The sequence below is a fragment of the Strongylocentrotus purpuratus genome, unplaced genomic scaffold (assembly GCF_000002235.5).
Source record: "Strongylocentrotus purpuratus isolate Spur 01 unplaced genomic scaffold, Spur_5.0 spur5_scaffold_13, whole genome shotgun sequence".
Lineage (NCBI taxonomy): Eukaryota > Metazoa > Echinodermata > Echinoidea > Camarodonta > Strongylocentrotidae > Strongylocentrotus > Strongylocentrotus purpuratus.
In genome coordinates, this window is record NW_022145598.1 from 32,272,106 (window position 1) to 32,416,284 (window position 144,179).

General features: G+C 37.5%; 9 protein-coding genes across 11 annotated transcripts in view; 5 read left to right on the forward strand and 4 right to left on the reverse strand.

The window, feature by feature from the left end:
- Positions 1-6,758: 6,758 nt before the first annotated feature.
- On the reverse strand, positions 6,759-10,394 carry LOC115923130. The gene is made up of 2 exons (XM_030983394.1): positions 10,044-10,394; positions 6,759-8,142 (listed from the first exon to the last, which is right to left on the reverse strand). Exon 2 carries the CDS (start codon positions 7,993-7,995, stop codon positions 7,168-7,170), a length of 828 nt encoding a protein of 275 aa, XP_030839254.1. The 5' UTR covers positions 7,996-8,142; positions 10,044-10,394; the 3' UTR covers positions 6,759-7,167.
- A 19,679-nt stretch (positions 10,395-30,073) lies between these two features.
- On the reverse strand, positions 30,074-34,344 carry LOC115923282 (lipase member H-like). The gene is made up of 4 exons (XM_030983705.1): positions 34,297-34,344; positions 33,625-33,862; positions 32,345-32,481; positions 30,074-30,349 (listed from the first exon to the last, which is right to left on the reverse strand). The coding sequence occupies exons 1-4, from the start codon at positions 34,342-34,344 to the stop codon at positions 30,074-30,076; spliced, it is 699 nt and encodes a 232-aa protein (XP_030839565.1).
- Positions 34,345-45,576: 11,232 nt separating this feature from the next.
- LOC115918570 (lipase member H-like) lies at positions 45,577-48,454 on the forward strand. The gene is made up of 4 exons (XM_030983396.1): positions 45,577-45,680; positions 45,937-46,174; positions 47,272-47,408; positions 47,652-48,454. The coding sequence occupies exons 1-4, from the start codon at positions 45,633-45,635 to the stop codon at positions 47,925-47,927; spliced, it is 699 nt and encodes a 232-aa protein (XP_030839256.1). The 5' UTR covers positions 45,577-45,632; the 3' UTR covers positions 47,928-48,454.
- A 7,258-nt stretch (positions 48,455-55,712) lies between these two features.
- On the reverse strand, positions 55,713-60,132 carry LOC115918571 (pancreatic lipase-related protein 2-like). Its single transcript, XM_030983397.1, has 6 exons — positions 59,944-60,132; positions 58,812-58,957; positions 58,049-58,189; positions 57,562-57,799; positions 56,757-56,893; positions 55,713-56,498 (listed from the first exon to the last, which is right to left on the reverse strand). The coding sequence occupies exons 1-6, from the start codon at positions 59,996-59,998 to the stop codon at positions 56,223-56,225; spliced, it is 993 nt and encodes a 330-aa protein (XP_030839257.1). The 5' UTR covers positions 59,999-60,132; the 3' UTR covers positions 55,713-56,222.
- A 4,046-nt stretch (positions 60,133-64,178) lies between these two features.
- LOC115923283 lies at positions 64,179-73,768 on the forward strand. The gene is made up of 6 exons (XM_030983706.1): positions 64,179-64,198; positions 68,868-69,009; positions 69,727-70,187; positions 70,844-71,174; positions 71,557-73,068; positions 73,637-73,768. The coding sequence occupies exons 2-6, from the start codon at positions 68,890-68,892 to the stop codon at positions 73,766-73,768; spliced, it is 2,556 nt and encodes an 851-aa protein (XP_030839566.1). The 5' UTR covers positions 64,179-64,198; positions 68,868-68,889.
- Positions 73,769-74,786: 1,018 nt separating this feature from the next.
- LOC115923131 (trimethylguanosine synthase-like) lies at positions 74,787-81,198 on the forward strand. Its single transcript, XM_030983398.1, has 7 exons — positions 74,787-74,893; positions 75,485-75,571; positions 76,194-77,065; positions 78,081-78,212; positions 78,855-79,071; positions 79,946-80,024; positions 80,876-81,198. Exons 1-7 carry the CDS (start codon positions 74,799-74,801, stop codon positions 80,978-80,980), a joined length of 1,587 nt encoding a protein of 528 aa, XP_030839258.1. The 5' UTR covers positions 74,787-74,798; the 3' UTR covers positions 80,981-81,198.
- Positions 81,199-84,524: 3,326 nt separating this feature from the next.
- LOC105440607 (eukaryotic translation initiation factor 2 subunit 1-like) lies at positions 84,525-94,597 on the reverse strand. The gene is made up of 8 exons (XM_011670955.2): positions 94,477-94,597; positions 91,754-92,051; positions 91,240-91,319; positions 90,387-90,538; positions 89,782-89,888; positions 87,851-87,948; positions 87,097-87,240; positions 84,525-85,937 (listed from the first exon to the last, which is right to left on the reverse strand). The coding sequence occupies exons 2-8, from the start codon at positions 91,989-91,991 to the stop codon at positions 85,815-85,817; spliced, it is 942 nt and encodes a 313-aa protein (XP_011669257.2). The 5' UTR covers positions 91,992-92,051; positions 94,477-94,597; the 3' UTR covers positions 84,525-85,814.
- A 23-nt stretch (positions 94,598-94,620) lies between these two features.
- Positions 94,621-111,101, forward strand: LOC591055 (mRNA export factor). Of its 2 annotated transcripts, XM_030983400.1 has the most exons (12): positions 94,621-94,718; positions 97,539-97,765; positions 99,372-99,464; positions 100,621-100,707; positions 101,965-102,051; positions 102,785-102,856; positions 103,810-103,917; positions 104,303-104,412; positions 104,740-104,809; positions 106,274-106,468; positions 107,146-107,234; positions 110,821-111,101. In XM_030983400.1, the coding sequence occupies exons 2-12, from the start codon at positions 97,574-97,576 to the stop codon at positions 110,822-110,824; spliced, it is 1,107 nt and encodes a 368-aa protein (XP_030839260.1). In that variant the 5' UTR covers positions 94,621-94,718; positions 97,539-97,573; the 3' UTR covers positions 110,825-111,101. The 2 variants fall into 2 exon arrangements, with proteins under 2 accessions (XP_030839260.1, XP_030839259.1); XM_030983399.1 differs by lacking the exon at positions 110,821-111,101 and having other exon boundaries at positions 94,650-94,765; positions 107,146-107,796.
- An 18,732-nt stretch (positions 111,102-129,833) lies between these two features.
- LOC591775 (prostaglandin E2 receptor EP1 subtype) overlaps positions 129,834-144,179 on the forward strand; it is a 20,646-nt gene continuing 6,300 nt past the window's right edge. The window contains exon 1 of one of the 2 annotated variants that reach the window (XM_795578.4): positions 129,834-131,065. In XM_795578.4, coding sequence (XP_800671.2) covers positions 129,884-131,065 — 1,182 coding nt within the window. In that variant the 5' untranslated portion in view covers positions 129,834-129,883. Of the gene's footprint in view, positions 131,066-142,149 lie in introns of those variants that run through there. The other variant, XM_011670959.2, reaches the window with a different exon arrangement.

The window sequence follows — 144,179 nt, forward strand, 5'->3', positions numbered from 1 at the left end:
TGACCCGAATAAAATCGTAAACAACACGTAAGCACACGTAAACCATCCTTAAACTGTTCGCAATAATCCGTAAATAATTCATAAACAAATCGTAAACTAACCATAACGAATCGAGTTGTGACGAGTTATTTACGGATACCAACGATTTATTTACGGATGCTTGCGATTGACTACGAGTTGGCGATCCGTAAGGACTCGTAAGGAAAATCCGTGTATGTGAAGGGGGTATTAACGAGTGTATTTACTCTGTCTGCTTCTTCTGTGCGTGCGAAGAGCCAATTTCATAATGAATAGAATAATCATATGAAAAGAAACTTTGTATACAATCCGACTGTTATAATAGCCTAGATTATCACACTCTTTTGATCAGGCATGTTGGGTTTATAAAAGGTATTGTGTCCCACCAGGGCATGTTTCTGGTCCCATCTCCCCAAGCATACATATTAGTCATGGTGTTTAGGAAATTGAGTCAACAAAGAAATGTATGTATGTCAAATCGATTCTGATATCTTCCTGGACTGCGCTGACAAAGACGCACTTAGAATCAAAGTTGTGTTAAGGAATAAAAGAATGCCTCGCATTATTTCAAAATATCCTTTAAAGCAGGGCTCCCACTTAGCCGAGTTGGAGCCTCGAGTTGTGGCGAGCTGGCACGATCTTATGGCAAGCCGTTTTATCATTAAAACATATTTCTTGATATCAAGAAATAATTTTACGTTGTAAAGCTATGGTAATTCCTGATATCAAGAATTAAATTCATGATATCAAGAATTCGATTTCGTGATATCAAGAATTCGATTATTTGATATCAAGAATTTAATTATTGATATCAAGCAATATGTTTTAATGATAAAACTGCTTGCCATAAGATCGCGCCAGCTCACCACAACTCGAGGCTCCAACTCGGCTAAGTGGGAGCCCTGCTTAAGACGATATCGTATATGTGATATTATCCAGAGGATTAAGGGAGATGGTATCTTGAAACATGAGTAAAGAAGGAGGTGTCAAATTGAAAATACAGGGAAATCACATTTCACATATTGGTTTAAAAGTAGGCCATCGGCTGTGTGGATAAACCTCGGTACCAAGATCGTCACTTTGGTTGTGCCATGCAATTTTTAATTTATTTGCCATTTGTTCCATTTATTTACCATGATGGACTTATTTTTACTATGACACCGATCAAAAATAATCTATGTCACATCACACACCTTCCCCTCTTCTAACCATCCGAAATCTAAAGAATAAAATAAATGTCTATAAGTTCTTGGTTATGATATAGATAAAAACAAATATGAGACTAGATATAAAAGAAAGCAGGACCAAGGATCTTTACAAAGCAATATGTTTCCTATATATCTCATCGAAAACCAGCATGTACAAAAATAAAGTTTTCTGCGTCTACAAAATAACAAAAACAGTAATTAAACAGATTCAATAATAATTGTGCACTATAGACAAAAGGGATTGTTTTCTTTTGCATTGTACCCTTGCCCCTGCCACCCCATTCTGCTCAGCCCGTGTAACACCCTAGCGACCTCAATGGTTGGCACAGCCCTACCACGGTTAAGAGGAGCATAAACACGCTACGTACAAAATGTTGTGTCACGATAGTTTACAAGATTTTAAATTAAAACAAAAATTATATCATCAATTTAATCAATGAAAGGTAATTTGAAGAGGTAATGTCCACATAAGAATTATGCAATATATTTAAAAAACTTATGGCAAGTACTTAAATAGCTTTTGTTTTCTTTTTTGAGAATGATCCATAGTCAACATTTCCCATACTAAAATGAAATTTGATCGAATGTCATTGTTTGCATAGGCATAACATGGGAAATGTATGTCCTTTGAGGACAGCATAATTCCCCATCAGCGAAAAACCACTTCTTTGGGCGACAGTGGAAAATCACTATTGGTGCTGACCGTTCTTGAACTTACGGTTATAAATATAAATTGTGGCTAGGCCTCCACACAAAGTAGTGTTATCCCCCGCACACCAATAATTACATTCACCGTCTTCTGCCACTCCAAGTCGACTGTAGTTTGTACCAGCAACCCCACAGTGGCATTCTGTCGCAAACTCTAGCCCAGCGTAAGCAGAGTCAGTGTCACTCAATCCTTTGCAGTAATCAATGCACAGCTTGATTGTCATGTTATTAGATATTAATCGGCCATCTGGTAGCACCCGATCATTAGGGTCATCTTCGAAGCATCCGACATAGAGTTCATCTAAACGATTATCAAATAAGAGAATAAAACTTAGTTAGTCATTTTAAAGGGCCGATGATTAATTCTCTATGTTCCTCTTCTTTCTTTTTTTTAGTTGTCTAGTTTATGTTTGTTAAAAAAAGAAATCAGATCGTCTTTGAGCAGTATTGATGAGAAAATGTAAAAAATGCGTGGTCAATTATAGTCATTTAATGACAAGAATCCTATTTTCCTCAATCGCTCATTTCCTACAGAATAAAATCAAACCAACGGACTGTCTAAATAGGGGTTAGCATAATGGTGGATACTTTGGCTGAGGTAAACTTTTGTTAATAAAAATTTGAATTGTGCGTAAAACATGCACATATCCAAATTATAAACATGGAAAAGCAGTGATAAGCCAAAACAATAAACAGTAATAAGAGAAATGATGCAAAACCTTAAAGTCGAAAAGTGTTATGAAACATTAAATAAATGATGTATGCGAAGTTCACTTACCATGTGTTTCCACTGCCAATGATGCTTGCGCCAAAATGAAGATGACTGGGAGCGTGTAATAACAAACCAGTTTTAGATCCATTCTTTCAATTTTTCTATTAAAAATAATAATTCATAGAGGCAAATGAAAGCTTTAGACTGTCCCCTCCTTCAAGGTTTCACTGCTTCAGATATGGATGTGTTGGAAGAAGTTTCCAATTTGTCCGCAATTAAATGACAATATGTATAATCGCAGATATCATACATCATGTTTGAACTCTGAAAATGTGATATACTTCATTTCCCCGAAGATAAACAAGCCTTAAACTGTTGAACTCAAACTTATATCAGATAACGAAGTATTTGCCCTGCTGCCCTGGAAATGCAATTCATCTTTATCAAGTTTAATTTTGTTTGTAATTGAAACACTGTGTACCGTGAAAGAACTGTTCGCACATTAATCGAATGCGTTTATGTTAACTGTATGCATTTGCTTGTAATTATACAATTGAACTTCCTCAAAGCACGCTTTCCTTTCTCAAGCATAACGTGAATGACTTTACCCCCTTCACATACACGGATTTTTCTTACGAGTCCTTACGGATCGCACAAATTCACGGATCTTTCACGGATCTTTACGATTTGGCCACTTTTACGACCGGTTTAAGAGTTATAACGAGCTGTTTGCGGTTTATTACGGATCATTACGAGTTATTACGATGTATTTACGGCAACAGTCCACGATTCGGTTACGAGTTGTCACGGATAACTACGAACAACTAACGTGTTAGTTACGACCTGTTCACGTGTTGTTACGAATAGTTAAGAGTAAGCTACAAGTTATTACGAGTCCTTACGATTTTTAGCCAAAAAATAATAACTGAAAATGAAGTGTTCGAATTTGCAGCTTTTATACCTTTCCCAAAATCGTAAACAGTTCGTAAGCATACGTAAAGTATACGTATCTATTCGTAAAGTATTCGTAACTACACTTAAAATGCTCGTAATAACCCGTATCAATACGTAAAGCCATCGTAAAATGACCCGAATAAAATCGTAAACAACACGTAAGCACACGTAAACCATCCTTAAACTGTTCGCAATAATCCGTAAATAATTCATAAACAAATCGTAAACTAACCATAACGAATCGAGTTGTGACGAGTTATTTACGGATACCAACGATTTATTTACGGATGCTTGCGATTGACTACGAGTTGGCGATCCGTAAGGACTCGTAAGGAAAATCCGTGTATGTGAAGGGGGTATTAACGAGTGTATTTACTCTGTCTGCTTCTTCTGTGCGTGCGAAGAGCCAATTTCATAATGAATAGAATAATCATATGAAAAGAAACTTTGTATACAATCCGACTGTTATAATAGCCTAGATTATCACACTCTTTTGATCAGGCATGTTGGGTTTATAAAAGGTATTGTGTCCCACCAGGGCATGTTTCTGGTCCCATCTCCCCAAGCATACATATTAGTCATGGTGTTTAGGAAATTGAGTCAACAAAGAAATGTATGTATGTCAAATCGATTCTGATATCTTCCTGGACTGCGCTGACAAAGACGCACTTAGAATCAAAGTTGTGTTAAGGAATAAAAGAATGCCTCGCATTATTTCAAAATATCCTTTAAAGCAGGGCTCCCACTTAGCCGAGTTGGAGCCTCGAGTTGTGGCGAGCTGGCACGATCTTATGGCAAGCCGTTTTATCATTAAAACATATTTCTTGATATCAAGAAATAATTTTACGTTGTAAAGCTATGGTAATTCCTGATATCAAGAATTAAATTCATGATATCAAGAATTCGATTTCGTGATATCAAGAATTCGATTATTTGATATCAAGAATTTAATTATTGATATCAAGCAATATGTTTTAATGATAAAACTGCTTGCCATAAGATCGCGCCAGCTCACCACAACTCGAGGCTCCAACTCGGCTAAGTGGGAGCCCTGCTTAAGACGATATCGTATATGTGATATTATCCAGAGGATTAAGGGAGATGGTATCTTGAAACATGAGTAAAGAAGGAGGTGTCAAATTGAAAATACAGGGAAATCACATTTCACATATTGGTTTAAAAGTAGGCCATCGGCTGTGTGGATAAACCTCGGTACCAAGATCGTCACTTTGGTTGTGCCATGCAATTTTTAATTTATTTGCCATTTGTTCCATTTATTTACCATGATGGACTTATTTTTACTATGACACCGATCAAAAATAATCTATGTCACATCACACACCTTCCCCTCTTCTAACCATCCGAAATCTAAAGAATAAAATTATATACATCCATCATTAATGCATAGCTAATTCAACATCATATCACAATAACGAATGGGAATTCCCATAGCCACAAATCTTTGGCGTGCTTTACATTGATTTTTCAAAATATTTTCTCCATTCTCAGTGACTAGCCGATTTTTCTGGCACTATTTACTCACTGTGGATCTATTATTCTTGCTTAAGAACGTCAGCCTCTACAATGTATTGTTGTAGTATAGTCATTGTTGTACATGTAGTACAATCAGATGATGTGTTTGGCCTTTGTTGTGTTTAACCTGACCGAACAGCGATATAATAATGTTAGGCCTGTATCCAATGTGCATCATAGAAAATCACAAATGAGTCCATATGTAGATAGATAATACTGTAAATAAACGCAGGAAAAGAGAATTACCAGCACGAATTTATTGAATGCTTAATGTGTGCATCATAAACATAAAACTATGTACAAATGTTATCATTCTCCTTGTATACCAGTGTATAATTTAAATATTTTAAAGAAGATGTATTTACCATATATAAGATGCAGTATACATTTGCCTTGTAAATATAACACACTATTCCCGTTTAAGGTATACACTTCCATTTGTTTCTACTTGTATAGGAATCCAGTTAATACCATGCTCACATTGAAGAAAGAGAATACATGTATGATGCTGTTGAAAAAAATAGTATCATCATTTTATTATATAAATATTGATACAAATATGATAGTTCATGTGATAGATAGGAACCAGTATAAGGTCTTCCTTCATGCTGTAGGACTATGAAATATACATTTATAGCACTGTCCTTTAATATGTTAAAAATACATAGTTGTGATAATCATTTGGTAGGCCTACATACTAAAAGATAATGTCATCACAAGCTAATCATTTTTAAAGCTTTGCATTTTAAGAGGGAACCATTGTTTGAATATAGTGTATAAACGTATGTTATTATTAAATCAAAGTTTAACAAAATCTATATGTATGGTAGCATGAATACATTTACCCACGTGAAAACGTCTCTATTTCATTAATACTTACCTACATATTATTCTGTATACATGTTTACTCATCCCAATTGCCCAGGCACAGATTCTAAGAGAACTGTTTGTTCATCATATTTTATTTTTGTTCACAAACTTACGAAAGTATATCATTTTTCTGCGCCGTTAGACAGGATTCGGTGGAAGTTCGATTACAACATGCTATCATGCTTACAATGATCAAGTGTTATTCTACCTAATTACTATGCAATACGAGACATTATTGTGGTAGGACCATACACGCATTTTCTTTCATTTGTTTTTTATAATGTATGTATTTTGGTCTGTTTTCTAGATATGTCTTTTACGAAAAGGTTGTTCTTCAAAAACATGAAATTTCACGTTTACAGTCATCAGTGAATGGTGCAGCATTTTATCACGCGTCTTGTGTATAATCTAACTGTTTTAACCTTCTTTCTAGATATACTTCTTTCTTCAGTCTTCGAAAGGGCTGTCCTTAAAAGCATGATTTAACTTGTATTTACATCTCACACCATTCTATCATGTGTAAAGTCTCATTTTCAGTAATACATATATGTTTCATTTTTTATACGTATTTACACATCCATATTGCCCTTGCACAGACTATAAGGAAACACTACATTTAGATTTTGTTCGTTAACAAATTTAAGAAAACAAATGCAATTTTTCGCCCTTACTCAGGATGCAGTGTAAGTTTAGTTAAAACATGCAACGTCCTTGCAATAATAAAATATAAATCTACCTCACTGTACAATAGAAGATATAATAGGAGGATTAAACGAGAACTTACAGTTTGAAGTTTGATCCTTATTTTATGAGTATTAGGAGGTTAGAGAATACATGAGAGCCCGCCCGCAACGCTACAATCAATCTTCAAAGCAACTGTGACTACTGATGAACAAATAAAATAAATAAAATAGGACTGATGAGAACATACTAATGATCCTGAGCAAGGGAGGGAGAGGTAGGGCATGTATTCTCTAACCTCCTAATACTCATAAAATAAGGATCAAACTTCAAACTGTAAGTTCTCGTTTAATCCTCCTATTTTATTTCATATTTCTCGGTAACGAGAATACATGAGACTTCAAAGCTCAGTAGTCACATATGCGACAATAATTTGTCAACAAATATCAGGAATAGCTAACCTGGTCCTGGTAGAAATCAGAATCAGTGATGTAGGACTGCTTGAGTGAAAGTAGAATGTCCCGTATTCACTGGTTTGTTGTAGTATTTTTCAAAAGTTTTCTCATTGGCCCAACCGGCATGCTTGAGAATCACATCCATTGGGATGTGCATCTTCTTGGCTATTGAAGTAGATGCTGCCCTTGTAGAGTGAGACTTGTACTGGTCCGTATCGATGCCAGAAATTTTCATCACAACTCTGATCCATCTCGAAATTGTTTGCGAGGATGCTCTTTTGTGTGGCTTCCGAAACGAGATGAACAGGTGTCTCTCTGACTTCCTTATTTCTTTTGTCAGTTTTATATATTGTTCGATGCAATGTACGGCACAAAGCCGTTCATCCTCTGGGAATGCTGATATCTTCACCATTATACCAACATTTCCTGGTTTACTCTGCTTAAGCAGGCTATCAACGTGGAATTCCACCGAGTCTGTCTTCAAACACATCTTGTCCAAATTAAGGTTCCAAAGAGTTTGTACTCTTTGTGCTGAAGTAAGCGCAAGTAACATGCTCAATTTTTGAGTCAATTTACACAAAGGAAGCTTATCATTAGCTGGTTGAAGACGAAGGTAATCCAATACAATACTGACGTCCCAAACCTGAGCATAGCGTGGGGTTGGAGTTCTTAGCTGGAAAACACCTTTCATGTACTTGCTTATGATAGGATGTGAACCAATCGTATAGTTGCTATCATCCAAACTCATGACTGATGCCAGGGCACTCCTTGCTGTATTGATAGCACTATAGCTAGCATTATGTCTGTAAAAAAGGTCACTGAAAAACTCTAAAATATCCTTAGCTTTAGCCTGCATCCATGGAAGTTTGTGCTGTTCGCAGAAAATTTTCCACTTGGAGATGTAAATGTTGTATTGTTTCTTTGTTGATTCTCTCCATGATGCACCAATAATGTCTGTAGTTCTCTCTGTTAATCCATGTAGGTCACAGTGTGCACGCCAAGCCTGCAACAAAGGAGATCAAGATTAGTGAGAGGGTGAGGACTGCCAGACACTGGCTGAGTGAGAAGTGAAATGTTCCATGGCAAAAGCATGGGCTCTTCAAGCAACATTTCTTCAAGAATGGGGAACCAGGCTTGTGTAGGCCAGTTTGGTACCACCAATAAGCCTCGTGCATTGTCTACTTTAATCTTCTGTAGGCACCTTGGAATTATGTTGAAAGGTGGGAAGGCATAAAAATTGAGAGTACCCCAGTCTACGGTGAATGCATCCACTGCCCAAGCATTAGGGTCTGGCATCCACAAAATATACTTTGGTAGCTGAGCGTTGAGTCTAGTTGCAAACAAATCTACCTCTGGCAGACCATATCTACCCACTATTGACTTGAACATAGCCCTATCGAGCATCCATTCAATGTTGTCATTAAATTTCCTAGACATGCGGTCTGCTTCGACGTTTAGAGTACCTGGGAGATGAGCAGCCGTTAACCAAATATTTCTATCCTTACACCACTCCCAAATTTGACTGGCAATTTCATTGCAGGAGTGTGATCTAATACCTCCCATATTATTGAGGTACGCAGTAGCTGTCATATTATCAAGCCTAATCAGAACATGTGTATTTCTCATGTTACAACAGTAAGCTTTCAACCCGAGGCCTGCTGCAAGGGTCTCAAGATAATTTATTTCATTATTGTGAGCCCTAGCTAATTCTTGGCTGTTCCATCTGCCCCCTGTTTGTGATTTTAGATCTGTAGCACCCCAGCCTTTTCCACTGGCATCGGTGCGCAATTCCATCATGAATTTCCCATGATGCATAGGGCACTTAACTGAAGTAACATTTGAAACCCACCAGTTTATTTCATCTTTAGATTTAGGTGAAAGTACCATGGGCCTGTCAAAGTGCCCTTTATTGCACCTTAATGCTGCTATTTTCTTTTTCTCTAGTGCCCTGTAATGCAGTGGCCCATACTGAGAAGCTGGAAATGTTGCTACTATTTTCCCAATTATCTTCGCAACTTCCCTTATGGAGGGGGCTTTCTTCTCTAGCAACCCAATGCATGCCTCTCTTACGTCTTTGCCTTTGTTAACAGGCAGTGTAATTTCCATTCTAATTGTATTAAGTCTAAATCCAAGAAATTCAATTTCTTGAGTCGGTTCAAGCACCGACTTTATTGGATGAATTATGAATCCCAGTCTACTCAGTAACATTGTAGTAGCTGTCACGGATTCTAGTGTTCTAGACTTGGTTTTACCAATAATTATAGTGTCATCCAAATATCCAACAACTTTGTGTTTGGATTGTCTAAGACAGGCAAACACAGGTTTGAGAAGCTTAGTAAATAGCCTGGGGGCAGAGCTAAGCCCATTTGGCAGGGTTTTAAATTGCCATAATTGTCCCTGCCACACAAAGCGAAGGTACTTTCTAGATTCTGTATGAATGGGTACCGTGTAGTATGCATCGCGAAGGTCGACTGAAGCCATGAAGTCTCCCTCAGACAAGAGGGAGACAGCAGTGAAAATGTTGTCCATTTTGAAATGGTAATAAGTAATGTATTTATTAAGTTTGGACAAATCCAGAATTAGTCTAACTCCTCCATTCTTTTTTGGTCTTGTGAAAATGTGTGAAATGAATTCACCATTGACGTGTGAGCAACGCTCAATGACGTTTTTATTTTCTAGAGTATTCAACTCCTCATGGATCTTAGCCATCTCCATAGCATTTCGCTTGTAAGTGTGGAGGGGCTTGTCTTGTATGGGGGGGAATTTGTCTGGATCAAATTCCAGTTTGTAGCCTTGAATAGCTTGAAGTAAGAATGGATCTGAAGTAATTTTGCACCAATTTTCATAAAATGGCTTCAGTCGACCTCCGACCATATCAGACACGGCTTCATTACAAACACTAACCTCTTGAGTGCTTGAGCCTGAAGGGGAATTTCCCTCGACTACTTCTTGCGATGGTACGATTGTTTGCCCCTGTTGGCTGCTGTTGGGGTGTAGGTGTGTGATGCCTGTTGTTTTGAATTCCCTTTCTTGAAGTTGGAATTCTGGCGCTGCCCTAAAAAAGGGCGCTCTGAGTTCCCATACATACGGGATGACGAATTGCCTTGATCTCGATTGGGGAACCAGCCAGCTCGTTTCATGGTGTGCTTGGCATAGTCTGTAACCTTGCGATAAGGATGATATGAGCGTTGATGCCTGTCTTGAGGCTGGTTTCTCGTGTTCATAACACCTGCCGTGGCTTTTTGCTGTTCTTGCAGTTCTTTAACCTGGCGCCCCAGATCCTCGCCAAACAAGTGTTTGGTAACTGGGTAAGTTGGCCGGCACAGATGATGAAAAAGAGGGTTGAGATCCGGTTTGATCAAATTCTTCCTCATGGAATTTATGCCGTAATTGGCATTACATAGCAGCGCCAATGCATCATGCTGCTCCTCGGTCATCGTAGCCGGGTTCAGAGATCGTGCAAAAGCACACAAGCCTTTGGTTAATGACTTCTGGATGTACTGAATTTTCAGATCTTTATTTCTAGTTGCTGAACGCAAGTTTTCCCAAATAATTGTGTTCACTCTTGGAGTGTCAAGCAATTCACAGTTTTCGGGGGAAAGATATTTCTCAGCCGCCTCATCCAGAGATTTTTCTTCCAGTTTGTTGCTCATCAAATAAGTCATATATTGAGCTATGTCGTCATGTAAGGGGGCACCAATCCCCGAGGGCATGGCAAATTTTGCGGCGATCATGGGAATTGAATCTTGTCCCTTGCCGGCAGTAGTACGCACACTACCAACAGCTCTGCTCATGCTTCCGACATCGTCGGTATCATAAAGAAGTTCGCTACCTGGCGATTCACTTCCATCATAAAAAATCATCGGCCAAAAGGCCTTCCCCCGAGGTCAATCTTCCTACCGAGAGGGGCTCCGTGTTTTTATCAACCGGAGAGGAGAATGTCTGTGGGGCCAGAGCCGGCTGTGCCGGGGCAGGGATTCTCTCCATTTACACAGAAAGCATGTCTTCCAGCTTATCAATGCGTGAATCCACAGACTTCGATTTTGAGTCCGAGCGCGGCTTAGCCTTGCTCGTGTTGTCAACCTCGCGGTTCGGCTTAGCCTTAACAACATATTTATTGTCAGAGGATTTGACTTTCGTCTTAGACGATTTAGTATTTTCTTGCTCGCTCGGCTTTGCCTTGCTACTAATTTTGCATTTGGGAGTACCCACAGCGATGCCCGAGCTCGGCTTTGCCTTACTCGTCGGGGGAGAAGCACCGGGTAAGGTAGGCATTATGGTCCCGGCTGCCTGCGGGTTAGTACCCGTCCCCGTGATTGCAGGTTCCGATGGTGACTTGCTCGTGCCCGGCAGGCACCGAGCAGAAGATGGGATTTCAAAATTGTTTTTAGAGTCCCAAGATTTGTCCATTTTAGAACAAAACCCGTTTCAAAAGTGTCAGAAACTTTTCTACGAGTGGATTTCGGCAAAAAACTCTGCCGGAAACGAAGGATTGCAAAAATATAAACAGATTTTTGCAGCTCAAAGATTTCGTATGTCATACGATGTAAGCGCGACGAACGTATTGATTGTAGCGTTGCGGGCGGGCTCTCATGTATTCTCGTTACCGAGAAATATGAAATAAAATAGTACATATACACATATTCCTTTTAGTTAAAGGCTATGATGTGAATAGTTTTATTTGCTTTTGTAGATATATCCTGTACGAAAGGGTTGTCCTTTATGTGCTATCTCATATTGACATTCGTATCCTTGATACTATTTCATCCGTGCATGATGCAGGTTTTAATAAGGTAAAAGGTCTATTTTTCAATACAACTAATATATTTCAGTATACATATTCACACATCTCCTTCGCCCTTGCACCTTTTATACGAAAACATCAAACTCGAATAATTTCCCTTAGCTAAATTTACAAAGCCAATCATTTTCGGTTTAACTTAATAACATTTGGAGTGGACTTTAAACGATTATTATTATTAAATTCCAACGGTCGACAGGATGCGATGCATGTTTTATTAGGTCATGCAATCATCCTAACTATGAAAAAATACAATACAATCTCCATCTGTTATACAAGTTATAGGCATTATAATCGTGTAATACAAGTTCAGAGATGTTTTATTTTGTAAAGTAAAATATATATCAATGAAAAGTAGCACTATTCACTATAATTGAACAAAATTGTATACATTTTGATTTCTATTCATTCATAGAGACATCACTTTGAAAAACCCATACATGTAATACTTAAATAAGCAATTTTTTACTAACCAAAGTTTGTATCGCCTCTAAGCCCCTCGCGAACTTTTTCTATGTTTTCAATAATATATGTATTGTTATTTGTTTTCTAGATATATATTACGAAAGGGTTGTCAACATCCTTTTTGATAAAGGGCAGGCTTATACATTTCACATTTCCATCGCTAAAAGTATGATTATTGAATATTTTGACCTAGCTGGTTCTATTAAAGACATTTGTAAAAAAAAATATTAAAAAAATTGGATGGATGTGGGCGGATATGCATTTTAACTGACAAACATTTTTATGTCAACAAAAGTAGAAAAACAAAACAGAGAAACCCATTACCCCCTCTCTATTTCACTATGACATTCTAGGTAGAGCTGTAGATATCATTTTCCATCATTACAGTGTTATCAACATCATTGACCCGTCGTGATTTATCTGGCATGGCGTACATGGCTTCTACATCATCACGCTTTCCGGCGCCATTTTGGGTCACGTGGTCACGTGGGTTTTTGTCTGGTAGCGCGTACAAGCCCTCCACATCTGTCGATGCCTCCATACCGATCGGTTCCAAGCGGTTTTTCGTGGAAGTGGCGTACAGCGCGTGGAGGCTATCCTCCCCCAGCGCTGCTTTCCCGTTGCTCGAGTACACCGTCTTAGCTCCTCTGTCTGGCATAGCGTACAGCAATGACAGATCATCTGTGTCATTTGGTGGCGAGGTGTACGTCTTAGGTCGAGATGAGGTTTTAGCTGATAGGTCAGGCATGGCATAGAGAGCTGCAGGATCGTGTGTTGCTTCTTTCATGGTAGATCTCTTCTCCGGGTTCATGTATGTTAGTTTGTTATTGTCCACGGTCATGTTCTCATAGTCGCGTTCCGTCTCTGCACTCTTGTTCTCATAACAAGGATCCTCTACCTCATCGGCAGGTCTACTACGTTCTTGATTGTCGTCCTTCATTGTTGTTAATGGATGGTCAGTAGCAGGTGATCGCTTCTCCGTATTTCTATTAGAAGAGTAACGAAAAGGGGGAAATACATGTCATAAATATACGAAAGCGGATCCGGGGCACGTGGGGCAGGTGCCCCTCCCCTCCCCAAACACAACAACAAAAATTAAAGGTCTATTATTATTTTCTATTTGTTTGTTCTTGTTTTTCAAATATAGGGCACAAGGATGCCCAAAAATACATATTTCCGATTAACATGTGCATTCTGTTATTTTAGATAATTTGTAAGAACAGTATGTTCAGTTGACTTTGTTAACACTAAGCCCCACCCCTATAAATGGAAGAATTGTGTACTCCGGTGGTCATGTGACAAGGTAACGTCATGAGCAGAACAAACGCTTCCACAATTTAAGATTTTTCACATACACTATAATGTGACCTGATATTTTTGCGCTGAGCTTTAATTTACTGTGCTTTGTTCTGGTTTGTTGTGTTTGTTGTTGTTCTGAACTCATATATTAACCGAGCACTCATGCCTATAAAGTTTTTAATACAATGTGTAACTTAATCTTTTAGATAATTTTTTCACAACATTTATAATTTGGAACGGATAATCATTCATACTAGGCTTACCTGCGTCTACATGTGACGACAACAATTATTATGATGATAAGTATCAGAAGAAATGCGCCTCCTCCACCAGCACCTGCATATAATGCTGGAAGATAGAGTGGAAAATGAAATTGCAAATGCAACAAATAATTGAACCAAAAGATGACGGAAAAAATACACGAAAGAAGTATTTGGAGTGTAACGTCAGGTGCTCAATCTGTATATTTAAATTCTGAGGGTAAAAATCAAGAAGCAAGCATTCATTAAAGAGCCATATACATTTTCAAAATGCCATTCTAAAAGCTATAGAGATAAGTTGTTTATTATCTAACTTGCCTTCCCAACGGTGATCCACTCAAAATTAAAAACAAATTCTTACACACACCAAGAAGAAAGTACATACCAAAGCCGCTTTTGTCTCCTGTTTCTGGCACCAGAGTAGACATCAGAGTAGACTGTACGCCAGCAAAGGTTGAAATATCTGTCGGAACATGATAAGATGCATCCAAATGGCATTATTATTTTGTTTTATGAAAGAAGAAGAAGAAAAAATGATTCAAAATTTCTTTTGCAAATTCACTATCGGGATTAGACCCAAACTTGATCACCTTTATAACAGCAGGTGTGATATATTATGTTTATAAATGTAGAGAGAGGGTAATATTATTAATGATCCTCGTAATATAATTTTTTGTAATGAAATGCCAGACGATAGACCATTTGGCAAATTATTGACATAGACCGCAATCTGCATGCCTTGGGGGGGGGGGGATAATTACGCCATTTGAGCAAAGAATATGCAGTAATATCATTATTTCTTTGTACAGTGCGTCCCAGGAAAAAAAACGAAACCGAGAACTATCGATGTTTTATCATAACTCAATGACAATTATGATTAATAAATGACACATATTTGGAAAGCTTAGAGTCTCCACTTTCATTTGATGCAACTCATATGATGCATATTCCAGTGATTAAAAGCAATTTGAAGAGAGGAAACCAAAAAGTCATTTGGCGGGCGGTATCTGAATTTCAAGGAGAAAATCACATTTCTAGAAAGTTCAATTTCTACCCTTTTATATGACACGTCAATCAGGAAAAATGAGCCAGGAATAACAAAGTTCTGTTTCTTTAAAGTAATGCTTGCATTTCCATAATTTGATGAAACGAGTTCGTTTTCACTGGCTGCCTGCCGTAGCAAACAGAGTTGACAAAAGACTTAACTCTGTTTCGTTGACGATCAGCCATGCACAAAGAAGACGAAAGATTTAATAATTTATTAATTATAATTGTGATTAAGTTATGATAAATCATCGATAATTCTCGGTTTCGTTTTTTCTGGGACGCACTGTATAGTACTGTTCAGGCGCGTACGCAGGATTTTTTCAAGGGGGGGTTTTTAACATTTATAAATCGGGCCAAAAATTTCGCAACGACTCAGCCAGCCGCTGAATAAGCGGGGGGGGGGGGTTAACCCCCCAAACACCCCCCTGTGTACGCGCCTGGTACTGTTAATCCTAGGAAACGGTACCTTTGGAATCGATATGTATGGTGACTTTCTGAATTCCTTAAATAGTGAGAAATATCTGCATGCCCTGTCCAGTTTTTTGTACCTAAACAGATGGATCGTTATCTGTTTCGATGCAAACGTAAAATACTGAATACAAATATTACCAGACTGAAATACTGCATTTCTTGACGTCAGACCTGTTGAAAGAGTTGGCGCCTCTTGATCGGTTGTTTGCATGAGAGTTGTGGTAGATGGTACATTGGAACTTGGTGGTGAAATTGTAATGACTGATACATTCACTGAAATTGGAAGGGGAAAAAAATATAATGGTCAAGAGCTTTAGTCCAGCTTTCTAAATATCTTACAATTACTATATACTTCAAAAGAATGTAGAAGAAAATTTCGGATTTCGAAGGGGATTTCTCTCACTCCTCCATTAAACAGTGAATTCAGTAAATCCTGTAGATTTTCTGCAATATGTTTACGGATCGGGTGAAGATATGCTGGTGATTAAAAAGTGAACATTGTTCGTGGTTTGGTCAAATTTCGACTCAAGCAAAACATCTTGGCACGGTAAGAGTTAAAGATAATTCAAAAAATACAATGAAATTTAAAGCCCCTCTTAAGTGTTTGGAGCCGTGAATTTGCCAAAAATACGATTGCAAAATTTCACTTAAATTGTTTGATAATATGAAAAAATGTAATTGAAGAATAACTGCTGCAAAGATTTCCCCAAAACAAATGTTTTTAAAGACAATTATTGATAAAAAGAATATTTAAATTTTGGTTTTCTGTTATTCGCAAAAAACTAAGATTTTCTTTCATCAACTTTCGACTTAATTTTCAACACTGTAGAGAGGCTTTAATCAAAAAATATTAAAAAATTAGAAACCTGCTTACGATCAAAAACTGCGATGAAACCCGTCCCACCGCAGGAACTGGTCATATCACCAGAACACAGGAACTGACAGTCCACATCGTCCCCTCGTCCATGACGACTGTAATTTGCGTTAGCCACACCGCAGTAGCACTCCTCACTGTATTCCACTCCAGCGTAGGCATAGTTGATATTTGAACATTTGCAATAATCGATGCACATCTGGATTGTCATAGTAGGTGATATAATTCGATTGACTTCTGGAAAAATGCGATCTAGCCCTTGTTTGCTTTTGAAACATCCAAGATACCTTTCATCTGATAAATGCAAATGGAAAGGCAAACTTTCGATAAGGTAAAAATGCCCGGTGAAGTGTCAAAGCTACCCACAAATCATTTAAGATTTATACATAAAATGAGTAGTCTAGTTTTGTTGGCCCGATCAAAGTGACCACATTTTTTCAACGTTTCAAATGGGTATAGGACCAATAGTTTAATTGCATCACTTATAGTGATTATATTCAAAACAAAGGAAAATTAATAATTAAAAAAACTAAAACTAAAAAAGAGAATACAATTGGATAAAAGAATTATAAGAAGAACAACAAACAAATAATGCTAATGCTTATAATAATACTAATAAATATACACATTGTCTCTTGTCTTGTTTTATTATATTTGTTTCCGTACTCCGGTTGTTGTTGTTTTCTTTGGTTTTGTTAAACCCCTTTATTTTCCTGGATATAAAAAAAACATTGAATAAAATCTTTTAAAAAATGATTGCTTATCTATATATTTTTAAAAGAAGAAACAGGATTGGACGGTTAATCATGTCAATATTAAATTCGAATAATCATGTTAAACACACAGTAATGTGCATGTTTGTAACTGTCTAGTACTAAAGGGAGATAACATTGATATTGAATGCCAACTTTCAAATGTGTAAGATATATTACGTTCCGAATCGTACCGTAACATTTTGCCGAACCAAGTGTTGCAGTAGTGATCGATGAACAAAGACTGCTCAATTGACACTGCTCAAGTAAAGTCTCGTCTAGGAAAAGATCATACAAATATAGGAAATTTCCTTCATACAATTTTCTTTCATTTTCATTAAATTCATCAATTACATAAGAAATTATCACCGCCAGCTAATGCTCGATTTCAAAGTGATAGTTGAATGCATTTTCTATTTTTACTGATCTTTGATGAAAGTGAAACAAATGTGACTTGGGTTAATGGTCACTCTTTTCACTAATATAAAGACTCTGATGGAACCTGGTTCGAAGCTAAGTCGCGTAATATAATATTTATAATATTTGTTTGATACATATCTGACACAGTCATACACACATACAAACACACGCACACACAAACACACACACACACATACATTAATAATTGAGATCCCAGGATGACCAGTAATTTGCATTCAACTAAGAAAGTTAACCCAACTTTGGTAGTTTCTAATTACAACGTTATAACCTATAACCTATGTTTAATACCTTAACTCATTTTCTACCGTAAGGAAGAACTAATGTCCTATCTAATGATAACATTTTCATAATTGTGCTGCCAAGGATGACTGAACAGCAGGCTTTTCAAAATGTATTATCAAAACCCTCTTGCACTAAGTTTGGGCTCAAGCTACGAATGAAGGTCAAAAGCCGTTTTGTGTGTGTTATCTCATTCCAAGAAACAACTGCTTATTTTACGTTAACATTATTTCCAATGTCACATTGGTTATGACTTTTTAATTAGAAGCTACCAAAGTTAAGTACACTTTTTTTATACGCACTGTATTATCCTGGCTTACATATAGCTACAATTATCAAAATAAGAAATTCCTATGAAAAACATATTTTTCGTGTGAATGGCTCAGATGAATGGAGCTTTGGTAAACATTTCACAAGTACTTGAAGTGAGAAAAAAGGGGGGACTTGAAGTGTTCAATTCTTCCGTATGTTAGTTGATATGATGGGGAAAGAAAAGAAAGACTAGGCTTCCTACTGGGATTGACATTTTTTTTTAAATATTTAATGGTGTCGAACACCCTGAACATTTCCAACATGACAGTGTAGAGCTAGCATCGCAAAATCCTTGATAGATATATATCCCGGGGGGGGGTAACATCCACCTCTCATAATGTAAATCGTAAAAATATAACGTTGTAAAAACTCTCAGTTGTGTAATGATAACATTTTCAGTCTTGCCACGTTTTCCCAAATAGGCATGTTTGGTCTGTACTTCCATGCATTCCCCCCCCCCCCCCCCCCCCCCCCTAGCCTCATGAGAAAAGAAAAGCCGTTGCCCTGTTCTGGGCTCCTAAGCAGCGCTCAAAATACACGGGGGCGATGGGCGATACGGGCCCGTGAGCTACATAATCGCCCTGTCAGGTTGCTCACGGGGGCGATTGAAAAATTAAAAATCGCCCCCGTGGAATTATGAAATAAAGATTATCTTTTCTGTTATAACTTAACACAATATTGAGTTTCAATTTTCAAACCTTAAACCAATGAAATGGAACTTAGATTAGCGTGCAAGATTTCTTGTTCTATGAGTATTATTACCGATTCAGCTCGCAGTGCAGTGCCGCCGTCAGCAGTGGTTATAGGCCTACTGCGCCGTTAGTAACGGTACGTGTTCACGCTGCCGCCCCATATCTGCTGGAGCTGAAGGCGATCGCGCAAGGGCAGAAAGATGGTCATGGAGAAGTTTTTCGTCGTGAAAAGCGTAAACCCGCTGAAATCTGGTGATTTCAAATGACCAGCAAACAGTGAACCTCGACCAGTAAATCAAAATTAGGGACTTTTAGATTTGCATGACGAGAACGTGGACTGCAACGTGTGACCTCCTTTTAAGACACTGCCAGTGCTTAAAAGGACGTCTCATGATTGCGACTGCCAGTGCCTTAAAAGGACGTAACACGTCCACGCAAATCTAAAAGTCCCTATTGGGAAGAAGAGGAAGACCAAGATGTCGTTGAATGATATGGTAACATGGGCAGATCTACGGGGGGGGGGGGGTTAGGGGGTTTAACATTTTTGCGCCGACTCAGGCGGCCGGTGAATATTAAAGCAGGGGGATGCTGGAGAGGAGGACCACTAATTTTTTTTATTTTTTTTTTTAACTCTCACTTTCACCTATCCCAGATAACCTTAAGTTTTGTGTTGCTGCTTTATATGTAGATGATAATGCATGATTACAATAAATAGAGAGAGAGAGAGAGAGAGAACCACCATCATTATGCAATGGTTCAGGGTTTGTGTAATGTACGTTTGAAACCATTTCTTAGCGTCTCAACCCTAAAAAAAATAACGAAACTATTTTTGAGGAAAAGCATTATACTGAACTGAAAAAAGAATAATAACTTTATATTGGCTCATTCTAATACTGATACGGGCTAAATACAATGTGGTATCGGCACAGTAAGATCGGGTATTTGTATAGAGGTATTCCAAACTGACATTCTGATATTCAACATTTTGTTCTGTTATCATATGTATATACGCTTAATACAACTGATCTTTGTGATTTCTTACCGTGACATAGCTTCTTCTCCCCCTGCAAACAAAAAAGAAAACAAGGTTGTTTAATAAAAGGATCATGGGACAAAATGATCATTGTGATTCAAATTGATGCAAGGATTTTTTTAATATTAAGCAATGCTTTTCACCAGAATCTTCTTTGTAAAAACGACTTTTAAAAATCTCAGCCATGCAATTCTGCCACTGTGTTGTAAGATCACTTTCACATTAGCAGAAGTGTATTCTTTAATGAGTATTTTAAATTGAATGGAACGTCTCAACTCAGTAAGCATGGCTGAGATTTGTAAAAGTTGTTTTTACAAAGAAGATTCTGGTGAATAGCAGTGCTTATTCAAACAAATATTCGCATCAATTTGAATCAGATTCATTATTTGTCGCTTAATCCTTTTTAATTACCTTGTTTTATTTTGTCGTTTGCAAGGGGAGAAAAAGATATGTCATAGTGTGGTACGGTATGTCACTGAAACAGCTTCCGTAGGACTTTTGTGCCAAAATTGATTATCAAAGTGGGGGGGGGGAGCTAAAGTATTTACGATCACGTAGAGGGTAGTGAGCGTAAATTGGTGTGGGGGGTTCAGGGGGTGGAGACCCGGAAGCTCAGGGAATTTAGGCATTTAATAACGGTCAGAGAAGCACAAATATTTTGATGCCGCATTTATGTCACTGTCAGGTCAGGGGGGGGGTTGTTAAGGTTAAATTTGCGTTACTATCCTATTCTTTTACCGGTTTGGGAGGCTAGAGGGGCGGGCCGTTGGAATCGGCCCGTGGATCCGCGCCTTTACAAAAAAGCACCAAAAACAGAATCGCTCAGTAAAGAAAGAATGTAAAGGTTGCTCCGAATAATGAGGAGGAAATGATGTGCAGAATGGGAAGAAATCGAGAGAATGTCATCACGGGATGAAAGTCAGTAACAGCTATGTAGCTTGTAAATTTGTAAGAGGGAAAATGGTGATTAAAATGATAATGATGAAATAGCAAATGTTTGAGGAGTATCATAGGTACCAATTCAATGGAAATTTGTATAAAAAAGAGCCCCCGTCAGTACTGAAAGAGCTCCCGTGAGAAGGCTCACGGGGGCTCTTTTTTTTGGGGGGGGGAAGAGCCCCCGTGGACAAAAAAAAATAATTTGAGCCCTGCTCCTAAGTATGGACCCGCAACCCGCAACTTACTTCCTATACAGCTGAAACTGGTATTTGGCTTCGAGCTCACACTTCCAAATGAAGGACTCGTCATGTATCTGTTGGCTCCGGGAAAGCCCAGCTGTCTGCAGACAACCTTCACTTCGTTTAAATTCGTTTGCTGTCCACAAAGTGTGTTCCATGTTTCTCCATCTGCACTATATTCGATAGTGCCTTCATAATGCGATGTTCCGTTAACCAATCTAACTGTAAGGTGCCATGGAATACAAATTTGATCTTTAAGCTTCATGGTATTGAATACTATACGGTACATGAGGTTACTCTTTAACTTGCAGCAGCATTTCAGTCGTAGCAGCAAGCAGGATAAAGAGGGGGAAGAGAAGCGGAGGAGGAGGAAGTGTAAGATCAGTAGCTTTAATAGTAAGGAGCATTATTATATCCAGTCCACCATGTCCCCCCACCACCACCCCTACCACTTCTACTTCTACTACTTGTGCTACTACAAAGAACTACTACTACTAGTAGTACTAGTAGTACTACTACTACTACTAATACTAATACTAATACTGCTGCTGCTACTACTACAACAACTACTACTACTACTTCTGATACCACAACCACTACTACTACCACTACTACTACTACTTCTTCAACTACTAATATCACTACTACAACTAATACTACCACTTCTGCTACTACTACAACCATCACTAGTACTACCACCACTACTACTACTACTACTACTACTACTACTACTACTTCTTCTTCTTCAACTACTACTATCACTACTACTACTACTAAGGCTTCTACAACTACTACTACCACTACTACTACTACTACTTCTACCACTTCTACTACTTCTTCATCAACTACTACTATCACTACTACTACTAAAACTACTACTAAGGCTTCTACAACTATACTACCACTCCTACTACTACTTCTACCACTACTTGGAACCACTACTGCTTCTACTACCACCATCACTAGTACTACCACAAGTACTAATAATAATATTACTACAACTACTACTCATACTTCCACCGCTACTACTACTACTACAACTACTACTTCTACCCTATTACTACCACTACTCCTACCTTTACCACTACTGCTACTACTGCCATCAATAATAATGTGTCTGCTGCTGCTACCATCATCACCAATAACGACACTACTTCCAGGGAGTTTTAGAAGCGTTATTACAGCATTTTAGGGACCAAAATGTGTCCGACATCATTTTTTAGATCAACAACTCATCTGAAATCTGAATAGTTTGCAAGCCTTTGATATTAGTCTATTTAAATCCAATGAAATCACCATTATAATGATAAAATACAGTTTAACCTTAGTGTCAAATACAAGACATTATATATGCGTATGTATTGTCTAAATGAGGTTGTCATTTGATAAAGGGCAGGTTTTTACATTCTACTTTTTCGTCGCCAAATTTGTTTTTACTTCGTCCTTGCTGATTTTCTTTAATAGAGAACTGTTAAAAAATAAGTAACTAAGAGTTTATATCTTTTCTTATATATTAAGTTTGGAATTTGTTTCCTCTAGTCACAGTGTTAACTGGAATAATATAATTATTCATGAAAAATTTAAGATTTCTATGATGATATGAAGAAAAGCTTTTTCTTTTAAATTGGTTTTTATTTATCTTTATTTACCAAAATCAACAAGTACTGTTGGTCTGCATCTGTGTTTTATTTTTTTCCTATCGGTTGTCTTGTTGTTGTTTTCTGTGTCTTTGAGCAGTATTGGTGCCAATACGTAAAAGCGCGTGACAACTTATAGTAACTTAATAACAAGAATACCGTATCGCCAACACCTCATTTTCTATAGAATCAAATCAAACTAATGAAAATTCTAAATAAGAGTTCATTGTGGAAAGACAAAACAGCATTATGCATCTTAATCTGACTGAGGGTAAACATTATTTTAAAAAAGATGTAAAATATGCGAAAACATGTACATGTCTGGATTTAAAATATTAGAAAGCAACTATCAAATCTTGAAAAGCTAAAGCAATACAGAGTAATTTGAGGAATGGTGTCAGATATATAATGCAAAGCCTGAGAGTAAAAAAATGTCATGAAGCTGAAATTGAGAGGCATGCAAAGCTCACTCACCAAATGTTTCCACTGCCGATGATGCTTGAGCCCAAATGAAGATGACTAGGAGCATGTAGTTACGAGTCAGTTTCAGATCCATTTGTTTAAATTTCTATGAAATAATTCATAAAGGCAAATGAAAGCTTTCGACGTTCCCTCTCCTTCAATGTATCACTGCTTGTGTTGTGTTGGCATAAGTTTCCAATTTGTCCGCAGGTGAAGAGCAATAGTTATTGTCACAAATATCATGAAATGTGAAATATTACATATCCCCCGAACAAGACCATACATATAAACTGTTAAACCCAAACTTATATCACATAACGAAATATTTGACAGCTGCCCTGTGATATACAATATATGTTTATCAAGTGTATTTAAAAAAATGAAACAGTGTCTACCAAAATAGAACTGTTCGCCTAGCAATCGAATGCGTTTATGTCAAGTGTATGCATTTGCTTGTAATTATACAATTGAACTTCCTCAAAGCACGCTTTCCTTTCTCAAGCATAACGTGAATGACTAAACGAGTGTATTTACTCTGTCTGCCTCGTCTGTGCGCGCGAAGAGCCCATTTCATTATGAATAGAATAATCATATGAAAAGAAACTTTGTATACAATCCGACTCTTATAATAGGCTAGCATATCACACTTTTTCGGGCATGTTGGGTTTTATAAAAGGTATTGTGTTCAACCAGGGCACGTTAGGAAATTGAGTCAATAAAACGATACATATTATGTCAATAAGAGTATGATATCTTCATCATGTAAGACTCCTCTGACAAGTAAAAGAATGCCTCGCATTATCTCACAATATCTCGTAAGACGTACCTGTGACATTATCCGAAGTATGTAGGGAGATGATATCTTTGAACATGTGAAAAGAAGGCGGTGCCAATTTTAAAATATAGGGAAAACACATTTTACATATTGGTTTGAAAGTAGGGTATTCATTGTGTGGATAAAACTCGGTACTAAGATCATCACTGTGACTGTGTCAAAGGTTTTTATTCATTTGCCATAATGGACTTTATGTCACCATGACACCAACCAAAAATAAGCTATCGCACATCCCACACCATCCGAAAACTGGAGTATGAAACTATAAACACTCCTCTCGAATGCATGGATAAGAGACTATCATATCACAATGACGAAAGGGAATTCCCCTAACCACGTACCCGATTTTCCCTGCTGTTTACTCAATGTGGATCTTTTATTCTTACTTTTGAATGTCTGTCTCTAGAAATTCATTGTTGTAGTACAGTCAGGAGATAAGGTTGAAAGGAATGAATGCTTTGGGAAAGGGTCAAAAGTCACAAAAGAGGTCAAGCGCAGTGCAAAAACAGGATAATTGAGCTCCTTCACACTTTTATTTGTGGTGCCGAGGTGTACACTGATCTGTTCATGCTCTGACTCTCAGCTTTCTAAATGACTGCTTTTAAATTTGACTTATTTTATTTCACAGTATTTCTAGGGGGATGTAGCCCTGATAAATTTTAAGCTACAAATCGCCATCGAATATAATTTATTAGGGCAGCAAGGTTGTCGCTCTATTCGATATTACTTATCTAGATTATTTTCATATATGCATTTGGACGAACTTCCGTGAAAAGGGCAAAAAGTGGATACATGATAGACCACTATTCATTATTATTCCCAACAACTGACCACTTGTTCACAATAGCATTCCATATTTAAGACAATGGAAAATCATTTCTTGATATCAAGAATTACCATTGCTTTACAACGGAAAATCATTTCTTGATATCAACAATTGAGTTATGGATATCAAGAAATGAAATGTTAAAACGGCTTACCATGGACAATCATGATCAGTGGACGCTCACCCCGTTCTCGTCCACTCAATCTAAAAGTCACTATTTACTGTACCAGTTAGTGAACGGATGTCTGTTTTCATAAACTCCACCCTTTTTCTTTGATATCCTCTTTCGACTCCTTTTTACAAACGCGATTGATTGGAAGGTGCTAAAGTGCTTTATTTCCCCTGTCGATCAAAGTCGAAACTGAAATTTATGTGAGTTCCGCATAATGGTAAGAGACACAATGAATATGACTGACAAAGAAAGCGGACAAAATATACAGTTCCTCAGGTAGACAAAGGAACATCCCTTCACTGCTATTATGTACAAATGTGTAGAACAGGTGTCACATGCATATTCACCTTTTTACATAATAGCAGTGAAGGGATGTTCCTTTGTCTACCTGAGGAACTGTATATTTTGTCCGCTTTCTTTGTCCGTCATGTTCATAGTGAGAGCACATATCATTACCCAGATTGTCATATTATGACGATCTGCTATATTGCTACAATGAAACACCAATGAATACTATGTATGCATTTACTGGCATTACAAGTCGTGAACTTCCTCAAAGGAGTCTGTTTCACTGTATGCGATTCATATTACATGTACATCTGTTTACTTTAGTCTGTCTGCGCACAAAGAACATATGAACCGCGGAAAGAATGCCTACTTGGATAAAGCGGATGTCATTTATATTTACACCCGGCCCCCCCCCCCCCCCCCCACTCAGTGTTATTTAGGGTACGCATATGCGTGTTCCAACCGACCCCCCCTTTTCAGCAAAAGTCCGGTGTGTAATACGGCTCGACCTTTTTCTTTTGTATACGAGCCTTTTTCCGCACCCCCCCCCCCCCTTTTCAGCAAAAGTCCGGTGTGTAAAGTCAATACGGCTCGACCTTTTTCTTTTGTTACGAAAAGGACATTTTGGCAACACGCATGCGGTCATTTTGAAACCTGAGTGGGGGGGCCGGGTATTTACACAACTCGTATTTCTTTGTTTAAAAAGTAGATAATTCTCCACGTGTGTAAGATTTGTGAAATGACGTTTATTGGCGGGCTCTGGATTAGTGTGCTCATGTTGATACAGGTTAACAGGTAAACAGGGGAATGCTGAGGAATGCGTTTGGAGAAGAAAAAAAAAAGAACTCTTGCATTTCATAGATCAACATTGGGCGTTCTTCCGGCTACAAGATATTGTGAATGACTACGAATCATCATGTGCATGGTCGAATCGGATGTAGCCAATAGGCCATTTTCGTAATGTTATCAAATTTAATGCATCAGTCTTTGTGAAGTGCCTCAATACATAATTTCATTCACCTGAAAAGAATAGTAGTATTTCAATAGATAGAATCCGAGCTGCATACATTATTGTTGCCAGGTTGGACAAACATTATGGCTTGACCTACCCAGCAACACTTAATATATGCAGTTTGCATTCTGACTATTGAAATACTATTATTCTTATCAGGTGAATGAAATAACTTGTATTGAGGCACTTCACAAATATTTATGCATTACATTTGGTTACATTTCGAAAATGGCCTATTCGGTAACTACTTTGGAGATAGGCTCTTAGCCTTTTGCTAGTCTGCAAGCACAGACCCTAATTTGACACTTTATCAAAAAATCCTTGTGCCTTGAGAGAAGCCTAGCCCAGCTACCTACTGATTGTGTCAGGAGCAGCTATAGTTCATGGCCTATGGTAGTTTTATAGTGCAGACTCTCTTTTACGACTGACCAGGGTTTGTGCCTGCAAACTAGCCTTTTACAACCATATACATGTATCTCCATAAAAATAAAAGGGGGCCTGGTTTTTACCGCTTCTCTGTTGCTTTTGATCCATTGACCATACGGAAATCGGATGGTTCCTATATTTCTATATTTGATGAGGCACTGCGCTCGACCCCTTAACGTAGTCTTTCCTTGATCGAGCTCTTTTTTATTCAGCTTTACAAAACATTATCGGTATTGCCACTCTTCAATTTAAAAGATTCCATTCAATATTGAGAATAATAGTCTCCGCTTTGAAGACTGCTTTTGAGATCGGGTATTGGGTTTTCGGAATTCCCGTTTGTCACTCAAAGTCAATATTGATAAGGACATAACCTCGACATGGATATTTGTTATTTTAAATTTCTTTTTAAAAAGTATATCAAGTTTATCCTGCTCTTCAATGTGGTCGATTTGAGTTTATGATAATAAAACCAACCATATTGATTAACGCGAATGAAACATACTTTCTTTCCGAAATCCATTTCCTTTTCTCCATTTAAAATACACTCTGTTAAGTGCCCCCTTTCATTTCAATCAACGTTATGTTAAGTATTGGCTAATGGATCCCATCCCCCCGCCCTCCCCCCCCCCCCACTCAGTGTTATTTAGGGTACGCATATGCGTGTTCCAACCGACCCCCCCCCCCCCCCTTTCAGCAAAAGTCCGGTGTGTAAAGTCAATACGGGTCGACCTTTTTCTTTTGTTACGAAAAGGACATTTTGGCAACACGCATGGGGTCCGTCCGTTCTCGGAGTGGGGGGGGGGGCGGGCCCATCCCTCTATGCTTAATAACACAATTGTTGGTCCCTTTCAAGCTTTGCCGTATAGTGAGCCAGTGGCCTAGCTAGTGTGGGGGGAGGAGAGGACCGTAACCCCCCCCCCCTCCCCCGTTGAAAATAAAAAATAAAGTGATTTTAAAAAAGGAAGGGAAATGGGAGTTGTAAAAGGACGAAAACCGAACACTGGACCAACTCCCCACCCTTCCCCTAAATTTACATTTCATTATCCGAGTAACAATTTGTAATGCCTTTTATTTAAGTATGAGGTACGACTAACATCTTGGATTGAGGGGGTGTAAATTCTAGGAAATATCCTTATTCGGACTGACAGATCCTTAAAATTACGGCAAAATTTCTATTTGGCCTTAAACAAGTGTCAGCAAGTAGAGGAGTACATTTACTTAGGACAACGTTTCTCACTCCAAGACAAAAATCAAGATAACGAAATAAGAAGAAGAATAAAAGCTGGATGGCAAGCCTTCGGCAGATACAGCGCCATCATGAAAGGCAAACTTCCATTATGCCTGAAAAAGAAAGTATATAACCAGTGCATCATCCCAGCAATCTCATACGCTGCAGAAACATGGACACTAACATCAAAAATGGAAAGAAAGCTAGCAGCCTCTCAACACAACATGGAAAGAAGTATTCTAAGCATCACATACAAAGACAGAAAAACGAACAAATGGATCAGGGAACAGACAAAAGTCCAGGACATCCTTGAAACAGTGAAGAGAAGGAAATGGAATTGGGCGGGCCACATCAGCCGTAGAAATGACAATCGCTGGAGCTCAGCAATCACTCACTGGACACCATATGAGGGAAAGCGAAACAGAGGACGGCAAAGAAAAAGATGGCGAGACGAGCTGCAACAGTTCTGGGGAGAGACAAATTGGCACCAACGGGCGGGGAACAGAGGCATTTGGAGACATCATGCTGAGGCCTTCATCCTGCAGTGGATTGACAACGGCTGATAAAGTAAGTAAAGTAGTAAGGTGTCAGCACGAAAACGTATGAGTAGGGGGCTAAATAAGCCACTGGATAAAAGATGAGGGCTGAGAACAATTGAAAATATGTAGGGAATTTTTCGTTTTCCGGTTTAAGGGGGAAGGAGATACCGAACTATATATGTATTTTTTTAGATAATTGCTGTCCTCCTATTTGGTAACTTTTGCAAGGTTATTACAAAAAATACCTCTGCCAGAAATTCTAGATGTATACAAATGTATATAATATACGTACATACGTATATGCATACACACACACTTATATATATTCTTTCTCGCTCACATACACACGGACACACGCACACACACCTACTTACACACGTACATACACACACTCTTTACCTCTTTCCCTCTCTCCCTCTATTTTTATCCCTCAAACAGTCCTCCTTTGAATGTCGTTCTTGTTATATTATATTTACAATTTGTTTGTTTCAGTGGTCTTTATTGAAGTTATTTTGATACCTTTAACTTTTCTGCACACAACACGATTCTCGCATGCTCTTTCAAATATATTTTCATTTCCTTATATTTGTTACTTCATTCATGATACCCATACTGCATATTAAAAATACGAAGACAAAATAGTAAATAAATACAAGCAACACAACACAATTGAATTAGGCAGGTGAAATTGAACAGGCATTTTATTTCATATAAATTTTCGATTTTACGCTTTATCTCAACTTATTGTGTAATTATTTAAAAATAATTCAATTGAAAATGGTTAAGGAATTCACTTTGTATCTATTCAGGATGTGCGTTGAGAGTTGGAGGGTTCTTAAAACCAAAGCGGTCTTACGAACCCAGTGTAGAAATCAGTCTACAATATCAAATCAAGGAATGACAGCGATCATTCGTTAATAATAATAATAATAATATCGAATATTTAGGAGCGCTAAAAACAATAAGTACCATAGCGCTTACAAATACAAATATATGTAAAGAGGACAAGAAAGTACAGTACAGGAAGTATATCACATAGATCACTGGGGGAAAAGGTGAGTTTTGAGGGATCTTTTGAAGGTGGCAAGACAGGTAATTTTCCTTATGGAAAGAGGGATGCTGTTCCATGTCTTTGATGCAGCTACTGCAAAGCGTTTTTCAGCTACTGAGAGTCTAGATTTGGGAATGTTAAGTTTACATGTGTCGGTTGCTGAACGAAGATTACGAGTTGGTGTATATATTTGGAGGGTGTCATTAAGATATTCAGGTGCCAGATGATTGAGTATTTTAAAAGCATACAAACAGAATTTAAACAGAACACGTTGGTTAAACGTAATTAATTCTGGAAAGGTAAGTTTTTGGATTTTGTTTGCCAAATGTCAAAGAAGTTTTTAAAGATTCATCTTTCGTTTCCAACTCTAGGTTAATTACAAAGTTAGATGACAAAACAAAAGATAATTAAATGGTAAACCCAGATACCCTAATCTATTTGATACTCAAAAATTTAACAATTTCTAAAAGGCCACTAACGGGAATTCCTATATGTGGACCTGCAAGGTTCCATTCCGAATAATGGCTTTAACCTTGCAGTTGCTTGTATGTATTCTAGAGGGACGTTTCCATCTGGAAGTCTCCTCCCCAGTATTTCGGATCATCATGATCGTTGAAACCCATCTCTGGGCAATCTCCTTCAACTGCGCAGTCCCACGGGTATTTGAACAAATTTTTCACGGTTAAGGCCCACTTGGTCGCAGGAAATTTCATATTTAAGACGCTTTCTGTGAAGTACTCTACAGCCATCATGTGGTCGCATCCGGCATCAAAAAACGGACATCCGGGTTGGTCCTTGCCCCCGAACGGGTACCAGTCGTGGTCGCCGCACTGCAATTGTGGGGGAGTGAGTCAAATATGCGTTAAAAGAGACAACATTTACGCAATTGTATTGACTAAGAGGCGAATTTCAAGAATTACCTTAAATAGTAAATTGTGAACTTATTCAGTTGTGAGACCTTGTTATATCATAGTTGTTTTGTAAAAGATATACGTGCTTTGCTAGCAATCACTATCAATCATCATATTTATGAGGCCCATTCACGATATGCTATTAGTATTCAATAATAATAATGATAACAATTATAATATTAATGATGATATGCATATAATGATAACGATGATTATGATAATAATAACGATAAAAAATGATTATAACAATGGTGATAATAATCATACAAGAATGATAATAGTAATAATAATGATAAAGATAACAATGAGAATGATTATAATGATGATAATAATAATGATGATGATGATATTACTACTACTACTACTACTACTACTACTAATAATAATAATAATACAAATAATAATAACAAAAAAATAATGAAATAGAAGAAATAATTTTGTTTAGCCAGGGTAACCTCGTGACAACAATGCTGTTCTTCCTAATGACTCTGCAAGTATTATCGTCCCAGGATCCGCCCTTGCAAAGTGACTACAAAGATTATGCCAACTGCCCTTAACTGTGAAATCCATTTGTAATCTGCAGCATTGAAATATTGTGTCTTTCTAGAAGTGCCAACCTTTATCATGTTTATTTATCTTTGTTTCTTTACCGCACTTGTTTCAGTCTTTAAAAAAAATCCAAGATTGTCCCATGGAATCGCATATATCTCCCGAGGAACATAGTTTCAGTAATCCCACCGGCCGTCTCCAGTCATCCCCAAGTCATAAAACCTCTGCTAAAAAACGAATATTAAACTTGATCGTAACGACTTCAAGGAAATTTCAATTCCCTACTGTATTACCAACAGATATTAATCGTGCTCGGATTGCATAACATATCGTTGTGATATTCCTATAATTTTTAAGTCAGTAGAGCGTTCGCCTCACAACCGGGAGGTCGTGGGATCGAACCCCGGCCGCGTCATACCAAAAGACGTTAAAAGACGGGAGTTGCTGCTTCCTTGTTTGGCGTTCAACAATAAGGGATAAAGCAACGTCGATCTGGCGCTGCTCAGTGGCTGCCGGGCTCACGATCAATTGGGCAAAAAGAATTTCCATTTTCGGTTAACTTAATAAAATATGGAGCTGACTTTAAAATATTATTATTATTATTATATCTAAATAAGGAACCACATTAGACTATTCAACTTGCCTAAGGGTGATTTTGTTAAAGTCTTCGCAATCATGTGGTTCTTTTATTTTCAAAAGTGTATTTTTGTTTTGTCATATTAATTGACAAGAGAGGAAAAGAGAGAGAAAATGGTTTACAAATGTCACTCACTCAATCTCTCACCACCCTACTGATGATTCCAAAGAGGGCCGCCGAGCTAAATATGCCACCCCCCCCCCTTTCGCCTCCTAACATACATACTGCTACTTTTACTCTACTACTAATACTAGGCCTACTACTACTACGAATAATAATAATAATAATGATAATAATAATAATGATAATAATCATGTTTGTATGATAGTTATTATCATTATTATTACTATTGCCATCATCATCAGTATCATAATTGTTATTAGGGTAAGGTGGGCCTTTTGTGGGAAATCTCGTTGTTGTTGTTGTTGATCGGGTCTGACAAGTTTTCTATTTATTACAAATCAATTTGCTAATGCCTCTATATCTGTAACATTGGTATGTATGTATGGAAATGTATATGTACTTGCAGATATTACTTTATAGTATGGTTCGTTGTTCCTATATATTAAACAAATGGGAATATCCCAGTTGCCAGGAATTTTATCAAAGTGTATTATTATGAATATTTTTATCGGCATTGTCATTATTTTTTTATATTATTATTGTTATTTTTCATTGCTATTATAGTTATAAACATTATTAGTAATATCATTATTATTATACAATACCTCCTCCATTAATCCTGCACCACCAAAAAGTAGCATGTCTCCATCAGTATGCATGACATCTACAAACATGGCGTCTGACCGATCCAGCTTGCATTGATTGTCGGTACCACCGAACAATGGGCCAGCAGGGTCTAGTCCTGAAACAAATACAACAAAATTGATATCGTACTTTATTTATTCATGTCACTCCACCTGTCACTCTTTCTCTCTCTCTCTCTCTCTGTCGGGAATATAGTTCCACGTCGGATGAAATTTAAAAAAAGACTCCACACACACAAAATCCGCCTTGCTAAGTGTGTGTGTGTCTCTCTCTCTGTCTGTAAGTATTTACAAAGATTCAGCTACGTATGCCTGTTGCAGCTGAGATTAGTTTTTAATTTTAATGATGATCGAAAATTCATGAAAGAAACCGATATCGTCATTTCCAAAACAACTGAATAGTAACTTCAGACCAATTCAAAAAACTTGGAAACAACGTTTATAATTTTAGTTGTGGCATTATCTGTCAAAAATAATGTATGTCTCAAATAATCCTCACAAACATTCGAATTAATCATCTTTTGACCCGTTGTTACCTCATTCACACCGCCCAACCGTCACCAAACCGATCGATTATTTTCCATTAAGGGTAATAATAATACTAGAAATAATGATAATGGTGATGATAGAAATAATGATAATTGTAATTTCCTGTAAAGCGCGCATGTCTCCCAAGGTCGACACTCCTAGCACTCCACAATCATTAGCTTGTCTTTAGCAGGGCTGCCATTTAATATGGCACTCTAGCATTTCAAGGAATTACTCCTGTCATGTATTCATTTGCCTCACCTGGGTGGAGTGTGGCAAATGAAAATTAATGTTTTGCCACAGGATTTATAGTGCTGTGACAGGGATTCGAACACCTCACCGTGTGCTTCACAGTCCAGCGTCTTATCCGCTCGACCACTACAGCTCTATAATCTAATATTTGGTTCCGTTTAGTGGCGGTCTCGATGGCGTAACTATGAAAACCATGACAAAGAACAACGTTTTTTTTCAGATACGACGCTTTAAACCGCGGCGATTTTCTTTTTTAATAATGAATCGCTAACTGCAAAACGCTTTACAATTTTGTATCTTATAGGCCAGGGCTCAGTATACTCGTAAGCCTTATGTTGTGTGATGTTGATATTCATTCACACGTTAAAACTAAACACGAACTATTTTGTTTAAAACTGTCTTTTTTGCCGGTGGCGCCAGTTTACCGCGTGATATCTGAGGGAGCCTTTCGTCTTTCTTACCTGTGACACGTCCGACTCTACCACCGAGTGCCTCTCCTGCATAACCAGCTATGTGAGCTCCCAGGCTGTGGCCGATGATATGCATGTCCTCAAACTTGGCGCCCTTATTGTCGACCAGCTGCTCGATCATCTTACCAATGATCCTTCCTACCACACGGGTATTGTCACGTGGGTTCGGATACCACTTACTGGACGCGCCGGGGCTCCAGTCCACGCAGATGACATTCCTCGGCTCATCCTAAGGACACAATCATAACAATTGTTGTATTTCGTATCATCAAAAATATGGACTTGACGGCTTACAATATGCAATCGTTTTTCGTAGAAGTTTAAAATAATTCAACTCAGTCTATCTGCTTTGGTGGTCAAATTGTTGACCAACAATGACGGTCGCATCCTACCGGGTACCCATTCAACACCTGGGTGGAGAGTAGCAAGTGCAGGTTAATATCTTGCCAAAAGATATTAGTGCCGTGTCGGAATTCGAACCCTCGACCTTGGCATCTCCAGACAAGCGCCTTAAACCACTCGACCACGACACTCCCTTGTGTGTTCAAATGTGAATTGATATATTTACTATTATCTGCAATCTACATCACGTTGGACATTAATTGTTCCTCTTAGCATTTTCAATGTATAAATATATATAAAGTAGAATGCAAAAATCATTACCCTGTCTACCAACGCTTTCCTCAAGTTCATCCATAGTGGTTTTGCCATCGTGTCTGTCCATCCATGAATCAAGAAATGGGTCGGCCAGGAGGGGTTGAAACCCGAACTTATGACACTGTCCGTGTTGGTCCAGTCTAGCATCTGCATGCAATTATAATATAATAAATAATAATAATAATAATAATAATAATAATAATAATTATAATAATAATAATAATAATAATAATTATAATAAAATAATACAAGATATTACGAAATGATATTAATAATGATAGTAATACAAAATAATAATAATAATAATCCAGCTTTTATGGCCGAGCTACTATAATAAGGCGCTTAAGCATTCAAGAAATTTCTTCCTACCGGGTACCCATTTACAAGACCTGGGTGGAGAGTGGCAAATGTAGATTAATATCTTGCCAAAGCTAGGAGATTAGTACCGCAACGGGACTCGCACCACAAACCATGTGCTTCACGGTCTATCCATTAGACCACGAGACCTCTACACTATATTACATAATAAGTTTATTATAATGATTATAACATTAATATTGATAACATTTATATCTTAAGCATGATAAGGAGGCACTGAATAGTCCTTTGAAGTAAAATAGTAAGATATATACACACACACAGAACTGTAAATGGAGAGAGAGAGAGAGGGGGAAAGAAAAGGAGAGAGAGAGAGAGAGAGAAAGACAAAGAGAGAGAGCTACGTATATATGCATAGTTCCGTAGGTTATTAAAATACCTGGGCATTTTCAGGAATAATATTAGTTACATCAGAGCAGTAGCTCGCCCCCAATGAGACATAATCACCATTATTTTTTCTCTCAAATATTGTTATATAAACACCTCACAAAATGTGGAAAGTCACGTTTGATTCATCATATTTCTCTTGATATAGCATAGCCACGGCTGTGTGTAATATTATTAGAAAGTGAATATTAATCTTCTTTAAAAGGATATCCCATTTGTTATGACATAACAGTCATGCAACGTGCATTACATCAATATAAGGGGCTCGATCAAAAGTGAAATTTCAAAATGCATCCTTCTTGTTCCGGGAGTGCATTCTTCTTTCTTTGAAGAGTGTGGGTATTCTGAACTGTGTAGTGCGTAGCATAACAATACCAGTGATTGCCATTGCATTTTGCAACTTTAATTTTCATTTTGACCCTGCCCCTTATTCTGATGTACTGCTCATTCTATGGCTGCAAATTCATAACAAATTTTCAACAACAGATTTTAATTTTTAAATTGAAAAGTAGAGGTATCTTTGTACAGGCCATTCCCCTCCCCCAAAACGTATGTGTGTGGGGAGGGGGTGTATTTCTCAATTCCCATGGGACTTACTCCCGCAGTACAATCACATAAGATGGTGAAAAGAAAGTGATGAAATGAAATGAAAGTGAACATTATTACCTCTCCTTGTAGAATGTCTTTATTAAAAAGCTGGAAGGTAGTGCCAATTTCGTCTGGACTATCCGGTTCGTCGCCATTGCATGATAGGTCCTTCACCTTGAAAACCCCCAATTGTTCATAATTTGGAAAAGTAATGTCACAACGCCCTGGAAATAGGAAAATATAATAGTAATGATGATAACCATAATAGGTATAACAATAATAATACAAGTAATACTAATAATGAAAACAATAATAATGATACTATTAATGATCACAAAAACAATGATGTTGAAAATAATAATACAAAATATCAGCAATAATTATGGTAATAATAACAATAATTATATAAAGATGATAATTAGTATTACAAATATAATCACGATAATAATAAGTTGGTCTCATTGAGCCAGTTGAGCCATATCAATATTCCAGGTACTGCTCTTCCGGAGGGTCTTGCATAATTATTGACCCCAGCAATTGATAGGTATCCATTTACACCTGTGTGGAGGGTGGCAAATGTTAATCTTTCCCCATTTTTTTATTTCTTTTCTCCTTTTGTTTAGGCCTCCAATGAGGCACGGCCGATTAAGTTCTCGGCACAGGATCCGCCACTGCATATAAATAATAAAAATCAAAGTCGAATAAAGAAATATTAATTTGAGAAATAAATTATTGTTTACGTACCGCCACCAAATATGCTGACAAGAGCGACGAATGCTAAAGTTGCCGAGGTAAGCATGATGTCTCTCTAAGTATCTCGTTTCGTTGGAAGCAAAGAAATCTGATGAGAGATCTGGAATATAGTTCAACTGATGAAACTCAATGATTTACAGTTGTCTTCCTCTCTTTTTTATACTTTTAAGACATATTAACAGTGTGTCAATCAAACCATTTTTTGTTAAATATAATATTGGATTGATAATTTTAATCCAATTTTGTGAGAGAGAGATAGTTGATTACGTCAGCAGCTTCCTTTTTGTCTGAACTTTACAAATATGGATTTGAGTGTGACATCTGCTTTGCGTAAGGAATAAATATATCGGTCTCATTAGTTTAGATACGTAAACTGCAGATATGGGCCAAGTTTGATATGACATACGTAGTCAACGGAATGTTGTCAATACGCGCAAAGAAAGATACACGATATTAATACCTGTTGGACTTATTGACATACCCGGTATATTGTAAATTAAACCGAACTACATCCATACCGGCCAAATTTATATAGAAACAAAAAAAGTGAAATTACCATCTTTGTAAACACCCGGTATTTAATTAAACTAAATATAGAAAAGAGTCCGGCAAAATCCATTTGTGTCTGGTCAAAAATTAAAGAAATGATAAGAATAAAATTAAATAAAAAGAACTCGGCCAGGCTTATTCAATAAAGCCAGTTGACTCAGGCTACCGAGATAACGAAATCATCACCCACTTTCTGGTCAAAACTATCAATCTTCTTTATAGTTTCTATGGGAATGTTGACATACGGAGAATACCGTTATGAAATAAATCTTAATGAATTTCTTGTTGACAAATATATATATGAAGTTTCGTACAACTAAATGTGTATCTATATAATTTGATACAATATCCATCTCTTTCTCCCATCTAGTAATAAACCCTGCTCTTCCCTTTTCTTAGTATTGTTTGAAGTTTGACGTGTTAATGTATATATTACCAAATAACCAACATGTATATTCGTTTAATAGTCAATTAAAATAGACATACTTATTATTAACTGTTAACTTGAACAAACAAATAGCAACCTGCTTTTCGAAATTAATGTGCATATCTTTTTCAGGGAACATACACTATTCATTCACGCATGATGTACACCATCTCCACTCCGTGGGGAGTATCCCTACCATATGGTCCCCGAATACTCTTGACTAGAGGGGAATACTTTGTGGTTATCAACATGGAATATCGCAGCGGGGTTGGATCCTTCTTGATAAAAACTCCCTGTAGGCCGTTTTCCCTTTAATGTAAACTTTCTGTTGTACATATCATCTCTATTACTCCTAGAGATGAGCCCAACTATCGTTTTGTGAGCTCCACCTCCTCCTACTGTTTTGCTTACCAACCCAAGCATAGATGACGTCTGGAGGGAAATTTTCCCACCAACCTCTTCAGCCAGCTTGCAAACTTTGCTTATGAAGTCCTCTTCTGTTTCGCCTGCATTTTGCCTTCTTTGCTTTTCCTTCGTCTTTGTAATTCCCGTCTCTGTAGTTCCTTTCTCGGCCTCTTGTACCCAATACAACGGCAAATCGTTTGCTTTGTACGACTAAGTGCAATACACGCACAAAAGTTATGACACTGTACTGAGTAATATCTAGTTATATTTGCCCTTTTTCATCAAAGCTAATTTCTTCAATAGATTGAGTTCCATCCTTTATACAACAAAAAGGATTGTCACTGATTGAGGAGAACAGAAAACTTTGAATATGACTTAATTGCCTCTTTCGCCGTACTGTGAGGGGGTACACAAAAGGCTACGCATGTTACACATTGCAAAGTCTGTCACATTCACCAGGGAAGGGTATTCCAACTTTGCTTTTAGCATCGAAATTTTTCCTGGAAATTTTGAATTTTGAAATTGGGTAGTATATATCGAATATCGATCGAATGTTTACCGATTCTATTGGTATTGGTATTTATTTTCCATATCACAATATATAAAAAAAAAAAAATACAAAGAAAATGCATGTACATAGTAAAATCAATAATATAGTGAATGGCTTTGTTAGGATAACAAAACTGTTCTTCCCTGGGATCTACAGGTGACCTGTCCACGAGCTCTGCGCCCTCTAAACTCGCCATTAGAGAATTGCTTAATTTGGAGCAGGTTTCGGTGCCCTAGCTGCGATCGTCGGCCGACCCCCTTAAAAAACGCGTTGGAGCCCGCAGTGATCGAGCCGCGATCCAGGAGACACCGGCCGTACTCCTGGCAAAATACCTTTTTGAGTTCGAAGAGAAGTCGGGCGGGCTCCGTGCTTTATATGTGACGGCCCCTTTAGAAGCAATTATCGTCGTTAATGGTTGGTCAGTAGCGAGTGTTCTGTTCTCTTTAATTCTTTTTGAATAGGAACACGAATGGGTAAAATACATGTCATAAATACACGAAGGTGGATCCATTGGCAATTAGGGAAGGTACACCTTCCCCTCTCCAGAAAAAAAACACACAAATATTACAAGCCTGCTATAACTAAGTTGTTGTTGCTCGATTATTCAAACAATATCGGGCAAAAGGATGCCGAAAATACATATTCCAGACGGAAGATCAATAAATGCATACAATTCCGTTATTTTGATAATTTGTAAGAACTCTTCATTCAGTTGACTTAGGGAAAAATTGTTCACATTTCGGGGGCTACTTTTCAAGCATGCTTGCATGAAAATAACACTCTTTAATTTGTTTTGCAATGAACTCTATGCAAATTTGGGGGGCTCTTGTATGACATTCAGGAGCTCTTTTTGGCATTTCGGGGGCTAATTCGCCCCGAGCCCCCGTGTATTTTCCCTGTTGAGTTTGTCCGCACTATGCCCTGCCCCTATGAAAAGGAAGGATGATGTAGTCCGGCGGCCATGTGACCACGTAACGTCGTTAACAGAACATTCGCTTCCACATTTGGCTATTTGCTACATGCACCTAGTTGTTGTGTTTAAGCAGGCGCGTACGCAGGGGGGGGGGGGTTAACCCCCTCCCCCTCGAGTTTATTTTATGTGTATGTTTTGTGTATGTTTTGGGGGAATCCTCCCCCTTTTTTTCTTTTTTTTTAAATTAAAAACGGAACGGAATGTCGATGGGTCAAAATTTCAAATTTTGGGACCCCCCCCCCAAAAAAAAAAAAAATGTCCGCTTACTTGAGTTGAATAAGTTTCCTTGTAAGTAATTTTACAGACAAGTTTTAGGGTTAGGGTTTAGGTTTAAGGTTAGGTTTAGCTTTATGGTTCGGGTTAGAGTTAGGGTTAGGGTTTGGATATGGATTTGTATAATGTCATGTCCATGTACCATGTATTGGTTATAACTACATGTATATATATTTTATGTGTCACTAAGTCAAGAAATTAAGTCTATGTTTCAGTAGCTATTGACTTCAATTGGGTGTTGGGTTGAGTTAAGTCTTTGTGTTTCCTGGAAAGCCCACATTTTTCTGAACATTTTGATATCAAATACTCATTTTGGCAAAATATGGAGTTACGTCTTTGTATCACTGAACCCTCGATATCCTCTCTCGCTCATATACACACACATTCACACACACACACAACACTCTCTCTCTCTCTCTCTATCTCTCTCTCTCTCTTCCACCCTCTTATTTATACCCCAGTCCTTGTTTTAATGTCTTTCTCGTTCTATTATATTTACTTTTTTTTTAATATATTTCAGTGGTCTTTCTTGATCTGATTGATACCCTTAACTTTTCTGAACGCAACACTATTTTTGCATGCTCTTCCAAATATATTTTTATCTTCTTATCCTTTTCATCCCCTCTGCACAGTATAAACACGAAGACAAGATAGTAAATGATTATAAAATGAACTAGACAGGTGGGATTGAAAGGTCTCTTTTTTTTTCAAAATAAACTTTCGATTTAAGGAATTATTTCAACTTATCGTGTAAATTATTTCAAAACATTTCAATATAAAATGGTAAAATGAATTCACTTTGTTCCTTTTCTTGGTGGAGTTTACTCGCATAAATTCACCATTCTGAACTTGTTTCGTCAGTAAGACACTTTTCAGTGTTATTCTGGGGTTAAAAGCTTTCCATTGATGTAATTATCTCAATATTTGGAATTGTCTTGGAATGTTAACTTTAACATGTTGACCACTTGGTAGGGATACTCCACAGGGAGTGGAGATGGTGTACATCGTGCGTGAATGAATAGTGTATGTCCTTTTGAAAAAGACATGCACATTATTTTGCAAAAATGCCTACTAACAAAATGTGTGATTGCATTCAACAATAGATTTACCCACGGGATAATCGCAAAAAGCATGTTGCTATTTGTTAGATCAAGTTAACAATTAATAATAAGTATGTTTATTTTTAATGGACTATTAAATGAATATAAATGTAAGAGGCCGTGCAAAGAATGATAAGAAAAACTTATATATATGTTTTATAGAATTAAGAAAAGCCTTTGACAATGTTTGGAGGTATGGTCTTTGGTATAACATGTTAAAACAACTTATCAGTGGCTATTTTCTGAGAGTGCTACATGACATGTATTCAAAATGTAATTTTTTGTTGTTGTTCAAATTATATTTTATTTCCTTCCTCATAATTTCACATAACAAGAAATTGACATAACAAGAAATTATCATAATAAGCAATATAAAACAAGATATTTGATACAAGACACTTCATGAGTTACATCAATCAATGCACATAGAAACAATCTCAGATTCTACATGATTCTACATTTGTTTCTTGCATGTTACAGTGTATAATCAAAATAACAGTAGAGGAAGGTTAAAGTAGCCATAAAAATAGTGTCCCTTTATAACTAGACGAGGGCGCCACCCTCGTGTTTCAATAGAAATACCGGAGTAAAACAAGGGTGTGTCATTAGCCCGACATTATTCAATACGTTTTAAATGATGTTGTAGATATTTTTGATACCTCAGTCAGTGTACCCGCAACGCTACATGATAAGGAATTGAACTGTATAATGTATGCAGACGATCTAGCAATTATTTCTAGATCCCCTCAGGGAATGCAACACTGTTTAGATAATTTCACTAAATATTGTAACTCTTGGATGTTGAAAAAATAATGTCTCCAAAACTGAAATAATGATTTGTAATAAGTCAGGCAGGTTAAATGATAAAATTGAATTTTAAATAAAACGGGGAAAACTTAGCTCGGTAAAGGAAACGAAATATTTAGGCATTGTTTTTAGTAATAATGGATAGTTCAAAACGGCGACAAGGGACTTAGCGGATAAGGCCGGGAGAGCATTATTTAAACTTTATAAATCTTTCGGAAATTATACGCCTAGTATTAAAACCTTATTACACCTTTTTAATGCAACTATACAACCTATTTTGCTTCATGGATCCGAAATTCGGGGTGCTAGTGCAATAGACATGAAGAAAATTCTTCAAACAGAAACAGGAAAAACAGGACTTTTTTATAAAAACGATTTTGAGAAAGTACACATTCAGTATTATCTATATTTGTCAACAAAAAATTCATTAACATTTATTTTATAACGGTATTCTCCGTATGCCAAGATTCCCATAGAAATTATAAAGAAGATCGATAATTTTGACTAGAATGTAGGTAATGATTTCGTGATCTCGGTAGCCTGAGTCAACTTACTTTATTGAATTAGCCTGGCCGGGTTTTTTTAATATTTATTTTTAATTCTTATCATTTCCTTAATTTTTGACCAGAGACAAATGGACTTTGCCGGACTCCGATGTGTTTTTCTTCTATATATTAACAGTTTAATTAAATACCGGGTGTTTACAAAGATGGTAATTTTACCTATTTTGTTTCCATAAATATTTGACCGGTATAGTTTAGTTTACTTAAAATATACCGGGTATGCCAATAAGTCCAACAGGTATCAATTTCGCGTATTCTAGTTGCACGAATTGACGAACTTCTGTTGACTACATATCTTATATCAAACTTGGCCCATATCTGTAGCTTACATTTCTAAATTAATGAGGCATATATTTATTTTCCTTGGGCAAAGCAGATTCCATACTCAGATCCAATATTTACAATTCAGCAAAAAGGAAGCTGCTGACGTAATCAACTATCTCTCCCTTTCTCACAAATTTGAATTACAATAATTAATCCTGTATTAGTACATTATTAAAAATGGGTTGATTGACACGCTGCTATCTGTCTTGAAAGTATAAAAAGAGAGAAAGATCTCCGTGAATCATTGAGTTGCATCAGTTCAACTATATTCCAGAGCGTCCATCAGATTTCTTGTTTTATAACAAATCGAGATCTACTACGAGATACATCATGTTTACCTCGGCAAGTCTAGCATTCGTCGCTCTTGTCAGCGTATTTAGTGGCGGTACGTTAACAATAATTTATTTCTCAAATTAATATTTCTTTAATTCGATTTGGAATTGTTATTATTTATATGCAGTGGTTAAAGGTAAAAGAGAAGAATAGAGGAAAAGACGAGAGGGAGAAAACAAACCAATAATCCGTTCCTATCAAGGATGGGCAGTGTTGCCAGGGCTCATAGCATGGGGAATGGTAGAAATGTTTACTCCAGCTTTGTGTGCAACACAAAGGATAGTAGAACAAAATATTATGGGGTATATTTTTCTTTGTTATTTACTATTTGCACTATGATATTATATGATCTTCTTTGTAATAATATAACCAGCCAACTTTTATATTCATTATTCCTATTATAATTATCATCATTACTATCATATTTTTCCTATTTCCAGGGCGTTGTGACATTACTTTTCCAAATTATGAACAATTGGGGGTCTTCAAGGTGAAAGACCTACCATGCAATGGCGCCGATCCAGAAAGTCCAGACGAAATTGGCACTACATTCGAGCTTTTTAACAAAGCCATTCCACAAGGAGAGGTAATAGTTTATTTTCATTTCGACACCTTTTGTGATTGTACTACGGGAGTAAGTCCCGGGGGAATGGGTGGGGGCTATACATCCCCACACACATACTTTGTGGGAGGATAATGTCCTAGAATGGCCTGTACAAAGATACCTCCACTTTTCAACTTAAACATTTAAATCTGTTGTTGAAAATTTGTTATGAATTTGCTTATGCTTATTATATACATGTTATCAAGATTACTCTGATATTTATTATAAACTTATTATGTTAATTAGTGTAGGGGTATCGTAGTCTAGTAGATAGATCGTGAATTGCATGGTTCGTGGTTCAAGTTCCGCTGCGGCACTAATCTCCTAGCTTTGGCAAGATATACATTTGTAACTCTCCACCAGGCAAGGGTGTCGATTTGTATCCGTGGTTGGGGGGGATGATAGGTGCCAAAATATTTTCGGCAATGGATCAAAGCAACCAAAGTGGTAGAAGCGTGTGGCAAGTTGCACCCCTCCCAAGCGCGTAGCCAGGATTTAATTTTAGGGGGGGGCGGTAGTGAGCACGCGAAGCGCGGTTCCTAGGGGGTTGGGTGCAGGAAGGGGAAGCCCCCCCCCCCCCCCCGTGCAAAGCGCGGAAGCTTTGACGTTTCACTAAATTATTAGAGAAAGAAGACGATTCGTTGGACCGTTCTCGACTCTTAATCCTTGTTTGAATCAAATTCCCCTTCCTCCGCGCATAGCGCGGTAGCTCTGACGTTTCATTAGATTATTAAAGAAAGAAGACGATTCTATGTACCATTCTCGACTCTTAATCCTTGTCTGAATTCATTTTTGCCCATTCCTGCGCGAAGCGCGGAAGCTTTCCCATTTTATTACATTATTAGAGAAAGCAGACGATTTGTTGTATCGTGTCCTACATGAATTCAGTTTCAATAAATTATTACTCTTAATCCTTGTCTGTATTCATTTTCGTCCTTTCCGCGCGTAGCGCGGAAGCTTTCACGTTTCATTAAATTATTAGTAAAAGAAGACGATTAGTTGTATCGTGTACTTTGACGTTTCATTTGATTATTACTCTTAATCCACATCTGAATTTAGTTGCCCCCTAACAGCTTTGCCCTGTTCGCTAAATTATTAGAGAAAGAAGACGATTCGTTGTACTGTTCTCTATATTAATCCTTGTCTGAATTTAGTTTCCCCACTGAAAATAAGTTGTGTCACAAATAAGTTGTGACATAATAATCTTTCTCCAAAAATGAAAAATGTTTTTGGAAATATCAGGAAAAAAATGAGTGAAAAAAATAAAAATAAAGATACAATGACGTGAATTTTAAAAAGGGTGAACGGAAACAACATAACAACTAGTGAACTATTTTATAAGTCATACTAATGTCCGAAAATCTTTCTCCTTGTCTCCGATCTCATCACGAAATCGTCACAGAGTTCATCTATGTTTACACCGTCCAGGATTGTCTGATGTGCATTGCAGATTGCTACTTTTGTGCTTCACACTTAACATTTAGCTCGTTGCTTTTGATGCTGCGTCTTTGCATTTGGCGCACTGCATTTCTATGATGCTGTTGATTGAACAAATTGAATAAATTCATCAATTCCTGATGAAGCCGTATGAGCGAGAATTCAATTTATTCTTGTCTCATATACGGTTGTCTTATTTACTTTGTATATATGTATGTATTGTAAAAATGAGATAGCAAAATGTGTATATTGATGGTCATCTTGCGACTAATAACCATTAACTACTCTCATCGGACTCTCATCATTAATTTTTCTCTTCATTTTTTTATATTTTTTTTATGGTGAATTATTGGGGGGGATGATTGTACAGGCCATCCCCCCCACCTGAAATATTGGGGGGGATATATCCCCCCCATCCCCCCCGGGATCGACACCCATGCCACCAGGTCTTGTAAATGGGTATCAGGTAGGAAGCAATTTCTTCTGACTGCTTGAGCGCCTTATCATGATAGCTAGATCGGCTATAAAAGCTGGGATAATAAAATGATTTCGGAGCCGCCAAATAATACAGTATTGATACTGATAAGGCTATCCGCAATACAAAAAAGGAGAAGGCAAATTAATATCATCATTAATTTTATCATTGTTATCATCATATTTATTACCATCATTATTACTATCATTATCATCAATGTATCATATTTTTTTATAAATACATTATAATTATTATTTTTCTATTACTTTTATTTCTCATATTATTATTTATTATTTTAATTATGATATTATGATTGCATGTAGATGCTAGACTGGACCAACGCTGGCAATAACGACGGATCGGGTTTCAACCCTTCCTGGCCGACCCATTTCTTGATTCATGGATGGACAGACACGATGGCAAAACCACTATGGATTAACTTGAGGAAAGCGTTGGTAGACAGGGTAATCTTTTTTGCATTATATTATATAAATATGATAAGCCTATATATAAATTGAAAATGCTAAGAGGAAGAATGTCCAACGAGATGTAGATTGACGATATTACAAACTATATCAATCAACAACGGTAGATGTAATACACAACGGGCATGGATTGAAGTTCGCATGCGTTTTCGAATTATTGTCATCAGGTGAAGAGAGCATTTTCATGGTTTTAAAGAGAATTATAATAAGAAAATGATTATGATTGTGTCTTTAGGATGAGCCAAGGAATGTCATCTGCGTGGACTGGAGCACTGGCGCGTCCAGCAAGTGGTATCCTACCCCACGTGACAACACCCGTGTGGTAGGAAGGATCATTGGTAAGATGATCGAGCAGCTGGTCGACAATAAGGGCGCCAGATTTGAGGACATGCATATCATCGGCCACAGTCTGGGAGCTCACATAGCTGGTTATGCGGGAGAGGCACTCGGTGGCAGAGCCGGACGTGTCACAGGTAAGAAAGACGAAAGGCTCCCTCACATATGGCGTGGTAAACCGGCGCCATTGTCCTCTATTTAAAATAAAAGATTGGTTTAGTTTAAACGTGTAACAGCGCACAACAAAGGTCCTATGGGCATTCACTGAGCTCCGGGCTATAAGATACAGAAATTTAAAGCGTATTGCATTTAAGGAGTCATTACTTAAGATAAAGTTGAGTTCTGTTCATGCGATTGCATTGTGAAAGAAAAGTTGTGGAATGGATCAGAAAAAAGTTGATCATGTAGCATGTAAGTTTTGGTGTGTACTGCAAGGTTCTCGAGTCATCAAAATCATAACAAATTTGCCCAGTCTTGGTAAAGTAATAAGCACTGTACACAGAAAGATGTGGGACTACACACATGGTGTCGGGCCTACTTACCTTGATTTTCATTTTTCTATGCTCATTACCCAGCCAGTATACATTTTCTACCAAAATCGTTTGGCACATGACATTTATTTGTAATCTTGAACATTCAGTGTAAGCTTCGTTTGATTCTGTGAGAATTCATTTTCCTTTTTTTTACCAGAACTAAAGGTTATTTTTAATACTGAAAAATCGGCGTGGGTTACCTCATCTTGTCTCAACAAAGCTTTGTCCGTTAATTGTTAATATTATAATTGTTATTAATACGCCGAATGGATGAGAATCGATCGGATTTGTGACGGTTTGGCGGATTGACCGAGGTAACAATAGGTTAAAAGATGATTATTTAGATTTTTTGTGAGAATTATTTGAGAAATACATTTTTTTTGACCGATAATGCCTCAACTGAAAATTTAAACATTGTTTTCAGTTTTTTGAATGGATCCGAAATTATTATTCAGGCATTTGGAAGTGGTGATATTAGTTTCTTAAATGATTTGTTGAACATCATTAACATGAACAACTCAACAGGGATACGTAGCTGGATCATAATAGGTTTTGGTTGGTGTTGAGTCTCTTGTTAAATCTCATCCGTCGTAGAACAATGTATTCCCTATAGAGATAGAGAAAAAGAGAAAGAGAGACAGAGAGGGGGACGGGAGAGGAATACATTAAGCAAGTTGTCCATTTTGTTGTATTTGTTTCAGGACTTGACCCTGCTGGCCCATTGTTCGGTGGTACCGACGATCAATGTAAACTGGATCGGTCAGACGCCATTTTTGTAGATGTCATGCATACTGATGGAGACCTGGTTGCTTTTGGTGGTGCTGGATTAATGGAGGAGGTATGTTAATGATAATAATTAAAATAATTATTTAAAACAGAAACAAATTACTGAAGGTATTCATTTCATATGTGCCTATTTCCAAAGTACTATTTGCGTTTATTTTGTAAATTCAATATTTGTCAGCGTTAAACTAGGAATTTGCATTTGTACTAATAAACGTTATTCAATTCAATCCAATACTGTTGCGTAAATGTTGTCTCTATTAATTAACGCATATTTGTTTCACCTCAACAATGGCAGTGCGGCGACCATGACTGGTACCCGCATGGGGGTAAGGACCAACCCGGATGTGGAATGTTCGATGCCGGATGCGACCACATGATGGCTATAGAGTACTTCACAGAAAGCGTCTTAAACAAGAAATTTCCCGCGACCAAATGGGCCAAAACCGTGAAAGACTTGTTCAAGAACCCGTCGGACTGCACAAATGAAGGAGACTGCCCAGAGATGGGTTTCCACGATCGTGATGACCCGAAATACAGGGGAGGAGACTTCGAGATGGACACGCCCCTCTAGAATGAATACAAGCAACTGCAAGGTTGAATCCATTATTCGGAATGGAACCCTGCAGGACCACATACAGGGATTCCTGTTAGTGACCTTCTAGAAATTGTTCAATTGTTGAGTATCAAATAGATTAGGGTATCTGGTTATACCATCTAATTACCTTTTGTTTTGTCATCTACCTTTGTGTGATTAATTTAGAGTGAAGAACGTTAGATGAATCTCAAAAGATTCTTTGACAATAGGCAAACAATAACTAAGGACTTTTCTTTTCAGAATTAATTGAGGTTAACGAATAATCACTGTCATTCCTTGATTTTTTATTGTAGACTGATTTCGTCACTGGGTCCGTAAGACCGCTTTGGCTTTAAGAACCCCCCAACTCTCAACGCACATCCTGAATAGGAGCAAAGTGAATTACTTTTACCATTTTAAATTGAAATGTTTTGAAATAATTTACACGATAAGTTGAAATAAATCCTTGAATCGAAAGTTTATGTGAAATAAAAAAGACCTTTCAATCCCACCTGTATAGTTCATTTTACAATTATTTACTATCTTGTCTTTGTGTTTATAATGTGCAGTGGGGATGAAAAAAATATATATTTGGAGGGGCATGCGAGAATCATGTTGTGTTCAGAAAAGTTAAAGATATCAATCACATTAAGAAAGACCACTGAAACAAAACATTGTAAATATAATAGAACGAGAAAAACTGATTGGGGAATAAAAAGTGTGTGTGTGTGTGTGTGTGTGTGTATGTGTGAGAGAGAGAGAGAGGTGGTGTGTGTGTGTGTGTGTGTATGAGTGTGTGTATGTGAGCGAGAGAGGATATCGAGGATTCAGTGACACAAAGACGTAACTCCATATTTTGTCGAAATGAGTATTTGATATCAAAATGTTCAGAAAAATGTGGTCTTTCTAGGAAATACAAAGACCTAACTCCACCCAACACCCCAATGAAGTCAATGGCTAGTGAATCATAGACTTAACTCCTTAAGGCCCAAGTGCTCAGTGACACATAAACCACTTTTTTCTAAAATTGGCCAAAATGGAGTTACGCCTTTGTGTCACTGACCCCTCGATATATATACATGTATATATTATAACCTATATATACATTGTACATTAGCAGGACGTTATAAAAATCTCAACCCTAACCCTAACCCTAAACCCTAACCCTAACCCTAAAACTTGTCTATAAAATTACTTTTAAGAAAATTTATTCAAATAAAGTTACTTTACCTTTATTCATAAGGATCGTTTCTAGAACCCCCCCCCCCCCCAACTTCATCATGTTCGCGGAACCTCATTCGAAAATAAAGAAGGGTAAAATAAGGTGTGTGAAGGGACACCGGTACTACTCGGATAATGAAATGTGGATTTACAAGGCTACTGATTAGCTGACTAGGGTGAAGGCGGGGATTATCTTTTGATACTTATCATCATAATAATTCTTTTCGTGACCTGTAGACGCAGTTAAGCATAGGGATAATGAACACGATCTCAAAATTTAATACAAATTATTTACATAACTGAGAGGCCCAGTAGATTAAAAAAGTTATGGAACATGAATGCTTGGTAAATATACGTTTTTTTAAAAAAATTTTAAAGCACTTATCAAAACGAAGCAGAGCAAAACAAAGCTCAGCGCAACATTTTGTGTTGGGGCACATTATATATTTTTTCATTTGTTTATGTGTACTCATGAACCTTTTTATAGAAAATTTATTTTGCTGCTGCTTGGATATTGGTGTCGACTATATACACAAACACAACAACTAGATGCATGTAGCAAATAGCCAAAATGTGGAATCGAACGTTCTGTTTACGACGTTACGTTGTCAGATGACCGCCGCACTACAAAATATTTCCTTTTCATGGGGACAGGGCATAGTGCTGACAAAGACATCTGAATAAAGAGTTCTTACCAATTAGCAATGTTCTAATGGCGAGTTTTGAGGCCGCATAGCTCGTAAACAGGTCGCCCGTAGATCGCTCGGTAATCGGTAAACATTCGATCGATATTCGGGCGGCAATCCGACGATTTAAGACCATCTTGGGCCTATAAAAAATTCCGACAGAGGCCGGCAGAGCTGCGTGGCCACCGCTCGGGCTCCCTACGATGGTGTCGGCTAAGACCAACGAAAAACCTCGGAGGCCTTGAGGTTGCCCCCGAAGGGTCTTAAGGATCAGCTACTCAAGACAGTCAAAGGGGCTACCTTAAACTATTTCATAATAATAATAATAATAATAATAATAATAATAATAATAGCCTAATAGTCCACTCCAAATTTTATTAAACCGAAACGGAAATTCTTTTTAATAGGAGCACAGTATATCACTTTCAGGTATAAAAATACATTGATACATTGCTGTTATGAGGCTCCAATAGCAAAACATGTCTGAAGCATCCAAAATCTACTTTTATGGGTCCAAATTTAATGTAAGTGGTACATGAGCATCAAACTATAGTTTAGTATACAAATAATACACAGCAGTGAGGGCATTAGTAACACATTCCCACACGAGGTACCTTTGGAATTGTCTATCACGCCCGGGGCGATAGCCGAAGGTGTTTGGACTGTTTTGAAGTTACCGATTGTGGGTAATTTTACTAATGCCCGAACAAAATTATGTGTATTTTTTTTTTATAAGATTATGTTTTATTTGTTTTATAAGATGTTGTATTGTTTGTTTTATAAAATGATGTTTTATAACATGATTTTGACAATGACCGGTCATTACCATTTGATAATGACCGGTCATTATCCAAATTAAGCGTTATGCAAAATAAATGACTGGTCACGTATACGATTTTAACCAATCATTTGATTAGAATCTACGTCATCATCTTATGATAGGTCATATAAGTTACTCCTACAAAATCATATTTGAAAGTGTGATGCATTTTAGGTATTACTTGATTGAACCAATATAACATCACATAGAATCACCAAAGACATTTATCACGGCCTCATAGGAAATGAAAACAAACCATATATTTTACTGACTAAAATATTAAATCATAAGCTATATGATATTCTAAACTTCTTGATAATAATATCATATAATAGATAAAGTATACATCGCGGGTATGTATGTACACTCTCCATTAAAATATTTACAGACCCTTTTCTTGATTAAATCGTCAATATGGGCTCACCGAAGTACTCCGATTGTTTTTCGCTTAACAAATGTAGTGATCATAAACATGATTACACATTTAAAATATCTCATTATAAATACCTCCTATAAACACTACCTCCTATAAATGCTAAAATCTAAGTTGGAAAACACTTCCTTGCAATATGTAACATGCCTGGCCTTTTGTGTACCCCTCACAGTACTGTGAAAGAGGCAATAAATTCATGTCCAATGTTTTTTGTTCTCCTCTATCAGTGACAATCCTCTTTTTTTAAAGGATGGAACTAGCTCTATATGAAGAAATTAGCTATGATGAAAAAGGGGCAGTTCATTATGATATATTTCGAAATATAACGAGATATTACTCAGTACAGCGTCATAACCTTTGTGTGTGTTTATTTCTCTCAGTTATGTAAATCTAGCACTCAGTCATACAAAACAAAGCATTTGCCGTTATATTGGGTGCAGGAGGCCGAGAAAGGAACTACAGAGACAGAGGAATAGATGAGAGGGGGCAAATGCAGGCGAAACTAAGAGGTCTTCATAAGCAAAGTTTGCAAGCTGGCTGAAGAGGTTGGTGTGAAAACTACCCCCCCCCCCCCCCCCCCCCCGACGATATATATGCTACCGGGTTGGTAAACAAAGGAGTAGGAGGAGGTGGAGCTCGCGAAACGATTGTTGGGCTCATCTCTATGAGGAAGAGAGATAGTAATTATGTACAACAGAAAGTTTACATCAAAGGTAAAAAAGCCTGCATGGATTTGTTTATCATAAGGATCCAACCCCGCTGCAATATTCCATTTTGATAACCACAAAGAAGTGCCCTCTAGTCAAGCGTATTAACATGTTGATCATAATTATGGTAGGGATACTCCCCAGGGAATGGAGATGGTACACATAGTGCGTGAATGAATAGTGTATGTTCCCTGAAAAAGATGTGCACATTAATTTGCAAAAAGGCCTACCAGAAATTGTGATTGCATTCAATGATTGATTTACTCGGGGGATAATTAAAAAAAAAAACATGTTGCTATTTGTTAGTTCAAGTGAACAGTTAATAATAAGTATGTCTATTGTAGTTGACTATTAAATGAATATACATTTTGGTGATTTTATATTAAATTAAAAATTTCAAACAATACTAAGAAGAGGGAAGAGCAGGGTTTATTGCTAGATGGGAGAAAGAGATGGATAAAGGAATATATCACATTATGTAGGTACAAATTTAGTTGTACGAAACTTCATATATATTTGTCAACAAAAAATTCACTATATAACGGTATTTTCCATATGTCAACTTTCCCATGAAAAACTATAAAGAAGATTGAAAGTTCTGACCAGAATGTAGGTGTTGATTTCGTGATCTCGGTAGCCTGAGTCAATTTACTTTATTGAATCAGCCTGGCCGAGTTCTTTTTATTAATTTTTTATTCTTATCATTTCCTTAATTTTTGACCACACACAGGTGGATTTTGCCGGACTCCGATATTTGTTTCTATATTTAGTTTAATTAAATACCGTGTGTGTACAAAGATGGTAATTTCACCTTTTTGTTTTCATATACATTTGTCCGGTATGGATGTAGTTCAGTTTACTTTACAATATACCGGGTATGCCAATAAGTCCAAAAGGTATCAATATGGTGTATTTTTGTTTGCGCGTATTGACACACTTTTGTTGACTACGTATGTTCTATCAAACTTGGCCCATATCTGCAGTTTACGTATCTAAACTAATGAGGCTGATATATTTATTCCTTACACAAAGCAGATGTCACACTCAGATCTATATTTTTATAGTTCAGAAAAAATGGAAGCTGCTGACGTAATCAACACTCTCTCTTTTACAAAATTGGATTACAATTATTAATCCAATATTATGTTATTAAGATTGGGTTGATTGACACGCTCCTATAGCTCTCTTGATAGTATAAAACAGAGAGAAAGACATTTATAAATCAGTTCAACTATATTCCAGGTCTTTCATCAGATTTCTTCAGTTTCAATTAAACGAGATACTACGTGAGATATGCTTTCCTCGGCAACTCTAGCATTCGTCGCTCTTGTCAGCATATTTGGTGGAGGTATGTTAACAATAATTTATTTCTCAAATGAATATTTCTTTAATTCGATTTGGAATTGTTATTATTAATATGCTGTGGCGGATCCAGGTGGAGGCCTAATCGGCCGGCCCCCCCCCCCCTTGAAGGCTTAAACACATAAAGAGAGGAAATAAAAGATGGGGAAAGATTTTTTAAAAAATAAAGAGTAAAAAGAAGAATAGAGCAAAAGGAGAAAGCGAGAAAAGAAATCCATATCTATCAAGGATGGGCAGTGTTGCCGGAGTCATTTTATGGGGAATGGAAGAAAATATTTATGTCAGCTTTGTGTACAACACAACACAAAGCTGGCATAATATCTTGGGGTCTATTTTTGTTTATTGTAATTAACCACTTGCACTGAAATATTATGTGATTTTCTTTGTAATAATATAACTAGGTAACTTTGATATTTATTATGTTTTTTGTTAACAGAATATTGAAAATGATCCTAGACGTTTGGACTTTGAACAACAAAACTGACATTAAATTTGAATTTGAATATTCTTCTATATGAATATTCATCCACATTCGTCACCCTCTACACAGGTATAAATGGATACCTTGTAATTGCTTGGGTAAGAAATTATTTCAAGAAGAGCAGTCCCCGGAATATTGATATGGCTAAACTGGCTCAATGAGACCCGATTATTAGTATCTTGTTCATATTTAAATTATATTAATCATTATCTTTATATTATTAATATCATTAATATTATTACTATAATTATTGCTGTTGTTTTGTATTATTATTATCAACATCATTGTTTTTTTTTAATCATTAATCGTATCATTATTATTATTTGTATTATTAGTATTACATGTACTATAATTGTTCGTATTATCATTATTATCATTACTATTATATCTTTACTATTTCCAGGGTGTTGTGACATTACTTTTCCAAATTATGAACAATTGGGGGTCTTCAAGGTGAAGGACCTTTCATGCAATGGCGCCAATCCAGATAGTCCAGTCGACATTGGCACTACATTTGAGCTTTTTAACAAAGCCATTCCGCAAGGAGAGGTAATAGTAAGTTTACTTTTATTACACCACCTCTTGTTATTATAATACGGGAGTAAGTCCGGGGGTATACACCAGTTACACGCATACTTTTGTGGGAGGGGAATGGCCTGTACAAAGATATCTCCACTTTTCAACTAAAAAATTAAAATGTGTTGTTGAAAATTTGTTATGGCTTTGCAGCTATGGAATGAGCAGTACATCAGAATAAGGGGCAGGGTCGAAGTGAAAAGTTGCAAAGTGCATTGGCACGCACTGGTATTGTTATGAAGTAGACAAAAGACTTGTCTGATGTCTGATTGTCAACGAAACAGAGTTAATTCTGTTGTCAATTCTGCATGTTGCTATGGCAGGCACCCAGTGAAAACGAATTCGTTTGACAAGATTATGGAAATGCAAGCACTACTTTAAACAAACAGAACTTTGTCATTCCTTGCTCATTTTTCCTGATTGAGGTGTAATATGAAAGGGCAGAACCTCAGCTTTCTGGAAATGTGATTTTTTTTTCTTTCTTTTCATTGGAATTCCGATACCGTCCGCCAAATGACATTTTGGTTTCCTCTCTTCAAATTCATTTTAATCACTCATGCGTGAAATATGCATCATATGAGTTGCATGAAATGAAATAAGAGGATCTAAGCTTTCCAAATATGTGTAATTTAGTCATTATAAATGTGACTACGTTATGATAACACATCGATAATTCTCGGTTTCGTTTTTTTCTGGGACGCACTATATAATGAATTGCATGAAATGAATTGAATGCATTATATGAGTTGCATCAAATGAAAGAGCAGGATCTAAGCTTTACAAATATTTTTCATTTATTAATGATAATTGTGATTAATTTATGATAAAACATCGATAATTCTTTTTCTGGGACGCACTGTATGTAAATAAATATATATATATATATATATATATATATATATATATATATATATATATATATATATATCGAGGGGTCAGTGACACAAAGACGTAACTCCATTTTGGCCATTTTGAGAAAAAGTGGTTTGTGTGTCACTGAGCACTTAGGCCTTAAGGAGTTATTTATATATAAGGCTATGCTTCACTAACCATTGACTTCAATGGGGTGTTGGGTGGAGTTAAGTCTTTGTGTTTCCTGGAAAGCCCACATTTTTCTGAACATTTTTAAATCAAATACTCATTTTGGCAAAATATGGAGTTACGTCTTTGTGTCACTGAACCCTCGATATCCTCTCTCGCTCGCATACACACACTCACACACTCTCTCTCTCTCTCTTTCTCTCTCTCTCTTCCACTCTCTTCTTTTTATCTCCCAATCAGTCCTTCTTTAAATGTCTTTCTCGTTCTATAATATTTACATTTTTTTGTTTCAGTGGTCTTTCTTAATGTGATTGATACCTTTAACTTTTCTGAATACACCACGATTCTCGCATGCTCTTCCAAATGTATTTTTATCTTCTTATCCTTTTCATCCCCACTGCACATAATAAACACGAAGACAAGATGGTAAATAATTGTAAAATGAACTAGACAGGTGGGATTGATAGGTCTTATTTTATTTTACATAAACTTTCGAGTTAAGGATTTATTTTAACTTATCGTGTAAATTATTTCAAAACATTCAATTTAAAATGGTAAAAGAAATTCACTTTGTTCCTATTCAGGATGTGCGTTGAGAGTTTGAGTGTGCTTAAAGCCAAGCGGTCTTACAGACCCAGCGACGAAATCAGTCTTCAATATAAAATCAAGGAATGACAGTGATCATTCGTTAACCTCAATTAATTCTGAAAAGAAAAGTCCTTGGTTTTTTTATTTGCCTTTTTTCAAAGAATCTATTAAGATTCATCTCTCGTATCCAGCTCTGAGTTAATCACACAAAGTTAGATGACAAAACAAAATATAATTGATGGTATAACAAGATACCCTAATCTATTTGATACTCAACAATTTAACAATTTCTAGAAGGTCAATAACAGGTATCTCTGTACGTGGTCCTGCGGGGTTCCATTCTGAATAATGGATTTAACCTTGATTGCTTATATATTCTAGAGGGAAGTGTCCATCTCGAAGTCTCCTCCCCTATATTTTGAGTCATCATGATCGTTGAAACCCATCTCTGGACAGTCCCCTTCACCTATGCAGTCCGACGGGTTCTTGAACAAGTCTTTCACGGTTTTGGCCCACTTGGTAGCGGGAAATTTCTTGTTTAAGACGCTTTCTGTGAAGTACTCTATAGCCATCATGTGGTCGCATCCGGCATCGAACATTCCACATCCGGGTTGGTCCTTGCCCCCATGCGGGTACCAGTCATGGTCGCCGCACTGCCATTGTGGAGGTGAAACAAATATGCGTTAATTAATAGAGACAACATTTACGCAACAGTATTGAATTGAATTGAATAATGTTTGTTGATACAAATCCAAATTCACAGCTTAACGCTTACAAATATTGAATTTACAAAATAATTTTCAACATATAAAATAAATGCAAATAGTACTATGAAAAGAGGCACATACGAAATTAATGCCTTCAGTAATTTTATTCATTTTTAAATTATTATTATCATTATCATATAATACCTCCTCCATTAATCCAGCACCACCAAAAGCAACCAGGTCTCCATCAGTATGCATGACATCTACAAACATGGCGTCTGACTTATCCAGCTTGCATTGATTGTCGGTACCACCGAACAATGGGCCAGCAGGGTCTAGTCCTGAAACAAATACAACAAAATGGACAACGTGTTTGATTTATTCCTCTTCCCCTCCCCTCCCCCCCCCCCCTTCATCTCTCTCTCTCTCTCTCTCTCTCTCTCTCTCTCTCTCTGTAGGGAATACATTGTTCTACCACGGATGAGATTTTACAAGAGACTCAACACCAACGAAAACCTATATAGATTCGGCTACGTATCCATTTGAGTTGAGATTTGTTTTTAATGTTAATGATGATCAACAAATCTTTAAAGAAGCCAATATCACCAATTCCATATGCCATTCAAAAATTTGGGAACAATGTTCAAATTTTTAGTTGTGGCATTATCGGTCAAAAAGAATGAATGTCCCAAATAATTCTCACAAAAATTCTAAATAATCATCTTTTGACCCATTGACCTAAATCAATCCGCCCAACCGTCACCAAACCGATCGATTCTTATCCATGCGGTGTGTCAATAACAATTATAATATAAACAATTAACAGACAAAGCTTTGTTGAGTCAAGACGAGGTAACCCACGCCGATTTTTCAGTTTTCATGACGAAGACGCCTAAAATGCAATAGGATTCACATTTCTGCAGCCCAGAGCTCACTGAATACCCATAGGACAAATCTGTTATTTTAAATGGCGGACAGTGGCGCCGGTTTACAACGTCGTCTTTCTTACCTGTGACACGTCCGGCTCTGCCGCCGAGTGCCTCTCCTGCATAACCAGCTATGTGAGCTCCCAGACTGTGGCCGATGATATGCATGTCCTCAAATCTGGCGCCCTTATTGTCGACCAGCTGCTCGATCATCTTACCAATGATCCTTCCTACCACACGGGTGTTGTCACGTGGAGTCGGATACCACTTACTGGACGCGCCGGTGCTCCAGTCCACGCAGATGACATTTCTTGGCTCATCCTAAGGACACAATCATAATCATTATCTTATTATAATTCTCTTTAAAACCATGAAAACGCTCTCTTCACCTAATGAGAATAAATCGAAAACGCCTGTGAACTTCAATCCATGTACCTTGTGTATTACATCTAGCGTTGTTAATTGATATAGTTTCTACTATCTTTAATCTACATCTCGTTGGACATTGTTCCTCTCAGCATTTTCAATTTATATATATATATTTATACAATATAATGAAAAAATTATTACCCTGTCTACCAACGCTTTCCTCAAGTTCATCCATATTGGTTTTGCCATCGTGTCTGTCCATCCATGGATCAAAAAATGGGTCGGCCAGGAGGGGTTGAAACTCGAACTTCTGACACTGTCCGCGTTAGTCCAGTCTAGCATCTACATGCAATTATAATACAATAATAATAATAATAAGAAGAAGAAGAAGAATAACAATGATAGAAATAGAAATAATAGAAATAAAAGTAATAGAAAAATAATAATTATAATGTATTAATACAAGATATCATACAATAATGATGATGATAGTAATAAATATAATAATAACAATAATAAAAATATAGATAATAATAATCTGCCTTCTTTGTTTTGACCGTGGATAGCCTTATCAGTAATAATACTGTACTCTTTGAATTTTAATATCCCAGCTTTTATACCATGATAAGGCGCTCAAGCAGTCAAGGAATGTCTTTCTACCAGGTACCCATTCACAAGACCTCTACACTTTTTTACATAATAATTTTATAATAATTATCAGAGTAATCTTGATAACATGTATATAATAAGCATAAGCAAAGTCATAACAAATTTTCACTAACAGATTTAAATGTTTAAGTTGAAAAGTGGAGGTATCTTTGTAGAGGCCATTATTGGACATTCTCCTCTCACAAGAGGATGTGCGTGGGGATTTATACCCCCCCCCCCCCCCCCCACCCCCGCCCATTACCATTACTCCCGTAGTACAATTACAAAAGGTGTTGAAATGAAAATAAACTATTACCTCTCCTTGTGGAATGGCTTTGTTAAAAAGCTCGAATGTAGTGCCAATTTCGTCTGGACTTTCTGGATCGGCGCCATTGCATGGTAGGTCCTTCACCTTGAAGACCCCCAATTGTTCATAATTTGGAAAAGTAATGTCACAGCGCCCTGGAAATAGGAAAGACATAATAATAATGATGATAATAATGAAAATAATAATAATAACGATGATGAATAACAATGATAATGATACATGCACGATTAAAGATGAACATATAATGAAAATAATGAAAATAATAATAATAATAATAATGATAATAATAATGATGAATAACAATAATAAATCAAATCAAAAATAAATCTCAATTTTGGTGCTAAAAGTCCAAATTGCTAGGATCATTCTCATTATTCTGTCAACACAAAAGATAATGAATATCAAAGTTACCTGGTTATAGTATAAAAATAGAGATCGCATAAATATTTCAGAGCAAGTGTTAAATTACAATTAACAGAAATAGACCCAAAAATGTCACCTACAGTGCATTATGTTGCACACACAGCCGGAATAAAGCTTCCCTACCATTCCCCATAAAATGATTAGGACAGCGCTGCCCATCCTTAACAGATACGGTTCATATTCTCTCAGAGCTCGGAACATGATCAATAAAGCTTGAAAAGACAACTAATTACATACTATTGTAAATTTCCCATGGTAAATTTCCCTTTTAAATGTACACAGCCCCAATATTATTGGAGTGCACTGCGAGCTCGTAAGCGCCAGCCTTTCCGGGTGACATCCAGAGACAGAGCCTGTGCCCCGGGCAACTCTCTAGTTTTAGCAATTCAAAACCTTCTAAATGTCCGTCAAGAGCGATATAAATTGTAATGTTCTCTTTGCAATTCATTCTGTTATATCAGGGTAGCAGGGAGGGGGTTCTCGCTAAGTTGCTCTTTCCTTTTCTTCTCTATTACCTTGTTTTCGATTTCTCCTCTCCTTATCTTTCCTCTCTTATTTAAAGGCGTTCAAAGGGGGGGAGGGTTCGGCTGATTCGGCCCATACCTGGATCCAGTACTGCATATAAATAATACCAATTCTAATCGGATTTCTATTTTTTTAAAATCGTTTCAGAAAAAAAAAATTATTGTTAACATACCACCACCAAAAACGCTGACAAGAGCGACGAATGCTAAAGCTGCCGAGGAAAACATGGTGTCTCTGGTAGTAAATCTCTTGTTTTGTTGGAAAAGAAGGCTGTTGCGAACTATGGAATATAGTTGAGCTGATGCAACTCGATGAGTTATGATTGTCTGTCTCCCTTTTTATACTTTCAAGATAGATAGCAGCGTGTCATTCGACCCATTTTTAAAATATGATATTGGATTAATATTGTAAGTCCAATTATGTTGAAGAAAGATTGTCGATTGCGTCAGCAGCTTCCATATTTTCTGAACCATAAATATTGAATTTGAGTGTGACATCTGCTTTGCGCAAGGAATAAATGTATTAACCTCATTAGTTTAGCAACGTAAACTATAGATATGGGCCAAGTATAATGTAAAATGCGTAGTCAACATGAGTTCGTCAATATGCGCAAACAAAACTACACGAAATTAATACATGTTGGACTTATTGGCATATCCGGTATATTTTTAAGTAAACTGAACTACATCTATGCATACTGACCAAATGTATATAGAAACAAGAACTGCTAAATTAAGATCTGTGTACAAACCCGGTATTTAATTAAACTAAATATAGTACATCTGTTTCTAGTCGAAAATTTAGGAAATTATAAGAATATTAAAAAAGCTCGGCCAGGCTAATTCAATAAAGTAAGTTGACTCAGGCTACCGAGATCACGAAATCATCCACTTTCTGGTCAAAACTATTATCCTTTATAGTTTGTATGAGAATCTTGCCATACGGAGAATACTGAAATCTTAAAAGAAATTTTAATGAAATTCCTGTTGACAAATATGAACGAAATTTCGTACAACCAAAATGTTACCAACATAATGTGGTATGTTCCTTTATCCTTCTCTTCCTCCCATCTGGTAATACACCCTGCTATCCATCAAGGTTGAATTTTGAAATTTGTATCACCAAATCACCAACATGTACGTTCATTTAATCTACTCTATATATTATTTGGTAATTGGAGCTAACAAACTGCAACATACTAATCGAGGTTACCCCACGAGTAAATAAACTAGATAAATAGTTTATTGCTCCAAAATGACGGAATGGAAAATTAAATATATTATGAAGCCAGACTGATATTGAAACTGAGAAGTAAAAGTAAATATACGTAAAACTATATAAAACAAAGTAGTGAAGAACAAAAAATCGCTAGAATAATTTTGGCGTGGGGATGTTGACAAATGTGGTTGTGTATGTATATGATCGGATATGCCCAAACAAATATTTACCACGTTCCCATTATGTTTGCCGAACAGACATCTGTATAGCGGGGTAGTGGGGTAGATTATCCCTTGTATTATTACAATGGTATATTCATTCATGTAAAATATGAATTGCACTGCCATTGCCCCCCCCCCCCCCCCCCAAAAAAAAAAAAAAAAAAAAAAATGTGTCTGAAGTCATATATTGATGAAAGAATACAAAATTTGGGTTTTCTGGGTACAACAAAAAAAATCAAAATTATGTATTCTTTTATCAATATTTTGCCTCCAAACCCGTTTTTTTTTTTTTGGGGGGGGGGGATCTTTGCAGGATAGTGTGTGTTAAATTACATCCTCTTTCACATTATGATATAATTTAAGTAAAATGTTGCCATCAAATGTCTGGGGCTCCCAACACTTTAAAGGGGCACCAAGCAAGGTGCTCAATGCGCTCCCAATATTAGCCCGACTCTCTCTCTCTCTCTCTCTCTCTACGCTATCGACATCTGTGCTCACAAACCCAGAATTATTTTCTACCAATACTCATGTAACATCTGGCAAATGTTAGATTTTAATGTGTTGCCAATTTAGTGCCGCGCCAGAACTCGAACCCACTACCTAGGGCGGTCGGGCGACTTCCAAAGTGGGAGAGGGGTACCAACAAAGGGGACACTTTTTTAACAGAAAGGGGCACCAATACAAAGGGTAGTCGCAAAGCGATAGAGTACACAATTTTCAGACAGCATTACCTCTATATTCTAATTGATACATCATGTACATTATCAAAGATTATCCTCAATATTTGTTATTTATATTTTCATGGTTGTAGATACTGCTTCTGCATCATATTTTGCAGTTGTTTGTCCAGTGGTCTGGAAGTTAATTTATTAAAGATCTGTGAGGTCAGACCGGTTTTTAGCACAATTTCTTTAAGAAATATCAAAGAACACCTTAAGAAATATCAAAGAACACCTTTACGATTACGTAATTTTGATAAACTATTAATGCGAGAGCCTTATTAAACGAGCTTTAGGGAAATTCGAAATAAATTAGTCTTTCAGTTGCTTTAATCAGGGGCACATGCGAGGGGGGCTATGGTAATTTTGTTTTGTTTCGAGAAGCAGAAGAGCCGCATTTTGAACGGTCAGATCTATCTTTAAATTGGGTTTTTAAAGGAGAAGTTCACCGTGATATTAAATTAGTTTCAATAAAAGCAAAACAATTAAAGAAACAGTCCAGTGAAAGTTTGATAAAATCGGACAACAAAATTAATAAGGAAGTTATGAATCTCTCAAAATCATAAAAATCGTGGAATCTTAAGACAAATTGGCCATGCGGTCAGAAATTGTGATGTCATCCTTTCACAATTCACCACTGATCTGAATGACAGCCGACCCGAAATATCCATTTCTCTTAATATTAAAGGAATAGTATAGACCTATTTTGTATGGGGTGCTTGCAAGAAAGATTGTTATCCGTGATAATTATGATCGAGATAGACATGAAGAAAATATATATTATTATTTTAAACATAATGGAATTCAATGACATTTCTTGCATTCAACAAAAGATAAAAATGTGAGGGGTGACATCACATTTAGAGACTGCGTTCCCAATTTGACTCACATATTTCAAGTATTTCATGAAAAGTTATGGATTTTAAAAATCCATAACTTTCTTTTTTATTGTATTTTTCTCCTCAATTCTTCACTGATCTGTTTTCTCATTTTTCTCCTTGTATTAAAACAAATATATTATCAGGGTGGACTTCCCCTTTAAGCTCAGTCTCTTTAATACATATTGAATAAGACCTTTAAGGTTACATAATTTAGATCAACTAAATGCGAGCGAATTTGGGGAAAATTTGAAGAAGACAAAAAATTCCTCCCAGTCGCTTGATCATGGACATATGTGAGGGAAGCTATAATAAATATGTTGTTTCGGGTCGAGAAGAAGGGTGGCAAAAATATTTTATCATGGCAAAAATACCTCTCTTTTTTTTTTCGTTTTTTTTTTTACATGATTGATATTTAGCCCGCGAAAGGGGGGTTCAGAAATGTTGGCAGTCCTCAGATAGGGGATGCTTTCAATAAGAGGGAACAAGCATACGCGTACCCTAAATAACACTGAGTGGGGGGGGGGGGCGGGGTGCATTGTGACTGTGGTTTTAAAATTCCCTCACTGTCTATAAAAATTTGTTTACTATTATTATTATTCTTTCTTTCTTTTTTTGAAGGGAAATTGATTATTTTGCCGTAGTGTATAGTTCAAAATGGCATGGGTAAATGACAGTAAATATATATAGGCCTACGGTTGGAGAATACATCATTTTAGCAGTCAATTAGAAAATCGCATTTACAGACGTTTCAGTGTCAAAATGACACACTTCTTATAAAGAGTAGGGGTATTTGGTAGAAATGAGTACGATTTATATTTCTCAAAGGGCTACATTTCGTTCTTAGCAAATTGGCGCATATGCATGCCATTGTACGTACCCCCACTTGTCCCCAGTTCCACTGATCTAAGATCTATTTGTTCTGTTCGTGCATGTATAAGCCTAATGCAGTACTGCCGTTTTTTAAATTAAACCATAATATTTTTGTAATCAACATTCAGTCTGATATTTTACCCCCCCCCCCCCCCTACATTTCTCAATCACCTTGAACATCTCTACCCAAAACTTTGCTGTTGTTGTTGTTGTTGTTGTTTTAGCAAAAGTTTTCTCAGCTTAGCCTGATGTCCAGCCAACTATTTCCTAATCCCTCCCCAAATACAAACAAAAACGAACAAACAAACGAACAAACAAAAACGGAAGCCTCCATTATCCATCATGAAGAGGATATCAACTTTTGGATTTACTTTCTTTATCTTACTTTTTTCTTCGTTGTAGCTCTGATTTGATGTCAACATACAAAACTTCAAGAAAGTAGAAAGAAAGGAATAACGGCTTGGAAGTCAGACTAACTATAAACACGTTTTGTTGACGATCGCACGTTCATGAGATTCGTAAGTTAGAGAGAGCTACCAAAAAATATATGAGCCCTATTTCACGTATCTTCCAAAATTTTGTAACTGCTTCTATAAAAATACATGAAAATATATTGAGATTTCTAAATGGTATAGACTAGTATTGATCTTCTGCAGCACAACTTACTTGTTCAAATACGTTGTCGTTGATACAGCTATACAGTCCCATTCGTACAAATCTGTGCGTGTTAACTGTTACCGGTAGGATTGAATTGGATATCGAGAAAAAGGCCGAGTGATGTGTACTATGTGTGCGTGTGAACAGGAGAAAGAGAGAAAGAGAGAGTGACGTGGGGGGTAATTCCAACAAAGCTGCTGCTGATTTTATTCTGCTGCGTGACTTAACTGTGTCTTGCTTCTCTGTTACTTGTGAGAATAATCTAGTTTCATCTAGTCTGGGCCTCGACCTAGAGTAGTGGCTCCGGTCTGCGGCCGATCGGCGCGCGGCGGGAACTGCCGATTCTATTTTTATTGGAATACTCACAGAATACTTCAATACCCTCAATAAAGAGTCCATATAAATAGAAGTCACAAATAACCTAACTGACCCACAGCGTGGTCAGCATTGACCACGTTTCGAAATGCTTCGAGTTCCCCGGTTTGCGGGCACGCATTACCGGTTTGCGGCACGCATACGTCACAAAGCTTTATGCGCTACGTCACGATGAAAGCATGTACCAAATTACTACGGGTAACCCAAATTCTCATGTTTATCTGTTGCTACGGTAAATTTGTCAAGTTTTAAACAATTTCACCTTTTCCTCGAATGGATCATCCCATCCGGGGGTAAGTACTACAAGTACTAGAAACTATCGGGTCATAGCGGGTACACACATCAGCACACATACCATCATACACGATCCCGCATGTTATGTGTGTATTAACACCCCCCGCCGCAAACCAGAAAAAACACGTAATTACGTGCCGGTTTGCGGCCACCCCAACTAGGGGATGTAATATACTTGATAAGATTTTTACAAACTTTTCTGAATTTTATGCAAATATTTCAATTCTTCCTCCAATTGGTAGAAGCGATCACAATTGCATTATTTGGCATTCAACTACTGGTTCAAAAAATACTACTAATAAAAAGACCAGGATTGTTCGTCCTTTGAAGGACAGTGGATTACGATTATTTGGTCAATGGTTGACTGCACAAACTTGGGAAGAAGTATTTTTAGATACCTCTGACTTATCATTAACATGTAATAGGTTAATTGACACCATTAAATGTCACCTTGACCTATACTTACCTTCGCGTGAAGTGAAAGTGAGTAGTTCTGACAAACCTTGGGTAACTCCATTTATCAAATCACTTATTTGTGACCGACAAAAAGCTTTTAAAAAAGGAAACGATACTCTTTGGAGGCATTTAAGAAATAAAGTTGCTCAAGCTATTTCTGTTGCAAAAAAGAATTATTACAATACCCGTATTAAAAAGGAAAAGTTGAATAATCCTTCAGCCTGGTATAGACATATAAAGATACTTACAAATGGTAACCAGGATCATATTCCGATAATTATTCCTGGTATTGATGTTCAAAGTTCGCAGTATCCTAAACAAGCAGCTAATGCAATTAATGACTTTTTTGTGTCTATTGCTTCTGATCTTTCTCCTTTAAACAGGAAATCATTACCAGCCTTTTTACCTTCTCAGTGTGAAAGTCCAGAGATTAGTTGTTGGGCAGTTTATTGTAAACTGCGTAAAATGCAGTTACACAAAGCATCTGTTAGAGAAGATCTTCCTATTCGCATAATTAGAGAATTTGCATGTGAATTGAGTGTACCGATTACTAAGATCCTTAATATATCTTTTAGACAAGGAGTTGTCCCTTCACAGTGGAGATCCGCTCAAGTAACTCCTATTCCAAAATCGCACCCACCTTGTATTAATAATCTGCGTCCTATAGCTTTGACTTCACATTTTTCTAAGTTAGCTGAATCTTTTATGGCTCAATGGTTATTGAAAGATATTGAGAAACTCATTGATATACATCAGTTCGGTAACAGACCAGGGTTATCTACTACACATTATCTTGTTGGCCTTTTACATCATCTTTATAAACATGCAGAAAACAACAGGTCTATATCAACTATTGTATGTACAGATTTTAAAAAAGCTTTTGATCGCTTGGATCACAACATTTTAATTGAAAAAATGGTTAATATGCACATAAGACCTTGGATAATAAGTTGGATCATAAGTTTTTTAGAATGTCGTAAACAGAGTACATTATATAATGGAATTCTGTCTGATATTAAATTTTGTCATGCCGGTGTTCCCCAAGGGACACGCCTTGGCCCAATTCTGTTTTCAATTATGGTTAATGATTTATGTGAAAATATTCCTATACATTACTTCAAATATGTTGATGATTTATCTTTAGTACAATGTCGTAAATCAACAGACGTTTCACAATTACAACCCATACTTAACTCTGTGCAAGACTGGTCTCAATCAAACAATATGTCACTCAATCCTTTGAAGTGTTTTACCCTGCAGGTTACTTTTATGAAAAATCCTGCTCCTCCTGAAGTTCTTTCCATTAATGACTCTACTCTATGCAATGTACAAACTCTCAAAATTCTTGGAGTAATTATACAATCTGATTTAAAATGGAATTTACATGTTAATGATTTAGTCAAAAGATGCAATAGAAAACTGTACATGTTGAGGAAACTTAAGAAATTCAACTTACCTTCTAAGGATTTAGTGACAATATACGTAGGTTATATACGACCAATTTTAGAATATTGTGCTCCTGCGTTCCATAGCAGTCTTACAGTAGAACAAAATAATAATCTTGAAAAAATACAACGTAGAGTATGTAAGATTATTTTAGGGCCTAGTTACATTACCTATTCTAATGCATGTCAAGTATGCAATTTACCAACTCTTGAGGAGAGGAGACTAGCACTTTGTAGAAAATTCGCAAAATCTCTTTCAAATCACTCTATTTGTCAGACCTGGTTACCTAAGAAAAAAAACACTAATATCACTCTTCGCCGTATTCCCATCTATCAACAATTTCAATTCAAAACAAAAAGATTTAAAAATAGCCCACTGTCATTTCTAGTTGACATACTCAATAAAAGTTGAAAAAAAAAAAATTGTTTTATTTTGTACTTTTATCGTTATTGCAGGTGTACTAAGTGCTTGTCTCCTCCCCTCAACAGGCTGTTTAAAATGTACCCATTTTAATCTTTTTACCATGCTTGTATTGACTTTTCTAGGACATTTGTAAACAATTACAGCTGTATTTCTGGAAACTTGTGCAATGTGTTTATGGATTTTAGTTACAGAATCGGAGTCTTATTTTTGATATTGCTAGTTTTTTACTTGTATATATTTAAAAGTGTTATCTATTGTGCTGAACATGTAAACATGTATATTCCAGCCAAGGCTGTCCTTCATGTAAAATTGTATTTGTATATGAATCATGTTTCTGCTCTAATAAAAACCATTTTTGAATTGAATTGAATTGAATTGAACTGGCCATGCGGTGGCACAATCAAAATATCTGCGATAGGAGACAGACCACAGCCATCATACTTCCACAAAAACATCAAATTTCACCTCCAATCGGACAAATATCGGACAAATAGAGCTACAATATTGATCTAGTCATGCCTCGATCTCTTAACTTAAAAGTTAGCACCTGCTGGAATTTTCATCGGCGACTGGTGCCGTAGATTTCCGACATCGCTGACGGATACTCCGTACCGACAGGAGCACCTGCTACGGACGTTTTCGGCAAAGCAGAACTTACCGTGGAATCCGCGGTAGGTTTCAATGATTATTATCGAGTCATATTCATTTTATTTTTAAAACAAATACCCCTGGCCGCAAACCGGGCGATGCCGCAAACCGGAGACTCTACTCTAGGCCTAATCAAATTTGCCCAAAAAAACATTGACGGTCAGTTGTTCCTTAAAGTCTGTTTTCAGCCGTTGGAAAATTGCAGGGTTTTTATATACCGGTACTATTTGCTACATGATTTATGGATCAAGTTTTCTATGTCTAGATTATTTCATATCCAATTTACAAAGAGATTCAACGCTTGTGGCAAACCAAGAATGGATGCATTGATTTATGATTCACTTGAACGGAGAGCACATTTAACACCTGGGTATAGAGTGGCAAATTGAGATTAATGTCTTGCCAAAGGACATGACATTAGTGCCGCAGCAGGACTCTAACAGTGAACATTGTGATTCACAGTCTGACGACGTATCCATTAGACCACGACATCTCTACAGATTATGATGTACAATAAAATATGATATACATAATACTCTTGTGTAGGTAGGTTTTGGTGATCTACAGTTACCCCTCATTTTATCTTCTTCTTCTTCAAGATAATCTGCCTCCTTCACTGCTGAAGATTCTTGCAGATGTGTGAAAGTGCATGTGTGTGGCGACATAGGGATGTCCAGGTGTGCAGGTGTGCAGGTGTATATATACATAGTGGCAGTAAACATTTTGCCGGAATTTACTTCCCCCCCCCCCTGTCTTTAGTTGTCGCTGGAAGGCTTCTACTGATGGAGCCAGGACAACCTCAAGAGGGAGAGCGTTCCACTGTCGAACAGTTATACATCTCAGATTTGTTTTGATTTTGTATTATTATTTGTTATCATCCAATCTCAGAATCTAGGAGTCAAGTGGATAGATGGCTTACTCATACTGTGCTGCTGAAATTGAGATGATCATCCAGGTGGCTAGAGACAAGAAGAACTGGAGAGAGGGAGAAAAATGTCTCGGTGTGAGAGAGGTCCAAAGCAAAATGAAGGTTTGTCTTTAATAATAATAATAATAATATGTGTTGTTTACCCAGGGTAGCCTCATCAGTATTCATACTGTTCTCCTTGAGGGCCCTGCAATCGTATTATTACCCCGGTCATTTGATTCAGGCTTACCCGCACACAATGTATGCACATTTTCCACTCCCTGGGGAGCAGTTCAGCCAGGCGTCATTTTTACAAGCGCACACTTGCTAATCTAAGCACATTTAGCTTTCGCATCCTACCGGGTACCCATTTAACACCTGGGTGGAGAGTAGCAATGTAGATCAATGTCTTGATGGCTGAGTTTGTAATATTTTCTTCATGATTCACTATGTGCTCAATAAGAAAATAATTTGTGTGGGAGTAAACGTGACTATTTACATCTAATGCATGACTTATTCTTTGAAGAAACAGATTTTGTGAAATAAAAGAATTTAAAAAAAACTACTCGTATCATTGTCCTAAAGGGGCAAAAACAGCTTTGAAAGTTAGATATCATGAATATTTTGAACTTTTTGAAGATGAACAATTAGACATCACCAACATTTTAAAGGGTTTTTAAGACTATTCTGATGAATTTCGTCACTGTATTTAATTAATTGAAAGGGGAGGGTGGGAGCGGGGAGCTATTATTTTTGTTTTGTTAATTTGACAGTCCTATCATTCAAAACCCAAGACCTATACTTTGTTTGACTTCCATTTTCTTCATCTTGTGTATTCAGTGTATCTCACCACAGACTGAAGAACCACCAGGACTCCCTCTTGTAGATGTTGTGGGGAAAGGACAAGAAGAAGAGGTCGTCAACCAGTCTGCAGAGGAGACAGATGAGGTTGTGAAACAGTCTGGAGAGGAGAGAGATGGGATCGTGAACCAGTCTGGAGAGGAGAGAGATGAGGTTGTCAACCAGTCTGGAGAGGAGAGAGATGAGATCGTGAACCAGTCTGAAGAGGAGACAGATGAGGTCCTGAAACAGTCTGCAGAGGAGAGAGATGGGATCGTCCACCAGTCTGAAGAGGAGAGAGATGGGATTGTCAACCAGTCTGCAGAGGAGAGAGATAAGGTCATCACTGAGCATGATAATGATGAGACTGAGATGCCAGAAGAAAAAACTGCAGGAGAAGGCCACTATGATCCTAAGCCATTTGTCAGTATTAAAGTCCGCTGTTCCAGAGCTTTTGCAGAGTAAGTTGTGAGCACAGTGGAAAAGTAGATTTTCCTTAATACTTTCAGGTTTTCTATGGAGTGGGGAATGTGTAGTACCAATCAAGCTTATAACATATAAAGTAAAGTGTTGCAGGTTTGTGTCTTACATCAAGGAAATTGAGTGGCACAGCAAAGTGGTGTGGAACAGGCAAGGGTAAACTTGTTGCTCACTTGCTTTTTTCATTCCCAATGGCTTTGTGCAGGAGCCATCCGGTTCCAATACGCAATGTTCATGATTGGACTGTATCTGATCTTGTAATAACACCGATCCACCAGTTCAGGTTGGATACTAGAAATCTAGATTATAATGTAACTATAAGCCTCATTAGCATGGCTCTGTCTCTGTACATAACATGCTTTCTTAACAATTCACCCTCATCCTTCTTTTGCTTCTCTAAGGCCTTGATGAGATATGAAGTGGTAAACTGCCTTTTTTTATTTTGTTGTATGCTTCATATCTCTGTATCTTTAACACAGAGTTCAGTGAACCTTTGTTGCGCTCACTTGCCTTTCATTTATACACTGTATATGAAAAACAGCTGTGATTTACCGTGGTATATATCTGGACAAGCCATAAGAATGTTCTGTGGGATACTACTACTACTACATGATATGTTTTGTTTCTATTGCTACAGCGACGGTGAACTGTACCGATGGGGTCTGTATGGAAAGCCTGAAGAGCAGCGTGATGATGACACCTTTGGACAGGAACAGGAAAACGATGTCCTCATCGATGAAGGAAAAAAGGATAAATCACACCAATGTGGGACCAGCGAATCAGCCATCGCAGAGGGAACCGTCAAGAAGGCGAATGGCTCCGATAATGGGTGTGATGTGAAGGAGATCAGGCCGTACCACTCATCGTTCGTGAACTTTACCGGAGAGTATGAAGGTCAAGAAGAGGTCATGAAGGACATGGGACTCCCTCTTAGCTTTGCCCGTTCACCAAGAGACTGTGAGAAGGAGGTAAATATTGGTTGTATGACACTCGCTGGAGCAATAACGCTCCATAGTCAATTTCTAAAACTAACCAAATTCTTCCCTATTTTCACGAAGTGATGGTAGTGAGGAAAATCGTCACGCAAATTGTATGCGATTTTCCTCATTACCGTCACTTCGTGAAAATAGGGACGAATTCCAGCTTCTACTGTATAGGATGCTTTGCTACGGCACTTTAAAAGCAGTCATGGTTTTGTAAGGCAAGACTTTACTTGGTGGCTTTTTACAGGGACCATATTCAATATTAAATAGAAGAGGATACTGCTTAGCTTAGAGAAGAAAGTCATAACTTTTCGCTCTTTTTGCACTCTTACAGTTATTGGGTTATATTTCTCTTTTATTTTGACAGGACGAGGGCACGTACAAGGTCAGAACAAAGTCAAACAAAGGAAAAAAAAGTAAGAGAAAGGCGAAGAACAGCAGGAACAGGCAGAGATCTCAAGATCACAGGAAGGACACCTACTCCAATGTCCAAAATCCAGACGAGAATGAAACCAAGTACAACTCACATATCGGCCAAGGTAGACATTCTGAGAAGGAAGCAAATGAGGGTATACCAAATGGCTTGGAAGGATGCAACAAGGAACTTGGAGTCGGTGGAGATTGTGATGGGTCTGAGGGTATTTCTTCTTGGGAGGAGTACTGGGAGAAGTTTGGGCATGGTCTTGTCTTGCAAGGCTGGCTTGAACTGCATCCAGAGTTTGGTGAAGATGAATCTTCCAGTTATACCCAGGAGGGGTGTTTGCATACAGAGGGTGGAAGGGATCCAAGTGGGATGCTAATAAAAACACCAGGGAAAAAAGAAGATGTTGAGCTAAAGGACAATGGTGGCCTAGACATGAATGTCAGATGTAATCAGGAGCATGTTGCTGACCTTGGTGTTGATATGCTTCTTGAATCCTGCCAGGACAAAGATATCCTCACAGAAGCAGCTCACCTCTCAGAGAAAATGGAACAGCCTTGTCATGGCTGTGAGGGCACTGACCATAACAGCGGGGGAGGTCAGCTCACTAATATTGGTGAGGCTGACAGTGAAGTAAATGTTGTGCAACAATTGCGTACTTTTGATGATGTGACAGTTCCTAGTACAAAATCTTTAGAACCTGGAACTGATGTAATTACTGGTTCTTTTGGGGACCAACCTGGCAAGCAGCATGAAAGTACAGCTGAAGGAGATATTGGCAATGCAGTCCATATCCCCCTCTCTTCAGTGAACCAAACATGCCCAACCCTTCAAAATGGAAACATTGAAAATCATGCTGGTGATGTGTTCGAGGAAAAAGATTTAAGTGGTGGTAAAATGGTTGATAAGTCACAGGATGCTGCTCTGACTGCACCTGAATCCAAATGGACTCCAGAATTGATAGAAGAATGGGACAATCATTCCGATGACACATACTGGTACTACCACCACTGGTTCCACTCTTGGCAGAATGTGCTTCAAGGAGAGGAGGGAGCGATTGCAGCAGGTGAAGAGATTCCTCAAGAAAATCTGATAGAAGCTAATGGTGTGGTGAACGGTGAAGATGATGCATGTGTTGTAAGTTCCTGTGACCAAAAAGGGAATGCTTCAACACTCTTAGAAGAACAGATACCAGAAGAATGTAAACTGGTTGATGATGTAGAGACGGCTGTTGAGGTTGAACCAAAGAAGGAGGATACTTCAACAATCATGCACGACCAGATACCTGATAGGAGTACATCAGGAGACTCTGAACTGAAAGACCAGCATGAAGATGAGCCTGGTCACAACCTAGAGGAAGAGATTAAGATGGTCTTCCCAGATGAAGAGGAGAGTGACATGATGAAACAAATGGGACTTCCCTCAGGGTTCGGCAAGGATGCACCTCAAGGCAGAGAGGTAGGCAAGAGAGTCCTATAATAGGATTTTGCAGGGGTAATAGAGGAAGGGGGTAACTGAGTACCGGTAATTTTGTGGTGTTGTTTTTTTTTTACAAGGACCCTTCTCTACTTTTAAAGTCTCTAATGGATTGCTTTCATAAAATTAAATCTTAATTTTCATAATCTAATTTCCCTTGTCTCTTTGACATCATCTTAAAATGCAGTATATAAAATGCCACTTTCTCTCCAGCAAATGGTAATTACTCAATACTGATTATATATTATAATAATAATAATAATTGTGGGTTCTTGTATAGCGCTCATGTCAGTCAGATTTGACCCTCCTGTTCTCAGTTGAACAAAACAATTGCTTTTTAAGAGTATCAGCCGTCCTGTTTCCTGTAATTATCCAGACCATATTCCGAGCATCTTGAGCAAACTATTCAACATCAGACACTTTTAATACCTAAAGGAATAGGAGAAAGGATAAATCGTATCAGTTCTCAATTTTCATTCTTAAGTTACCAAACCCAGAAAATGTTGGAACCTCGTCTAATTGCTAAATCTTCTTTTCTTCTTCTTCATAGATGAAAGGTGGAGGGAAGAAAAGGAAGCAAAACTCGAAGCAGACCAGGACTAATTCCAGCGGAAGCATCAATGGTAACCCACATTCCACCATCCATTTATCTGTTACTTTGAATAATCTTCAAGGATTATGATAATTTTGGGGAAACTTTGTTCAAAGAAGCGATGATAGAATTGATTATTACCCGTATCAGACATCTGAGCTGGTCATTTACAAAACCGTATTGCCCTAGTTTTTTCTAGCAGTGGGAACGGAGGGGTATATTCTTTGTATTTTCCTTGGTCTCCCTGCGCGTATTGACATTGCGTGTAGAGACGAGTGAAAATATACCTTGGTATTTTCCACGGTCTCGCATCCGGGCATCTTGTATTGACTGCGCCATATTTTGTAATTTTCATTGCGCATCTATTATGCGTACGAGAAGCTGCGCACTTTGCGCGCACTCTATTGTGACGTAATAATCACACCAAATGCACACTGTTTGCAGTGTATCGAAATTGTGTCAAGCACTGGATGCACAGTGCTGGTTTGACAAAGTTTGTTCAGTTCTTGAGATTGTCATGGTGGATGTCTGATTTGGATAACAATACAAATATTGACTGGCTTTACTTTCGGGGGGATATCAGAAATATTGACCGCTCTAAGACCATATTGCCCTCGTCTTTCGACTCGGGGCAATATGATCTGAGCTTGGTCAATATTTCTGATATACCCCTCAAGGCCAGTCAATATTATATAATTATTTTTTTAATTGAAAAACTTTTGTCCACAATTCGATATATTATGTTTGTAAATTGAATGGGACTTGACACTTGGTTTTCCTTATTTTTTTCTGGATTAGGCTGATAACAATATTTTCATTGCCCCCCCCCCTGTTGCATGTGTATTTTTTGTCTGTTTTTCTTTCTGTAAACAGTATTTGATCGTACATCTGTATTTGTTATTACAAAGCAAACTCTATACAAGTATTTGTACATGTACTTACATGTATATGTAGGAACAGAATGACGATATTAGTTTTTTTTTTATTTGTGATGCATTCTTTTTGTTTACAAGCAATTGGTAGGAACAATAAAGCTTAGATTGTATTACAAAACATGTCACTAAGAGATGTAATTCTTATTGTTCAATCCATTTATATTGAAGGTACTTCCACAGCCATCATGGCAAACAGAGATCTACGATCTACTGGCAGTTACCATGGTGATGAGGAGGAGGAGGAGCCTCCAGAAGACTCACCATACAAGACAAAGAGGAGGTAGGACCGCTTTGAATGTCTCTGCTTTGAAAGTTTTGTTGTTCCTAGATGTTGTTAAAGTTTATTTCATTTGCAATATTTGAAGCTATTGCCTTTATTACTATCTACTATTTGAAAAATGTGAACGTGCCATCGTTCTAATCTAAAGAAAATATAAAGCAATGATTGTAAGGGTGCAAAAAATTGTGAGTTCCAAGAAATTTACTGATATTTTATGAAAATAGACGATCCTGTATATTGGGGATTGTAGGAATTCATTCCTTTAAAAAATCACACAATGGGAAATTGTCAAATGTAAATATGTCAATGCCTAACTAGCAATGATTTTGAACCTGTTTGAGATATTTAGTTTGTAAATTCTGATTCATGTTCTATCTATATACAGGTAAGATGCTTCATCTTCATGTACGTTTAAAATTTAAAAGTTGTGCTTTTTGCTACCCAAATCAAACTATATCAGATAATTAATGTATGTATTTCTAGTACATAAAGTTGTCAGTGTAGACCCTTAACAGCATCCACCTTGTGTATGTGATCTATAGATGTTTGTGATTCTCATGGGATACCCTGTACTTGTTTTCTTTTCATCAGTCATGAGTTGGATGCTGAGGAGCTTGGGTCAGCATACACCAAAGTCTTTCAGAAATTAGGTCTCAGTTGTGACCCTGCATCTCACAGGTAAGGCATCCCTTCTCACATTGCAGTTACAGATTTGCAGTATTGACAAAGATTAAAACTCTCACCGAAGCTACAGCATTTGCACTTGATGTTAAAGGCCCACTGAATTATAGCTACTAGCGCCCTCTATATAGCAAACAATGCCTAATCGGTGCCTGTTGGTCCCCATGATTCCTTTTTCTTATGTTAATTGAGAGCTTATTTGATAACATAACCACCTGTCAGTGACCTTGCAGGGAGGTCTAATCCCCCCTGGCCAAACTAGTACAGACAGGCTTTAAACTGGAAAATTGATCACTGTAAAACCAGAAATGTTCATGAAATTTTTGAGGGGTCCAGAGATGCAAATGCTTCTTGCCACATAATTTATTTATACATATGACAACTTGTAAAATTTTCATTATGGAAAATGACCGTTATTGACTTTTCAATTCAATTTCAGTCATGATAGTTTATGTGCTGAACAAATTCAATAGCAATGTATGATACTTGTAGCTCAGAAATATGGCATTTTCAGTCAGAATTTTTGTTATAATGCCATTATATATGTGTGCCCTTATTCCATTTGTATTAAACTTAAGTGGGGTTGTTTTTTTTTTGCTATATTATGTTGCTTTTCCAGGTTCTTGGATCAGAAACCATTCCAGAAGGCAAAGGTCCACTACTTCAACAAACGGCTGAAGAAAAGTCATGACCCCGACCTGAACTTGAGGAAGAAGCCACTCCACATCAGATTCAGCAATGACGAACGTGAGGCCGAAGACGGAGGGGATGAAGATGCAGGGACATCCTCCCAGGAAGGATCAACAGTTGTTAAAGAAAGAGGAGAAATTAAGCAGAGTCCTGTGATGTCCTTTAAAGTTGGCAAGAGCAATGTTCTTGGAAAGGTGAGGGGTTTCCTGGAGAGAGAGGAAGACTTGAATGACATCGGGGTCAGTTGTCATGGTTTCGATGAGGATGATGATGATACAGATAGTAATCTTGATGAAAACAGTGAGGCCCCAATAGAGGATAAGACTAATAATAAATTACTTGATGAAAATGTCAAAGAATTTCCAGTAGAGGAGGCGCCTTTAGAACACGGTGATGATGGTTGCCATAGTAACAAACAAGCAGATCAGAGGATGGACGATGAAGTGAATAGTAAGGATAGTTGCATAGATGAAAAAGGAGATGCCTTGCCAACAGACTTGCCAAAACAAGCAGCATCAGAACAAAACACAACGTCCAGCACTTCTGGAACCTTACAGACCGTAGCTGAACTAGAAGAAATAAAGATAGAAGAAAATAGGGTAAATTCGGAGGAGATTGTGAGGGAGGAAGGAGAAGTCAAAGATGTTGATCGGGAGTCGAAACCAAAAGCGAAGCAGCGCAGACAGCGGAAGTATACTTCCAAGCATGACATAGCTGGAGGCAGTAAGCATCTGAATAAGTACTGGGCTCAGCGATACAGATTGTTCTCGAGATTTGATGAAGGCATCAAGTTAGACGAAGGTAGGTGTATGTCTGAATTCTCTCTCTCTCCATCTCTCCCTCCCTCCTTCCAGCACCTGACCTCACCCGTCTTTTCTTTTTTCCTTTCTCTCACCTACATTTTCATTCTTATCGGTTGTTACTCTCGAAAGCGGACTAACTTTAGTCCATGATTTAATCCGCTGACTAAGTATGGAATGCGAAGTGTCCATATGAATGTGTTTTTGAATAATTTAATCTGTCACTAAATTAAAATAAAATGTAATGACATAATTAATAAGCAACAATGTAACTATGAAATAATTATGTTATCATAGTAATTTAGGGACATAACAAATTATTCAAAAATATATTCATATGGACATATGGCATTCCATACTAAAATTAGTCTGCTTTTGAGAGTACCACCCTTTAAGTCTAACACCTTTGTTGCTATCTGGCCAAGTAAATACACCTTCTTATACTGGCTGACATTTGGTCGATATACCTTGTAAGAGCTGTATACACAATCCAAAAACAGCTTGGTATCATATATTATCATACTAGCTTGCCAAAACTAATCAGTAATGTGTCTTCTACTTGTATTATTATTATGTCTTTATTGTAACCAAAACGTGAGAGTAATTTTCAGATACAAATCAAGATATTGATAAATAACAATGGTAGAACACAAAATCAAGGAAACTGTAGAATATGATACTGTACTACATTAATATATGAATTACAATCTGTCCCAATCAAATTATTATACATTATCAAATGAATTAATGTAAAAGAATGTAAATTCATGGGTTCAATATTTCATAATGATTTTATTTAAAAGCTAAAGTAATTAAGATTGGGACATGTATTTCTATAAATTGAGCAGTTTATACTGAAACTGATACTAATAATGGATACAAAAACTACAAAAGACAGATCACAAACATAACATAGATTCAGAATCGAGTTGTTTGGTATCGTATATACTCTCTTTTATTTTCCTCATCCTCATCATTTTTTGGGTCTCATTTTTTTGTTTTTATAATCTCTTTAGAGGGCTGGTATTCAGTCACCCCGGAGAGGATAGCTGAACATCAAGCAGAGAGATGTAGATGTGACTTGATTGTTGATGCTTTCTGTGGGTCAGGGGGTAATGCGATCCAGTTTGCCTTTACGTGTGAGAGAGGTAAGTATCTGAGTCATTGGCAAATACAGTAGTAGACTTTGTCTGATAACTGTCTTGCACAAGGCTAATCTGCCACGAGGTCCTATAGCTGTACATCAAGTAGGAAGATGTAGATTTGATCTGATCTTGTGTCGTTTTCTGTGGGGCAGGGAGCAATACTATCCAGTTTGCTTTACTTGTGAAATGTTTAAGATAAACAACATTGGATCTCTGTGGCCAAAATCTTTTTTTTTACAGCAACTTCTGGGAGGTGAGGGGGAATGCCATCTAGTTTACCTACATGTGTATTGTGTTCATGTGAAGGGGGTCACCCCATCGGTTACTGTTACTGTTGTCAAAAGAAGTGTTGTATTAATGATGAGTGATGGATTGACTATGTGAACAAAAGAAGTGATGCAAGTTGAAAGCATCAACATTGTTGTATTTCAATAGATCAGTGCCCACTTACAGTCACTGTACAATTCTTATTTGCATTGGTGATAGATTTTTTCCTTAAATATTGCCAACTCCCCAGCAAACAAGCATTTATAAGATGTTTTAGACATTGAGAATCGTTGTTATTTTTCTTCTCTTTGAGGGGAACAAAACGCCATTACACAACAGAATTAATAAATCCAGGATCGTCTATTTCTCACAATCCAGTGGTAGCAGTTGACATCGACCCCGCCAAGATCGAGTTAGCCCGACACAACGCCGCAGTCTATGGGGTGGAGGATCGTATCGAGTTCATCGTCGGTGACTTCTTCAAGGTAGCAGACGACTTGAAAGCAGACGTGGTGTTCTTGAGCCCTCCGTGGGGCGGACCAAAGTACCTCAATGCTGAAGTCTTTGATCTCTTCTCCATGATGGACATTGATACATATCCTTTGATTGAAAACAAAGTGGCTAAACTTTAAAGGCCCACTGTACTACTTGTAGCTATACCATGTACATGTACTTGCTCCCTCCAGTAAGAAAACAATGCCTAATCGGTGACCATTGGTCCCCCATGATCCTCTTTTTCTTATGTTAAGTGAGAGCTGATTTGAGCTCATTTGCTGAGATTGATGAGGGATTAGACCACCCAGGAAGGTCACTGGACAGGTGGTTATCTCATCAAATCAGCTCTCAATTAACATAAGAAAGAGGGGATCATGGGGGACCAACAGGCACCGATTAGGAATTGTTTGCTATATAGAGGGCGCAAGTAGCTATGAGTAGTACAGTGGGGCTTTAATTGAAAATAAAGTGACTAACTTTGGCTACAACCGTTGAGATGGCAGACCCTTGAGACTGACAGCATGAAATCTTAATGCTCTATTGATAATTGGCCATTTGAAAAGATATCCGAGGGTTCATGTCATTGTCAGTCTCTTGGGCTGACGGTGTACTGGGATATCCCATGAAAGTCTTCTCTTTGTACTAACTGCTTTTAAGTTTGGGCGAGGAATTTGTGTTTTCAAAGTGACCATCTAAATGTCATTGGGAGTATAATAAAATTGTAGTTATCGCTCACAATTTTCTTACAAGCCCAAATTCAAGCACTTTTATCCCAAAAATGAAAGCTAAAAGCTAACAACCTGCTGGCTGAGATACATGCACAATGTTTAAGCAAATTGTCCTATGTTAAATAAGTTTTTCATGAAATTCCAGTGGTTGATATATAGCTGTGATCTTGAATAACAATTATTTTGAAAGTATTAATATTTATCCATTTTCAACTGTTTGAATTGTTGACCTTAACTCCTTCTTACTGCAGCCATGTTTGAGAAGGCTAGATGCATCTCAGAAAACATTGGTTTCTTTGCTCCAAGAAATGCTAATGTAGAACAGGTAAGCGAAAAAGAATCTTAAAATGTGATCTATTTCAGTCACTTCACAAGTTCAAAGTTTATTGATTAGTCGTTGTTCAATGTAACTTTAATACCTCCATACGAGTCCATATCATACAGTAGGTATCCTAAAATGATCTATTTGATATATTTCATGAATTTACATCAATGTTTAAGAACCTTACCTGACCTATTCATACATTTCATAAATGAACGAATGATAGCTATCTCTGTCATGGATGTACAGTGTACTATTGGTGTTAGCTATGATACATACATGTGTTAATATCAACCTGAGAACCTAGTGTTAGGACAGGGATACAGATTAATTCTCAGTTCTACAAGAACGACATCATGATGTGGCTTACATCTGCCTAGAGTTCTGTTTTCTTTTTTTATTTAAAGGTATAGACCAGTTTTGGAAACGCCCCCCTCTCAAAAAATGAAATGGAAGCTCTTATTATCAATCATGTGAAAGAATATGTTTTGACTATAATACGTGATGATACAAATTTTGCCGGGAAACCGCCTACTAATTTATATATTTGGTAAATTATTATATTTATTTGGACCGGATAGATATCATGCATGTGTCGCGTAGTGCCATATACATCTTTATGTGTACAGTGCTTGTAACTTTACCAAGACTGGGCTAAATTTCTTATCATTTTGATGATTCCAGAACCTTGCAGTACACACCAATACTTATATGCTAGATGATCAACCTTTTCTGATCGATTCCACAACGTTTTTTTCACAATGCAATCGCATGACCAGAACTGATCTTTACCTTTAAGGCAACAATACCATAGTGGATTCTGTGACTTACTGCCTCTTTGTCTCCCTCTATAGTTGGCCTCCCTCGCTGGCCCAGGAGGGCGTATGGAGATCGAGCAGAACTTCTTGAACAAGAAAATCAAAACCATCACAGCATACTATGGGGAGCTCGTAGACTGATCATGAAGCTGCTGTGTGTGTTTTTAACAAGCTCCTAGTGTCTACAGGAGAGTCAGTTCGATTCATCTGATGGGGATCACAAAGCTGCTGTATAAGTGATCTCATTAACTTGATAAGTCATTTACAATAGCTTGAACTATAAAGCATTTATGTCCCAAACTCAATATTTTAATCTTTAATAACACATTCCGAGATATTATGAGAGAATCAGGCAGACATAGAAAAAAATAAGAAAATGGAATTAAATCTGTTTTTAATGATTGCTTTAATAGAGATATCGTAGATATATTAGGCTCTCTATAAATCCAGAATATTATTAGTTTTATTAGTGTTATGTCCACAGACACTCGCCATATCATTCTTCATTGACAAATCACCTGACACATGCCTTGATAGGAGTTTATTCCAATCACAGATGTGTTTTCAGATAACTGGTCCAGTAAATTGTATCGCTGCACTGTAATACCTGTTCTCTTGCTTATACTTGAAGAGCAAAGAGAAGCTGGCTGTTGGGATAGTATCTGGTGTTGTCACTTGTGATGAAGACATTTTCCACATTCATTTAGAGCTTTTTGACAGCTAGTACAGAGAACATGCTCTAGAATGAAGGCTGCAGAGAAACAGATTTCTTCCACTATATGGAAGAAGCCATTTTCTGTAGAAATCACACTTTCTTCCTCTCTGCCATCAGTTCCTGGAATCGTATGGGAAGAAACTTGATCTCCTGTCGACAAATCTGTATTGATTGATTTGTCCAAACTGTTGTGCATGTCGTGTTGTGCACTTTTATGGTTTAATGCTCATGTAAAAGCAGCTGTCAAGACTCTATTATGAATCTGCTGATGCAATGTGAACTGCCATAAATCATTTGTTTCTTGCCATACATTTCCATACATTTCCGGCTTATTTTAACCCTATGTTAACTGGGGGGGGGGGGGGGGGGGGGGGGGTCAATTTGACCCCCCCCCCCCCCCCCTCCCCCTGTAGTAATTTCGCGACTACTCCGAAACCGCAGCAGATATAACATTTTCCTTTCATGACTTTTTTCTTTCGAGTCTTACGCATCTTTTAAAACAATTTTTTTGTGATTTGTGTACAAAACATATGGAAATATCATTTTTCTTAAAGCTTATCTGCCATAGTTTACAGGAGGGATTAGACCGCCCTACAAGGTCACTGGACAGGTGGTTATCTCATCAACTCAGCTCTCAGTTAACATATGAAAAAGAGGATCATGGGGGACCAATGGTCACCGATTAGGCATTGTTTGTTATATAGAGGGCACAAGTAGCTACAAGTAGTGCAGAGGGCCTTTAAAAAGAGATAAAACATTGGTTATTTAGTCTTGTTTAAAGTTTAGGTGTTTGTTTTGGGGTCAAAATAGTTGAATTTTAGTTAGAAATGAAATAAAACAACAAAAACAATAAAATACATAAGTTAAATAAACAAAGAATAACATAAGAAATTATCAAATCAAGAGATAACATTAGGAACCTGGCTCTTCCAATTTTTTGTGTTGTATTATTATACCAAATGGTCTAACAAATATATGTAGTGACAAAGAATGCTTAAATATTAATAATATATGATTTATGGGTAACAATGTGAATTTTATGACCTTATTTGCATAAATTACCATAAATATGCAAATGTGGATTTATCAAAAAATTGAAATTACCATAGTATTCTATACACTTCACTTGACATGCATGCAAATTTCGCGGCGATCGGCGGTGAAACGGCCGAGATCTTAGGGGGGGGGGGGGGGGGGTCAAATTGTGCCCCCCCCCCCCCCCCAGTAAAAACCCGGTCTGAATGAGCCCAGTTAAAATAGGGTAATTACTGCTTTGTTAGAACTTCATCAAATTTGAAAGTATGAGCCACATTTGCAGACAATTGCCTGATTCTCTCAGCCAGTATACTGAAGTGTTAGGGAGTAAACTCTGTAATGTCATATTTGAAGCTGATGCTTCATTACTGGAGTTCATGTGACATGTGAAGCTCTTCTTCTTTTTTCTTCACATTGATTGACCTCTTCTCCAAGCTACTCAAACACGAAGCTGACCCCTGACCCCAGATTATTATCCAATCAGAAAGCTACTTCCTTTTTTATGTTGGTCAGCTGATACTAACATACATGTTCATGTTAAAGCATTTCAGGGTGTGTTAGCTTGCTACATGTACATGTATTTGAAAATCAAGTTTTGCATTTAGGAGATAAACTCCACATAATGTGCATTCTGATTTGTGCTATGCACCATCATACATCTATGCAACATTTTTATCCAGATTGCAGTATTTTAAGTCGTTCCAGAATTGTATAACTTTTTTATAAAGCATTTTTATCCAATAAATCTACATTACCAGTACGATTAGTATTTTTTGATAAAAAGACACATAACAACCTGTAAAAATGGTTTGTTTTACAATAATATTCCATTACATCGTACTTTGTACATGTATAGTGTTAGTGTGATATACATGGTCTGTTCTTATTTGTTAATATGAGGGGGGAGGGGGGTGGGGTACTCTAAAAAAAAAGTTTATCATAATTACACCTATAAAGATTGCTAAAAGATGATATTACACAGAGATAGGTAGAAATCCTGCTCACTGCTCAATTTGACTGGCTCTATTTTTTTATATTACGTTAGTTTTTATACCATTTCTTACAGGTCTCTTTCTATGTTCTTATCTTTTATTTTTTTGATTTGTGCGGTTGTATTTTTTAATCTATTTATTCCTTTATTTTTTATCCCTTATGCAACTTTTTGTAATTTTATTATTTCCTCCAATATACTAACTCTGGACGTGAAGATTATTGCACCCATAAATTGTTTATCTAAACAAGAAAGAGCAGCTCTCCAGTATAATATCATTCAAAATAAAAATTACTTTAAAGTTATTTTTGAGGTAAGATTTGTCTACTTTCTTTGATGATGATGCATGAAAGATGCAGAATTGTAGTGGGAGAGAGAACCAGCACATGGCGTTAATGGGTGATGGTTGTTGTGCAGTAGATAAGAAGATGATGATGATGGTGATGGTATGGCCTACAAATAAAATATGTTGTATTGCCCTTTAGGTGCCAAAACATGGGCTTGTCAGTCAAAAATCTTCTTTTGTTCCCTTGTTTTCTCCCTCTCTGGGCATTTCTCAGTTTTGAATGTTTCAATTTTTTTTCTCTAAAAAATGGTTTAAAAAATAATTTAAAAGCCAACCGAAGATTTCAAGATTTTTGGGTCGGTCGCAAAGGGCAATACATTTTTTTTCTTTTAGGCCTAATGGTGGTGATGAGGAAGAGGAGGATTATGGCTAAGATGGTGAAGATCATGAGGATAAAATGATGATTGGTAACCTATTGTGATGATGAAAAATGATGGCAATGTTGATGGTAATGTTGATGATGATCATAATCATGATGATAATTGAAATGATGGTGGTGATGGAAATAAATATTACCTGAATATTGCACAAGCAGAATAAAAATAGAATGTGCTCATTTCAATTCATAGAAGAAAGAAACCACACCTCATCCAATCTATTGTCTGTACAAATAAGTTGACACTGTACAAGTGTCTCCTTTATTTTGAATCTTGTTACAATACATTGTTGTACTTTCACATTTTTACATAATTACACAGGCATGTGTACATGTACTTCTAATTAATATGAAACTGAAGAGTCTAAATCAAAGTCTGGTTGAAATGTTTGAATTGAATTTGCATACATTACATACAGATGGAAATTGACATTACCAACATACAATCTTTTTCACATTAAATGGTTTTTGTTTTGTATTGTTTTATAAAGACTTATCAGTTCAAATAGTTTCATTCTACTTGGACTGAAATACCTCGATGTCTAACTTTTACCTAGTATGCAAAATAACAGAATTTCCCAAAATACATTCGATTATGGAATGCAATTTTACAGGAAATCTCTAAGAAAAAATAAAATAAAATTAGAAGACAAATAGGATCAAACTTGGACAACATTCCTCATTAGAACAGCCATTGAAATTGGACAGGGCTAGCTGAAATACACTCAAAGAGTAAATAAAATTGAAAAATAACCCTAATCGAAACAAAAGAGTAGTGAGCCAGTATTAATGAAACAAATCCTCAACCAGAATAATTCACTAGGAAGTACATGTACTCTCTGTTTTGTTTTATTTTCTAATATCTATACAGAAGGGTCATTAAGTCAGTTCTGAGGAATGTACTCTTGACATTTATGCATTATCTAAAACATTCAGATACCGGGTACATGTATATCACAACTCAAGAGCGAGAAGGGCTTGATCAAACATGAAGGATCACAATAACATTAAACTATATGCATACATATGAAACATATAATTCAATAATAACAATAATTATAAAAGTGGGCACTGGGCAGTCTAACAATGAAATAATTGTGGCTCTATCAAATCAAACAAGCATAAAGTATACTGCACACATGACCTCGTCTGAACTGATGTCACATGGAAGGAGGAATAATATTGTCTAAAACATAATATCATAGAGGTCTGTCGCGGTGCTCGCCAAGCGATCCCACTGAGACGATAGGGGGACGCTCGTTAGCACAAATAATTGAGGTTTGAAGAGAATGATTTTCAGTTCATTTTCCCAATTAACAAGAGGGAAGCAATTAGGGAACAATTTTTATTTTTAAAGTTGATATCACGACCCTCATCGTCAAGTAGTAACTGGCCCTTCATTCAGATTAATTTTTTAATGGACTTAATGACTTTATAGCTCTCACCTATTAAAGCTCACGTTATAAATAAATGAGGTTTAATTGTAATTTGCTAATTAGATTTAATCGCTAATTAGTCTTCCTCGTTTCCAATTTCTTCCCCATCGTCGTCTCCATCAACCTCTGCGTTTGCTTTCTCTAGGTTCTCCAGATGTCTGGCAAGCTCTTGTTCCTCTGTGTCGGTGACAACCTTAGGCTGTGGTTCAAATAAGAAAGAGGAAGAAAGAAGGATAGAGTTTGATTTTTCAAATCATGATGACTATTTTTAGAAATGCTAATATGTATATTTCATAGAAATAGGAAAATGAGACAGTTTGATAAAAATACTATGTCTATGATTTGAAATATATCTTTTCATGTTTCTTTAAAACTATAATCATTGTTACTGAATATTTGAGCAAAACAATCCATCATATATAATCATAAATTGGGTTTGAGGTGGGTTTCTTAAAATGTATAAATAAAATGTATCTATTAGTGATACAAGTAAAACATAAAACTACAAATTTAAAAATATACATGTTAAAAACATTAAAAACATATTCATAATATGATGCACTAAGCTTAAAAGGACATTTGAAATCAAAAGGAATCGCAGCCAAAGAAGTTGAACTATTCAGGTACATGTATATTGATTCATGACAAGCACTTTAAACAAAAATGGAAAAGGGTTAAGGAAAAAAAAAGAAAAGAAATAACAAAGTCTAAAATTTAGTGAGCCCAATTTGTATGCCCCTCAGAATAAACCCTCAATTCTCTCTACATCCAATACAGCTGGGAGTCCTACTTACCGCCACCATGATCTTGAAGACTCCACCGCATTTCATGATGCTTTCTTTTATTGATTTAACCCTTTTCAAGCATATCGTGAAAAGAACAGTCCCTGATTTTCTCTATGGTAGAGTTTCAAAATGCCAGGATCATTGTTTCAAGCACTTCCAGTATGGAATGTCATCATTCCGTGAATACAGTTTGAACTCAAGATTTAAGAAAATTTGAGAGACCTTTTTCTTTCTTTGGGAGCTGGTGAAATTCCCTGATTTTTATCTGATTTCAGGAAGTTTTCTTAAATTCCCTGTATTTTTCCTGACTGGAAAAGAATGCAACTTATTTTCCGGGTACAGTCAAACCTGTCTATAGCAGCTGCCCAAGGGAAACACAAAAAGTGGTCTTTGTAGACAGGTTCCTTTAGAACATGTTTCAATGAGAAACCATTTTCAAGGGAAACAAAAATTGTGGTCTCTGTAGACAGGTGGTCTTTGTAGACAGGTGGTCACTAAAGCAGATTTAACTGTATTTCATGATTTCGAACAGCTGGGAGCCCTACTCTGTACATCCTATCTGAGGAAACTTACCGCCATCATGACCTTGAAGACTCCAGCGCTCTTTAAAATGCTCTCTTTGATTGCTTCGATGGCTTCCTTGAGCTTCTCCACACCTTCAACTCTCTCTAACGTCTGGGTGGTCACCACGTACTGGGGCGGGGCAATCAGGTTGATCTGTAGAGGGACGGAAAGACAAAGAAATTAAAATACACTTCTATTTATAAAGTGCTTGTCCTATTTCTGAAATTTAAACGTTAGCAGTGTCCTAGTATTCAAATTATGCAAGGAAATCTGTTTACTTTCTAGACTACACTATCATACACTATTGAGTGACTGACTGATTTCTTTTTTTCTTTGGTAATAACATACATAAAATGAGCTGTAAAGTGTACATGAGCATTCGTCTATATCAATATCCCACTTCTTGTGATGGCCAAAATTGAACTGATTGAGTCTTTGCGCGGCACAAAACGTACAACCATTCGTAACATGTGTCTGAAAATCAGACTATTTGATAAAAGGACTGCAATCCCTAAATTCGATTCGAAAACCTAAGGTCGTTATTTTCCCACAAAAAGACATTTTCAAGCCCTTTTGTTTTGAAGGAAGTTTTATCTTCAAATGCCGTTGCAATTTAACCTATTCATTTTTTTGTTGGCCTGCAAGTGGGACAAAGAACATTTAAAGGTTGGGTACTTGTAGCCAATAGTGCATTGACTCTGGATAGAACACACTTCTGGCTCCAAACAGGCAAAATCGAAAAACATCCAAATGTAATTCATACCTTGATGGGCATCTCTTCTGATGACATATCCAAGCCTTTCGTGAGGGCATCCTTTACTGCATCGATACCATCATAGCCATAACATGCAACCTCAATGTCTGTAAGGGAAAAGCATTATAACAGAAAGTAATAAGAAGCAAAGCACATACTAAGGCTGCGACGAGTACTCAAATACTCTAGTACTCGCACTGTTGACAACTACTCGAGTACGATTTCTCGTACTCGAATATCGGCCGCCATTTTTTTTTTTTTTTTTTTTGCACGTTCACATGGCGTCCGAGTATTCAAGTAATCACCTGTAAACCTGGGAGTGTACTCGAGTACCTCATTACACGGTTATGCACACTGCACAGCCTTAGCACATACAAACATGTAGTCTCCCTATAATACAGTAAAAAATGCAGTAAGTTGTACAGCAGAACTTCATAATAACAAACTCCACATAACCAAAGGAAGAAAACAAAATTGTTGTATAAAAACCTTGTTAAAGCAAAACTAAAAACGTTGGAACATATTACAGATGCAAGTCCAATCAATTGATCTTCCCATGTATAAATTCCTCAGGACTTTTACAATGAACGAGGTAAAAGTAGAGGCAAGTATTTAGCTTGTAGTAAGGTTTTAAAAAGCAACACAAAGAAAGGAAAGCCAGTTTGTTCAAGTGACAGTAAATAATATTTACAAATGAAATACTGTGAACTACTACACATTCAGGGAAGGATCTGTGCTTAAGATTAAAAGAAATAGAATCAAAGGTATATGTACTTGAATAAGTATTTCAATACAAGTACTTCATCATTGCTTCATCATTACTTCATCCATTGAATCATTCAAAACCCTTCTCAAAAGCCATCTTTTTAAATCAGTTATAGTATACTGGAGGCGCACACAATTAGCTAATACCATTCAACTTAATTGTATTGTATTGTATTAGTATATATTTTATTTTGCTGCTTTTAAGGTATTGAACATGTTGAATAATTATACTGAGTTGGACTGTACCACCTGTGCGCTTAGAAACGCCTGTATAAAGCGCTCTATAAATGTAATCATTATTATTATTATTATTATTACTATTAGTATAGTATTAATGACTGCTTTGAGAGAAATAGTTGTTTTATTACGCTCAAGGGAAGGTTAGAATTGTGCTATTCCCCGAGGCTTGCCGAGGGGAATAGCCCAATTGTAACCTTCCCGAGAGCGTATGAAAACAACTATTTCTCGAATATTAAAGCAGTCATTAATACTTTTATATGCCGAAAAAAAATAGACTAAAAAATGAAAAATATTTATCAATTTTGTCGAAGACGGGATTCGAACCCTTGCGTACAACAAGAGGTGTACCGAAAACCAACGCTTAGACCACTCGGCTATGGCCCGCCGTTAACATGCTTGGCAGTTTTCTCCAATATATACATTAAAATGGATTGAAACCGGCTTCGCGTGTGATGAATGCTTCGCAAAAGCTCCATATACGGACTCTTCTTTTACTTTTGCAATGCATATTGGCACGAACTTAGATCAAGATCTATCGGCAGATGTTGTTTTTTTGTTTTTGGAAGTTTATTTTCGTCTTCATGTCAACAATGCAAGATAAAATTGTCGGTAAGATCGATCGAGATTCAATTGTATTGAAATTACCGACCAATCCTTCGCACACATACGGCATCCTCCATCGCTCAAACCATTTTTTAACATGTAAACCTATGGGGTAACCATGGAGGCTGACCAACTTTTTTTAATAACCATGGTTATTAAAAATATTGAAATGTTTTATGCATGGTTACCGAGAATTTTACAGGAACAGTTGAAGTTTATGAATGCAATTCGACCAATCAGATGGCTGGATTTCTTAAGTGAGGTATATAATAATAATTACAATATATCTAAAAAAAGAGATTTAAAATAATCTAATAGTTCTTATGCCATACCTGCTCTGATCTTGACTGCTTGGGGTGTGAGTTTCCTTTCAATATTCTCCAACAATACTTTGTGCGTCTCCTCATCTAGATTGCATTCAGCTAGCAGCTCTGGCTCACTAGATTAAAAAAAAATTAAAAACAACAAATTAGGCAACAAGTAATACCAAAGCCAATGACTTAAGAAATAATTACACTTATTTCCCCTCGTCAATGAGTAATAATATTCCAGAGATTTATTGCATAACACACTGTGACCCAAAGTCTCAAGTTGTTTCCATAGTGCTTTGAAAATAATAACCCTGTTAGCTCTGGCAACCATTATTAGTGCACAGTCCTCTTCCACTTAAAGAGAACATCGAAATTACACCTGGGTCAAGAGTGTCAAATGTAGATGAATGTTTCTCTAAAGAATATTTCTGACATACATTCATGTGCAAAGCCACAGCTTGAACAAAAGACCAGCCATTTCTTGTCATATATGATGGCATTTGACAGCAACTGTTTTCAAGGGACATTTCTACTCTGATGTTCTTCCAAACTGACGTAAAATGATTCAGAAAGCTCACCAACTTTTTTTCACCTTAACCAGAAGACAACGTTCCCTTTAAACTTACTTTACACACGTCTTGAAGGCTTCATATGCTCCGTAGCCAACAGATTTGTATTTCTGGTCGAAGTGCCACGCCGTCTGTTGATAGAGTTCTTCCAGTTGTGAGTTGCTGCTGTAGCCTAGGATCTCCCCCACGTGTCTAAGGATACTATTTACCTACAAGGAATCAAAACAGGCTAATCCTTAAAGAGCTGAATACATGAAAGTAAAGGATATGGAAGGGCTCACAATGGCTCACTTCAAAAGCCATTACTTTCAATGAGACTTGTTCATATTCATCAATTTTGTTTCAATTTATATGCTGAATAGAATTAAAGTTGCCATCGTGACATATTACTTTCATTTTCTCAACCCCAACATGCATATCAAAATGATATGCAGGTAACAGTAGAGAGGGGTACAAGTTCATAAAAAATGCAATTCTATATTGTCTTTTATAACAAGAAGAAAGCAATCACGATATTTGTACAAAGAAGCGTCAAAGGGGCATGTAGGGAGGGCTGGAGGTTCAAGTAGACAGCATTAAAAGATCGTCTTGATTTTTTAGTTCTTCTCCGAAATGTTTACAAACTACAAAATATTTGGTACATAGATCTTTTGATACATGTATAACACTTTACAGACACCAAACCAACAAGACTCTATTCAAATTTTCTTTTTCAATACCAGAACTAAATTTATTTATTTATTTATTTATTCATACATATTTATACAGGTACACAAGATCAGAAATAAATCTGTTTTACATATTGGATATTGGATAACTAAATTTCTTTTTATCTCTAAATATTTCCAAAGTGGCCTCCTTGCTAGCTCTTAGCAACATGCTAAGTGAATATAATGAACACTAGACTTACTGCTTTGGCCTTTGCATATTTCTCCTCACACTTTTTGATCTCCTCAGCTGACACTCTCCTCTTGGATAAATCAATGTAACCTGTCATAAAACAGATTGAAAAATATTGGATTATCAAAAATTCAACCTTGACATGCATTAACTTCTTGGACAGAAGGTAATGTGAAAAATAATCTATCTGAATGGCAGTTTACCCAATATTAACTCTTTATCGACATGGTATACTACCACTTATATATAATAACAATATAGTTCTATCTGTGTGTCATAAAATCATGATTTCAACAATAATACAAATTGCATTCCGGACACGTCTTGTAGTGCTGTTTTTTTAAACCGTCATGAGTCTAAGTTTGTGGACATCCCATAGAAACGCTTGTTAATTCTATAACACACATTTCAATAGGATGTCTAACATGTTAGACTTACAACGGTTTCCAGAAACTGCCCCCAGGCTACTTCATTTTGCTAAGCTGCAGTACCTAAACAGCATTATATGAGAAGAGAAAACTCACCTTTATCTTTATCCACCCTGATGACAACGACACACTCATCCCTGTCCACTCTGATGAGTTTGTTGATGGATCTGATACGCCTTCTCGACAGCTCACTGAGCAGGATCATACCCTCAATCTTATTGTACTCTAGGAGGTGGACGTACGCCCCCATCTCCGCAATGGAACGGACCTTCACCATCACCACATCTTCCACCTCTGGGAAGTGCTGCTCGTAGAATCGACACGAAATCGGCATGACTGCTTCTTCTTCTTACGCTGCTCTAAGACTGATCTGCAGGAAATTGTAGAGCTTAATCTGGAGGAAACAAAATCACAGTAATAAATAAGAAAATATGAATAAAAGGCCTAATCTATTTTGTTTCTTTGTCTGTTTTTGTTTCAGGTCTGATTTGTTTATTTTAATTTTAGTTTTTTTAATCTCTAGAACATAATAAACAAAAAGTATGAATGGACAGTTCACCAGTCATTTCCAACTTTTAACACAATTATCTTCAAAAGATTGCAAAGATTGCAAAGATTTCATGACATCGTGAAAAAATACACACAATAATCAGAATATGACAACGTTCATGTACGTAATTCAGAAAATGTAATTAAGTTACTTAATTAAAGACAAGATTTATTGTGACAACAGCGCGCTTAATTCCTGCATCCCATGGAGTATCCAGCATATCACGTTAATATCTAACTCCGATGCAGATCTTCGGGTTCGTGCATCAAAAAACATTCTAACAGCGGGTTGGGTGACATCATCTCAAAATATGCAAAGGGAGTAATTACAATTTTGACTTATTAGGTTGCTCGACTCCTCTGGGCATCTAGCCGGCAACTTGAAATTATAATTTGAAGAAGTCTTCAATGGGAAAAAGGGGGTGATTCTTCGTCCTATCCCAACGATTCTTCCATGTTGTTTCGTCGATTCAACCGGCTAAGAGAAAGTATGTACTACCGCGCATGCGTACTTGGTGCGTACTTTCTCTTCGCCGGTTGAATTGACGAAACAACATGGAAGAATCACCCCCTTTTTCCCATCGAAGACGTCTTCAAATTATAATTTCAAGTTGCCGGCTAGATGCCCAGAGGAGTCGAGCAACCTAGTAAGTCAAAATTGTAATTACTCCCTTTGCACATTTTGAGATAATGTCACCCAACCTGCTGTTAGAATGTTTTTTGATGCACGGACCCGAAGCTCCGACGCCTTCTGCGCCGGTGTTGGAGCTTCCTGGAGTTAGTTAATATCTTGATAGAATTTTGCGTTTATCAAGTGCAAATTCCGATTCTTCCATGCTTCATCTTTGCTAGTCTATCACACGCACGCACATTCTCTAACTTCAACGATGTCAATGCGATTGCGAAGCTAATAATAGGGTGTCTGAACGATTTTTCAATTTTCAATTTGGGATCGTTTTTCACCATTTTTGTTTGATATTTGAATAAAAAATTTAATCAGAATAATACATTTGAAATTTGAAGTCTCACCGATATTTCTATCAAAAGATACATCCCCTCCAATACGCTGGTATATTCATATCATTTTGGTCAGAATCGACGAAAAAGACATCCACGCAGAGTGATGTTGTTTTGCTAAATTTAGCCAAACAGCTCTATCGCGCGATATGCAAGCGTATGGATAGCGTACGCATGTCATGCGCACCCTGCAGCTTGAGCCACGCTGTCTCCGCGATATCTGCCATTGACTAGTATGGCTAACCGTTTGCGCAAAAAAACGAGGAAGTGAATACACGTTATAGTCAATGGCAATATCGCGGAGACAACGTGCATCGACTATAACGTGTATGCACTTCCGGGTTCTATTGCCCGAATGGCTAGCCATACTTTCATTCACTAAAATGTGTAATTGAATTTCGGGTTTCGTTCGTACGTGGAGATGTTACGCGATGTAACCATGGTTTGGTCTGAGCAGAGCGCACGCCCCCTTATCAGCTGATCCACCAAACAGAGGGAAGGTTATTTTTAAACTGTAATCTTTCGTGATCCCTGGGGGCTAGCGAAAATATAAGTGCATAGAATTATTCCTTAGGACTGGGACTACTTATCGATCGGGGCGTCATATCTCAAAAGTGGCAAACTTCAAAGTTAGCCAGGACACAATGTTTAAATTGCTGTTTTGACCAAGATATTTTTAGAATTTCAAGATGACCCCCCTTTGAGTTTGGAAATATTGGAATTCACCTGCTCTTTCATATGACACCTCATTTATTGAGTATCACCTTCAGGATCATAACAGATAAAGGTTTGAATCTCAAATTGAAAAAAAAAAATTGTCTTTTTTTTGCACGGTCGCGCAATGCACGTAGACTGCATAGGGATGCGTGCAATCTCTATGGGAAGAATTTTAGCACACAACATCGGGTGCGCAATCAGACACCCTACTTGAACGACAATTACTGAATTAGAAAAGCCATTTTCCATTTCCAATTAGTAAAAATATTGTTTGCACACATAAGATAGACGACTGCAACTTAAGTTAGGTTTATGATACGATTCTTGACAGACTTTAATTCAACAAACATGAAATCAACACTCTCAAACACTCGACCATTCTTTTTCATAGTTAATACCACGCCAATAGTAGCAGATGGGACTGTAATTTACAATTTGGCCTTGGGTTCGGTTTCCATACGCCCATGTTTGAGTAGCAAAATTGGTATTCATAAAGAACAATTACAATATTTAATGAATCCAATAACTATACTTACATCTTATGGAATCAAATGGGAATTGTTCAGCGCTTCAATTTGACGACAAATATGAAATATTAAGCCGATTTCTGTAACACGTGTGTTCCTATTTGTTCTCGTTCCTGATGCAATATCTGAACTAATTTAACAGCGCCCTCTCACGTCAGGCGGGTGCGTGAAAAAATGAATGAATGAGAGACCATTTTCATTTTTAACACGACTTTCCTGTAAATTTGGGCAGTTCTTTATTTGAAGGAAACGTAAGTTTTTGAACCACATGCTGTAGATTTGAATGAGGTTGATCGAGGTAAGATTGTAATAAACTCTGGGCATGCTAAATAAATTTGCTGGGCTAGGGCAAATTGGCAAAGTAATTTGGACATGAGAAGTTCAGTTTTCGAGGATGGCGCTCGGCCCTCGCGGCCGTGGGCCTCTCCTACGGTTCAGGGACGGGTAAAGAGTGGCTTGCTCGAGCTCCAGCCGTGGTGTATGTGGATGCGCCTATGGGCATGGGGTGCGACACGACGTCTTTCGTAGCATCTCGCAAAGAGTCCAAAAACAAGTTCGCTGACATTTTGGGACCACATTTTGATTGAACCACATGTTGTGACGTACATGTAGACATGTGTTGTAGTTTATTACAAGTAACAAAGTTTACATACAAATTTATGAATGACCGGACCGGGCCTTGGATATTTGTTGAGAAAAGATCTAACGACAGATCTAACAGTTAGAACTCTAGACCTAGAGGTCTATATAGAATCTAGGTCTAGGTCTATGCGTTCCATCCATCAGTAGGGGCTGGTCCGAGAATGAGGTGCTCTGTGGGCTGAACCACGCACTGCACTGCCACTGGCGATGTGAAAAAAAGGGGGTCCGCGCAAGAAAAAGCCCAGTTCACCACCTACTTTTATGCGCTCCAGCAAAGCATAGAGAGTCAATGCTAAAGCGTATTGACCTCTAGCACTGCATACATGCTGTGAGGCAGGGACCTAGAAGTCTATACACAAATATACACACCACACAATATCGCATAGACTGTACACAATCATGTCGATGCAGCTGTAAGCAAAGTTTGACACTAGACTTACAATTTTAATTTTTAAATTATTCTTTTTAACATCAGTAAGTTGAAAAAAATGTATTTTACTGCTATTTAGGTGTCATCAATTGTCACTAAAGTACCAATTTTGAGTGAAATCAGTTGAGTTTTGTACAGTGGTGTTTGAAATGTTGAGAATCAAAAGCACAGCTTTTACTACACAGCCAGGATAGTGATGCTCCTATGTGTGCTTTTATGGGTTGTGAAAGTCTCTGTACAGTCAATGTAAAATACTTCAAGAAAATCATTTAAAAAATCTGTTTTTCGCATCGCCAACTATGAAACGTCTGCAAAAATGTTAACTAACTTTAGATCTATCCATATTTCTGAGGACCATGGCATGATTTCCATAACTTTCTCACAAATTTATAAAGTTTAATTATTATCAAAAGAAGCAATCCATCCTACATGTAGCTCAGTCGGTAGAGCAGTGGTCTTGTAATCTGGTGACCCGGGTTCGAAACGAAGGCAGTGTGCTAGTGCCCTTTGGTAAGGCATTAATCCTCATTACCAGGTCCATTGGAGAGGACCTAAAGCCGCCGGCCGTCTGGTTGCTTACTTGAAAGCATTTATGTTTTCTTAGCAGTCGGGTAAAATAACCACCACCACCATTCCATCATTCCAAATATTATAAGTTAATTACGTCATTTTCACCGTCGCCCAAACTATCATTTGGCAGATCACTTTTTATTTACAATTTTGCTGAGGTACATGTACATGTACATCTTCTCTTGATGTGAAGATTCCTAAACCATTCTTGGTAATTTCAACAATTTTAAATAGGTGCAAAAGACTGCAAAATTCGCTGATCTTTTGTCATTATTTTCATAATTTCAAACCTGATTCCAAAGAAAATTGTGAATCTGTGTAATTTAAGTTCCTCTTTCCATTGGTGGTATCAGATTTTTGAAATCTTACAGTTTTTTAGATATGGAATCGTCCAGCAATTTAGATCATGTGCGAACTATGGTCATGGCTCCGGCCACAATAATTCTACTATATCATGTATTTCAAGATTTTCCTCATTGAAAGTTAAAAGTTTTGTTATTGACTTAAAAAGTCTTTCCAACTATAGCTTGCATGGTGCATGATACATGTACAACTTCAACTGTTGGGTCACATTTTCAAGAAAAAATCTGCGCCCATGTCATGCTAAAAGGCATCACATCATGTCAAGAATATCTTCATTTTTATATTCTCTTGTTCGTTTTTTGTAAGGAATCTTGTACTGTTTGTGCATCAAAGGGCAAAAATACATCTCATTTTTCAGAATACCTACACTTATTTTTCGGGGTGAGATTTCCTTTAAAGGCCCACTCTACTACTTATAGCTACTTGCGCCCTCTATTTAGCAAACAATGCCTAATCAGTGACCATTTGTCCCCCATTATCCTCTTTTTCTTATTTATTTATTTATTTATTTTTGGTTTAAAAAGACATATAAATATACATGATTCAAAGGTCCAAGGACCAAAACTGTTCATGTTTACAAATTATACAATACGGTTATAAATACAGTAAATATACAATAGTGAACCAAACGAAAGGTATGACAAGTACAATACGAAATAAAGATGACAAAAATAATACAATTCCATCAATACAATACCAAAATAAACTAAGAGAAAGTAGGGTCAAGATCATAAAATTACTAAACTGATATATGGTAATGGTAGCAGATAAACAGACAAAAATAATGTTGAGCAACCAAACAATCAAAGAAAAAAGGGGAAAAAATATTTTGAAGATAGGCAACGATAAAAGCCTTAAAACCTTATGTTAAGTGAGAGCTGTCAGTGAGCTGTCAGTGACCTTTCAGGGTGGTCTAATCCTCCTGTAAACTAGTACAGATGGGCTTTAATAGTACAGTAGTAGTATTAATATGGTAGTAGTATAATGGTAGGAGTAGTAATAGTAACAGCATCATCGTCACCTCATCATCATTACCCTTATACAGTAGTTTTCCTTCTCTTCTCAGTCCTTACTAGAAGTCAACTCCAGCAGTCTTCCACCATGTTTGGGACGTCCACAGCCTTCGGCGCCAGCTCGTCCGGTGTGTTCGGCCAGACCAACACGTCAGGAACGCACAACCCGATGAAAGACATCGAAGTCACCTCTCCACCGGATGATAGCATCAGCTCCTTACGATTCAGCCCAGCTTCGATCCCAAACACATTCCTCATCGCTGGGTCATGGGATAACAATGTAAGGAAAATTTTATTTCCATATGGATGTGATAACACCATTGATTTGCATCTGTGGTGCATATTGATTCAAAGAATATTGGACAGCACAATAAACCAAGGAAAACTGAACATTATTTGAAAAATTCCCTGAAAAAATTAGTAAGATTTGTTTGTTTCATTTTATTTGTTTTCTGATGTGTGTGTGTGTATGTGTTTCTTTTTATGCCTCCGTTACGAAGTAGCCGGAGGCATTATGTTTTCGGGTTGTCCGTCCGTCCGTACGTCCGTACGTCCGTACGTACGTACGTCCGTACGTACGTCCCGTTCTCGTGATCGCGTTATCTGAAGAACTGGTTGATGGATTCCTGCCAAACTTTGGTCATGTATGTATCTTGTAGAGCCGATGAACTGATTAGATTTTGGGGTTACGAGGTCAAAGGTCAAAGGTCACAGGGCTCATTATGTATGCAAAACGAGCTCGTGATCGCGTTATCTGAAGAACCGATTGATGGATTCCTGCCAAACTTTGGTCATGTATGTATCTTGTAGAGCCGATGAACTGATTAGATTTTGGGGTCACGAGGTCAAAGGTCAAAGGTCACAGGGCTCATTATGTATGCAAAACGAGCTCGTGATCGCGTTATCTGAAGAACCGATTGATGGATTGCTGCCAAACTTTGGTCATGTATGTTACTTGCAAAGCCGAAAAACTGATTAGATTTTGAGGTCACGAGGTCAAAGGTCAAAGGCCACAGGGCTCATTATGTATGCAAAACGAGCTTGTGATCGCGTTATCTGAAGAACCGATTGATAGATTGCTGCCAAACTTAGGTCATGTATGTTACTTGCAGAGCCGATGAACTGATTAGATGTAGGGGTCACAAGATCAAAGGTCAAAGGCCACAGGGCACATTATGTATGCAAAAACAGCTCGTGATCGCGTTATCTCAAGAACCGATTGATGGATTCCTGCCAACTTAGGTCATGTATGTTTCTTGCAGAGCCAATGAACTGAGTAGATTCTTGGTTCATAAGGTCAAAGGTCATTGGCTCATGTATGCAAAAATAGCTCGTAATCACAATATTCTGAGAACCTGTTAATGGATTACAATTGAACTTGAATTCGAAAAATTTCTTCTGTTTTGGTTTGTAAAATTGCTCTATGACGGAGGCACATTTTCGACTGCGCGCAGTCGAAGTTCCATCTAGTTTAACTTATTAAATCATGATTATTTTCCTTTCCTGGGACAGTAAACTGATTTTTTTTGTTTTAATTGCCATTGAATGATAGTAGTGATACTGAAATAACCACAATTCAATTTCTTAAGACTCTCCCTTTTTTGTGTGTGAAAAAAATGACAGCAGCTTTTCAAATGTTGTTTGTAACACAGATTGGAGTCACCCAGTACAATTTGTGTATTTCCTTTTCTTTCTTTGCCCCGATATAAAAAGTTTTTATATAATTATGTAATTTAATTGATCATGAAGAATTTCTTTCATATAAGGAGGTTCCACTGATACGGAACTTCTGTTTTCATATTTCTTTGAATGGTGGTCAAGTATTGGGTGATTAATGTACCCTATTCCTGCTCTTTTTTATGAGTTTTACTGTCTTCCTTTTCTAGGTTCGGTGCTGGGAGATCCAGAGCAGTGGTCAGACTATCCCTAAGGCTCAACAGACTCACACTGGTCCTGTCATGGATGTAGATTGGCACGATGTAAGTAGTATTTTGTGTTTGTTCGTGTGTGTGTGATTAATTTGGGTTTTTACAGACACGCATCGATCAGATATGATTAGACCTTTCAAGCCTGTCTGTACTAGTTCGGCCAGGAGGGAGTAGACCTCCGTGCAAGGTCACTGACAGGTGGTTATCTCATCAAATCAGCTCTCAATTAACATAAGAAAAAGGGGATCATGGGGTACCAACAGGCACTGATTAGGCATTTTTTGCTATTGAGAGGGCGCAAGTAGCTATAAGTAGTGCAGTGGGGCTTTAATGTCACCATCTGAAAGATGTGACTCAGTCTCGAACTATGGTTTGCTGAGTCAGTTTGTAGGCGAAGGCAGAGGGCTGACCGTTATCATAGACATTACCACTAGACCAACTGACATCTCCTTTTGGACGGTGATGTTTATTTTTATCTGGCTATTGAGAAGAAAGTGTGTGTGTAGGTAAGCAAGCAGTGGACTTAAATATAGCAGTAAGGTGTATCCGAGGGACTTGGTCAATAAAGAAAAATGCCTTTGCAAAGGGCTCTAGTTTGTTGTCCTGGCTTCAGACTGGCTTTATCATTGAACCTTTGCACCTCCTCATCTGGGACCCATGTCTCAAAACCTTTTTTCAATGACAAATGACAAAAATCAGTGACAAATCTGCTGATAACCAATCAGAAGCAAGGATTTCACTAGCTTATAACAAACACTGCCATTTGTCACTGATGAAAAGTTTTGCGAAATGGGGCACTGGAGTAGGCTATTTTAAAAGGGATTTTTGTGTGTGTACAAGGAAAATGACCTGCTCCTCTCTCCCCCATAAGGATAGGTTAAGTCCTGGAAAGGGGCAGGTTATCAGGAAGGTCCGTGGACTGTACCCTCACCAACCCTCTTCGATCACGGCTGCAGAATGACAAAGATTTGTTAAATCCTTCTTGTTAATAGAGCACATTATGATGAAAAATATGAGCACTGCCAATTTCAGATGTCCATGTTAGCCCTGCTCTGTGCATTTTAGTTAAGCTGATTGAAATGATATGAACTCATCTAGGTTGCCACTGAAATTTAAACTTATTCATTTTTCAATATCATGTTTTTACTATGATTCAATGTTGTTCTTTCACTCAAATTTTAAATATTTCTTCCTTTTTTCCCCTCAGGATGGCACGAAAGTATTCACAGCTTCTTGTGACAACACAGCCAAGATGTGGGATCTCAACAGTAATCAGGCCATTCAAATTGCACAGGTAAAGAAAACACAAATAACAAGAACCATTGTCCATGTAACTTAGAATTGTAAATAAATGAATATGGTAGGCCGTAGGCATCGGGCAACTGTTCAGTGATCAAACTTTTGTAATGTTAAACCAACCGCTCACTATACGATAAGACTACGATCCGATTTGGGAAGAATTTGCCATAGCATTTTACACAAACATTCAAACATCAAGCCTGATAATTTCCTGATTTTTTTTCTGATTTTTTTCTGATTTTTTTTTCTTCCCGACTTTACCCCCATTTTCCCTATTTGTCCCTATTTTTTCCCAATTTTCTTACTCAAAAGGGGGGGGGGGGATATTGTTAGATGCCATTTTTTCTTCCCTGATCCTTTTTTAGTGGTCACTATCACCCCTGAAACATATAAAATCTTCATCACCAAGGATGTGAATACCGGTAGTCATATGATTAAGAAAACCTAAATTTCGAAGAATTTTATGCTTCCTTAGAAGAAGAAGAAATGCTAAATCAGCTCACAATTGCAGTGACATCAGACAGAAGTGCTATTGTCTACGATTTGAAGGCGATACGGCCTTTATCTTGACTAGAAGAGTTCACTGTTTGTTAATATTCTTATCATTATTTAAAAGCTAAATCAGAAAGATGATGTTAAATTAGATTTCCTATCTAATACAATTGCCATTTCTTTGCAAATCAGATTGCTGGAGGATTATGTATTGTTTGGTGGGCTTAAGAAATCATTGTTAATTTAAGTACCTAGAAATATGAACATGTAGAGTGTAATGTAGTCAAGAGATTCTGTACCGTCTACCTCGAGGATAACACATCAAACCTACAATTTATGAAATATTGATATTTTGATGAAACAGGTTTATGTACCAATTTCTTCGAGTAAATTTAAAACTTACTACTGTATACAAATATTCATACATCTTGTCAAAAACTTGAAGATGTTACTAGCAGTTTGAATTTCATTTTGAAGCTTTGTTGAAATTTCAGGGCAGCGAAGTGCCTGTTAATACATGTAAGGCCTAAACAAAAAAGATGTTGTGTACTTGTGTTGCCCTTTAGGTGCCAAAACATGGTCGGTTGGTCGGAAATCTTTTCTTCTTTTTTTTTTAAACTCCATCTTTGGGCTGATATTTCTCAATACAACATCTTTTTTTTTCAGCCTAATATCAGTACTGATATCTTTATCATGAACTCTATTTTATGTCAGTTGTTGTTGCTGTTGTTAATACTAATGTTCTGTTTTTTGTTTGTAGCATGACGGACCCATCAAGTCCATACGCTGGGTCAAAGCACCAAACTACTCCTGTGTCATGACAGGCAGCTGGGATAAAACCATCAAGGTGAGAGAGAGACAATGAGAAGAATAGCTAGGAGTTTATAGAAACCTCTGAGAAAATGGTCTAACTTAATGCAGGACTGCACTACTTGTAGCTACTTGCGCTCTCTATATAGCAAACAATATCTCCCATGGTCCCCTTTTTGTTATGTTAATTGAGAACTGATTTGATGAGATAACCACTTGCCAGTCACCTTGCAGGGAGGTCTAATCCTTCCTGGCCAAACTAGTGCAGATAGGCTTTAAAGCTTTGTCCAACCTATAACATTACAAATTCCTTCATTTTCTGGCTGAGCATATTTTGTTAATATTTATGAATAAGAGGACATTCATACACCTTGCACACACCAACATGCCTTCACACACATTACGAAATGCCTGTTGAAATTGATCAGGGGACATACCATTTACGCTCAGAGACTTTTCAGATGTGTTTGATGTGTCATGATCAAGTTTTGTATTTTTAATTCCTTCACAACTTCTTTATTTTCATTAAATGATTTATTAAAATTACTGAAAACAGCAGCCCGAGAACTGAATTGCATTCAGTTTAATACAATTAAAAAAAAAAAAATTATTACATGAAGCTTACAAGAATACAAACGAAGATCAAATTAATAAGTTATAATTTTTTATTTTAAAAAAAGTATAATCAACACTATTCTAGCACTTTATACATTTACAAGACGAGATTGTAAACGTCCATTACAGTTTACTAATGATGTTTAATGTTTCAGTTCTGGGATACCCGACAACCGAACCCCATCCTAAGCATCCAGCTTCCAGAGAGGTGCTATTGTGCTGATGTGGTGAGTCAGAGAGTCAATATAGGGGTGGTTATTATTTATTTTACCTGACTGCTAAGAAAGCATAATAGTAAGCAACCAGAGGACTGACGGCTTTAGGTCCTCTCAGAGGGACCTGGTAATGAGGGATTAATGCCTCACCAAAGGGCACTAACGCATCAACTTGGTTTTGAATCCGGGTCATCGGATTACGAGACCACTGCTCTACCAACTGAGCTACCGCGCCTCCTAAATATCAGAGTTTTGGAAGGTCTTTCCTGATCATGTACACAGTATTACAATGCCTAGTTATTTTTTTTTGGGGGGGAGGGGGTTGTTTGTTTGGTTTTTTTTTTTCTTTTTCTTCATGCGGCCCTTTTACCTTATTAAATATTGAATTATCTTGCCAATTACGCTCCTGCAGGTGATGGGTTAAGAATGTTTCAAATGCTTTTAGGAGGAGGATACATATACCTGGAATAAATTGTCACCAAGGATAAAGATGACTATGTAAGAAAAGAATAGAATTGAAAGTACAGAGAAGAGGTTTTTGCAGATGTTAAAAAGCATTGTTCAAGGCTTTGAAATAAAAAAAAAAGTAGTTTCTCAAGGGGGGGGGGGGCAAGTACCAGAGACTCGTAGAACCGCAAGAACAATGCAGTTTGAAATGTTGTTCCATATTTTATTCCAAATTTTATTCCATATCATTAATTCATTTGTTCTCTCTCTCCATCTTATTCATTGTATATGTACCATATAACTTATAATTCTGTTTATATTGTTATTATCCGTCTCTCTGTCCCTCTATCTGGGGCTGTTTCACAAAGCCGTTTTTCAATGCCAAATGACAAAAATCAGTGACAAATCTGCTGATAACCAATCAGAAGCAAGGATTTCACTAGCTTGTAACAAAAACTGTCATTTGTCACTGATGACAAGTTTTGTGAAACACCTCCCTGTTCTTGCCATACCCTTAGATGTACCCGATGGCCGTAGTGGGCACGGCTGACAAGAACGTCATCATCTACCAACTAGAGAACCAGCCTTCAGAATTCAGACGGATGGATTCACCACTCAAATATCAGGTAAGTGTAGGAACTTTGTACAATCAGTAAAAACTTCTTTAGAATAGAATAGCCGAGGAAATTGATTGAGAATGCAGGACTCTGTCATGATAATCCATGAAATGAAGGTTATTTGTATTTAATCGCAGAACATACATGTATTTTAACCTAGATGCAGAATGGCTTGTACCGTTAGTTATTCATATTTATTCATTACATTCTCATTCATTGTTGTCATACTTTGTGTGTTAGTGGTACTTGGCACGATTAGCATTTAATGCTGTTTTCTGGTCTTATTTATCCTTTCAATGTTAAACATTTACATTTGATTGTTTTATTGATGTACTTTTTGTTTGGATAATAAAACTTCAAACTCAAACTCAAACTAATGTCTTTTTCCATGTAGCTGAGATGCCTTGCCATCTTCAAAGACACAAAGAAGAACGCACCGACAGGGTTTGCCCTGGGTAGCATTGAGGGAAGATGTGCAATCCAGTTTGTGCAGGCAGCCAACCCGTAAGTATGAGTGTTCATGGGGGGGGGGGGGAGGGTACTCAGATTTGGTTCGGATAGGGGTGTGAAGCTCAAGCCTTGAAACCCCTACCCATTTTTAAGGGTCCTTTGGGGGGATTTTTCTTGAAGTAAAGCTCATTTTTCACAATTTTGAAAAAATGGACCCATGTTTAGGGATATTTTTGTGACAAAGTGACCCATTTAGAGAGGCACACCCTCGTATGTCTTAATATGTGAGTACTCGCCACATGATTTTGCTTCATATTTTATCCACTTTTAGCGAAAACAATAGACTATCCGTAATAATAATAATCATTTGTTTTATTCCAGTAAAGACAACTTTACCTTCAAATGCCACAGGACCAATGGAGCCTCATACAACAGCCAAGACATCTATGCAGTAAGTCTAGGTCATCCAATATGGTCATTTACATGTAGCTCAGTTTACTGCAGATCTGTTCATGTAGTATAACTTAGCTCAATAAATCTACTTAGTTCAACTTGTCTTGTTCAATATGTTTGATCAGTTTCACTGCAGTTATATTAAAATATGGTTCATTTAGTTAAGTTTAAAGCTTATCCTATATTTTTGTCAAAAGGAACTGCCTTGACTTCGTTGTTTAGACCTGTAAAATGGAAACAAAATAACAAAGACTTGCTGGAAAAATCTGCACTTAAGACTATAACTTATGCACAGTTTTCAGGAAAACTAAAATACATGTATACTGAGAACTTTGTTTTTCCATGCATATTTTTTTCCTACAGTATATACTTTCTCCCACAATTATTTGGCAGCTGTCATTTATTTGTAGTTTCGAACATTGAAAGTAGGGCACTAAAATCAATCTGTCAAAATCTGAACCTGCTGATAAATTGCAAGACACTGTCATATCTGGCCTATCAAAACTATCACCTTTGTGGGAGCGTCATGGTCGAGTGGTTTAAGGCCCTTGACTGGAGATGCGAAGGTCGAGGGTTCGAATCCCGACACAGCACTAATATCCTTTGGCAAGATATTAACCTGCACTTGCTACTCCACCCAGGTGTTAAATGGGTACCCGGTAGGATGCGACGGTCATTGTTGGTCAAAAAGTTTTTGAGCCTCAAGTAACGCCTGGCTGGAATGCTCCCCAGGGAGTGAAGATTGTGCACACAGTGTGTGCGGGCAAGCACTCAATCCAATGACCGGGGTAATAGTATATTTGTAAAGCACTTACAATGTAGTGACATTGTATTAAGTGCTATATAAAAGCTAAATATTATTATATTCCACATACTAAGAATCTTGCTCTACGATTGGTCAAAAGTAAATCACGTGATGAAAGATAGTACGCCCAATATTGATCGGAGAATCAAAAAGTTTGTTACACTGTGTAGATAGTACTACTATCTACACAGTGCAACGTACTTTAACTAAAAATAGAGGTACTATCTACACAGGGCAACGCACTTTCACTGAAGATTATCCAAAAGCGCACTAAAACAGGCGTAATTAAGCGCGCATTACCATTGAGCACAATTAAAGAAAACACATGCGCGCACCGTACCCTCAAGGGGTTGGGTTAAACTTTAACTTTTTTGGTGTGAATTTGGGCCTAGGTGTCTTTTATGTAAATTCATACACGTCCTTTTCTTTTTGTAGTTAAATTGTTTAGATGTGGAATATAAAGCAAATAATCACCTTTTGGTTTCAGGCGATGGCAAACTATCACTTCCTCGTCGATCAGAATGTATACGCTATCTTTCCTCAGCTTCGCTTCGGAAAGATAGCTACATCCAGATCGCCTCGGAAGTGATAGTTTGTCCCATCACCTTCACCAACGGTAATTATTTGCTTATTATCTTATTTGTTGAACCTGTGCAGGTTAACTCAATAGCATTCCACCCAGAGTACGGCACACTCGCTACATGTGGCTCAGACGGGAAGTTCAGTTTCTGGGACAAGGATGCTAGGACAAAACTGAAGACGTCGGAACAGATGGAACAGCCAATCACATGTGCCGCTTTTGATGCCAAGGGTCAGATATTTGCATACGCCGTCAGCTATGATTGGTCAAGGGTGAGTTTGTCGCTACATTTTACTTTCATTACGCATCCCTTTTTATTTACTACAGAATTGAAAGAATATTATTTTGAATAGAATTTCCCCTCCTCTACATATATGTTGGATTGGTAATTCCATAGTACAGATTACCAGACCCATTATTTCAACAGTTTATCATATGGAAAATTCCCCTTGTTCCATTATATTTCAACCTCCGCCTGAGGCCTTGGTGAAATATGATATCATTTGTTATATTGAATGTCGAAGCATGCAATATTTGTATAAATCAGTCAATAAGATGCTAAAACTTAGGTATGGCATGAAATGTAAGAAACAAGGGTAGTATGAAATCTTTATAGGCCTGTTTTCATCAGCTTGAGTTTGCCAAATAACTCGCTATTTTCAGACTCAGGATATTATCCCGAAGCTCAAGCTCAAATTAGCCCGCTTATTCCCAAATAGTGGAATATGGTGGAAACAAGACCAAGATTTCTAGGGATATTTTCTCGACCAATTATCACGCTAATTGCAACAGCGTTAATTTGCGATTGGATAGTTGAAATAGCAGGTTACTTGGCAAACTCGAGCTGATAAGGACAGGCCTTTAACAATGTGTGTGTAATTTGAGAGCTTTGTTTTGCCACTACGCCGGGATGTATGACCAAAGTCTTTTGATCTTCCTTTATCAACAGGGACACGAGTTCTACAACCCACAGAAGAAGAACTACATCTTCCTGCGAGGAAACGCCACAGAGGAACTACGCCCAAGAAATAGAAGGAGGTAGAGCGAATACATGATAGCGGTCATTAATTATAAGGGGCAGCATGCTTAGAATGAGAATGTGATAGACTTGTTATTATTTGTCTATGGAGCAAAATGCTCATGGACGTTAAAAAAAAAGATGCAGTAGAAAATACATTGAATGAAGTCTGGGAAGCATTTTTTATTTTTGTTGGTCTTTTATATTTGAGTTAGGCTGAGTTCTCATAAATTTTGTAAGCTTATACAAAGACAATCAAGTACAATCAAGCTTTTGTTGGGACATGATTGTTGCATATGCTGAAAACCAAAAGGACTTGAACTCTATGGCAGAATTCACAAAGGAGGTCTGTCGACAAACCTACATTTATGTCCGTCATATGACACTTTTCAGACCAAGGTTTGTTTGAAATGCGTTGAAGCGCGTCATGGGATGCACGTAAACCTAGGTTTGTCGACAAACCTCCTTTGTGAATTCGGGCCTTAGTGCACAAGATACTGGTAGCTCACTATGGTCTTGAGCAGATGATTCATTTCAAAGTCCAAGGATAATGAAACACGAGAGATGTAGACAAAATGAAAATTTTGTTTTTCTTTTTTCGGGGGGGGGGGGGGGGTGTTTGTAGATGCACAGACATACAGGAAAACCTTTTTATAAAGAAGTTCACAAGTTATGGCCCCCTCAATGTAATGCATACATGATATTGCATCGAGATGTTCTATTAATGAGGCAGCAGCATGTCTTTACCCTTTCATCATGTTGTTATGAATGACTTTATTCACCCTGATTAGATCTCCCTGTTAATAGCTTTGTTGAAAGTTGGTTAGAGTTTTAAAAAAATCACAAGTTCAACTTACCTTTGATTTGTAGCTTTTGTTTAAAAACAACCGTTCAAAAAGCAACATTACACATTTTGAATATGTCAAGTTCAGCAGCCACGGCAAGATTTTTTTTTCCCTTTTTTTTTAATTCTTCAAAGAGAGAGATGAAGAATGATTATTAGAGTTGTGTTTGTAATGTTTCTTAGGCATGTAATGCCAATTTCTATGTCAGTTGAACATGTATAGAAAGGCCACTCATTGTGGCCAGGTGCATAGCTGCCAACCATTCCTATTTTGGAGGAACAATTCCAATTTTTTTTTTCAAGCTACTGTTTTGAACCCTAGAAGTATTATGACAGTTTCGAGAAACAGCCCCCAGAATGGTAACAAATGATTGTGAACTGGCCAGAGTCTGCCCTTTATCAGAGAACAGTGGTTTTACTTGCTAAAGCAGTTTTCTAATCCAGGTCTCGACAATAACACATGCGTGGGACAAATGGGTGCTCAAAATCTAGGTCTGGAGCCCCCAATTTCAAAATGTTTACATAAGGTACTCTAAAAAGGCTAGTCTAGAGCCCTGTCTAATGCCTTGGTCACAATATGTTGTGTGTCTTTCCGTGAAGTCTATCCTAGACCAGATGCAAAGAGGAGCACAGCTCTTTGTATCCATGGTTTTATTAATCTAAATATTAAACAGTTGTGAAGTAAGTTGCATTTCGTTCTGACTGTGGCCAAGGCTTAGCACTGCTATCATGCATGTTCATTCATTTATGATATTCATAAGGTAATTATAAGACAGTTACATAATCAATAAGTGCATATTTTGATGCAAAGATATGATGGACACAATTATTTTCGCAAGGTGCTTATTTTTTGCTGTTATCAACACAGGGTACTTTACCTTACACATTCACCTATGCATTGCCCGCTTACTATCCCCTTGTCTGATAATGCATGTATAAGGCGCGTTTCCATTGGTGGTGTTTGATTGCTTCTTAGTGCTAGTTCAGACATGACAAAGTAAACTGCCGCAAAATAAAAATGAAATAATGGAAGTGTCACGGTTTAGTGGTTCATTCACTCAATCCAAGTGTTCAGGGTTCAATTCCTAGGCCAGCAAATGTGGAAATAAACTTCAATATTGAATTGGATTGACATATAAATGAATGGCAAGCGCAAAGGTCTTACGCCTGTTAAGCATATTTACACTTGGGTGAAAATGTAGAAAACGGCACCGGTCTTACACTGCATATCTGAACGAGGCTTTAATTAAACAAAGGTCTTGCCCGTATTCACTGAGCCATTTTGTTGTACTCTTTAAGAAAAGTGGTCCAAACTTTCTATTCCCCTTTTGATATCCTTTTTTTCTATTTCAAGCCTTAAATACATAATTGATATTAATAAATGTATACATTTTTAGTGACAAAAAGTTGCAGAGGTTTTTTTAGTAATTCAATGCATATAAATAACACCTTTTTTTTGGGGGGGGGGGGGGGGTTGAGTCAAAATAAAAAGAGTCCCAGTCAATACTTATGATCTTATTGATCAGGTTTTGATCCATTTTTTTGTCTTTCTTTCAAAATTTAATTTATAGTGTCTTAAAGGCCCACTGCACTACTGGTAGCTACTTGCGCCCTCTATATAACAACAATGCCTAATCGGTGACCATTGGTCCCCCATGATCCTCTTTTTCTTATGTTAACTGAGAGCTGAGTTGATGAGATAACCACCTGTCCAGTGACCTTGCAGAGCGGTCTAATCCCTCATGTAAACTACGGCAGATAAGCTTTAAATGTAACACACACACATTCCTCTGTATGTGATATTTGACTATGTCTCTCCCGTCACTTTCACTCGTTACTTCAAACATCCCCTTTTGTTTGCCTATAATATCGTTGAGAGGTGTACAACGTGACGTTGTCAACGCCCATCGTTATTTATCTACCCTGTCGAAGTTGGAGGGTACAACAAATTTGCACAGAACAATTCAATACTCGTGCAGCGGGTATAAGCAATCGTGAAAATGGAGCATTAGTGAACGGGAGTATGTTTGCACTCTGCAAACTGCATGTATTATAGTAGCCTGTGGGGTTTTGCTCACTTTTGCAGCGGAACCTCATTATAAGAACCATATTCAAAGAAAAACTCTCTTGCTATAAAAAGGTATTGTAGTTGCTAGTCGCCTCCTTTCCTATCATTCAATTCATTTTTAACCCTGAAACACTGTATATCGAGGTTTCAATAAAGAGAGAAATTTCTTTGATTCCAAATGGTATTTATGATGAGGTTCTACTGTATCATTTTTGAAAATGTGTCTCCTGTCAGTCCTGTGTAAAAAGAATGAGAAGAATGCATCATGAAATTGAATAAACATACTTAAACCCTTCAAATTCTTTGTAATGAATGAGTCCTTTATTAATATGTGACATTACAGCTTAAATATTCATTAAATTGTATAGAGTGATAATGTGGTGATTGTCAATTTCAAGTGGATTCAGTTAATCATGATTTTGTTTTCTTTTGCATATATACTTGGCAGATAAGCGATATGCATTTACTGAAATACATGTCTTAAAGCCAGGTGAAAGTTACCAAGAGATAGATTTTTATTTTTATTTTTCTTCTTCCTTTTTTTCACTACAAATAAACAAATGATGTTTAAGCTCATGTAGTATTTTACCTAATACTTAATCATATATTCCCAATTTTGAAAGTAATATCTAATCGAATCTTATATTTTCACTTTCATTCAACAAATATTATTTCTTCTCATATACTATCCTAGCTAATTTCAGTGGGCGGAAGCCAGGCTGAACAGTCTCTTGGGGTCAAAGGTCGCGGAAACGAGAGTAAGAATGTCCCTGTAGCGGTGAGGCTTGGACGAAGATCTTGATTGTTTTGAAAAATGCTTGCAGTTTCTGTAGATCAATTCATTTAATTCACCATCTTCTGAATGCTAAAATAACAACCCCTAACATCTTGTGTGCTGAGTTGAGACATTCACAACCAAGTTGCTAAATAATTTAAACAGTTATTAAGAAAAATAAATTCACTGCATACATTGAACAATATTGGCTTCTCTATTTATTTCTGATTTGTACACACAGAATTTTACTTAGATTTGGAAAGGCTTGTTGCAAAAGCATCCATTCATCATGGTTCATGTAGTTAATGTTCATGGCAATTCAGTCATGGTGTCTTAGAAGAGAAAGGGTGAGATTGAAATAACCGAGAAGTGCAAATCAAGTATCGGGAAGTTCTAACTACTGTTTATTATTGACTAAAACCATTGTGACATACAACAGAAGGAGAACAATAAATTTGAAGGGGGACAAAATGGTCATATTTGAAGAGTGAATTTAGTGTACACTGGTATATGTAGCAGCGTCTGTTTTGACCAAAAAGTTTAATCATTGAGGCAGATTTTGAGGCGGGTTTTAGTCGTGAGTGAAAAATGATGCGTGAGAGGAGAACGGTTTACTTAGCTCTGGAAAAAGCATGTAAAAAGAGCTCAAGGGAGAGAGAACATGTACTGCAGACCAATTTTTCTTTTCTCTACAAAATGAAAGACACCTTAAAACAGTTCGAGTGAAAGAAGAGTCTCATCAACAAAATATGTTAGACAAGTATGGTGTTTGTTATGAACCATGAAAACGTGGATCAACCATAAACTATTTCAGATTAAGCATCATTTTTAGATTCAAGCTTTGCTCTACAATAAAATCATTTTCGTCAACACTTTCTGTTGTAAAATCACCAACATAATCTACTTGTATCTCGCATGGAGTTGAATACTATTCATTTGATCCATCTTTCTTTGCTTCTCATATTTAAACGTGACTTTGACTTTTTGTAAGCAAATGTATTATTAATGCCTGAGAGCCGTATCTACATGAATGTGATACAGTGTTTTATTTTATAGACTTCAAACATGTATAACAATTTTTTCAAAACCAAAGAAAAGGTACCTCCTTTTTTCCTAAATGTTATTGGCTGTTTGAAACATTAAAGGTAATACAAAGTTTTAGGAATTTTTGACAATTGGGTGGATAGTGATTCTTTACAATGTACATTCAAGTACAGATGTACATTCAAGTATACCAAGATTGATTATTATCAAATATTAATAGGAACAATAACAATTGAAGAGAATGTTGCCAGTCATATTTTCTCAGTATGTATACTTTTCTTCTTTTTTTTCTAAATTATGAAAATAAGAGTTTGTACTATTCCGAAGGGAAGTGTCAAAACACTTTTCCATTGTTTTTCTTGTTGGTCTCAATTGACCTTCTAGTCGCTATCCACCTGGTCTCAATTGACCCTCTAGTCGCTTTCCACCTGGTCTCTATTGACCCTGTGGTGGCTATCCACCCTGACTCATTGTACATTCACATATACAGTGTGTCCCAGAAAAACGAAACCGAGAAGTATCGATGTTTCATCATAACTTAATCACAATTATAATTAATAAATGACACATATTTGTAAAGCTTACATCCTCCTCTTTCAGTTGAAGCAATTCATATGATGCATATTTCACGCATGAATGATTAAAAACAATTTGAAGAGAGGTTACCAAAAAGTCATTTTTAGCGTCCATAATCTAAGTTTTTATTTTGTATTGTGTTGTTCTTTTTTTTTCTTTTTTCTTTTGTTTGTTGTTTTATCCATTTCTATTTCTGTTTCTCTCTCTTCCTCTCTCTCTCTCTCTCTCTCTCTTTATTATCTTTTTATATTTGCTCCCTTTCTCCCCACTCCCTCTCTCTCTCTCTCTCTCTCTCTCTCTTTATTATCTTTTTATATTTGCTCCCTTTCTCCCCACCCCCCCCCCTCTCTCTCTCTCTCTCTCTCTCTGTCTATCTATCTATATATCTGTATATCTATTTACTCTCTATACTAATATAGTTAGTAGCTGTATTATTCATACCCCTTGTAAATTAATGTGTTTGAAAGAAACTTGGACTTGTTTAATTAAGGGCCTTTGTTGAATACTTTTAGAAGGAAATCTTTAATATGTCCCGTTCTCAAGAAAACAGAAATTGGGACCAATCAATTTTGCAAATACTTTACAAAATTTGATAAGGGTATGCATAATATAGTAGTTAACTGTATCTACCATACGCACAAATACATACGCATACCTACGCAACATATTCACGCCCCCCTCTGAAAAGGATATAGCCTACTATTAAAGCACGCCCTCTGTTTAAGGAGTCTTAGTTTTGATGACTTCAACGCCATAGAAATTTCTATTAAACGTGAAACTGACATGAATAAAAACTAAAACCAAATTCAATATCAATATCAATATCCCTAAAGATGATTCAGCACGAAAGGTTTGAAATGGATATGTCACGAAATACGCAGTTTATTTAACATTTATGCAAGCAGAAAATCGCAAACTCATGTTTCATGAAGTCTCTATTCTTTGTATTTTCAAAAGATTAATCCACAACCGATTAAAGATCGAAAGGAACTGTAAAACAAAAAATCTATGCATTTTTGAAAACACTGTTATTCAAGAAAACGAAACATGTTTTATTTGAACTATGTTAAGATGCTACTATGTTATTTCAATTGATTGTGTATGATTGTTCAAAAGCATATATTTATCAATAAATTCATTTTACTAAAAAAAAAAAAAAAAAAAAAAAAGATATGTCACGTCCACACCCTCGAACACTCGATATTGGCCTTGGCTGGAAGCTGAGCCTTTGTTTCTACTGTCACTTTAAGTATATTGTATCCATGATAAACTCTCTGACTTTCTTTGTATTATTCATTTCTTCAGACATATTTAAGTGTTTTGCTTTAACCCCTGAAAAGTACACTGTCACTTGATGTTGATTTAAGTGTGGGTGTGGTAATTAAGGTTTCGAAACTTACATGCGTGCAGAGGCCTGCCTGCATTGAATGGCATAGCCACAAGTGGGCCGCATCGGGGAGGAGCATTCACCTTCGTAATCCCCCTCCCTCCCTACACACACACACACACACACACAAACACACACACACGTGTACACACATCAATTGCTGTTAAAATGAATGGAAGGAAACTATGAAAATAAAATGGTTCGGGGAATTGGGCTCAGGCGCTCCATAGAACCCCCCCCCCCCCCCTGGATGTTTGACGTTTGGACACACATTTTGTTGGTTAATAATATATGTTTACACAAATTTTGTTTATTGTACAAATGAAACTCAATTTGTCTTTCACTTTCCTGTATATGTGCGTGTGTACAGGCAGTCGGTGGGTATCCAGGCTTTCACAAACGGCTTGGACAGGATGGGCGGGATGGAATTGCATCTAAAGAAGATAAGAGGAATATCATGCCGCAAAATAGGCTAGGCGTGATGTAAACATATTCCAACTGGTAGCGATTTTTGTCTCATCTTCCGCCTCGTCCTCCTTTCAAAATCATGATATTCACGTTATTAGAACAAGTTCGCCCTTAATCGTAATGGCAATGTATGAATTTATTACAACAACAAAAAGAACCAAACTCATTGACATAAAGGCCTAGTAGTAATTTAAACCCGCATCCATTTTCGTCATGATGGTGATGAATAGAACATTAATTTTTGTCCTCCATGATCACAGTGACATTATTCTCCCCAGCAATCTTTTCATTTAACGAGTATCATGATTGAGAGAAGAGCATTGTATTATTTAGTTCTTGTTAAATCTTTCATGAACATCTTGCGTAATTTTACGTCTCGAAAATGCCATCAAAAAGTTCAGTTGAACCCTCTAAGTTGAAATCGATGCTATTAAAGAAATGTGATATCTAAGGATCATAGACTCGAAATCAAACGGGGTTTTTATGTGCAATTAGAAACAAATTAATTCTAGTAGCTGGATACTCACGGTCCATTTACAAAATAATTTGATACAACTTTTTGTTTCATAAGCATTTATATGATTGTCTTCAATCCTCAAATTATCAATAAATAAGATGATGAAACAATACGACCGGAAAATTACGTTCAAGATATTATTGTTTTGAGTAATACAAAGTCATGTAGGTCTCACTATTTAGCGCAATTAGAAGCAAACCAACTACAAAAGAAATAGCGAATACAAACGGAAATAGGCCTATAATTATGTGCAATATAATTATCATTGTTTTGAGTAATACATGTAGGTCTCCGTTGACATGTACCTTAATATTAGTTCAACTTCATCCGAAATACTTGTCATTAAATATTATAGCAATGGACGTTCGAAAGTTTGAAAAAACATATTGGTCAAGGAGGATTATCAAATCGGCTGTATGAAGAAACGTCTCTAGATTTATTTATCATTATAAGGGTTGTTTTGTCTTTTTTCAGGGTAGCTAATGTCTTTTATATTACACTGTCATAAAAGCTTTCAGTGCCACACTTTCAAAATTATCTGTTAAAAAATGAACAGAATCTATTAAAATTTACGAGAATCTATTCAAAATAAATAGATTTTTTCATGTTTGAATATATATTGACAGCTTGAATACGATATTAAAGAACACTTGAATTATTTTCAAATTGACGAGTTTGGGGTTAAAAATATTGATTAACTGTTTTTTTAATAAATTGAAACGAGTGTACATTGAACTAAATGGTGTTAGGATAGCTTGATGATTACTTAACATAACATTAATGATTCAGCCTCGGGTTTATTGGGGAAAAATTGTCTCGGTTCATGGGCTTTACGTATAATGCAGATGATAGATATTGTGTGCGCTGCCAATGTGGCGACGAGCTTGAATGGTTGTCAACCGCAACCATTTATTACAATTTGAATACTTTTATAACCATGCTATTATGATTAATCATAAAACCACAAGATGAGTCACAGTAAATGAATAATGTTAAACTGTAACGCGTGTGATATGTAGATTAATCATCACCTCGTTTAAAAGTTGCATAAATTTACCCTATATAGAACTTATTAATTTTTTCTGCATTATTAAAATTGAAACTCTCAGCTGAAAAAGCAGCGAATCTATTTTGGGGCATTACATGACATACACATTTTACTGTCGCAGTGTTATTTTGTTTAAAATGTGGGAAACATTCCAGATGTTTGAAGAAACATAACATTTTAGAGTGACATAAATGATAATAATATAGCGCTGCATGAGGAGTATTCCAGCCAGGCGCCACTTTACAGACGCTCACAATGCTGAGCATGCTACATTAACGTTCGCATCCTACCATTACTTAGCTACCTTGCATCATCCGTTCTGCAATGAGTTAATACCACAGAGGTCATCAGTGGTTGATACCGACAAAGAACTAAAGGTCACAGCACACACTCCAAATTATGACCTGCCCGACTGTCTAACATATTCCTATACTTTGTCTGATTTTGATGTTGGTTCCTTTCATACCTCTAATTATTCTGTTTGAAAATTCCCCCCCCCCCCCCATCTAGTCTGCAGGCACGTGCTCTAGTTTGACACTTTACCACACATGTGCAATTCCTAAGGCCTAATTGAGCGGAACCTTGCTCTGCCAGTCCTTTATTTTATATTGATGTAGCGAAGTAGAGATATCTCCCTTTAAACCAGGCAACCCCTTGCCCCCTCTCTCTCTCTCTCTCTCTTTCTCTCTCTCCCTCTCTCTCTTTCTTTTATTGCATCTCTCTCTCTCTTTTATTGCATCATCCTCTCTACTGGAGGTCAGCAAACTACAGTGAGACATACCCTCTCTCTCTTTCTCTCTTTCTCTTTCCCTCTCCTATTTCATCATCTTTCTTCCTACTTGAGGTCAGCGAACTACAGTGAGATGATACCTGGTCATTTTCCACTGGTCCAAAGATTCCAAGAATAGGATGTTTGTAGACACCAGTGTTTGTGTTGACTGATTATGAACAGGCAAATAGTGGGAAAACAGACAAATAAATTATCCCTCTGCATACCAGTTTGAGCTGGAAGACAGAACATTTGTTTTCTTGGTAAAGGAGCTGAGTCACCAACGAAAGTAGTAGCAGGAATATCCCCAACTGACCAATGAGCTTTTGTATTTTCTACTCCTTCCTCTTATTTTTACTTTCGCCCAATCATAATGTTAGGATTAATGGTTTAGGAACACTGGTTGAGTGTCCATCAAGTATTATGCCCGCCCAGTCACCTACAGTAATAATAATGAAATAGTTAAGTTTAGGGTAAGAATATTTTGTAGGAGGAGATCTCGGAATCGAGATTGTGAATATGTAATTAGGTATAAAACCCCCATCCCCTGCATGAAATCCTCACTTGGAACCCAATCACTTGGAACCCCATCACTTGGAACCCCATCACTTGGAACCCCCTCACTTGGAAACCCCCACCTGGAACCTCCTCATCCGAAACCCTTCTCCTGCTAATACATCTTTAATAATTATCAGTGCTTCAAATATCCAGTATACAACATACTTCAAGATTTGAACTTTGGAGAAATATCAGCGAGCAACAGCGTAGACACTTCGAGAGGTTGAGTAAATTCTGAAATACACCTTCCGTATTTTAAAGTCAACTCAATGTCAACTTCGGCTCAAGTCATTTGGGAAAGTGTCTGTTCCACGCTACAAAAGAACTGTATCCAGTATAGTATAAAGTCACGTCCAGCTTCGTTCCCGTACCCGTCAAGTTCCAGTCCCGCCAAGTCAAGTCCAGCTTCGTTCCTGTCATATCCTGTCCAGCTTTGTTCCCGCCAAGTCAAGTTCCTCCAAGTCAAGTTCCTCCAAGTCAAGTTCCTCCAAGTCGCGTCCAAGTTCGTCCCAGTCGCATCCCGTTCCAAGTCAAGTCCTCGATCGAAATATCAGCGAGCTAAGTGGCCATAATTACTAATTTCATTTCCATTAACCTATCCCTTCCCTTCCCCATTAGACTGTAACTAATTAAGTAAGAATTAAGTCGCCCTTTAACTGTTAAGAATACTTTGCAATTATATTTATTGCAACATTTATACACTGTTGGTCATAATGGTGGAATAATTATTTTTACCCCAGTTAAGGGAAGGATTTTAAAAAAATATTTATTTCTAATAGATCTAGATAATGGCATACATTCTCAGATTTTATTGAATATTAATTTGTGAGTGTTTGTTTTGCGTGACTCCTAAATCATATGTGTGCTCCTATGCTAATCAGCTAGGGAACCTACGTCCTTAAATCATAATTGACAGTAATGAGGATTAATGCCTCAAAAAAGGGCACTAATATAGCTGATCGACACGATTTTTATCCTGGGGCCTCACAGTAATGAGGCCATTGCTTAGCCCCTGAATCATGACTGTAATTTCTCTTTGTGGCCATGCCTTGAACCATAATGCATGGCCCTACAGAGGAATTTTTCCTGTTGGGGGCCGGGGGGAAATGCAATGAATTATTGATAATTTATTGCATTTTCTTCGTTTTGGGGGATTTGTGGAAGGGGCCGCGTACCCTAGCAAACACTGCGTACAGTCATGATTCAGGGGCTAAGCAATGGCCTTGTTACTGTGAGGCCCCAGGATAAAAATCGTGTCAATCAGCTATATATTAGTGCTCTTTTGTGAGGCATTAATCCTTATTACTGTCAATTTTGACTTAAGGACGTAGGTCCCTTAGCTGATTAGCATAGTAGCACACATATGATTAAGCAGTCACGCAAAACAAACACTCGCAAATTAATATGCAATAAAATGTGAGAATGTATGCCATTATCTAGATCTATTAGAAATAAATAATTTTCAAAAATCCTTCCCTAAACTGGGGTAAAAATAAATATTCCACCATTATGACCAACAGTGTATATAAGTTGTATTATTTCTATTATTCTGATTTGATGGATGAGATGTGTCATTCATATTAATTAAATAATTACCAAGTGACATCGTAATTCAAATCGTGTCCAAGCACTTTATTTCTGGATTTGTCTCTTTGTATTTTATATTTTAATAATATAATATCATACACTGATACAGTGGTCTATTTGAGACTAACCCCACCCCCGAGTGAAAGTCATATAGCTAGCGGACCAATACAAAAACCTGATTTCACTCGGAGCTCGATTCTATTATTTCATCATAATAGAAGACGGCGTGGCGTGGCCGTCAGATTTAATTTCATCCAAATAAAAGAAAGACACCATTACGCAAAATGGAGGACAAGGGTAAGTGCCTGCAAACTAACCCGCATCTATACATTCATTGGGATTGTCCTTTATTTGAAGTCTCTCTTAACCTGACTTAACCTTATCCAAAGTTGATTTGATATCAGAATGTAGAGGCGTAGCTTGCGTGAGCCGACCCATTAAAGGACACACTGGCATCCTTTTTTGTAGGGGGGAGGGGGGCACCAAAATGCCCAAAGTCTTACTTGGAAAATGAAATGCGAATTAACAAGGCCACTGATTAGGGGTTGTGGGAGGGGCCGATCGTCCCGTTTTCGCGTTCTTTGCCCTTTCTCCTTTCTCTCTCTCTCTTTCTCTCTCTCTCTCTCTCTCTCTCTCTCTCTCTCTCTCTTTTCCTTCTCCCTTCCCTCATTTTTCTCTCTCCCTCTCTCTGTCTCTCTCTCTGTCTCTCTCTCTCTGTATATATAAACGCACATACCCCTTCCTAGCTCCCTCGATCCTTCCCTCTCTCTCTCTCTCTCTCTCTCTCTCTCTCTCTCCCTCCCTCCCTCTCTCTCTCCCTCCTTCTTTCTCTCTCTCTCTCTCTCTCTCTCTTTCTCGTCTATTTTAAATTGTGTCCCCCCATGTGGCTACGCCACCATTAATGAAGTTCAAGCCTGTTTAGAGTTAGGGTAGAGACGCGTGTTCATGATCAGATATCGGCTTAATGGTTTACTGAAAGAGCTAGTGTCGAGTGCAAGCGGGATTATGGTTGTCAAGATTATTCAACTCGAGAAGAAAGTATTAAGATTGAGTAGCTTCTTACTGAAGTATCAAAGGCAAAGTTGTATATACATATCTTGAATTCCATGTTAAAAGCATGTTGAAAAATGGCAATTATTATTTTTCAATGCTGCATCAGTGCTCTACGCTCTTGGATCAGAAAACAATACATCTCTCTTTACATGTTTTAAACAAAAGTAAAAGCGATGTTGATTACTCCTAGGAGTATTTCAATATGAAATCAACGAAAAGCTAGTTTAAAGAACTTTCCTGATTTTCACACGTAAGAGAATAAAATGAATAAGAGAACCTTATCAGTCAACAAAAATTGGCCTTGGTAAATATACTCCTCAAATTTTGACCATAATTATATTACAGCGTTTTTCAAGTGGGGTGCCGCGAAAGAATTTAAGTTATTACAAATACATTTTGAAATAACGTTAACTTCATTTAGAACAAAGTATCAGAAACCACAAGATGCCCAATTATATATCATATGGGTATTTTGATGAGAAAATGAGATTCCATGACATTTGCTCCGGCGACAATTGCTCCGCTGTAAATTTCATACACTAATCGAATGGCTAACTTCAACCCTGGATTCAACACTATACCCTACCCTAAACCTAACCCTAAACCTATTATAAAACCCTATTGAAACCCTAACCCTAACCCTACATCTTAGACGAAATAAAGCCCGGAGCAATTGTCGCAGGAGCAAATGTCGTGTCACCGAAAATGACATTTCAACGATAGTAAAATGTCTTTATCCTCGCTCACTTCACTAGATCACAAAATTTGACTTTGACTTACTTGACTTATGCCGTCCACGCAGGCCGGGGGCCTCGTGATGGCTTCTGTATGGTGATGGTATGCCAAGTTTTTCTGTCCGCAGCCAGTCTTGATGCATCTGTCAGCCTTGGTATGGATCTTGCTTTGCAGTCCTCTGAGATGCAGTCAAGCAATCTTTTGGGTGGACGGCCTCTGGGTCGATTTCCTGTGACCTTTCCTTCCACGGCAATTTTGGGGTATCTTGTAGGTTTCATTCTTAGGACGTGGCCGAAATATTTGAGTCTTTTAGTGGAGACTTTGTCCATAACATCTTGATCGAGGTTGAGGGATTCTTTGATGTGTGTGTTACGGATCTTATCTAGTCTTGTCACCCCCATTATGCGACGAAGGCATGCCATTTCAAACACTTGAAGTCTGTTGCTATCTTCTTTTTTAACTGTCCAGGATTCTGCCCCATAAAGCAGTATAGAGAGGATGAGTGTTTGGTACAGTTGCATCTTTGTGTGGCTACTAATGCTTTTTGATGTCCAAATGTTATTTAGCCTTTGGAAAGCTGCCCCTGCTTTCCTGATACGATTCTTAATGTCACTTGTACTTGAGCCGTTTTCTGCTATTTTCCCTCCCAGGTACACAAAATCTTCCACCTGTTTTATTCTGTCGTTGGCTATGTCAATGTTGAGGTTGCACTTGCTTTTGCTAATAGCTTGCACTTCTGTCTTTGCTATGTTCACCTTGAGACCAAGGTCACAGCTTGCCTTGTAGACTTTATCAACCAGTGTCTGCAGTTCCTCTGGAGTCTCGGCTATCAAGACGATGTCGTCTGCAAAACGTAGGTTGTTTATGCAGGTTCCTTGAATTTTGGCTCCTATTTGGACTTCCTCCATTGCTATGGTCATAACTAGCTCGAGGAGTATGTTGAAAAGTTGTGGGGAGATGGCACATCCCTGTCTGACTCCTACGGTTGTCTTGAACCACTCTGTCAGCTCTCCATTTACTCTGACCGTACTCTGGGATTGATCATACAGTGCTTGTAACAGTCGTATCAGCTTGCTTGGATATCCAAAACATCCCATCGCCTTCCACAGGCCCTTCTGCCATACCGAATCAAAAGCCTTCTGAAAGTCGATATAGCAGCAGTACAGGCTTCTGTTCTTTTCCAGGTATTTCTCAGCTATTTGTCTTAGCGTGAATATTTGGTCTGTCGTTGCCCTGCCTGGTCTGAATCCTGCCTGGGATTCAGAGAGGATTTCTTCTGTTCTTTTGAGAATTCTTCTTTGTAGGATTGTTGTCAGTACTTTTCCTGCATGGGACAGTAGGCTGATACCTCTGTAGTTCCCGCAGTCTAGCTTATCTTTCTTCTTATAGGTCGGGGTTATTATTGCTCTTCCCCATTCCTCCGGGAATTTCTCAGACTCCCATATTTGGTTGCAGAGATAGTGAAAGATGTCTGTTCCCGTTTCTCCAGCTGCTTTGATTTCTTCGGAAGTGACTGTATCAAATCCTGGTGCTTTATCCTCACTGAGTTTTTTTATTGCCCTTTTAATTTCCTCCTTCAGTATGTTTGGCTCTGGGTCATCTGAAGAGCTGTTGGGTAGACTGTTTGCTACTGTGTCGTTTTTGGGGTTGTGTTCATTGTATAGTTCGTCGTAGTTTTCTTTCCATCTCTTCTTTACTTCTGATATTTCTGTTAGAGTTCTCCCTGTCTTGCTCTTAACTGATTGCATTCTCTTTGATGCTGATTTGGTGATTTTCTTAATTGCTGCGTAGACCTCCTTTGATTTAGCAGCTTGGTGTGCACTTTCTACTCTACTGCAAAGGTCTTGGAGCCACTCATCTTTACAGCTCCTAGTCTTCCTCTTTATCTCTCTATTCAGAAAGTTGTACCTTGGTTTCAGTGAAGGGTCGTTTTGTTTGGCTTGTTTGATTTTGCTGCGTTCTTCGCTGAGATCTAGTACTTCTTGTGAGATCCATGCTTCCTGCGGTCTGTTCTTTTTCATTCCCAGAACATCCTTTGCTGTGCTGTTAAATGCGTGCTTGATCTTTTCCCAGATGCTATCTATGTCTAGGTGGGTATCAGAGTGATCCAGCAGCGGTCTGAACTTCCCTCCGATTATGGCCTGGTAGTTTTTTGATGTGTTTTCATCTTTCAGTTTCGACACATCGTATCTCATCATTATGTTCTGTTTGGGTTTAGTTTTGAATCGTAGCTTGAAGTTGCAGATAACCAGTTGGTGATCTGAGGCCACATCAGCACTTGGAAAACTTCTAGCGCATTGGACGCTTGATTTCCATTTGTTGTTCATCATGACAAAGTCTATCTTGTTTTTGGTTCTTCCGTCCGGCGACTCCCATGTCCATTCACGACTTGCCTTCTTCTGTTTGAACATGGTATTTGCAATAGCTAGATTGTTGGCCATGCAAAAGTTCAAAAGCTTTTCTCCTCTGTTGTTCATTTCTCCGTATCCATGATGTCCTATGACGTTCTTCCAGGTGTCCCAGTCTCTCCCTACTTTTGCGTTTAAATCACCTTGTACTATCAGTATGTCCTTGTTGGGAGTGTCATCTATTGTTTGTTGGAGCTGGTCATAAAATGTGTCTATCATTTCCTCTCTGTCTGCCATGTTTGGTGCATACACCTGGATTATGGTTAAGGCTCCAGCCTGTGTTTGGAATCTGGCTGAGATCAGTCTAGGGGATATGGTGTTATATCCCAGGAGTGCTTTTTGTGCTTGTTTGTTGAGGATCAGAGCGACGCCTCTCCTGTGTACATCTTCCTCGCTAGCACACAGTACTTTGTATCCTCCCTCGGTGAAATCTCCTGATTCTTTCCAGTGAGTTTCTGAGACTCCAATAACTTCCCACTTGAATTTTTCCAATTGGTTCAGTAGAATGTCTATTTTTCCATCTTGATTTAGAGTACGCACATTCCATGTGCCAATACCTATCAGTTTTTTTGCTGTTAGTAGAGCCATTTTTTCTTTGGGGTTATCAACATGATCTCTTCCAACTGGGTTTGGAGATGATGCATCATCATGCACTGCAGTTTGCAGGCCCGTCGGTCGAAATGGCTGGTTAGTGTTATCAGGGGCTTTAACCCTGGTGCTATTTAGGCTTTCCATCATTCATGCAGTTTCGCTCATATAGTTACACTAGGCGGATGAGACACTCCTCTCCTAGCCACCCTGGTCTGTCCGCCACCATCTGAACAAGTCAGATGGCTCACAAAATTTATAAACGGGCAATATTTAGGATCCAGATGGTATATTTTCGAGCAAGAGGCCCTCACGCGAAAATGTACCAAGCGTTTATAAGTACGAGGAATGGAAAACAAATGCTCTTTCATGCATTTTGGATTGGGGTGATGCGAAACGTTTTAAAACCTAAAAGGGTGCCGTGACTAAGAAAGGTTGAAAGAAGCTGATCTAGTAGATTAATGACTGGTGCCCCCACCCCAATGACTGAGCCCACGCTACCCTGATGATGATGATGGTGATGAAGATGACAATGATGATGATAATGATGATAATGATGATGATGATGATGGTGATGATCATGATAGTGATGATGGTGATGATCATGATGGTGATGATGATTATGATGATGGTGATGATGATGATGATAATGATTATGATGATGATGATGATGATGATGATGATTTTAGCCGACGTTTATTTTCATACTGTCACCAGTGTAGCCCTATCAACACTCCCGTTAAGCCGACGGGTCAAGATAAAAAACATTCTATTTATGATTCATCTCGACATAGTACATTAACACATATCAAATATTACCGTTTCCCCGAAAATCTTTAAAATACACATTGCCATTGTGAGTTCTCACTGTGCCTAATGGACGCCTTACGGGTTTCCCTTGTGATTTGGTGTATTACTCGTCATTCGTAATAAAGTCGTCGTCATTAGGAATGACAGTTTGAATGGGCGGCGGGGGGGACGTTGGAAAAAAGTTGCCCACAATAAAAGATAGTAAAAGGCTTTAGGAAACTTGGAAATCACGACTATGCAACTATTTCAATATGTAAAAAAAAAAACCTTAATGAATGAAGAGCAGTTACATTTATGACTTTTAATTGTCAACTATAATCGAATTTAGGTACTATATAGGCTACGGATTTCCCACATACAGCTGCACCTCTAGAACAACAGCTATCTACCGTATATGCGACACCCCGTGTAATATTAATTCAATTGAAATTGCTGCCTTATATTACGAGCGCGATTACCGACAGACAGTGCCATTATCTTGATATTAAATTTCCTTTTCCTCGAAATATATAAAGGCAAATTGGAGTATTATGGGACCAGCAGCCATGATTCGCTGCTTCAAAGCGGCCTTCACAAACACAGACACATTAATTAAATCTGGAGTCGGCGAATTATGATCCAATATAAATGGACACTGACTACAATTTGGTTTTAATTACAAGGTGGCTGAAATGCAGGAGTACGCAGTACAGCAAATAAGTGAGAAGGGTTTAGGAGGCGCGCGGGGGCGGGGTCATTAAGATGTTCCAATATAATTATTATGATGTAGGCCTAGTATTGGATCATTATATTCGTTAACTGAATGAGCATGGTCTTATTCTCTTAATTTCTTGTTTCTTTTTTACCATCACCTTTTTTATGACTCACTCTCCGCCCCGCCCTGTCCCCTCCCCCCCTCTCTCTCTCTCTCTCTCTCTCTCTTTCTCTCACTCGCTCTCTCTCCACCTTTTATTCCCTCATTCCATTATAGGGGAGCAAGACGTGCCCATTGCACCCCCCCCCAAAAAAAAAAAAAAAAAAACTTTTGATTGATAATATTTTATATCAGGAGCGCCAGGAGGGTCAAATCTGACTGACATGAGCGCTATACAAGAACCCATTATTATTATTATTATATTACATAGCCACCCTAGCACGACGAGCTAACAGCTTTTTGTACGGTTTCCCTTTAAAATTCACACCTTGCTATTCAAGTTTGCTATTCATAGTCTTGACAATGAAATCCCTGTACTGGCAGCCGAGTTGATGCGTATCAACAATGCATAACTTTGTTTGCATTCCCTTCATAATATCACAATATGGCTGACTAAATATTATAAACTCTTTCTCTCTCTCTCTCTCTCTCTCTCTCTCTCTCTCTCTCTCTCTCTCTCTCTCTCAAGCTCTAGCTTAAGCCCTTTCTTTTTCCCCGGAAATACTTTATGAATTTACCGGCTGCTGAATGTAGCTATTGGTGTATGAAATAGAAACCCTGAATCACTTTTTATTGTTTGCGAATATGACTAAATAAACAGTTTTGTGTTTGTACTTGGCGGAGCGTTATATTAAGCAAGGCCGGCCGTTCTTTTATAAGAGAAAAATGAAACAACTGGATTCTATTCAAAACGTTTCCAAATGGAACATGAGCTCTGAGCAATGCTTTCAACGAAAAGCAGTATTCGTCATATTTATATAATTGATGGGAATTCATTAAATTGGTTTTGCTCTAAAAAATGAAACTGTTAAATGACGCGCACTGTATTACCATTTAAAAAATATATAATGGCTTTTACTCATGTAAGTTTTGTAAGGTTTGACCTTTTTTTAGGCTCTATCAGATATGAGAGACATATCGCTTCAGATTTTCCACTTTGCAGTGTTTCTAAAGGTTATGAGAAACGTTTATTCAGTGTCCCAGTTTTTTCGACATGCAAGGAAACTTCTTTTGTAATACTCCTCTAAAGAGCTACAGAGGCTGGCAAGGACTTATTCTCCACATTCTATTTAGCAATTCTTTTTTTTTTCACCGCAGATGTCCGGGCATTTCAAAATTAAAGCAGGCATTATTCGCAGCATATCCACCCAGATTCTGCTCGCGCTTATGACAAAGAATGTTCAGGGAAAGAAAATTCGTATTATTCACTATGTTTCTGAAGACGCTATTAAGAGCATGTCCATTCTTCGACAATCGTAGCATAACATTTTATGTTTGTCTAGATTTTAATTTAAAAAACCTCTCGGGGGAAGAAAAAAACTTCATGAATACAGCAAATGTTATGCCGGTTTGTTTGCTCTGATACAAAGGGTGTTTATTTATAAGGCAGACAGAAAATATCTCATTTAGTCCTGTAGGGGCGTCCCTACAGGGGGTTACAACCCCATTCCAAATTCCTGTCGGCAAATTTCGCATTTTGCAAATCTTGTCAGCAAGATTGGAATGAATAAATCTTGAAATCAATTTTTTAAAGAAACATTGTATTCTTACTGGAAAATTTCCCTTTATCTTTGTGGAAAATTGTGAAATCTGAGGACGCTTTCTACAAATTTCGTTGCAACTTTGTACGCAGATTCGATGCGACGCCGCTCCACCCCCCCCCCCCCCCTCCCGAATTCAAATATAGCTACGCCCTTATGTTCTACATCATATACAGACCTAACAGAAAGCGTGCCCGGATTCCCATACGTGCATTGAGACGCATCCTTTTCGAGGATACTAGCGTGGTTTCGATTTTATTCTTCTTAATCCATTGCTTTCGGTTTATTCGTAATTAATTCTATATGGGCCACCGTCTGGATCCTCTTATTAGTTTTAGTTTCCTTTACATGTGTATAAATATTTATATATATACATAGCATATAGTATATTACAAAAGGAGTCAAAGCAGCTATTAAGTCCATATTGATTTATTGCTTGATGAGGTGACGTTTAAGAGGTGACACGACATTTGCTCCTGCGACAATTGCTCCGGGCTTTATTTCGTCTAAGATGTAGGGTTAGGGTTAGGGTTTCAATAGGGTTTTATGTTAGGTTTAGGGTTAGGTTTAGGGTAGGGTATAGTGTTGAATCCAGGGTTGAAGTTAGCCATTCGATTAGTGTATGCAATTTACAGCGGAGCAATTGTCGCCGGAGCAAATGTCATGGAATCTATTCGTCATACACATACCACATTAAATGCATTTATATGGGCGTGTACAAAACGTTGATTATGATTATTATGTATATAATAATTATGTTAGAACATCACAATGGGAATGAGGTATAAAGGGAGCGACGTGAATCCATCACAACCTCGCCTTTTCATTTTGCTCAATCTACTGTGAATCATTAAGGTGTACCATTGTGACCACGCCCAGTTCTTAGAAGGGTGGAAGAGTCACCCTCGGAATACCCGGTGAATCACTAACCGCCCACAACAAAACTTTGGTCCAGGCTCCTTGATATATCCCCCCAATTCCCATCTCTCTCTCTCTCTCTCTCTCTCTCTCTCTCCATCCCTCCTCGTCCTTGCTTATCTCAGACATAATATTCTCCCTCTCTACGTCTCTAGCACGAGCTCCCCATTCCCATCTCCTCTCCTCTCTCCACCCTCTTCTCTCCCTTCTCCCTCCCCTCTCTCTCTCTCTCTCTCTCTCTCTCACTTCAGACCTCTCCCCTCTTGCCTATCACCTCTCTGCGTCTCCCTCTTTCGCGCGCTCTTTCTCTTTCTCTCTCTCTCTCTCTCTCTCTCTCTCTCTCTCCAATCCTTCTATTCTATCCCCCTCTACATCCATTTTCCGTGAGAAAATTAATGAAGACTGACAGTAACTGATGAACAGCAAATCCGCGTATCCAATCTTACTCTCGTCATTCGAGTTTCATAGCTCAAAGACTGAGGGATTATCTTACAATTAGACAATCAATAAATCATTCTTCCCGCTTCACTTACAATCTGAGGAGCTTACGTGATGTTAAAGGTAAAGACCAGTTTTGGAAACGCCCCAATTTCAAAAAATGAAATGGAAGCTCTCATTACCAATCATGTGAAAGAATATGTTTTGACTAATACATGATGATAAAAAATTTGCCGGGAAACCGCCTACTAATTCATATATTTGGTAATTTTGTTTCTCTCATGGTCTTGTGAGAGATATAGGGTAGTCCCATATACATCTTTATGTGTATAGTGCTTGTAACTTTACGAAGAATGGGCCAAATTTCTTATCATTTTGATGATTCCAGAACCTTGCAGATGCTAGATGCTAGATGATCAACCTTTTCTGATCGATTCCACAACGTTTCTTTCACAATGCAATCGCATGACCATAACTGGTCTTTACCTTTAAGGTTGCATCTACTTCGGATCGTTGAGTTTAGTATGATAATATAGGGAGGTATTAAATCATACAATGTGATAGGTAATTATGTTATAAAAGCTATAATGTATGCAGAAGATAATTATATTGAATGAGTTATACCACAGGAATTTATTGAAAATGAATACTTGCCAAACCGATATGAATTCAAGCAAATAGAAATATTTTGGATGCCCCAAATTATATCTAATTTAGGTCGAATTTAAATATTTTATTTACCATGATCAATTAATGCAGTTTGTTTACAGACCCACCCCTATCCTAACTAGTCATTATATTTTGCTCGATAAAACAAAAAGTTTATTATTTAAAAAAGACACCACGCCACAAGTTATCATCGTGCACAATACACGTGGAGCTAGTAAGTGTAATAATCATGATGATAAGGATATTCCAAGATTGTAACGGCACTCGATCTTCAGACGGATGTTACAAAACCACATGAAGCATTGAGGACTTTAAAAAAAGCACTCTCAGTTTCGTCATGGTCTCATTCAGCTATCATACATAGATTTAGCCATTATCTGCGGACACCCATTCACACCCTACGCACACACACCCTACGCACACGCACCTAAACAGAGGCTTTTTTTTTGGACTATGATTCACGTGTAGTAGGTAGGCAGAGGATACCTTCTAGCCTCGTCAGACAGTAGTCATAATTATTTATACAGTGCACCCTTCCGTGACTCACTGCATACCGGGAACGTACATTTCAATAATCTAACTTTTTGACTCCTGAAACTCGACGGAAATCGGAGTACAATACCAGATACAACTCCGGCGGACTGTATTGCTCAGGGGATCATCGCTGCTACACCTGTTTTGGGTGGAATTATTGCTTTGTAATCCTGGATCTTAGTTTTCGCATGCACAGGTGTGAAACAATCTTCGTCATGACTATTATTGTGTAAATATTGGACTTTCTTCATGTTACTATTGGAGTGCTTTCGGATAACTTTGAGTAGCATGAATCGCACGCATTGATATCACTGTGTTTTGTCGGAGTCTATTTGGATTACCGTTTCAATTGTGAATCAATTTGTTTGTATAAAGTTCCTGTTCAGCGTTGTACTATTAAGCGCAATACAATTTGGAAGTCATGGATGAAATCATACCTCACGATTCATTTCAAGAGGTTCCTACCAAAGGGGAACCGTCATCGGTTATGATGTCCGCCGTGAATACTAGTACGGTCTCCAATTACGACATTGAAAACAGTACGAATAACGTGGTCGTCATCATGTCGACACGGACTTCAACATTAAGTTCGACATCAAGTTCGTCATCGGTAGCCAATAGGACGTCGATGATGAATCTTTCGACACCGAGCCCGTATATTCCAGATGAATTTGTATTAGAGAATCGAATGTACTTCGTGCCTTTGATAACACTCATACTCGTCATCGGAATCGTCGCAAACATTCTTGCCATCGTCGCAACGCGCCACGCCATCAGCAAATACAGAACTCATCGGAGTCGGAAGGTGACCATTGCTAGCTATTTAATACAATGTCTTATGATGGTCGATCTCAGTGCCGTGCTCGTCTTCTTTGTACGTGGAATGTTCTATAGTTTGTATAATGACCTTTATTTTGAGTGCGACCTCAACTCGGTCACGAATTATTTCTTCTCGTGGTCGGCGGGGTTCATCAACGCTATCATGTGCTTGGAGCGATGTATAGCATTATCCGCGCCGTTCTACTATCACAGCAACGCAACCATCAGCAAGGCAAGGATCGCCGTCATTGTCGTACTCGTTCTCGCCTTCCTCATAGCGATGCTGCCCATCATTGGCTTCGGGTCTTACACGACTCTCATCAACGGAACTTACTACTGCATCGGCCCTGGAGATTTCACGCTCGAAGAATCGGGCTTCGATTTCCCCTTTGGTGTTCTCTTTTTAGTGACCGGCCTCGGCATCCTTATCTTCATTCATTCGTGCAACGTCATCGTAATAACGAAAATAATTCAGATCCGACAACGTGCATTACCCATGCGAAGACATGTTAAGAAATCAGAGGCGACCGACGGGATGAGTACGAAATCGGCTCGGTCAACGAAAGAAGAGACGTCGTTCATAAACGGAACATATGAAACGACGTCGTCCAGTACTAGTGCAGCAGGGAATAACGATATACCTGATGGCGATGTTGGACACCATTCACCGCTGCGTGGAGGTCGGCGACCTAAAATAAAGAGACCTGGAAGAACGGAGATTAGAGTCGCCAAGCAGATCATCGTCATCTCAATCGTATTCACGATTTCCTGGTTGCCATTCTATGTAAGTATTTCACGATTTTCTCATGCCATTTTAGAGTGTCTTTTTTTCTTGTTACTTCACAAATAAAAATCACATGTTGGAGCATGGACTCCCCGGCCGGGGGCAGAAAATCCGAAAAATCTCAGAAAAACAACATCAAGGTACGGGGTTACATATTTCAGGTTCCTTTTCTGGGGGGTGTTTCACAAAGGCTAAGGTCGACTTTAAGTTGGACTTAATTATAACAGGCTATGCATGCCACTTGTTGCTCTCACCATTGATCTCTCAATTATGATCTTTGCATAATATCTTTTCCTTCAATAATGAACTATCAACAAATGTAAATTCTGTAGATTTGTGATTACGATTTATACGTCCCTTCAGAGACCAATGCCAGTAAATGAGAAGAGCAAACAGTGGCATAGTTAAGTCCAACTTGAAGTCGATCTTAGTCTTTGTGAAACACCCCTGGTCCTATTTGTTGATGGGCCACTAATAGAGGGGTACTTTCTTATGTATCACAGGTTGGATTTTGACGCGGACACGTGCCCCCTGCATGATAATCTTCAAAGCGTCCCCTCCATACCCGTCGCGCCTCCCCTTTTCCATCCCTTCCAACAAATGGCATAACAAATTATCTAAACTTGATTATTTCTTTGGTAACAGCACGAACAACAAAATAACGTATCGAACCTCATACTTGATTTTCTTTGGCTGCCTTGCCTTGGGAATTAGGTGGCTAAGAAAAAAGAAGTAAAAGATTTCTATCCGTGACTTCCGCTTTTTCCGAAAACACCAGGTAACCAGCGCCAGGTAACAAAAGAAAATCTAGACATGAAAAAAGTAAACGATCCTTAGATTCAGTTGCGGGGGTGCACATACACAATAATAATGAAGGCTAATGGCTATACCATTCACATTGAAGGTTCCAAACTGCGTCAATATTATTATGAATTGACAATGTAAGGAAATATTCTTTCATCACACTGTAAATTTACAAAGGCTGATGATTTTTCACACATAAACAGATTTGAATGAAGTCGCCGTATTTTATAACAAACTTCCTCATTCGATGATGTGGGTATCATGACTATGAGTTTGTTTTAAAGGTATACTGGGTATACAACTATTATTAATGCATGTATTATCATTATCATCATAAGCCATCATTCTGTAAGACAGCCACTGGTCGGTGCCAGCTCAGTAAATGAATAAAATAAATTGCATTGATAATTGGAAAAAAGAGACATGTTCCTCTATATTGCCGGAAGTTAAAACTTGACCTTCTCAAACCTTTAGAGAAAATCGATCCCGAGTTAGTTAATGCTGGTTACTTTATGTAGCTATGATGACCTGACAAAAACTATCGGAAGTCGGATATCATTACATCATCAATTTCCATCCCAAAAAGGGCTGCATAGTACAACACGACCACAATTTTGATGATTGATAACCTTCATAACGTACTCTGTTACTCTGTAGTAGGCCCTACTGATTTTGACTATTTTGTTGTGTGTGTCATTTTTCTCCTTCACCCCCACCCCTGCCCCTCGGTTTATTCTTCTTTTTCTTCATCTTCTTCTGTTTTAACCATTGCAATAATTTAAGCGAATATCCAGCAGTTGTTGAAATGTTGAATCGGGTTTGGTTTTAAATCATAAGCATAATTTATGAAATAAGTCTTATTTTGATAAACAACAATGACATTTCTTTTATCCGTAAATGTCATTCTTTATAATTACTGCCTCGCCATACTATTTGGAACACTCTCGTAGTTTCCACCATATTTCCATAGTTTTAAGCTGATAAAGTTGGGATATGTTAATATTTGCTTTCACTTAAAAACAAATATCTCCGTTTGTTTGTATAAAGTATACCTTGGCGACACGTGACGTGTTGGTATTGACATTTTATCTGGTATGGCAATCACTTACTAATAAATACACCGTTGTCTATAAAAAATTTGATCTATTTTGTTTGTATAACACTTTCGTTTAAGTGATTGTGAGAACGTGATTCATTATTGAATAGATAGCATTTATGACTTATGATAGTCTCTATGTCTTTTACGAATAATTAGTAAAGCTCTGAGAACGTGTAAACTTCATCTATTAAGAATAAATCATGTTCTAAAAATCACTTAATGAAAAGAGGTATGGATTAAACTTTATGGGCAGTAATGTTTAATGAAAGTATCGCTGTGAAGCTCTTGAACATCGTTAGTGTTCATGTAAAGTGAATGTATATTCGTCTTAAAGGGAAGGTCGAGTTTTGTTAAAGGTCAAAATGATTTGAGAACTTTCTCATTATTTCCATGTGAAAGATCATTGTAGAAAAGATTCATTGAACGGAGTTCTCTTGAAATGCCCTTAAATCACAAATGTATAATTTTTTGGACCAATTTTTGGTACCACATAATTATGGGCGTACATAGTCCCATTTATGTTGATTCCTTTATATTTCTTTCTCTGTTTCAGTTGTTTCTGTTCTCAAGTCTGCCTAAAGTATTTTTTCTTTATACCTATTTCTATTTTGTATCATACATACATATTGATATTTATATAACGCCTTTACATAAAACATGCTCAAAGCGCTTTACATTTTAAAATACAAACAGAATAATTATATGCTCTCCAAGTGAATTATACTCTATCCCTATCTCTTCTCTCTCTCTCTCTCTCTCTCTCTCTCTCTCTCTCTCTCTCTCCCCCCCCCCCCCCTCTCTCTCTCTCTCTCTCTCCCGCTCTCTCCCCCTCTCTCTCTCCCTCTCTTCTTTTTCTCTTTCTTTCCCCCTCTCTCTCTCTCTCTCTCTCTCCCTCCTTCCCTCAATTCTTCCGAGTCCATTTCCCTTTCTCCCATATTACTTTAATTGTCTGCTTCTATTGAAACCACTGATTTAATATCAGAATACATGGTCTTCCCCTTTAACCTTTCTTATGATATATAATTTGCATTATACAGGATGTCTGTTACCGGGAAGGACTCAACTTTCGTGTTTATGAAACATTATCCTTGTCGCTCTGCATGACGACATTTCCTTTAACTTCCGCTGTATCCAATTAATAGGGACTTTTAGATTTACGTGGACTGATACGTGTGACGTCCATTCACGGCAGTGCATTAACAGGACGTCGATCGTAGCATAGACCTATTGTCTTCGTGCGAATCTAAAAGTCCCTATTGTATACTTCTTGTACAGGTAGTTTGCACCAAACGAACATAAAACCAAAAAAATAGTTCGTTGACCCAGTTTTTAAGAGGATACTACTATTTACCACATTCTCGTTCTAAGTAGCCGTAAATTGTTTCCCATTCGTAATATTACTATTAATTCTTTCCGAAGTATTTATTGTATTTCTTTCCGGAAAAAGTGAAATATCATTCACTGTGAATAAACAACCCTTTCTGCCGCACCACATCCTTTCGACAAAAGCTTCCTCAAAATGTTTCATGGAAATGAGAAGTTAACAATGAATTGCGTGGTTTTTCCTAATACGTGTTTGACCCAGATTGATATGCATAAAGGTAGCATTGTTTTCATATTGATTTGTTAGTCTAATATCAAGGAAACATGATTTGGATTCCCATCCAGCCCATTTTAGACGGAAATATGTTAGTCTATACATGTATGCTTGAGACCAGTGTAGTTTGGGTCGAGATCTCAAGGTCTGAGACCGAGACCGAGAACAAGACCTTCCCTTTCGATCCCGAGACCGAGATCTCTAGATCCCTTTCGAGTCTGAGATCTCTATAGAGACCAAGACCGGGGACCCGTTTCACAAAGCCTTTTTACAATGACAAATGATATAAATCAGTGACAAATCTGCTGATAACCAATCAGAAGCAAGGATTTTAGTAGCTTATAACGAAAACTGTCATTTGCCACTGATGACAAGTTTTTTGGAACACCCCCTGGTCTCGAGACCGGCTACAAAGAGGCAGCTCCGGACTCGGTTGTGTGAATATGTTCGTCTGGATAACAGACCTTAAGCTCGATCAAGGATAGACAACAATAAACACAACAAGAGAGACAACACCTGACACGTGCCATACAGACCTTGCTCCTGGTTAATGTCCGCCACCGCCCGAAAGTAGAGCAATCTCTTAGCCAAGAAGGGAGGAACTGTGCGGGCATAAAGAACACAAGTGACGACTATACTAAGAAACTAATAACTTGTGATGCAGACATTGCTAAGCTTTGAACACCAATAGTAGACTAGCATCTCATGATTATGCTTTCAGTATTTTTTCTTGCAGGTTTTCCATGGCACCTTTTACATGCCCATTTTATTGCCATTCGTTTTTTAAATAAATTTTCTCGTTTTCGTGTATTTTCTGATATACTTTTTCTGTTTACAGATCAAGGGGTAATTGTCCTCGGGGGTAGTTGTCCTCGAGGGGTAATTAGGGACTTTTAGATTCGCACGAAGACAATGGGGATTGATACGGTCGACGTCCTTTGAATGCACTGCCTTGAATGGACGTCACAGGTATCAGTCCACGCAAATCTAAAAGTCCCTACTGTCCTCGTGGGTAAATTGTCCTCGGGGGTAGTTGTCTTCGAGGGGTCATTGTCCTCGTGGGTAAATTGTCCTCGGGGGTAGTTTTCCTCGGGGGTAGTTGTCCTCGGGGTAATTGTCCTTGGGGGTGGTTATCCTCGAGGGGTAGTTATCCTCGGGGGGGGGGGGTTAATTTTCCGGGGAGTAGTCCTCGGGGGGGGGGGGTAATTCTCCGGGTGGTAATTTTCCGGGGGGTGATTGCCCAGGGGGTAATTGTCGTAGAACCGAGACCTGGTCTTGAGACCGGCTATAACGATGCAGCTCCAGACTCGGAAGTATTAATATATTCGTCTTGATAGCAGACTATAGGCTCGATCGAGAATAGACAAAAGAGAGACAATAATTGGAGAGCGTGTTAATTGATGTTCAAATTAGTTTCAATGGTTACCTCGGAATCAAGACAGTTTTGAAAGGTTTTTGAACTGAAGAGTTAAAGTGGTTTTCTACAAGTGGGTAAAAATGTACCAGTAAGAAATGATTATAAGCGTGCTTGAGATGATACAGAAACATAATCAGGCGAGCCCGAAATACATCTTTATATTGATTACATTATATTTTGCTTATGTTTATGAGTATTCTGATATAATAAGGAAATTGAAACATTGAAATGCAGTATTTTACCATGGAACTACTACATGATTGTATTGACCGTTTGGAATTGTTTTCACTGGTAGAAATTTTACATATTAATGTACAAATAGATACGATTTTAAGCAGTTACATAATTGGTTGAAAGTTAAAAGGCAAAAACAGTATCAGGAATCTAAAAGGAAGTGGATTATGACAGTTGACGTTAGCACAATTTATTGTGAGATATAGAATAGTTGTTTTTCTGAAGAAGAAAAATGTGTTATCAAAGAGGATGATATTACTATAGACTAATTATTTTGTTCAGCGAGTTTTTTTTTTAGATTAAAAAAACCCAAGGTAATTAAAAACTACTAGCTCAATTCATTTTGACGTAGTTTCTCTTCATAATCCTACCAATACACCTTTAATTTCCTCCTTTGGCCGAACAAATTATGGGTTCGGCAAATACTCTGACAATTTTCTGCCTGTATGCTCAATTTATATAACCTTCGAGACTGTAATTTCGCAGGCGATCGACGATGAGGCCCACTTCCTAATTTTGAAAGAAAGGGTGTCATTTGAGTGTCCCTCCATCTCCGTAATAAAAAGCATTTGATTGGCTTCTAACGCCTATTCCATAAATCATGCGGCTACAGGACCGAACCATTAATATGTCATCACATCGCCTCGATACATTTCGATAGGTTTTACAATATCACAATTCAGTTCATCTACAATATTAGAGTATGTATTTTCAACTCACTTTGGTATGAATACTCAGTGTATGTATATTATACCCACTAAAAACTTACCCATGGCAATTTTTTAAAGCTTATCTGCACTAATTTATAGGAGGGATTAGACTACCCTGCAAGATCACTGGACAGATGGTTATCTCATCAACTCAGCTCTCATTTAACATAAGAAATAGAGGATCATGGGAGACCAATGGTCACCGATTAAACATTGTTTTCTTCATAGAGGGAGCAAGTAGCTACAAATAGGACAGTGTGGCTTTAAGATACAGGAAAGATATAGACCCTTTTTTTGTTAAGTTCATTTTTTTTCTTGTTGTTTCTTTTTTCTTGTTTCGATTTGTTTTTTTGGTTTCGATTTTTTTTTCTGTCGATTTGTTGGTTAATGTATTTGTTTGTTTATTGGTTTTGTTTATTGGTTGTTGTTTATTTCAATTTCGAAGCCTTCATCTTCGTGTTAAAATCAAAATGGCACGAAAGTATGAAAGTGTGTTTTTTCTGCCACTATTTGCTGTTGATGTTCATAATTCATACAATTTCTTGAGTTCTTCCGTAGGTTTCCTTATCTGAAGGTTTGTACTTCCAAAAATGAAATAGGTTTGTTATTCCAAAAATGAAATAGGTTTGTCATTCCGAAAATGAAATAGGTTAGTTATCCCGAAGGTTCGAAATTCTTTCATTTCATTCATTCCTTTAATTTTATTTCAACACGGATCACTTGCTTCAGCCAATGGCTGTTCTTCAGCAAGTCCGTGCATACATAATTAAAATCACACACAATATATATACAATTCAAATTAAGACGCAATACAAATTAAACAACTAGAAGAGCGGATTTGAAATCAATTGAATAAAATATAATGAAAATAATTATAACGAGCGTGATGAACAACATAATATAATAATTAATAAATACATATATAAAATGAAATAAAATAAAGTAAAAGTTAAGTTAAAATTAGGAATTGAAAATTAAAATTGATATATATTTAAATGAGCAAACTGGCAAACATTGTTTATAACTATATTGAAAAGGAAGCTAGTGTGATTGCACAGCATATTGCGCATAACATAGAGGGAGCTGGTTAGAAATATATATATATTTCGAGAGAGAGAGAGAGAGAGAGAGAGAGAGAGAGAAAGAGAAAGATGTGACGGAGAGAGAGAAGCGAGAGGGAGAGAGAGAGAGAGAGTTAGAGAAAGAGAGAGAGATAGATGGTGAAAAGGAGCCAATACAGTACTATCTCACTCTAACGTCCAATTTGAAACTGTAAAAGCTCAAAGCTTTTACATCATTAGGTAACTCATTCCACCATTTTGCCCCACTGTATTGCAGACTTCTCTTTTTAAAGTTAGTTTTAACCGGTGGTAGTTTGATTTTAAGATATGAATGTCTTAAAACATAATTACTGTTACTAAATACAAATTGATTACATGTACTCTCTGGTAGCATATCATGTGCAATATTGTACATGAAATGTAAAGTGCGTGTATTTCGCCTCTCCTCAAGTCTTTTAAAATCTAATTGTGTAAATGATAGTTCAGACAGATACATCCAATCAACATCTAATTCACAACGAAGAGCTCTATTTTGAAGTCTTTGTAGCTGGTACTTTTCCTAAGTTTCCCCAGATTACATCCCAATAGTCAAATTTGCTTTGTATTAGGCGCTAATAAAATACAAATGCTGTCAGTTGCGACATAAATGGATGAATTCGTTTGAGTAAATACAGACTTTTCCCTACGTCATGTCTTAAAAAATTATACAGGGTTCTATTTCATTTTCTAAAATATCAAACTTCAGTAAAACGACGTGTGTCTGTGTAACCTAGAAAGCCTTCTAAATGAAACCTTATTCCTAATGACTACAGCTACAGCCTTTAGAACAAGGATGAATTAAAAACATTATCAACAGCTGCATGAAAAGTGAATGAAGCCTGTAATCTATATTAAACACAACCTTCGAGGAGCTGTGAGTATTATGCTCGTCACGTATCCATAAATTAATTCTCATATGCAGACCGATGGATGATACTAATTGACCTGTTGTAAAAGACAGAACATATACGGTAAATATTAAAAATGAAATGCGCCACCATTGTTTATTATTGTTTATTAAAGGTCCATATGTTTAATGTATGATTTAGTAGGCTCTTACTATAGACCAGTTTACTAAATATTCAAACTGTAAGCCTACTTTTTAAACAAGGTTGTTCTCTTACTAACTGCAAGATTGCCCGAAGCTTGCCTGACATAGTAACAAGTTAAATATGCAGACAGGATTCCGAGTCATGTATTTCATTCATTAATAACAGGTTAATTGAATAATTCGTCACTAGGCACGAGGAAAGAAACATGAATAGATTTATTTATTTATGTTTAATAGTGAACGGGTCCTTTACCAGCCTGTATATAGGCAAATGGGAATTCCCCCCGAATCCCCCGATATAGGGGAGGAGGTACCTATCCTCCTCTTTTCATGCTCCTTTTTCACCCCGCCCTTCCCCCCCCCTCATTTTTTATGTTATTTGTTGTCCTCTCTTATGTGTCAGCTTTCTATTTAGGAAAAATTTAAGTGCTCCCCCTGCCCTAATAGCTATGCCACTCTATCGCAACAGCATAGTCAAGTTTATTACAGTCAGTAAATGGGTGAGCAAGAGATAGAAGGCACTTCATCACTAATGCATCATAAACACGAGACCATGGAATCACGCTCTTCCTTGTAAAAAGGTTTTGACCGGTGTTTAAAAGCCCTCTAGTATAGGGCGTTTATGAAGCTGTTGCCTAGTACGATGCTGCAGACAAAAATAAAGTAATTGCACGATTTGCATGATTTATGAAAACTGACGTTCAATTTATGGACAGAAGATAAAGGTGAAACCGAAGAGCCGTTTGGTGAAATGAATTCGTTGTCTCGTTAACTAGAAATCCATTACAAGGAAACTGATGCGGCCTCCCGTAGGAGTATCCAGAAATAAAGAGATTGTGGACAGAATATTCACCCGTTAATCTAGGCAAGCCCCCACCCCCCCCCCAGAGACCCTTTACTACATCGTACTGATTTTTTCCCCCAAAACCTTTGAGCCTTCAAACTGTCTAGGGGTCTTTTTTTATTTGTAATGACTTGAAGGCATTTGATACCTTACACAATTTAATATCAATTTTTACGTTTTGCATATCCTGATATAACAAGGATTTCATGAAGGGCACGTGCATAAATTAGTGAACCGTAGGGGAGGGGTGCTGCAATCGAAACCAGCAAGTGCCCTCCTTTTGAAACCCAGCGTGGAAAAAGTAAACTGTGCCCATCCCCTTTCGAATGTGTACAGCCATTGGGCACCTGCTAAATCTGACGCCCACTTGTAGTTAAATCAAAAGGATGGAGTGAAGAGGAGGGGGGGGGGGGGGGGGGAGCACAGAGGGAATATAATTAGTATTTTTGTTTTGTTTTTGTTTTCATTGTTTGTTTATTATTTTTAAATTACTATACTTGTTGTAGAACAGCATATAGGTTGTTATTTCCTTGAAATGATCCCATTCTGAGCTGTCGTTTCCGCTTTGCCTTGATACCGAATGTCATGTCCTGGTATCATGGTCATGCAGTTGGTCATGCGATCTCATATTACTGATTATGCCTCATTTTCATCATTCATACACGTACATGGACTTCAGGGACCCATTCATTCACGCATTCAGTCGATAAGATCATCTTTTTTTGATAACCTGTCAGTCGAAATTACTGTAGACAAAATATGAATATATCCTGATCGAGATGCCGGATTAGGGCATTTTCCCCGACTCAAACATTTGTGAATTGGGCTGAAACGTGGAAAGAAAAGATAATTCTAGCCGAATCGTACAAGATATTAAAAAATATCTGGAGATACTACTTACATCAGCTCTTAATTATTCTAGTCATAGTTGCCGTTAAGTTTCCATTATCACTGTGTACATTCGCTTTCTCGTCTCTGCTTTTTTTCGGAAACGGAAAACTTGGCGCCGTTGGAAATTAATGCCTTGATCACAAACGTTCAAATCAGAGAGATATTTATAGCTGTTCAATATTATTTTATAGGTTCGAATTTCTCCACCCTTTTATTTACTATACTTCCTTCATTACATTGAATGTAAGGTGTGCTTGGATCATACAATCATGCAGTGTTTATGTGTCTGTATATAGTACTGGGAGAAAAACTTCTATGTCCGCATCACGGTTCATGAGTTCGGATCACGATTTTACAACCAGAATCGTCGCGATAACAGTCCGAAATAGAGTTAATAATACAAATGGATACGATTAGATAACGTCTTTGTCTGGATATTTTTTTCTTTTACAGAATATTGTTTCCTGCAATGTTCAATGCATAATGTGGTGAAAAAGCGACACTGTCACGACTGAAGCGACTTCATTATGCATATCGGTGCATTGGTCGTGTTTAAAATGTTGAACTAATATTGTGAAAGTTCGTTTGCATTGATGATAGAAATGTTTGAAAACTAAACTTTTTATCTCAATACCAATCCGTTGCCTTCGATTTTGTAGAGCTACTGGCAATGTCATAGGCAAAGAATTCGTATGGACTCGTATGTTCACGATTGCGTGTTTGACATCATTGATGCATGCATGCCCCACCCATATGTTTTATGACTGCATTCGGAAGAGCCGACAGGTGAATATTTCTCAGCATTGAGTCAATATCTGCAGGGACCGATGTGCTTCTCATGCTAATTACTATTATGAGATATTGTAGCTAGGCCTACATCTTTTCATCTATCAGTTGATGGATGATTTGGCGGTGGTAGTTTGATCTTTCGTCAAATATCATTTTCTGCTCACACAGTTTATTTTCTATTTCTACCGCTTTAGATACCAATATTGTCATTTCAGCAGTGAGAGCGCATCTCAGGAAATGTTGTTATTAACATTGTTTCAAGGCCTCCACTAGAGATAATAGGGACTTATAGATTTGCGTGGACTGATACGTATGACGTCCATTCAAGGCAGTGCATTAAAAGGACGTCGATCGTAGCAATCCCCATTGTCTTCGTGCGAATCTAAAAGTCCCTAATAAAATTATCTAAGTAGACGTCACAACTCGCAACATAGTACATAGTACTTAAACAAAAGATCGAACTTCTAGAGCAAGTACGAGAACAATGAGGTCATTGTCCCCGATGGCTTAATCCCCGCACTTGGTACTTGGTTACGTATAATCCCTTTGGTCAAGCAAGAAACTAATCCCAATCACAGATCATTGAATAGATGACTTGTACAGCGAACATACCATATGGGTTGGTCAAGAAGAGTATATCACGACGATTGTATATACGTCTAGATGGGACCACATTTGTAAACGACAAATATGTGAACATTATTATATCCGAGACAGAAAAGTGAGCAAAGATGACAATCCAGAAGATTAATGGCCATCTTCTCTCGTATCAGGATGTTCTATGAGTTACCTTCTCCAAAGACTTTTCTCAGCTTTTCAAAGTGATTATCTTTAGAGAGGGTAAGAGTCCGACCACGCTGTGCAACTTAAATGCTACGTCCAGGACATGAACCTTCAGATCAATGAATCTTCGAAATAACGACATTTTCGAGCCCAAAACGAACCTTCGGGGAAAAAACGACTGCCCTCCCGGAATATAAATGGCTACAAGAAATCACTGTAGATTGAATTTGCCGCTCCCATTATGGTGAAGTTCATATTTGGCTCCTTGTGTATACAATAATTGGATCATATTACACTTTGACGTTGATACCAGCACAATTCTTTTTGGAAATATGAAATGCACCCGCTTTAGGTTCTAGGACGTGATTCGGAAGTCATATTATCAACGGCAGGAGTTTAACGTAGGAATTATATGACAGTCACACCGTCGATATCAACACCAGATTGACAACAGAATCGAAAGTACAATTACTATTAGTATTAATGGCCGAGTATCAAACTTTATTTAGAGTAGCTTTGGGGTCTCTTTGGAGTCCCCTCGGTAGTACGTGACTGGATGGTTCGACCTGAGCACGATATGCTCGTAAGTAAGCAATCAGGGGACTGACGAATTTGTGTCCTCTCCGAGGGACTTGATAATGAGGATTAATATCTTACCAGAGGACGCTAGTGCATCGCTTTGATTTCGAACCAGAGACATCCCGGCCTTATAACACTGATCGAGCCATCGTGCTTCTTGGCAGAAATAATTGACTAGATGTCAAATAGCAATATTCACCATTGAGCTGCCGGCTATCTGTTGTGATTTCTGCCAGATTAACAGAGTTTGTAGTATTTAAACGGATGTGGTTGATTAAGGAGGTGTTGGCAACATGACTTTCTGATGCTAATCGGCATGATTTAGCGATGATGATGTGATATGCGCTCTCCATGAAAGGAATATTGCTATTACAGCTACTCTTTTCAGACATTATCCGAAGGATATGATTATTGTATTTCTTGAATTGTTCATGGTACGTAGTATCGCACTTTCTCTCTCATGTATGGTTCATGAGTGTAGTTCGAGTTAATTCTTGGTACAAGTAATGCTTATATCGTCAGGAAATCGCTACATTCTGAAACGGATTGAGATGTTTCCCGTTTGCAGTTGGTTTTAGAACACATTTTTTTTTTTTGCTGTGATGTTTTGTCCTTCAATTGACACGATCTCCACATACGAAAGATATGAAATAAGATCATATCGAAAAATATATATATATTGAGTTTAACCTTCGCTTAGTGGGTAAATAAGATAACGTGCAAATGACATAATATTAAAATAAACTCAACACCCGATGATGGTGGATGTGTAAGTGCATTTTCAACATTTTCCAGAATGCCTTGATTTTCGACAACGCCTTCAGTTGCAAACCTAACGGACTTGGCGAATTCAAAACCTAAATGAGCAATGTTCTGCATAACTGGGTATTTCCGTTGTAATTGCATCCCGAACAGTTTTAAAGGAAATTATTCACGAGTAAAACATCAGGCTAATCAAGGACCAGATATGTTTAGAGAGGAGGACGTATTGCTGTTAATTGTGCCAAACGTTATAATTCTCATCGTCGGCATCATTGCTAACACACTGGCTCTTATCGTCATCTGTAGGACGTACCGCACGACTGGTCATTCCTTAAGACTGTCCGTACCGTCGTTGCTAGTTAAGGCACTCGTCACCGTGGATCTATGCAGCGTGATCCTACTCCTTGTCGAATCAGGAACCGTTAGCGTGCTGTTCCCCGGCACGGCGCTCAAG

What these genes read in the sequence shown, in the direction of transcription:
- LOC105440607 (XM_011670955.2), bottom strand. Translation starts at nt 91,991, where the DNA reads ATGCCGATTTCGTGTCGATTCTACGAGCAGCACTTCCCAGAGGTGGAA. An exon ending in AGCAGTCAAGATCAGAGCAG is followed by an intron (nt 87,949 to 89,781) that starts GTATGGCATAAG and finishes TTTCCCTTACAG; the next exon opens with ACATTGAGGTTGCATGTTAT. An exon ending in TCTTCAAGGTCATGATGGCG is followed by an intron (nt 85,938 to 87,096) that starts GTAAGTTTCCTC and finishes TTTGAACCACAG; the next exon opens with CCTAAGGTTGTCACCGACAC.
- LOC115918570 (XM_030983396.1), top strand. Translation starts at nt 45,633, where the DNA reads ATGGCAAAACCACTATGGATTAACTTGAGGAAAGCGTTGGTAGACAGG. An exon ending in GGAAAGCGTTGGTAGACAGG is followed by an intron (nt 45,681 to 45,936) that starts GTAATCTTTTTT and finishes TTGTGTCTTTAG; the next exon opens with GATGAGCCAAGGAATGTCAT. An exon ending in CAGAGCCGGACGTGTCACAG is followed by an intron (nt 46,175 to 47,271) that starts GTAAGAAAGACG and finishes TATTTGTTTCAG; the next exon opens with GACTTGACCCTGCTGGCCCA.
- LOC115923283 (XM_030983706.1), top strand. Translation starts at nt 68,890, where the DNA reads ATGGCTTACTCATACTGTGCTGCTGAAATTGAGATGATCATCCAGGTG. An exon ending in TGTTCCAGAGCTTTTGCAGA is followed by an intron (nt 70,188 to 70,843) that starts GTAAGTTGTGAG and finishes CTATTGCTACAG; the next exon opens with CGACGGTGAACTGTACCGAT. An exon ending in ATGCACCTCAAGGCAGAGAG is followed by an intron (nt 73,069 to 73,636) that starts GTAGGCAAGAGA and finishes TCTTCTTCATAG; the next exon opens with ATGAAAGGTGGAGGGAAGAA.
- LOC115923130 (XM_030983394.1), bottom strand. Translation starts at nt 7,995, where the DNA reads ATGCAGGCTAAAGCTAAGGATATTTTAGAGTTTTTCAGTGACCTTTTT.
- LOC115923131 (XM_030983398.1), top strand. Translation starts at nt 74,799, where the DNA reads ATGGCAAACAGAGATCTACGATCTACTGGCAGTTACCATGGTGATGAG. An exon ending in TGCCTTTACGTGTGAGAGAG is followed by an intron (nt 78,213 to 78,854) that starts GTAAGTATCTGA and finishes CTCACAATCCAG; the next exon opens with TGGTAGCAGTTGACATCGAC. An exon ending in GAAATGCTAATGTAGAACAG is followed by an intron (nt 80,025 to 80,875) that starts GTAAGCGAAAAA and finishes CTCCCTCTATAG; the next exon opens with TTGGCCTCCCTCGCTGGCCC.
- LOC115918571 (XM_030983397.1), bottom strand. Translation starts at nt 59,998, where the DNA reads ATGTTTTCCTCGGCAGCTTTAGCATTCGTCGCTCTTGTCAGCGTTTTT. An exon ending in CAGAGCCGGACGTGTCACAG is followed by an intron (nt 56,894 to 57,561) that starts GTAAGAAAGACG and finishes TATTTGTTTCAG; the next exon opens with GACTAGACCCTGCTGGCCCA. An exon ending in GTGCTGGATTAATGGAGGAG is followed by an intron (nt 56,499 to 56,756) that starts GTATTATATGAT and finishes CCACAATGGCAG; the next exon opens with TGCGGCGACCATGACTGGTA.
- LOC115923282 (XM_030983705.1), bottom strand. Translation starts at nt 34,344, where the DNA reads ATGGCAAAACCACTATGGATGAACTTGAGGAAAGCGTTGGTAGACAGG. An exon ending in GGAAAGCGTTGGTAGACAGG is followed by an intron (nt 33,863 to 34,296) that starts GTAATGATTTTT and finishes TTGTGTCCTTAG; the next exon opens with GATGAGCCGAGGAATGTCAT. An exon ending in GTGCAGGATTAATGGAGGAG is followed by an intron (nt 30,350 to 32,344) that starts GTATTGTATAAT and finishes CCACAATTGCAG; the next exon opens with TGCGGCGACCACGACTGGTA.
- LOC591055 (XM_030983400.1), top strand. Translation starts at nt 97,574, where the DNA reads ATGTTTGGGACGTCCACAGCCTTCGGCGCCAGCTCGTCCGGTGTGTTC. An exon ending in ATTCACCACTCAAATATCAG is followed by an intron (nt 103,918 to 104,302) that starts GTAAGTGTAGGA and finishes TTTTCCATGTAG; the next exon opens with CTGAGATGCCTTGCCATCTT. An exon ending in TCAGCTATGATTGGTCAAGG is followed by an intron (nt 106,469 to 107,145) that starts GTGAGTTTGTCG and finishes CTTTATCAACAG; the next exon opens with GGACACGAGTTCTACAACCC.